This window comes from Pantherophis guttatus, chromosome 10 (genome assembly GCF_059756535.1).
Source record: "Pantherophis guttatus breed Tessera chromosome 10, ASM5975653v1, whole genome shotgun sequence".
Classification (NCBI taxonomy): domain Eukaryota; kingdom Metazoa; phylum Chordata; class Lepidosauria; order Squamata; family Colubridae; genus Pantherophis; species Pantherophis guttatus.
In genome coordinates, this window is record NC_142072.1 from 7,155,558 (window position 1) to 7,295,000 (window position 139,443).

At 44.3% G+C, this 139,443-nt stretch overlaps 4 protein-coding genes across 4 annotated transcripts; 3 read left to right on the forward strand and 1 right to left on the reverse strand.

Moving 5' to 3' along the window:
• The first annotated feature begins 12,714 nt into the window (after positions 1-12,714).
• LOC117675887 (C3a anaphylatoxin chemotactic receptor-like) lies at positions 12,715-30,803 on the forward strand. The gene is made up of 2 exons (XM_060693881.2): positions 12,715-12,953; positions 25,311-30,803. Exon 2 carries the CDS (start codon positions 25,315-25,317, stop codon positions 26,275-26,277), a length of 963 nt encoding a protein of 320 aa, XP_060549864.1. The 5' UTR covers positions 12,715-12,953; positions 25,311-25,314; the 3' UTR covers positions 26,278-30,803.
• A 2,734-nt stretch (positions 30,804-33,537) lies between these two features.
• Positions 33,538-53,297, reverse strand: PPP2R1A (protein phosphatase 2 scaffold subunit Aalpha). The gene is made up of 15 exons (XM_034434928.3): positions 52,691-53,297; positions 48,651-48,741; positions 47,443-47,543; positions 46,390-46,622; positions 46,104-46,251; positions 45,320-45,475; positions 44,969-45,083; positions 44,145-44,215; positions 43,391-43,525; positions 42,419-42,592; positions 41,971-42,031; positions 39,146-39,300; positions 37,302-37,444; positions 36,810-36,901; positions 33,538-35,018 (listed from the first exon to the last, which is right to left on the reverse strand). Exons 1-15 carry the CDS (start codon positions 52,841-52,843, stop codon positions 35,002-35,004), a joined length of 1,845 nt encoding a protein of 614 aa, XP_034290819.1. The 5' UTR covers positions 52,844-53,297; the 3' UTR covers positions 33,538-35,001.
• Positions 53,298-63,280: 9,983 nt separating this feature from the next.
• LOC117675878 (sialic acid-binding Ig-like lectin 5) lies at positions 63,281-86,811 on the forward strand. The gene is made up of 11 exons (XM_034434927.3): positions 63,281-63,456; positions 66,923-67,059; positions 69,203-69,622; positions 71,629-71,682; positions 73,941-74,195; positions 76,649-76,714; positions 76,827-77,078; positions 78,420-78,752; positions 80,605-80,692; positions 82,296-82,416; positions 85,868-86,811. Exons 2-11 carry the CDS (start codon positions 66,960-66,962, stop codon positions 86,069-86,071), a joined length of 1,893 nt encoding a protein of 630 aa, XP_034290818.2. The 5' UTR covers positions 63,281-63,456; positions 66,923-66,959; the 3' UTR covers positions 86,072-86,811.
• Positions 86,812-91,358: 4,547 nt separating this feature from the next.
• LOC117675877 (sialic acid-binding Ig-like lectin 13) lies at positions 91,359-115,555 on the forward strand. The gene is made up of 9 exons (XM_087876424.1): positions 91,359-91,415; positions 97,580-97,709; positions 97,842-98,216; positions 100,712-101,005; positions 102,127-102,177; positions 103,641-103,895; positions 105,629-105,722; positions 110,265-110,328; positions 113,751-115,555. Exons 2-9 carry the CDS (start codon positions 97,649-97,651, stop codon positions 113,973-113,975), a joined length of 1,419 nt encoding a protein of 472 aa, XP_087732550.1. The 5' UTR covers positions 91,359-91,415; positions 97,580-97,648; the 3' UTR covers positions 113,976-115,555.
• Positions 115,556-139,443: the final 23,888 nt, after the last annotated feature.

A 139,443-nucleotide genomic window follows, 5' to 3' on the forward strand; every position in this document is an offset into this window, starting at 1 on the left:
ACAGACACCCCAGGAGACCAAAAAAATGGGCAAAAATGGCCTATTTTTCACGTCCCCCGCCTCCAGAAGATAGATAGAGAGAGAGAGAGAGACAGAGAGAGAGAGAGAGACAGAAAGAGAGAGAGAGAGAGAGAGAGAAAGAGAGAGATTTCTCAAGCTCCTTGGGGATGAGAATTGCTGCCAAAGTGAGTTTTCTGAAGTGGACCACTAGACTCCTAAACAACTGAAAAAAATGATCTAGTAAAAAGAGAAGTCAACCAAAAGCAAATAAAACACCCCCAGGAGCAAAACAAATTAAAGTTTAATTTGTGTGCATTGTTTAATGGACTCTTAAATTGGCCATGCCCATCTAGTCATATGACCTAGCCACGCCTACCCAGCCGGTCTGGCCCTAACAGTCTGAGGGACCGTGAATTGGCCCCCTGTTTAAAAAGTTTGAGGACCCCTGACGTAGATGCACACCTGCATTCAGAAGAGGTTCCCCTCCTACCTCAAAAAATAATCCACACAGAAAAAAGAAAACTAAATGATTTTCCTTGTAGCTTTTTTTTGTGTGTGTGTGTGTGCTTCTAAGAAGAAATCATTTGCAGTCCGAAGGTCATCCAGACCTCTCAGAATTATTTAATAGCCTGATTTGCTGGAGGTCTGCTTACATTCATTACTCTAATCATTCCTGGCTTAAAAGTGATATCAAATTCCAGCCAAGGGAAAGAAAGGGGGAAAAAAAAAAGGAAGGAAAGAGCCAAGCTTACAGCTCTCAACCCTTTTGCCTTTTGAAGTGTGTCTCTTTGCCATTGCTCGTAGAATGCAACAAGAACAAACATGAATAAATTGGATTTGATGGCTTTTAATCACGATATTGTTTCCTTCCTCCAGCCCACCTTGCAACCCGGATGTTGCTACTGGCGCTTACTAGATTTATTTATTTTTACTGTTCTCTGGGCACTGCTCTGAACTCCGTTAGGGAGAGAAGCCAGTCTACGAAAATAGATTGTTATCATTAACGGGGGGGTTGGACTAGAAGACCTCCAAGGACCCTTCCAACTCTGTTATTCTGTATTCAGTCAACCTAATTTGGAGCCTGTTGAAAGGACTAACTGATTACCAATGCACGACCTCTGCGCAAATGGCTTCTCTGGCAGGAAAGAGGTTTTTAGCATTTCAAACGACTCCGGATGGTGGTTTACAAAGCAGAAGCCCTCATCACAGGTGCAGCTAAAATCCAGCTCCAAATTCTGAACAACAGACGGCAGGAAGTCATTAACGTACAACCCTTCGTCTGGCAACTCTTTGAAGTTATTACAAGGGCACTGAAAAACGTTACTGGTCCTCGCACTTGACGGCCATTGCAGTCGCCCCACAGAGTCACGTGATCAAAAATTTGGGTATTTGGCAAACGGCATGTATGCCTTCTAAGCAGTGGTGAAATTCAAATTTTTCTTTACTACCGGTTCTGTGGGCGTGGCTTGGTGGGCGTGGTGTGGCTTGGTGGGCATGGCAGGGGAAGGATACTGCAAAATCCCCATTCCCACCCCACTCCAGTGGAAGGATATGGCAAAATCTCCATTCCCACCCCACTCTAGGGGATGGATACTGCAAAATCTCCATTCCCACCCCACTCCAGGGGAAGGATATGGCAAAATCTCCATACCCACCCCACTCCAGGGGAAGGATATGGCAAAATCTCCATTCCCACCCCACTCCAGGGGAAGGATATGGCAAAATCTCCATTCCCACCCCACTCCAGGGGAAGGATATGGCAAAATCTCCATTCCCACCCCACTCCAGGGGAAGGATACTACAAAATCTCCATTCTCTGCTAGCAGAGGCACCACGGGCCGGTCCTTTGCTATTTCCAGGCCAGCCCCTTGGGCCGGATCTAAGCACCCCGAGGGTCAGATCTAAGCACCCCGCAGGCCAGATCCATCCCGCGGGGTCTTGAGTTTGACATCCCTGCTCTATACCATTTCAGACAAAATCCTTATTGAACTACGGCATCTTAAGTTTGCAATGGAGAACAGTGAAATCGTGCTAACCTAAATGGCACTGTAATGATTGGATTCACGTATTTCAGCCCTGGCATTGTCTCTTTGGACTTCGCTTGCTGCGTGAAACATTTTCCTTTGCTAAAAAAATACAAAAAAAAAAAAAATCATAGTGCAAAAGTTAGCCATCTGGGGTTTTTTCCCCCAACAACACTATTTCTCTTTATTTTGCAACCTCCCAATGAGTTTGTCTACAGAGAGATTGCTCCCCAAAGATACAAGGCAAGCATTGGTTTTCTCGAGATGGACTGGTTTTGTTTTACCTTAAATGCTCAACATTCTGCTTTCTGCAGAGATTTCTTTGTCCAATAGGATTGTCAGCAGATGCTGGTCACACCTCTGGGTCTATTAGAGGCCTCCCCAAAATGCAGAAATTGGAAAAAAAATTTCCCCCGAGCTAAAAACAACAACAACAAAAAATGGATTTGGAACCACGGAGTCTACCTATTGATCTCAATATTAATTTTTGAGCAAGGCTTCTGTTTATTCTACCCCGGAGGCTGAATCTGCAGACTTTGGCCAATGGTGTTAGAACTCTTAACAACAATGGGCATCCTTTGTATCGACCTCCCCCCGCCCCGACTCCCCCCCGACCACTCTTGCAGACAAAAGCAAATAGTGCAGCTGTCAGAAAGGAGAAACTCTTTTTCTCTTGCTGTTAATCCCTTTTCCCATCCTATTGGGAATGGAGCATTTCTGCCTAGGAAAGGGAAATGGCAAGCAAGCAATTTAATCAGGGAGAGAGGCGGCATCGGGGAGGGGGAGGGGGGGCTTTCGGTGGGTGATGGAAATGATTATCTGTTTATGGAAGAAAAGGTCAGCTCGGAACTGGATGCAAAATGAAGCTAACTCTTAAGAACAGTCTGGGACGGTACCCTAAGCTCAGGACGGGCTGATCTCACCACCTTGCTGCTAAATCAGAATGGGGCAATTCCAGGGGTGAGGCTGCTGGGGGTTCGCAGGGGTTCGGGAGAACCTCTAGCTAAGATTCTGTGCAGTTCGGAGAACTCCCAAATCCCACTCCTGGCTGGCCCTGCCCACCCTGCCCCTCCCAGGAGTCCCCATGCGGCCCGTTTTGGATGCAGGTAAATGCAGGGTGTGCATGGAGGCTTGGGGAGGGCAAAAAATGGGCCTACCGGAAGTTTGGGAAGGCCAGAAATGGGCTCATTTCAGGCCTCCAATGGACCTCCGGAGCCTGGGGAGGCTGTTTTCGCCCTCCCGGAGGCTCGAGGAAAACCTCCGGAGCCCAGGGAGGGCAAAAATGCCCCCCCCTGTGGTGCAGGAGGCTGACTAGGCCACGCCCAACATGGCCACACCCACCCAGCAACCGGACAGAGAACCCCTTGCTAAAATTTTTGAAGCCCACCCCTGGCCTATTCGTGAATGGTTGCCCGTCTCAGCTGCTTTTTTCTTATTAGTAGCCAGGTGGACACTTAGATAAGTCTCCCCTCTTTTTATCTATAGGTAGGTTGAGCTAAGAGGGATTTACCAGCCTGGTTATGTGTTGGAAGAAAAACCCAGGTCCAGTTCCAAGCCGGGAATAAAATGAAGGCCGATTGGAAAGAAAGGTTGTGTTTATTGGTTAAACAGAACCAACACAAACACAGCGTTCAGTTCTGGGACAGTTGACAAAATGGAGTTGAGAGTGGGTGTGTTAAACACCTTCTAGATCCCTATGGGGTCATGTAGGGGTCATGGCTGGCTCTATAGGCAAGAGGGGAAACGCAAATCCTAGGTATTTGACTGAGCTAATCTTGTCAGCCTTTAGCTTGTTGCTTATCTGAAGTTTCTGTCTGACCCAGTCGGTCTGAATGGATTACCAAATCTGCATGTCTAAAAGGTGGCCTCCTCCGTTTCTGCTTGGGGCAGGGAGACTGGGGATGGTTTCTGCCTCTCTTAAGACCCCCCCTCCATTTCTCCTTTAGGGGAAATATTTTATCCTGCCTTTTTAATATTCCCCAAATTATTTCATTCTCTGGGACGGTGCATGGGTTAGGGTTAGGGTCAGTGTTAGGGTTAGGTTAACTCTGGTTGTTAGCTTGAAGAAAGTTCATTACCTAACTAGTGTTGAAAGAAATATCCAGGTCCAGTTCCAAGCCGTGAGAAAGGCACTGGAGACAAAATGGAGGCTGGAGGCTGATTGGAACGGTGGTTTAATGATGAAGCAGAGCCACATGGTTGGTTCTGGTGCAACTGACCACATGGAGTTGAGAGTGGGGGGGTTGTTTATACCTTCTCTTGGCTTTGCATTTAAACTTCCTGTCAAAATGATAGCTGCAACCATATGACCCCTCCCCTTCTTTTCTAGACAACATAACCCCTATTGAAAAGAGACACGGCTTCAATTGCACAGCTAACACCTTGGCGGTTCTTCCCCCATCGTTTCCAACTCAAGGACGAGCAGTTTAGGGAAGCCGACATCATGGATCGAAGGGAGCACCGTTTTCAATTTCTAGGTTTGCTTTTAGGAGCCTTTTTTTCCTTTCCTTTTCTTTTTTTTTCTAAGTGAAATTAGTTTACTAATCCCACCAGAGGCTTAACACATTTCTTTCACTGCTTCTTGCACAGTTTACTATCACCCATCCCTGCAAGTTAACACGTTATTGAATTTCAGCAGCACTGTGGGGGAGAGAGGGGCAAGGGATGAGTACCACGTGCCACAGAGCGAAAGGCGGACTCTCCCCGATTTTAATTGGAGTGTGGGGGAGGGAGGTGTAGAAACTGGATGCTTTCTGCGTGCACAAGGTGAGCATTAAACCTGAGTTATGGTCTACATTCAGAGCAGCTGAGAGGAAACAAGATTTCTCCAAATCCCGGGGTGTGCAAAGCAGTATAGCAATAGCAATAACACTTAGACTTATATACCGCTTCACCGTGCTTTACAGCTCTCTCTTTCTCTCTAAGCGGTTTACAAAATCAGCATCTTGCCCCCAACAATCTGGGTCCTTGTTTTACCGACCTCGGAAGGACGGAAGGCTGAGTCAACCTTGAGCCGGTCAGGATCGAACTGCCAAATTGTTGGCAGTCAGCAGAATTAGCCTGCGATACTGCATTCTAACCACTGCGCCACCGCGGCTCTCCGAATTCAGTCTTGAGTGCTCCTGTAGTGGTTCGTTTTGCTTAAGCTAATAGACAGTTGGCCCCCGACTTACGACCGTTCGTTCAGCAACTGTTACAATACTGCTGAACGAAGAGACTTACAATCAGGACCCCAATACTATGTCTACTGTAGCATCCCACGGTCATGCAAAACAAAATTCAAGGGCTTGGCAATCGGCCCACCCTTATGACCAATCGCAGGGATGCCACCCGTTGCTCCCACCCACCCACCAAAGCCGGGATTGTGGTCGTTAAGCGAGGCATTCGTGTGGGAGCCTCATTTAATGACTGCAAAGAGTTGCAACCGTAACTCTGGTCTCCTCTGTAGCCTGTAGCGGGAAGTCGAGGACTACCTGCATAAGTAGAGTGCTGTTTCTTGCATTGCCTAATCCAGGGGTGTCAAACTCAATGCTCGCGGGGCAGATGCTTAGATCTGGGCTGCAGGGTTGGCTTGGAAACAGCAAAGGACCGGCTCGCTGTGGCTCTGCCAGAGAAAACGGAGCTCGGGGTGGCTGTTTGTGCCCCGCTCGTGCTCTCTTTTCACTGGCAGAGGGCTATCAAAAGAAACGTAAAAAGCAAACCAAAGGAGAGATGTTTCCCCTTTTGCATTTGAGCATGCAAGAAGGGACAGGGAAGGAGGAAGGGAAAGAGGAAAGACAAAGAAAAAGAAGGGAAGATGGGAAGAGAGCAAGGAAGGAAAAAATAAGGAAAGAGCGGAAGGAAGAAGAAAGGGGAAGGAAGAGGGAAGGAAAACAAAGAAAAGGAAGGAAGGAAAGAGATTATAATGAGAGTGAGGGAGGGTCACTGTCAGAGATCCAGTGGTGGGTTTCAAATTTTTTTACTACCGGTTCTGTGGGTGTGGCTTGGCGGGCAGGGCTTGGTAGGTTTGGCAGGGGAAGGATACTGTAAAATCACCATTCCCATCTAACTCCAGGGGAAGGTTGCTGCAAAATCCCCATTTCCTCCCAATCAGCTGGGACTTGGGAGGCAGAGAATAGATGGGGGCTGAGCCAGTCAAAATTTTTACTACCGGTTCTACGAACTACTCAAACTTTCCGCTACCGGTTCTCTAGATCTGGTCAGAACCTGCTGAAACCCACCTCTGCAGAGGTCTATCAAAAGAAAGTAAAAAGAAAACCAAAAGGAGAAATGTTTCCCCATTTGCATTCGAGCATGCAAGAAGGGGCAGGAAAGGAGAAAGGGAAAGAGGAAAGACAAAGAAAAAGAAGGGCAGGTGGGAAGAGAGCAAGGAAGGCAAAATAAGGAAAGAGGGGAAGGAAAAAGAAAGAAGAAGGAAGAGGGAAGGAAAAAGAAGAAAAGGAAGGAGGGAGGGAGGGAGGGAGGGAGGGAGGGAGGAAGGAAGGAAGGAAGGAAGGAAGGAAGGAAGGAAGGAAGGAAGGAAGGATGGATATAATGAGAGTGAGGGAGAGTCTCAGGGAAGTTGTGCCTTAGCACTTGGTTACCACCTTGGCCATGCCCTCCCCCCCCCGTCACACCCACCCACCCATCCACATCTTGGCCCTCTGAGGTCAAAGACAGCCCTGATGCAGCCCTCAATGAAAATTGAGTTTGACACCCCTGACCTAGTCCATTCGTTGCTGCAAGGACATATTTGTCGAGTGTGTCATAAATACAACAATTTGAAGACAAAGAGTTCGGTCTTATTGCCTCTTGAACCTGGAGCAGGAATTATCATCCTTCCTCATCTTGATGGACAACAGAGCCTACCGTGCCACGATAAAGTGGTATCATAAAAAGATGGTGGGGGAGAAATCATCCAGAGGAAATAAAATGCCATACAAACACAATAAAAAGCCCAGCCTTCGATTTTTCCGCAGGATGGCCCCGAATTGCCCCCAAGGCAGCTGCAGGATTTTTCTTCTTCGCAGAAAAAGATTTGGCCCTGCAATTCAAAACCAAAGTATTGCTAAAAGCAACAAGTTCTTTTTTAACAAAAAAAAAAAAATGTTATTTTTTTTTTTTTAAAAAAAGGGAGGGAAGGGAGGCTTCTACACATAATGATCTCATTATTCAGAGAGGTACAGAAAAGCGGCTGAGAAAGAACAAAATTGGAGGAAGGTGGGCAATATTTTTTTGGGGGGGGATAAAAAGCAGCTATTTGGGTTTTTAATGCTTTCACTCCTGGCAATTACAGAGTTCAAAGCATTAACATTGGGTAAATGGAAAGCTGTTAAAAGCTCTCCCCCTCCCCACCTTCCTTTAGCTGTTTTTCCTACAGTTTTGCTAGGTTTTGATTTTTCTAAAAAAAAGCCATTATCCCAGTGGTGGAATTCAATTTTTTTTTACTACCGGTTCTCTGGGCGTGGCTTTGTGGGCGTGGCTTAGCAGGTGTGGCAGAAGAATACTGCAAAATCCCCATTCCCTTCCCACTCCTGGGGGAAGGATGTTGCAAAATCTCCATTCCCTCCCCACTCCTGGGGGAAGGATGTTGCAAAATCTCCATTCCTACCCCACTCCAGGGAAAGGATACTGCAAAATCCCCATTCCCTTCCCACTCCAGGGGAAGGATACTGCAAAATCTCTGTTCCCTCCCCACTCCAGGGGAAAGATACTGCAAACTTTCCATTCCCACCCCACTCTAGGGCCAGCCAGAGGTGGCATTTGCCGGTTCCCTGAACTACTCAAAATTTCCGCTACAGGTTCTCCAGAACCTGTCAGAACCTGCTGAATAGCACCTCTGCATCATCCTGATACGAACCCAGCCGGGAAGACCTGCGGGGCGTCATAAAAGTCAAAATGTCAGCCACAACCCACCAAATTGAAGTCATAGCTTTTTGAGGCGTCATTAAAAAAAAAAAGGGGGGGGAGGCTTTGATTATTTAGCTGCAGCTGCCAACTTAACTTTTTCTTTTTTTAACCCACCTGCGGGCATTCTTGCACTCGGGCCTAAACTTGTGAATGCTGAATTTCTATCTATGTAGTAGGGGATGTAATAATAAGTGTTTCTTTTTTTCTTTAATCAAGCATTTGGGCAGACAGAGGATGAGAATGAGAATGAGGAAACATTGCATCCGATGCAGGGGTGAAATCCAGCAGGTTCTGACAGGTTCTGGAGAACCGGTAGTGGAAATTTTGAGTAGTTTGGAGTACCGGCAAATACCACCTCCGGCTGGCCCCAGAGTGGGGTGGGAATGGAGATTTTGCAATATCCTTCCCCCACAAGCGGGGAGGGAATGGGGACTTTGCAGTATCCTTCCCCTGCCATGCCCACCAAACCATGCCCACAGAACCTGTAGTAAAAAAAAATTGAATTCCACCACTGATTCCGATGCATTTGTCTCGTGTGGAAACCTATAATGAAAACAACTTTTGTTTGCTAAGGAAATAGCAGCCTTTTTTTTTTTTGGAGGATAAATGTAGTTAACTTCCTGCAAGATGTAAGGGGTAGGATATTCTTGATAGTCCCATGCAGACAAATGTTCCGGCTGGAAATCGTTAACACCACAAGGAAGCTAAATATAGGAACCAAAAGAATAAGGACAAATTACCGGAAGCTGTTTTGGGAGTGTCATTACCCATTCCACCACTCGTCAGCTGGCGAGTCATAATAATTATATCGTAGACAAAAGAAATTTTACAACGAAATGTGTTTTTTTTCCTTTCCAACACTAGAATTAAACCCCAATACTATGGCAAGACAAGTCACACCAGACAAACTTTTGCCTGTGATAAAAGCCTAGAAAATCTAGTTGTTACGTCTAGTTAGTGAAAAGAAGGACCAGGAGTGTTTCAGCATTTGAGGGGCTGCCAGAAAGAAGAGAGGGGTCCACCTATTCTCCAAAGCACCAGAAAGCAGGACGAGAAAAACAATGGAGGGAAAAACAAAAAAAAACTCACCAAGGACGGAACCAACCTAGAACTAAGGAGAAATTTCCTGACAGTAAGTACAATTAAACAGTGGCACAACTTGCCTCCAGAAGTTGAGGATGTTCCATCACTAAGAGATTTTCAAGAAGACATTGGACAACCATTTGTCTGAAATAGTATAGACCTTATACTATTTCCCGACTTCTAGTGGGTCCGGAAGGCCTGTTTTTCGCCCTCCCCAGGTTCCAGAGGATTTCTTAGAGCCTGGGGAGGGCAAAAATGGCCTCCCCCCATCCCTGGAGGCCCTCTGGAGGCCAGAAATGGCCCGTTTCCCAACTTCCAGTGGACCCGGTAAGCCCGTTTTTCGCCCTCCCCGGGCTCCAGAGACTTTCCTGGAGCCTGGGGAGGGCAAAAACAGCCTCCCCCACCCCGTGGAGGCCCTCTGGAGGCCAAAAACGCCCTATCAGAGCCTCCGCACAAGCCCTGTACTTACCTGGCATCCAAAATGGGCGGTGTGGAGACTCCTGGGAGGGAAGGCATGGGTGGGGCCAGCTGATAATCAGCCGGTTGGCACACGCATGTGTGCTGGAGCTGAGCTAGGGAAACGCTCGCGTGCCCACAGATATGGCTCCGCATGCCACCTGTGGCACGCGTGCCATAGGTTCACTATCACAGGTATAGGGTCTCCTCCTTGAGCAGGGGGGTTCAATTAAAAGACCTTCAAAGTCCCTTCCAACTCTGTAATTCCGTTTATCTCCCCCCCCCACTTCTACAAAAAGTGGAGATGGGTTTATAGTACATGTGAAAGCTTGTTCTGCTGAAGGACAGTTTCTTAAAGAAAGCAAGCATGGTGGGATTCACACAACACATCAAATTGTACATTGGTATTTAACCTTCAGAAAAACTGGGTTTCAAAGTCGCAAGAAGCTGACACTGAACCAGTGGTGGGTTCCTCCCGGTTCGGTCCGGTTCGGCTGAGCCGGTAGCGGTGACGATATGACATCACCGAACCGGTTCTCCCCTCCCACCCACCCATGTTATTCTTACCTTTTATTTGGTCCCACCCCCAATCTATTGCTGCCTCCTGAGTCCCAGCTGATGACTAGAGGGAAAAAAACTGTTTAAACTCTTGCCGAGGGGCTTCAAAGGGCCGTCCTACAGCTGATCAGTGTTAAAAGCAAACAAATGAGTCGGGTCGTAAGTGCGAGGACCTTCCAGAAATGACTCTGACCAGCTACCCACGCCCACCTAGTCACATGACTCCAAGCCACACCCACAAAATAAGCCACGCCCACAGAACCGGTAGTAAAAAAATTTAGAACCCACCCCTGCACTGAACCATTATATGAATGCTTAGCCCAAGGTGTAAACCCAGACAGTGGCTCTTACTGAGAGCTCAACAGGCATCTCCTGAGGAAGAGTCCAGTGAAACTCAAAAGCTTGCACGCTCTAATACAATACTTCATTAAAATATATCCCTTTAAGGGACACATAATCAGACATATGAAGGAGTCATAAAAGTATATTTTCATCCCCATCTGCAGGGCTTCGAACCATCTCATAATAAAGTTCAGCATTTTTTCTATCTTGTGCTAGTCGATTACATTTTTCTTTTCTTTCTTTTTTTTTTTTAAAAAAAAATGTGGTTTCTTATCTCTGGCCACACTGAGGCCTCTTTCCAGGAGTCAGTTTATAAATATCATAATTTTAAACTTGCCAATGTTGAGGTCTGGAAGCTGAGCGAGAGCAATTGACATTTGCAATTTGCTTTCCTTTCCTAACTTTTGGCTCCAGAATGCCCAGGGGTGGGCTACTGGGGGTTTGCAGGGGTTCGGGAGAACCTCTAGCTAAGATTCTGGGCAGTTCAGAGAACCCCCAAATCCCACTCCTGGCTGGCCCTGCCCATCCTACAACACCCCTCCCAGGAGTCCCCACGTGGCCTGTTTTGGATACAGGTAAGTGCAAGACATGCGTGGAGGCTCGGGGAGGGCCCATTTCCCCTCGGAGAGGGCTCTCACCAGGCTCCGGAGGCTTTCCTTGAGCCTCCGGGAAGGCAAAAACAACCTCCCCAGGCTCTGGAGGCCTTCTGGAGGTTGGAAACGGGCCCATTTTCAGCCTTCCTGAATTTCCTACCAGAAATTCAGGAAGGCTGAATTCCTACCGGAAATTCAGGAAGGCTGAATTCCTACCGGAAATTCAGGAAGGCTGAAAATGGGCCCGTTTCCAATCTCCAGAAGGCCTCCAGAGCCTGGAGAGGTTGTTTTTGCCCTCCCGGAGGCTCAAGGAAAGCCTCCGGAGCCTGGAGAGAGCAAAAACGCTCCCCACCCCGGCGTGGTGCAGGAGGCCGACTAGGCCACGCCCACCATGGTCACGCCCACCCAGCAACCGGGCAGAGAACCCCTTGCTAAAATTTTCGAAGCCCGCCCCTGAGAATGCCCCAGGGAGCATGTCAGCTTGCTGTAAAGCAAAAGCCACAAAAAGCCACGGCTTCAAAACCAGGTGGGTGCCAGAATCTGCTGCTCCTTGTAGATCACTTGACCTGCTCTCCATCTCGAGTCTATCCTTAGAGCTGGCAAATTGGGAGTGGGAGACAGAGGTCGAGTTGCACTCACACCCACCCCTTGAATGAACGGAAGAAGGGAGCAATCCCTCCCTTTGATTGGACAGCCAAACCAGCTTTCTTAAGCCCGCTGCAACCTTGGTTCCTGTCTCTTTTTTAAAATTATACATATATGCAGAGAAAGAGACACACACACACACACATACACATGCAAACAAGTCACAAGTGACAGATAGGTAGGTAGGTAAAGTAGGTAGGTAGGTAGGTAGGTAGGTAGGTAGAATAGGACAGGACAGGACAGGACAGAACGTTTTATTGGCCAAGTGTGATTGGACACGCAAGGAATTTGTCGTTGGTGCATATGCTCTCAGTGTACATAAAAAGAAAAGATACATTCGTCAAGAATCATAAGGTACAACACTTAGTGATAGTCATAAGCAAACAGTCAATATAAAGGATACCAGCAACAAGGTTACAGTCATACAGTCATAAGTGGGAGGAGATGGGTGATAGGAACAATGAGAAGATTAATAGTAATGCAGACTTAGTGAATAGATAGGTAGGCAGGTAGGTAGGTACCCTGTTTCCCCCAAAATAAGACATCCCCTGATAATAAGCCCAATCGGGCTTTTGAGCGCATGGCAATAAGGCCAAGCGCTTATTTCAGGGTTCAAAAAAATATAAGACAAGGTCTTATTTTCGGGGAAACATGGTAGATAGATTAGATAGATAGATAGATAGATAGATAGATAGATAGATAGATAGACAGATAGATAGATATAGATAGAAAGATGGATAGATAGATAGATAGATAGACAGATAGATAGATATAGATAGAAAGATGGATAGATGGATAGATAAAGACAGACAGACAGATAGATAGATATGGATAGATGAGTAGATATAAATAGATGATAGACAGATATGCAAACAAACCACGATTAGTCCACTGCTACATATAGTATTGAATCAGCCCAGTGCAACAAGATCACAGAGAGACACATCCACCCACACGCAAATAAGCTACAATCAGCCCAGTGCAAACGTACACACACACATATATATACACACACAGCACACACTCACAGGGACTGCGAGACCGACACCCACATACGCAAACAAGCCATCTCTCAAGGAACAGCTAATCTGCTTTCATTCATCTGTTCTTTCACACAGCATCCCCGAGTTTCAGCTTGATGGACAGCACCATCAACACCACCTCCTCTTCCTCCTCCTCCTCTCTACTGAAGCCCAGGTACTCCCTGCCTGGGTCTGGACTTAGCAGCATTTCCCCTGCCTGAGCAGCCGTGGGAAAAACCCCCCTTCTTTTCTCCTGTCGCCGCCGATGGCTGGGAAGGGGGACAGCTGGAAACCTCTCCTTCTCTTCATCCGGGAGAGGCAGCAAATGCCAGCGAAGTAAGGTGAGTGGAGTCCCGCCAGGACTGCCTTGTTTACGTCTCCCCACCCCTCTATCCTGGGAGAAATAATAAGAATAAAGTGGGAAAAATAAGAAAGGGCTTTCTAAGATGAGTCTCCCCCACCTCCCAAGTTATGTTCCATTCTGCTTAAGTATTATAGACGATGAATGTGATTATTTTGAGATGTCGTGTAGACAAGCATTAAGCAAAAAAGCTTTCTTGAAGTGTTATTACTATTATAGATGCAAAACTTTTAAAAAGAATGGCTCTCTCTAATGATGGTTTTTACCTACCTCGAAAAAAAGGGGTGTAACTTTCAGCTTATCTACCCCACTCTGGATTCAATCCACCTATTCGTGGAATTGCACACCTGCCCCCTCGGTTGGGTGTGTTTCAATGCACCCTGGAAAACACTGCTCACTTTTGTCAATTATAGAATAGAGTAACAGAGTTGGAAGGGACCTTGGAGGTCTTCTAGTCCAACCCACTGCCTAGGCAGGAAACCCTACACCACTTCAGACAAATGGTTATCCAACCTCTTCTTAAAAACTTCCAGTGTTGGAGCATTCGCAACTTCTGGAGGGAAGTTGTTCCACGGATTAATGGTTCTAACTATCAGGAATTTTTTTCCTGACAGTTAGAACAATTAATTAGCTATAAGAAGCAGGAAGGCATCCACCAATCGGAGACAGACGGTAGAGAATTGAACCAGGAAAAGGGAGAAAAAGAACTCGGTGGATGGATTCACACAACGTGCGAAGACAAGCTTGAACGAAGCCCCTGCTTTGAAACCCAGTCTTTTGTCTTTGGTTGTGAAATGAACCAGACATCTCATTAAAATATGTAACCGTTCCTGGCTGGTTGTGTGAACCCAGACATTGGGCTTTGCTAATCAGGGTTTGACTTGTTGTGTGAACACAGCCCACAAAGGATATTCTAAGTTTAACTCCAGTCTATCATAACTCGCATTTTGGTTGTTTCCTAGATTGGCAGACAGTGTCTGGTCTGATCAAATGAGGGTTCTCTAATTTTGAGGAGTCAGAGGGGACAGTGGGAATCTTGAGCGCATATTTGGGGCACGCTTGCGGAATGATGGCCAGAGTGGATGTTGGCCAATCACAAAACACCCATTTATTAAGAAGCCCAAAAACAAAACAAAAAACCAGTTCTGAACTTTTATTCCCATTTTTATTTTCTAAGAATGTCCGGGAAATCTAAGGGGGCCTTGGGAGAATAACTAGAAAAATGGTTTATCTCTCAGGCTGTTCGGAGCACACTAGTTCGCCATTCATTTTTTAAAATTACGATCATCTTTTAAAAAGCAAATAAAATTAGAGCCAGCAGGGATGTTTCTTCTAATGCTCAGAAACATCTTGGCACATTGTCTTTTCCTCTGGACGTCACACTGGGATTCAGAAACCACAACGTTCGACAGCAATTCCAATTTTTCTCTTCCACCCGACTTTCTTGCGAGAGAGAAAAAGTGGAAGATGCAAAGTATTAAGTAGATTCTTCGTGGATTTCTGCTTCCCTATACAGTTCTTATCCAACTTGGTTCATTTTAACTGAATCTTAATTTGAGATCTCTGTTGTTTTAATGTTTTGCTCTGCAGTTTTAACTGAATGATTGTAAGATTCCTGGGGCCAAATGGGCGGCATATAAGTTTAATAAATAAATAATAAATAAATTCCATCAATGGCCAGACCTGCTGTGTGCATGCATGCTCGATCCATGGATGGGGGAGGGGAAACAACTCTTATAGTGAATATGGGAAACCTAAATTTGGGGGGCTGGAGTTACCATATTTCCTCCATTAAAAAAAGAGTCATGTGAAGGCCTCCTGCACTCAGTGCACACAGTCACAAGAGCCTCTTGGGGAGGGGGGAGGGGATAAAAGACGGAAGGGGCTTATAGAATAGGGAACCTTCGGCGTTTGCCCTTAGCTAGGAGGGGCCGTGGTGAACAGAGCAGCGCAAAAGAGCTCGAGTGGATCTCGGGGAGCCCAGGCATGTTGGGTGGCTGCCTTCAGCTCTCCCTTTTTGAGGAATTCCAACTACTGGGTGGCTCCGTGGCTAAGACGCTGAGCTTGTCCATCAGAAAGGTTGGCAGTTGGGCGGTTCGAATCCCTAGTACAGGTGTTCTCAACTTGCTAAACCGAAGTTTGTGGGACTAACTTCCATAGATTCAGCTGACCCACAAGTGAAGCCAATCGCCCAACCAGCTTTTTGAGTTTTTGTGAATGGGGAAGTGTGAGAACTGGCATCGGGATAGGTTGGGGCGGGGGATGGTAACAGAATTGGAAGGGACCTTGGAGGTCTTCTAGTCCAACTCCCTGCTCAAACAGAACACTCTATAGCATTTCAGACAAATGGTTATTCAACATCTTCTTAAAAGCTTCCAGTGTTGGCGCATTCACAAGTTCTGGAGGCAAGTCGTTCCACTGATTAATTTTTCTGACTGTCAGGAAATTTCTCCTTAGTTCTAGGTTGCTTCTCTCCTTGATTAGTTTCCACCCATTGCTTCTTGTCCTGCCTTCAGGTGCTTTGGAGAATAAGTTGAGTCCCTCTTCTTGTGGCAACCCTTAGATATTGGAACCCTGCTGTCATATCATCCCTGGTCCTTCTTTTCATTAAACTAGACGTTCCCAATTCCTGCAACCGTTCTTCATAGGTTTTATAGCTTCCAGTTCCCTTGATCATCTTTCTTGCTCTTCGCTGCACTTTTTCCCCCAAACCTCAACATCTTATTTACATTGTGACGACCAAAAATGGATAAGAGAGCCCTAGGCTGTTGTTGTTGTTGTTGTTGTTGTTGTTGTTTTCTTACACATCCACAGCAGAGTCTCAAAGGTGCTTTTTTTCCCCAAGATTTTTGGACTTTCTGGTTTTTCTTTCTTCGAAGACGTTTCAAGCTTCTCTCATCCAAGAAGCTTCTCCAGCTCTGACTTGGATTCTGTTGGAATTCAATACTTTTATGAATGCTTATAATAATCGTACGATTCATGCTTCAAAAATATATCCATCCAAGCAAATGAAAGAGAAAAAAAGGGAATGATAATTGGAATTTAAGATTTAAGATTTAAGTTAACGGGTTTTTGGGGGGATAACGGCATAGTTAAATAATAGATTTGAGGGAAATAACTGAGTAAAATATGAAGTTGTGTTAATTTTATTATATTATATTTTATTTCTTATATTTCTATACCGCCTTTCTCCCGTAGGACTCAAGGTGGTGTACCGTCAAGAAAAATATAGACACACAAACATCATAAAAAATTAAAAATTAATTTTAATTGAAAATCTAAAATTTCTTAGTGATTTTTATGAATTTGTGACCGGATCAAGAGCTTTGTTTTGAAAAGATGTGTTTTATGTTTATGTTTTAAAATAATAATAATAAAAAAAATTTAAAAAAAGAAAAAAAAAATCAACTTTCTGACAATCGGGATCTGGATGGATGACTTGAGAATCTCCATATTATATTCCAAGTGCGAATAATCCATTATAGAGTGGGTGGTAGAGGCGGCCACAACCCACCCACCCTCCCTTCTTTCCCGCTCCGGAGCCAGCGCTGTTCCAATCCAGCGAACGCCGCAGCGTCACCGGCCCGCCCGCTTGGCCTTATCCGGGCGTGGGTGCCGAAGCAGCTGGGCGCGCATCGATTAGCGCGGGGCTAATGGGCCTCGGCAGCTCCGCAGCACGTGCGCCGCCGCTCCCCGCCGCCTCGGGGCCTCCCCGAAAGCGCCGCCAGCGCCGCTCGCTCCATCCCGGTGCCTAATTATTAACCAGCCGGGCTGAGAGCGGAGACAGACAGGCGGGCGGGGCGGCGAGACTTAATTCGGCCCGAAAGCTGAGCCGCCGCGGGGGCGCAGCTGCCTTTGCCTTCCCGTCCCTGCGCTGGGCAGGCGAACGACGGATGGATGGATGGATGGATGGATGGATGCCTGCCCGGCTGTTTTCTCACGATCCCCCCGACCTCGAGTTCCCCCGAATGAAAATCGCGGTGCGGGTTTGCAGCGAGCGATCGAAAGAACTGGGTTCGCGCAAGGCGCGGAACGCCGCGCCAAACCCGTGTCTAGCCGACACGGGTCGTGTGAATGCATCCGATCGAGTGTTTTTGTTTTTTTTTTAAGCAAGCTGGGGAAGACAGTCTTGTGGGAATTATTTATTTATTTATTTATTTATTTACTTATTTATTTATTTATTTATTTATTTATTTGTTGCGATTTATATGCCGCCTTTCTCCCTAGGGACTCAAGGCGGCTTACAAAATGACAACTTCAATACAAATCACAATGCAATACCAAATTAAAATCAGTAACCCAGTTAAAAACGATTTAAAATTATACCAGTGTACCCCCCCAAACGGATCTTTAATTAGAGTCTGGTCCTCTCGGATGCTGGCGTTCGAGCATCCTAATAATTCTGTGCTCGGAGACAAAGGCTTCGATCTTCTCTGCCTCTTCCAAACACCCAAAATGACAAAAGTGCTACTATAGAAAATGCCTGGTATAAAAGTACTGCGATATAAAGGTCCCGAGTGAGAAATTTGATTTTTTTCTTCCTCCAGTTGCAAATCTTCGTCCATCTTTCAGATTAAGCTATGCTTTACTTAACTAGAGCAACTAAGATGATCGAAGGTTTGGAGACTAAACCATGTGAAGGATGGCTGGCAGGGTTTGGCTTTGGCTGGTCTAAAGAAAAGAAGGACTAAGGGGGACATGATAGGAATATTCCAGTATTTGAGGGGCTGCCACAAAGAGGAGGGGGGCAAATTATTCTCCCAAGCACCAGAAGGCAGGAGAAGAAACAATGGATGGAAACTAACTAAAGAGAGGAGCAACCTGGAATTAAGGAGAAACTTTCTAACACTGAGGACAATTAACCAGTGGAACAGCTTTGCCTCCAGAAGTTGTGGGTGCTTCATCGCTGGAGGTTTTTAAGAATAAACTGGACAGGCCGCTTATCTGAAATAATATAGGTTCGCCTGCTTGAGCTGGGTGGAGGGCTGGACTAGAAGACCTCCAAGATCCCTTCCAGCTCTATTCTATTCTAGGGAACTTTGGTTTTCATCGAGATAAACATGGTTGGGTTCAGGCAGCATTCGAAATCAAAACCAGAAGAATGACAACACCGAGGCTTAATAGGTTGTGGGAAGCCGACGGCAAAGGAAAAGAAGAAATGAGCTTTGGAAAACTCGGATGGAGCCGACCTTTCTTTGCCATTGGGCTGGTTTCTGTGCCTTTTTTTTTATTTTATTTGATTTATATGCCACCCTTCTCTGGAGACTCAGGGCGGCTTACAATGCGTTAAGCAATAGCCTTCATACTTTTGTATATTTATACAAAGTCAGCTTATTGCCCCCACAAACTGGGTCCTCATTTCACCTACCTTAGAAAGGATGGAAGGCTGAGTCAACATTGAGCCTGGGGAGATTCGAACTTGCAGTAATTGCAGGCAGCTGAATGTTAATAATAGGCTATTAGTCTGCTGCGCCACCAGGCTTTTGCCAAGCTAGGTGTGAAAAGACAAGAGGATGAAAGGCAGAAGCGGAAAGTCAGAACCGTGAAGGGCTCTCCCACCTCTTGAAAAATCCACGGATCTCTTAGGACTAGAGATGATGGGCTCTTTTGTTTGACGTCCTGCTGAGTTGATGTTCTCTGGCTCGGAATCGCTCAGCGCTGGAACGAAACTAACAAGTTCATCATCCAACTTCCTCCCTTTTGCCAAAAGGGTGATTAAAGTGGTGTGTGGTTAAGGAGGTGTGTGGTTTGTGGGTTTTGCAGAGCCTGTGAGAAAATAATAATAATATCTTTTTTTAAAAAAATGGGAGGTTCAGTTTTAGGAAGTGGAGCAAATATTTTTAAAAACCCTGGCAAATATAGCCGTTGGTCCATTTTTCTTATCTCCTTCCAGGCAAGGCACTTCTCCTTGTTGAGCAACACCTGAAACTTGTCCCCCACAATGCAGAGAGAGAGAGGGAGGGATGGAGGGGGGAGAGGGAGGGAGGGAGAGGGAAGGAGGGGGAGAGAAAGAGGGAGAAAGGGAGGGGGAGGAAGGGAAGGAAAGAGCAAGGGAGAGAAAGGAAGGGAGGAAGAGAAGAAGAGAAAGAGCAAGAGAGAGAGGGAGAGAGAGAGAGAATGAGAGGGGGAGAGAAAGGGAGGGAGGGAGAAAGGGGGAGGGAGAAAGGGAGGGAGAGGGAGGGAGGGAGGAATGGAAGGAAAGAGCAAGGGAGAGGGAAGAAGAAATAGGGAGGGAGCAAGGGAAGGGAAGAGAAAGCAAGGAAGAGAGGGAGGGAGGGAGAGGGAGAGAAAAGGAGACGGAGGGAGGAAGGAAGGGGGAGGGAGGGAGAGAAAGAGGGAGGGAAGAATGGAAGGAAAGAGCAAGGGAGAAAGGGAGGGAGAGGGAAAGAAAGGGAGGAAGGGAAGGGAAGAGAAAGAGCAAGGGAGAGGGAGGGAGGGGGAGAGAAAGATGGAGGGGGAGAAAGAGGGAGGGAGTGGGAGAAAGGGAAGGAGGGAGGGGAGGAAGGGAAGGAAAGGAAAGAGAGCAAGAGAGAGAGGGGGAGAGAGGAAGGAGGGGGAGGGAGGGAGGGAGAGATTCATCCCCAATAATCATCCCCAATAAATCCAAACCGGCTGTAACCAAATAACCCCATTTGAAGCAGTAGGGTTGCATAACAGGTTCACATTATTATGCGGACTTGCCAGCAAGCAACAAGTGGTGCTCGAAGTGATGAACCTCCTGCTGGTTTTATGTTCTCGGCTCCGACATGCCCAGTGCTGGACTGAAACTAAGTTCAGTCATCCACCAACCAGCTTCCTCTCTGTTGCCAAAAGAGTAATCACACTTCTAAGGCCTGAACGCTATTATCGGCAGCCACAAAACCAAAGCCTAGCTAGGGAAACTGGCTGGCTGTTGAGGAATGCGTGATCTGTCCGAGGTTTTCCGATGAAGCAGATCACTGATCCTCTTGCGGAAGGATTTTGAGATCAGGCCAAGCCCGGGAGAGCTGAAAAGTTATCCACCCTCCCGTCAAATTGGTCTGAGAAAATTTGCACGGGAACGCTCCCTCCCTACAAATGCCCTTTGAGCAAATCCGCTCATATTTCACACTTTCCCTGCTCAATGTTTCCCCCCCACCTCACTGGCCAAGTTGCAAAAAGGGAAACTAAATCTCCAATCGGCTATTCTCAACCATCCAGGCTGTGGTTGTCCCAAAGGTGCTTTTTCAAAAGACAACTTTAAAAAGCCTTGGTGGCGCAGCAGACTAAAGTGCTATTAAGTAGCACCAGCTGCCTGCAATTACTGCGAGTTCAAATCTCACCAGGCTCAAGGTTGACTCAGCCTTCCATCCTTTTGAGGTAGGTAAAATGAGGACCTGGATTGTGGGGGCAATAAGCTGACTTTGTATAAAAAAGAACACCGCTTAGGGGGGCCCTGAAAGCCCTACTAAGCAGGTATATACAAAAGTATGAAGGCTATTGCTTAACGCATTGTAAGCCGCCCCGAGTCTCCGGAGAAGGGCGGCATATAAATCGAACCAATAAATAAATAAATAAACTGGACTTTCTTGGGTTCCCCCCCCCAAAAAAAACATTTCACTTCTCATCCAAGAAGAAAACTGAAGAAGCTTCTTGGATGAGAAACGAAACATTTTCAAGGGGGGGGGGGAAACCTCCTAAGAATATCCAGTTGCCTTTTGACAACCTTTTACACCTTTGAGTAAATCCCCATTCGGTTTTCATTGGTTTATTCAGTTCTAACCCGTGAATATGCAACCATATTAATAGCACTAATAGCACTCACACTTATATACCCCTCCACAGTACTTTACGGCACTCTCTGAGTGGTTTACAAATGTAAGCCTATTGCCCCCAACAATCTGGCTCCTCATTTTATTGATCTTGTGAGGGTGGAAGGTTGAGTCAACTTTGAGCCTGTTAGGATCGAACTCCTGGCTGTGGGCAGAGTTAGCCTGCAATACTGCATTCCGACCTTCTGACAAGCACAGTCACTGGGGAAGCCAGCGTTACTTAACAACCATGTTATTAATTTAACAACGGCAGTGATTCATTTAACAACTGTGGCAAGAAAGGTCGTAAAAAGGGCCCAAACTTCGCTTAACAACTCTCTCACTTAACAATAGCAATAGCACTTAGACTTTTATACTATTCCACAGTGCTTTACAACCCTCTCTAAGCGGTTTACAGAGTCAACCCAACAATCTGGGTCCTCATTTTACTGATCTTGTAAGTATGGAAGGCTGAGTGAATCTCGAGCTGGTCAGCATCGAACTCCTGGCTGTGGGCAGAGTTAGCCTGCAATGCTGCATTCTAACCGCCACCAGCACAAAATTTCTTTGACCTCAAGGCTGCGTGACTCTGAATGCAATCCAATGGAAAATTCCCCCTCTGCGTTGCAAGGAATGGAAGCTCATCAAAACATTGATGGGGTTCAGGATGACGATGTGTGGTTGGCTGGAGCTGCCTCTATATCCCTTTCTGACGCTCTTCGGAACACCCACACCTGGCCCTGTTCAGCTTCCAGAGGTCACATCCTGAGCGCTCAACTTGTGCCACTTGGCAACTCTCTTCGCATCGCTTGGCAACCGAGCCCCTATGCAACCCCATGGTAACTTTCTAGCTTTGAATAGAAGCTCATTCGCCAATGTTCTTGCCTCCCTCTGCAATATTTCTAACAATGTCGGAAGGTAATATCGTAACCAGAGCAACAGAGACTGCCCTTGAAAATTTCCATTACGGAAGAGGGGACAATACAGGCGATTGGGGCGACGGGCGGGTTTCAGCTTAGCTAAGAGCACCCCTAGGAGAGGGAAAATTCAGGAACACAGCATTTTCCATTTCATCATCCCATCTTGAGCTGCAGGCTGAAGATGCTGGCAGACGTCTGGTTTTCTTTTCTAATTTCTAACTTTCTCTCTCATTTCCCCCTGCCCAGGGGTGGGATTGAAATATTACAGCAACCGGTTTGCTGACCGGTTGCCGGGTAGGCGTGGCCATTGGGGCGTGGCCTACTCAGCCTCGTTTTTGCCCTCCCCAGGCTCCAGAGGCTTTCCTTGAGCCTCCAGGAGGGCAAAAATAGCCTCCCCCAGGTACCGGAGGTCGGAAACAGACTTGTTTCCGGACTTCCGATAGGCCCGTTTTTCGCCCTCCCAGAGCCTCCACGCATGCCCTGCACTTACCTGGCATCCAAAACGGGCCGCGTGGAGACTCCTGGGAGGGGCAGGGGGGGCGGGGGGAGCCCGTCCTTGGAATAATCAGTTCAGTGAACCAGATTAAAATTAACATCTGGTTCACCCAAACTGATCCTAACCAGCTGAATCCCACCTCTGCCCCTGCCCTATATATCGAACAAAGTGATCAAGATCGGAATGCTCTGTATCTGTGGGAGAGACCCGCTCCCTGCTTTGCTTAACCGTGATCTGACTTTGAAGAGGAGCTGAAGAAGCTTCTTGGATGAGAAGTGAAACGTCTTCAAAGAAAAACCAGAAAGTCCAGTTGCCTCTTGAAAAAGCACCTTTGGGACACATTTGGAATATTGCATCCAGTTTTGGTCATCACAATGTAAAAAAGGATGTTGAGACTCTAGAAAGAGTGCAGCGAAGAGCAACAAAGATGATCGGGGGACTGGAGGCTATAAAACCTTTGAAGAACGGTTGCAGGAATTGGGTATGTCTGGTTTAATGAAAAGAAGGACTAGGGGTGATATGACAGCAGGGTTCCAAGATCTCAAGGATTTCCACAAAGAAAAGGGAGTCAAGCTGTTCTCGAAAGCTACCTGAAGGCAGGACAAGAAGCAACGGATGGAAACTAATCAAAGAGAGAACCAACCTAAAATTAAGGAGAAATTTCCTGATAGTTAGAACAATTATTCAGTGGAAACGATTATTCAGAAGTTGTGAGTGCGTCTTGAAAAAGTCCAGTTGCCCCTTGAAAAAGCACCTTTGGGAAAAGGGGATCATGTGACCTTCAGATACAACGGTCATAAATATGAACCAGTGGCCAAGCATCAGAATTTTGATCACATGATCATGGGGATGCTGCAAAGGTCGTAACTGTGAAAACAATAGTCATAGTCACGTTGTTCAGTGCTGTGGTAACTTAGAATGGTCCCTAAACGGTTGTAAGTCGAGGACTACCTGTATCAGCTCAACTGGGAAGTTGATGAACTATCTTGGAAAAAGGCAAGGTCAAACGTGGTCCATCTTGTTACCTGGAGCTGAGTCCAACCAGGGAACTTCTTTCCCTTTGATGTAGCTTTGCTCCAGTTGATTGCAACGTAGATCTTAGCCAAGTAAGAGACCGTATCTGATTTTATACCGCAACCAGTTCCACAGCGTGGGTGGTTCAAGGAAGCCACCCATGCTTACGCTACACCTGGCCCTCCAATTATATCACAGCTTGCCCACTGAAGATACAGTCCAAAGGTAAGCAATTTATAGTCTTCCAGATGGAGATTGGGTTGCAACTTTGGAGCACAGTGCTTTGTTAAGGGATGTTCTAGATCACTGTTTCTCAGCCTTGGCAACTTTACGATGTGTGGATTTCAACTCCCCAAATTCCTCAACCACCGCACAGAGTTCTGGGAGTTGCAGGTCCACATGTCCAGTGTCGAGGAAATCAGAAGATCCAGGCAGTTCAAATGGGTATAAAGGTTTACTGCAAGATTAAGCTCTCTAAGAGAATCTGAACTACTAACAGTCAAGGGAAATTAGTGGGAGGTAAGAGTAGAAGGAATTCAAGCTGGACTGGACTTAGATCTTTTTGTAAGTGACTCATGACTGATGACACATTTGACCCCCTCCTTCGAGCTCATCCTGGTTGTCTCTTACACCACATATCAATGTTTTCTCAAGGTTGGGAGGCATTGATCTAGAACCAAGCCTTCATTAAACCACAGAGCTGATGCAGTGACATTGACAAATCACCCTTTCTCAGCTCAGTTGAGATAAAAGCAAGAGTTCCCAAAGAAAAGGCAGGTTATGAATATAATGCATTGGCCATGCTGGGGCTATTGGGAGGTTTATCAACTAGACTTGAACCCTACAATTTCCTGGGTCAAATGCTAGATTTCATGTTCTTCAAGATAAGATGCCTGTCAACTCGCAAAGCATCCCTGGCCTGCTCTCGAGTTGCCATAGGCAAGAGGGATGGGAAATCGACGAAACAGCACGGCAGCCAAAGACAGATGCACATTCCAGACTTATCTTTCTCAAGGCTGTCTCCCAGGGTTACACACAGCAGCTGGAAGGGAGGGATCTCTACAACCCGTGAAATTGCTCCATTGGCGAATGTGATTGATGATACACCTTGGGGAGGGGGGGTAACAGGGTCATAATTGGGGCATAAATTACATGGGGTCAGAGTTGGCTTCACTTGGGAACATGCCAATATGAAGCTCCTAATAAGTAACTGGATCTCTTTTGAAGCTTGGCTCAAGGCTCATGATTTAATTAGGGCATCCGTCTGCAAGCCAACTCTGACCCCATGTAATGGTCACTGTGATGTCCATACACTGGGATAAATGGAATGGAATAGAGCTGAAAGGGACCTTGGAGATCTTCTAGCCTAGCCTCCTGCTCAAGTAGGAGACCCTCTACCATTTCAGACAAGTGGCTGCCCAATCTCTTCTTAAAAACATCCAGTGATGCTTAGTCACATTTTTCTGATGCAGTACAATTTTAATAGTTACCGTATTTTTCAGAATATAAAATGCACCTTTTCCCCCCCTAAAAGGGGGTGAAAATTTAGGTGCATCTTATACACCGTATGTAGCCCCGCCCGCCCAGTGGCCCCCATCCTTTGGCCTCTGCCTCCCAGCAGTTTACCTCCTTGCAGCAAGCAGCAAGAAGAAACAGCTTGTTTCAGCTTCAGCACAGCCTAATTAGCACAAGTTGATTGGATCGGCCTCCCGACTCTCAGCTGTTTTGCTCTCATCTGTTTTGCAGGGGCCTCTGCTGCTTGCTGCAAGGAGGTAAATTGCTGGGAGCAGATTTTTTTTTCTTGTGCTATTCAAGCTATGCTGAAAATGAAAATGAAAGTAAAGCAGGCTGTTTGCTGTTTGCTGCAACGAGGCAAAATTGCTGGAAGGCAGAGGCAGATTTCTTTTTCTTGTTTTCCTCACCAAAAAAGGTAGGTGCGTCTTATAGTCCGGAGCGTCTTATATTCCGAAAAATACGGTAGTAGTGCAAGGGTGGGACATTACCATCAATAACTTTGCGACCCTTGGGAATCATTTGCTTTTTGGTAAAAAATGTGATCCCTGGCAAACAAATCGCCTTGCCTAGTGTGGATAGCTAAGAATCACGGATCTTCATCCTTGTTCTTCTCTCTTCGACAGGGAGATGTCAACAAACTTGAGTGCCAATGGCTCCTCCCCCCAAGTGCTCGTGGAGGAAAACTCCGTGCAGGACAGCATAAAGGTTATCACAGGGGTGATATTCAGCTTTATCTTCCTGGCTGGTGTGACTGGGAATGGGGTCGTCCTGTGGGTCACCGGGTTGAAGCTGCGATGGACCTCCAACACCGTCTGGTTCTTCAATCTGGCCTTAGCCGACCTAGCGTCCACCTCCCTCATCTTTGTCACGGTACTCAACTTGGCGCTTGACCTGCATTGGCCTTTTGGCTCCGTGGCTTGCAAAGTGGCCAATTGCCTCTTCGGGCTGAGTGTATGCAGCGGCGTGTTGCTCCTGAGCTCCATCAGCGTGGATCGTTGCGTCTTGGTGGTGGCTCCCGTCTGGTGCCAGAACTACCGCACGCCTCGGCTCACCTGGGCGGCTTGCGGATTCCTTTGGCTGCTGTCCTTGGCGTTCTTCGTCCCCAGCTCCTACTTCTTCACCCAGGTCTCCGTGGATAACAACAACCGGAGCTCTTGCAACAACCTGGATATCTTTCAGGACTGGCAACAAGCCGAAGTCCTCACCATTTGCATTTTCCTCTATCAATTCCTCCTCCCCTTGCTGGTGATCTCCATTTCCTACACAATCCTGGTGGTGACCATGACCAAGAAGAAGCTGAACAAATCCAGCAAACCCTTCTTGGTAGTCACCAGGGTAGTCTTCTGTTTTTTCCTCTGTTGGCTCCCTTATCATGCTTTGGCTCTGGCCAGGATCTCGATGGATCGCGTGCCCGAGAGCATGCGGCTGGTGGCCATTCCCCTCTCCAAATGCCTGGCCATGTTCAACAGTTGCATCAACCCCTTGCTTTACGTCTTCGTAGGGCAGGAATTCCAGGATGCCGTCAGGAGATCCTTGCTGCAGGTCTTCAAGACCGCTTTCGAGGAAGCGCCTCTGGGCGCCAACCTCTGAGAGAAGTCAACCAGAAAAGCTGGTCTCTCAGGGTTTCCCTGGCAAAAGAGGGCATTCTCAAACTAGAAGGAGTGGGAGGGACAGAGAGACAAGGACTAAAAACTAGGATGGAAGTGAAAACGATGAGTTAATTAGCGCATTACCTTGGTGTAATGGAAGCATAGAATTGCTGAATGTGCATAACCAGTCCAGCTGTGGATCTCTCCACTTTTATCCATGCTGGCTCCCTCCATTTCCTTACCTGCGTCTACTCAAACTTCAGTCCCCATTGAGCTCAGTGGGGTGGGGGACGGGGGGTACACTTCAGTGGAAAAGATTGCCGCCTTACTTAAGCTAGTACAGTTCTGCATCCGGTGTGCTGTTTATCGGCTCAACCGCTCCGTTTTTTTTTCAACTCACAGCAGCTCGTGGAGAAGCAATCCTGCTTATAGGTGTTCAGATGCTCTCCTCTCCAAATGTTTTTGGGTCACAGACTCCCTGGGAAAGTGGGGTGGGGGTGGGGCAGGAGAGGAATTAGAGCAATTCCCTACCTCCTCCTCCTCCTCATCATTTAAAGACCCCATAATCCCTTGCGGGGTAGAGTTTGGGCAACTGAATGGAGCTAGCAGAGTGTTTTTTTAATGGTCAGATGCCCTTCCTGTCGCCAATGTGGAGTTTTGTTCAGCAGATATATTCTCAAGTGTGCCCAGAGAGAGAAATATCTGCCTCTACCTAGGATCGAACTCGCAGCCTCCTGATTGCGAGGTGAGAGCTTCACCTCTACGCCACTGCACCACTCTGCTGAGCAGTTCCCTAATTCCCCGTCTCAAAAATGTAAATTACTGTAAAGCAAAATCTGCAGGGAAAAAAAAAAATTCGACCGCTTGGTGTATTTCTGTCATGGTGGTCAGTATAGCTGGATCTCTGGTTACCTTTTCTAGATTATATCCTATTCCAGTATTTCTTAACCTTGGCAATGTGAAGATGAGTGGACTTCAACTCCCAGAATTCATGGCTGGCTAGGGAATTCTGGGTGTTGAAGTCTACTCATCTTCACATCACTAAGGTTGAGAAACACTGTCCTATTCCATGCATTCCTCCTTCCTCCCTTTTCATTTTTCTTACAAAAATACAAATTTTTCGTCAAGTTAAGCCTGGCTCTTGGTGGCATACATCCATCAAGGCCATTTTCTGGGCATCAGAAGGAAATGGTTGGCTGGTGCTTTTACAAGAGAATTGTTGTCTTTTTACTTCCCAGTCTAGTTAATAACCCCGAGATTCCTATACATAATAGTGCCTCTCATTCTCAGCCACTGTTAAAATGTATGGACTTCAATTTCCAGAACTCCTCAGGAAGGTGGACTTCAACTTCCCGAAGTCCCCAGCCAGCGGGGGGGAATTCTGGGAGTTGAAGTCCACACATCTTAAAGTTGCTGAGGTTTTTTTTTAAAAAAACACTCATTTAGTGTCATGCCAGAGCTTTGGAACTGTGGTCAGAGCACAAGGAATCATTTAAAACAATTAAATGGTCCCATTTTAAAAAAAATCTAAGTAAGATAAAGCATCCCTTTTGTGGGGATCCTCCCCCATGGCACTTTTTCCTCTTATGTAGCACATGATAATTTTTCATTTTTTCAAAGCATACTGCAGGGTTTCTGTGTCTGCACCTACGGGGACTTTTAAAACTACTGATCAATCGCTTGTCAATTAAAATAGGGAGCCTTTGTTTTACACTACTTGAGTAATTGTTCAGGGGAAAAAAAACAAGATATATGCTGTGAGTTATTTTGAAGAAAGTTCTCTGTCTGAGATGAAGGTTTGTGTCCATGACATTATTTAATCAGAAACACAGTTTTTGTCTGCTATCAAGGAAAACTTGTTCACTTTCTAAGTTAGCATTCAGATAGGGAAGGAGTCAGCAACTCGTGGCTCTGGAGCCGCATGTGGCTCTTTCATCCCTCTGCTGCGGCTCCCTGTCGCCGGTCAGCTCCACAATTGATAGGGCGTTCGGTTAGGACAGGTAGAGGGAAAAGGATGCCGTGCTACGAGGAGACTCTGTGGCGGGGAAACCGGACTTCCGGTCGGCTACAGAATTGAATGGGGGGCTTCCGGTTAGAACCTTTGTGGCTCTTTGAGTGCCGACCCCTGAGATACGGTTACATTCCTGACATGGTCACTACTTTTAAGATAAATTAAGAGGATCCTTGCGTTGCTTTCATCCTTAAAAACTCTTTTGTGTCTTGGTCATATTACTTGCAAAAGCTCTCACTGTTCTCGAAATGTTTTCCATTTGTAAAGATCACCAACAAGAAGCGTACTGTACCCTAGCTACCATTATCCCATTCTTCATAATGTCCCGGGGTGAATAATAGCCACTGATAATTAGCTCACTGAAAAGCAAGAGTGGGCTTTTTCTAAGTGACCATCTAAAGACTTACACCCCCCAAGTCAATTATACTAACCCTTTTTACTTTGTGCAGAGCATGGAGTGAAAGATGGGGGGGGGTGCGTTTCTAATTTGCCTCTTGGAGAGAAAAAACACTCATCCCATTACCAAGGTTAAGGTGGCCTGTTCTTGAGGGTAGAGAAACAAGATTGGGAAGGTAAATGTGACCCACCCAATGAAAAGAGAAGAATCTCAATTTTTTGAACCAAACGGAGCAATTTTGGGCCGCCTGGATTTTCAGCTGCAAAGAGGCTTCTAAGACCATTTATGACTCTAGAAAGATGGAGAGCCATCTTTCCAGACTTTTGAAGAATATTTTGTTTTCTGGATAGCTACAGACCTCGCTCTTTCCGTTCAATTTTTGGGGCTGATTTTAAGGGAGACCTAATGTCTCTTACTTCAGATCAAGTTTCCTGACTGGGAGAACAAAATGGAACTTTTACCAGCGCGCGTAACTAAAAACCAAAAGTTGGATTGTGCAAGAATTCCAACTAACTAGCAACCAAACTTGGTTAATGGGACCGGATGTCTCAAATGATGGTCTCGTCTCTGTGGAGCGTTTCGGCAAAATGTGGCTAGCATTGTGTATTTTGCATCAGGTGAGGACTCGGGCTTAAAAAACTTGCCTGTTCTTTGGACCCAAGATTGATTGTGGTGCAGGGGGAGGCATAGAAGAGATATCTGCTGCTTAAGATAACAAAATTTAAGAGACGGGGAGTGAATTTAGAGACAGTCAACCCTCTCCTGCCATCATCAAACTCCTACCACGTCTTACATCCTACTGTGCTTGGGGACGGACCCCGTGCATTTTAAGAAAAAGAATGCACATTGCTTTTTAAAAGCTTGTTTTAGCCACCATTTTTAACAGCTGAAGTGGCCCAGCATGTAAAGCTTAGTTCTAATCGCAATATGGCTTAGTTATGTTGTCTGAATCCAACCTGTTTGGTTAGCTTACAGCTTGATGTATCAAATGCAGATGTGCTTAGTTACCGAGTTCAGCATAGCCTAGATGTAAAATCAAGTCACTTTTTTGGGGGGAAGAAGGTGTCATCTTGACATTTTTATACTTTTCTCAGCCTAGCTGAGAACACCGCAACATGCCACTTGAAGGTAGAGTTGAGGCTCATTTTACGTGTATCTCAGTCATCATCTGGAATAGGGTATGTCCAACGTTGGCAACTTTTAAGACTTGTGGATTTCAACTCCCAGAATTCCTTTCTGGGACTTGGAAGTCCACAAGGCTTAAAGTTGCCAATGTTGGACACCCCTGAGCTGGAAGACCAGTGACACCCACTACCAAATGCCTGCCCTGTTACTACAACTGACGTAAGCCCCTGGAGGCAGCCACGAGGCACCAGGCGTTCTATGATGGGCAGGGATAATTTTCCTCTCATCATCTCCATATCGCAGTGCCTCCCCCGGAGAAAAGAGTGAGGAACAACTATCCTCTGATGTAAATTCATCGTCAGAGCCTGTTCTAGAGAGGCACAATGTTCTCTGCAATGCAAAAAAATAAAAAAATCCTTTTGATTAGCCCAGCGGCTGCCAATTGCACAGGATGAACAAAGGACGGTCATTTTAGTAGAATCATCATTCGCAGCTGAATTAAAGAGAAGCAGGACGATCAAAGATGACTAGCATGGCAGTGAAGTTTTCCGAGCGTGGGTAGTAAGCTGCCAGAAAAGCAAAAAAAGGAAAAACTTGTTTCCTTCATTAAAAAAAGGCATCTAAAATCTTATTTATATGATGGACAGCTTGTAGATTAATTTCCCATCTCCAGATACGGGTGGTGATAGTGATAGCCAGATATCTTCTGTGTTTCCCCAAAAATAAGACCATCTTATATTTTTTTTTGAACCCCGAAACAAGCACTTGGCCTTGTTTTCAGGGAGGTCTTATTGTTTTGGGGCGCGTGGAGCAAGACGGGACTCCTCTTGCCATCTTACCCGATTTCCAGCTCTTTCACCCTAACCAGAGGAAATGAGTAAAACTGGCTATAAATGGCTAAGGGAGGATGTGGGGTATTTCTCTTGGGAAAATGTCTGCTTGCTTTGAATTATGCTGTTTGTATATTTATAAATAAAGCAAGTGGGATAAAGACATCACAAATCTCCTACTGCCTTCCCATCTAGAAAAACAAAACGAAACAAAACAACGTGGAATGGGTGGTGGGGACCTGTTTAATATGTCGTTTCTTGAATTAAAAATATCCTCAGGTTTCTGGCTGTTGATCCTTAAACCTTTGTTCCAAGGGTGGAATCCAGCAGGTTCTGACAGGTTCTGGAGAACCGGTAGCAGAGATTTTGAGTAGTTCGGAGAACTGGCAAATACCACCTCTGGCTGGCCCCAGAGTTGGGTGGGAATGGAGATTTTGCAATATCCTTCCCCCAGGAGTGGGGAGGGAATGGGGATTTTGCAGTATCCTGCCCCTGCCACGCCCGCGGAACCGGTAGTAAAAAAAATTTGGATTTCACCACTTTGTTCTCCACGTTCGTCATCAAAGGAACACAAATAAGATTCTGAGCAAACCACAAGTACAAATCAATTCCGGGCAAAATGCTGGAAGATCCATTACATAAAGCACCAGGACTGGTTGGATTCAAGAGCATGTTAAGGATGGCACACTAACTTTCACTGGGAAGCCCCATCCATTAAAAAGAAATTCTATGCAGGGCCGGATTTAGATGAAAAGAGGCCCTAGGCTATTCCACTTATAAGGCCCTTTCACCTATAGTGAAAGTGTAATTTTAATTTTGCTAACAATTTGAATGTAGGCCCCTCTTGATCTTGAGGCCCTAGGCTGAAGCCTAGTTAGCCTATAGGAAAATCCGGCCCTGATTCTATGCCAGTGATGGCAAACCTTCGCTCAAAAACATCGTGCACGCAGGACCACGCTCTGGAAAAGCCGAACTTCCGAGTTCTAGTGTGCATGCGCACCTGACAATCAGCTGGCCGGCATGCACGCGCAGGTCGGTTTTCAACACTGCTGCGCGGGCAAATGAATCGCGCTCCAGAAAAGGCGAACTTCCAGTTTTTGGCGTGCATGCACACCTGACAATCAGCTGGCCGGCACGCATGCGCACACCGGGTTTTGGCACTGCTGCATGTGCAAAGGATAGCCGATTCTCACGTGCGCATGCGTGCCAGAAACCCGAAGGCAAACAGGCAAGGCCGCACATGCTGGGCGACATGGCTTCCCGTGCCACTTTGGGCACACGTGCCATAGGTTCGCCATCACGGTTCTATGCCATTTTCTTCACGAGTCAATCCTGCTTTCTTTCCCTTCTCACCAGCCTAGATGTTAGCACACTGTTTAATTGTAACAACAGAATCTGATAAACCCGACTACATCCTTTCATTATGGCAAACGATGGAACGAATGAAACAATGCAGGTGGGTTTTTTTGTTTGTTTTGTTTGCCTTGCCAAAGCATGACTGGAATGGAAAAAGCGGGCAGAATAAATAAACGAATGTAGGCACTGGAGGCATAAAAGATGTGACTGAAATCTTTCCATGAGCTGAAGGACCTGATCCAGCTCCCAAGCAGCCAGGCTACTCTCCAAGGCAGGGTTTTTCAGTCACTTTCCTATGTGTAGACTTCAGAATTGAGGTCCACACAAGTCTGCAGGGTCCACGGTGCTGAGCTTGGTTGCTTTCTTGCAGATGTGGTGGCACTGATGATGCTGTCTAGTACGGTAGTGAAATGTCTACAAGCAAAACAACCAAACTCGGGGAATATCAAGGGCCCTTACTGTTCAATCCTAAACTACAAATATCCTCTTCTACTGGTACGTCTGAAAATGGCCAAGGTCAAGGAACCTTGCTCCAAGAAAACATGGAAATTAGCCTTGATGAGAGGTCAAAGCTGGACCAAATGCAGTATTAAAAATTCTCCAGAATAATACATTTTTTTTGGAAATTTTAACATTTGAAATAGGAGCCAGAGATTGAGGAACAGTACCAAACAGGAGCTGGAAAAAAACTACACAAGGTATCTTTTGTGGGAACATAACAAAGCAAAAAGTGTTGTGCTTATGCAGGCAAAAACAAAACAAAACCCCGAACGAGGAAATCCAATGCTGTATAAGCACTCAAGTGATCTGTTTAAGAGAGAAGAGCAATCCACTGTCTTTCTTACACACAGAACAACTGTAACCCGAATAATACCATGTATTCCCCAAAATAAGACCGGGTTTTATATTAATTTTTGCTCCAAAAGACGCATTATGGCTTATTTTCCGGTTAGGTCTTATTTTGGGGGGGAAATACAGTACTAAATGCCTCCGTGTGCTGACAATCTTAACTGGGGCTAATTTTGGGGGTAGGACTTATACGAGCATCCTGAAAAATCATGCTAGGGCTTATTTTCCAGTGGGAAACCTTGTAGGTCATAATTTAATGGAAGGAAACCTTGCACAATGTGACGCAATTCCTTGGTCTCGGTCAACTATCACTTTCTAAGATAAATAGGGGGAGTGATAGTCCTCGAAACACGGCTGAATTACACGTAGTTCTCAGTTTTTGCTCAGCGTCCGTTTGAAGCGACAATGGATCTCCAAAAGATACTTTATGACCAATTCCCAGAGTTATGAATCCACAGAAAAACCACCCTATAGCAAACAATGGGTTCACTTCATGACCACCGCTCTGGGAGGCCCGATTACAGTCGTAAGTCGATGACTACCTGTATACACTCCATTATTTTGCTCCTGGCTCTCTCGGCTAGAACTGAAGAAAGACTCGAGCGACCAGGAATGTCTGGATGGCTACTGGTTTTCCGCCGCGCCCTCATTTAAAGAGATTCACTGACCCAGCTCCAGTCTTACCCAGCCTTGTTAAGTAACGATTGAGCATTTTATTAATCGGAGAGAGGAGAAAAAAAAATAAAACAAGTGTACATACACACGCACAAAAATTCTGACGTTTTTAAAATGACGTTCCGCTAATGGGAGCGAGAGAGACCGTGTGTCTGTGTCTGTGTGTTAGAGGATGAGTGGTTAGAATACAGACTTCTTTCGCATGTCCAGTGCCAATGTTAGAGAGACAACCAGCAAGGAACTCAAAAGGTACCGAAGAAGGAAAGCTTGGGACATCACTAAGGCAAAGCTGGAAGGGAGGAGGAACTTCTACAGTAAAAGAAATCAGAACTCCCACCGATCAAGAGCCCATGGGATCATCCAAGAACTGCTGGGAGAAAACCACCCAAATGTCCCCTCTTCTCCCACCAATGGATGTCTCTTTCATCAAAGAGCAGCTTTTCGTTTTGCACCACCAGAATTTGGGAACGGTTCCCGTTTGGAAGTTCCGTGGGAATATGGGGCTAAATTTAGCCTGGAGGTAGCATCCCAGAGCCAAAGCGACTTGGGTTTTCAACTTTTCAGCCCATGTCAACGGCTTCACAGCTTTCTCTCTTTCTGTCTGTCTGTCTTTCACACTCACACACATACACACAGACACATCCCCATGCGCCAAATAGCTACCTCCTTCCAGCAAAGGCCAGGGAAAGGAAATGTATCGTGAACAGAAAGGGCACAGGAGAGAAGCATGCAGAGGAACTGGGAAACACCGTATTACGAAGCCTGATAAACCGAGAGATTTAAATCAAGGATTTAACAACTACCCTTCTACCTTCTCTGGAATAAAAACCGAGGCAACGACGCTGCTGGGTTTGATTTTGAGTGAAGGAAAACGTTTCCGTTTGACTGATACTTCCAACGCCAAGTAGGAGGGAAAAAGGTGGCGGCTTTAATCATCGGGATGAAAAAGGTAAGGGACCGACCAGGCCGAGCGTGGATTGGGAGAAAGCTCAACTGGGGGGGCGTCATGCAGAGTTACACGCTGCATGGCGGTGGCATTCCCATGCAAACTGTGGCCAAGAAGTGACAGGAGGCCTCAATGAATAGATTCTGCCTCCCTTCCCCTGCTCTGTCTCTCTTGCAAGTTTCACAGAACTGGGGGGGGGGGGGGAGGGGGGGGAGAGGGAGGGAAGAGGATGTCATCTCCGGCCCCCGGATGGTGGGAACAAAACTGTAAGTTGAACCTGACTATTTATGAGAAGGGGAGAAAATATCACAGCTGCCCAAGAAGGTTCTGAAAACACAGAGCTAAGAGGAGGAGGAGAAGGAGAAGAAGAGGGAGGTGGGGCTCCCGAGAGGACAATAGTCAGCCATGGCCTAATTCCATCATGTACATCCAATAGGAGATGGGTGGGCTGGTCATACACATGCAGGGAAAAGGGAGAAAAAATGGTTGGCCCAGCAGCATCCAAGTTGGAGAGACAGCAGAGCTAGGTCCCGGATTCAAACTAACGCCAACACTGTATGGGAGAGAGAGGAAAAGAGTATATTAAATGTTCATAGTTTATGAAAGCTAATAAACAATTTCATTAACGGCGATAAATTCAGTTGTGCGGTGCCCATTGTACACTGTTGCTCGCAAATCATCATCATCGTCATTTAACGACCCCATAATTCCTTGCGGAGTGGAGTCTGGGCAACTGAATGGAGCTAGCAGAGTGTTTTAATGGCCCTTACTGTCGCCAATGCGGAGGTTTGTTGAGCAGATATATTCTCAGTGTGCCCAGAAAGAGAAATATCTGCCTCTATCTAGGATCGAACTCACAGCCTCCTGATTTGAGAGGCGAGAGCTCCACCTCTAGGCCACTGCACCACTCTACTGTTACTCACAAATGCTAGAATGAATTTGAAAAGGGGAGTTCCAAGCCCAGAGTCTCCCACTGTACAGACTCCAGCTGTTTAGGTGCTCACTGGTTGGTCCCTGCAGGGTGCAAGTGGGGCCTTCTGCTACATACAACTTCCACATCATCTCAAACATATAACTTGCCCTCAATTCCTGGATCCTGAGTAACTGTGTACACAGTGTCTCCCACCCCCCCACCTCCCAGTCCCGGTCTTCAGGAAGCATGCTGCTCCAAGAATCCGAAGAAGCCAACCCTGAAATATCAGGGGATTGAACTTTTGAGAAGATGTTCACATCTATTAAACTCTTGCCCAGGCCTCAGCTTCTGCTTCTGCTCTTTCCACAAATATTTGGTTGGCTGCAAAGGGAAACCTGATGCTGACTTTGAGGTAACTTTGGGAAGTACCATAGTTTTTGGACTAAGGTGCACCAAAATTTAGAAGAGGAAAACAAAACAAAAAGAAGTTTTTGGCCTCCCTTTTTTGGGGCCTGTTTCTGGGGCTTTTTTTTGGCCCATTTTCGATGCTTTTTTCTCCCATTTTTGGGGCTTTTTTTGGTCCATTTTTTTTTGGCTTTTTTGGGGTCGTTTGTGAGGCTTTTTGGCCCATTTTTTCTGAAAAAACGGGCTGAAAAAGCTCCCAAAACGGGCCAAAAAAAAAAAAAAAAAAGCCTGAAACAGGGCGTGAGGAGGCCAAAAAATGGCTGGTGGGCGGGTTTTCGGCAATATTCGGTCTATAAGCCGCACAGACATTTTCGCCCCCTTTTGGGAGACAAAAAAGTGCATCTTATAGTCCGAAAAATATGGTAATCCTTACAGATAAAATTAACATTGCTCTAGCTTAGGCCCAAAATCACAAGCACCTAATAGATTTCCCTCTCTAAAGTGGTTACAAAAGACCTGATCAAAAAACTTCTCCTGGAAGCTGCCTGCTGGAAACAACTAACAGCAGGGAAAACAAAGGACCAGGTGCATTCAAAGATCAGGCTGAAGGCCAAGTGAGCTTGAAGTCACCTTGGAAACGGAAAGGAAAGGAAAGTTAGTCAAGGAAAAGAAGGGAAAGGAAAGATGGGAAGGGAGTCAAGGAAGAGAAGGGAAGGAAGTCAGAGAAGGGGAGGAAATGAAAGGAAGTCAGTGAAGGGAAGAGAAGGGTAGGGAAGGGAAGGGAAGGGAAATGAAGGGAAGGGAAAGGAGTCAGGGAAGGGAAAGGAGTCAGGGAATGGAATGGAAGGGAAGGGAAGGGAAGGGAAAGGAGTCAGGGAAGGGAAAGGAGTCAGGGAATGGAAGGGAATGGAATGGAAGGGAAGGGAAGGGAAGGGAAGGGAAGGGAAGGGAAGGGAAGGGAAGGGAAGGGAAGGGAAGGGAAGGGAAGGAAGTAGGCTTGAGTTCACCACGGAAGAGCACACTCACCAGTCAGCGCCTCCTGGGCGAAGTATTTGACATCCACATCAGGGTCCTGGGTGAGTTTCTCTAGCACTGGCTTCACTTCATTCTGAAGGGTGCTGGAGGAAAAAAAAAGACAGGCAAGGAATGAGGGGGAAGACGTAGGCAGAAGACAAAGCCTGTATCCAAGGTTCTCCAAAGTCTCAGTATTTCCATTATAGCAACAGAACTTATATACTGCTTCACAGTACTTTACAGCCCTCTCTAAACAGTTTACAGAGTCAGCCTATTGCCCCCAACAATCTGGGTCCTCATTTCACCCACCATGGAAGGATGGAAGGCTGAGACAACCTTGAGCCGGTCAGGATCGAACCCTGGCTGTGGGCAGAGTTTAGCCTGCCATGCTGTATTCTAACCACTGTGCCACCACGGCTTCTCTCTCTTCATTTCCTCCCACCCCAATGATCAAGATAAGCCCCAAACCCAGATGGCATCAACAACAGTTATTGTTCCCCATACCTATTATCCAAGATTGGTCCAATTTTTTGAAGTGACTTGGCTACATTGAAGCGAACATTTGCTACTGCATCGCCGGCCATCCGCAATACCGTGGGAAGCATGTGCTTGGTGGTGATTTCCTGCCCACAGACCTCTGACAGCACCTAGCAAAGGAAGAGCGATGAAGATAGATCAAAAAAAATTTGGGTTCAGAATGTAAAATTTACAGTCGCAAAATCTGAGGGAAAATTTCTACAAAATGTTTTATAGATGGCACTTAGACCCCAAAAAATTGTCGTGTATGTACCCTAATGTTCAGCCAAAATGTTGGAGATGTGACTGTTTAGATGCTACATATTATCATGTTTGGTGGACTTGTAGGAAAGTTAAGGCTTTTTGGATAAAAATTTGGTGGGTTATGCAGAATGTTTTAAAGAAAAAAATTCAATTTTCTCCACAACTGTTTTTATTGGGTATAGTTAAGGGTTTTACATTGGGTGAAACAAAGTTGATATTGTATATGATAACAGCAGCAAGATTATTGATAGGTAAATACTGGAAAAATGAAGCTTTGCCCACTATCGAGGAATGGACTTTGAAGATGGCCAGTTTTGCAGAGATGGCGAAGATTTCAGCATATCTAAAAGACTGTTTACAAGAGACTTATGAATGGGAATGGAAAAAGTGGATAGATTATGTTCAGAACAAATACCAAACTAGGAAGTCTCAAATAGCTTTCATTTGAAAATGATATATTAAGATAGAAATATGTTAATGTAATGAAGATAAAAAAGAAAATTATAAGGGTGAGGGAGGGGTTCAAGTTTTATATAAGTTTTATACTAAGGGTTTTTTTTTTTTACTTGATATGAGTATACTGTGTGGAAGTCCGGGGGGAGGGGAGGGTTAGGGAGGGCTAGGGAGGTTGGGAAGGCTGGGGTGGGTTGAGGGGGGGGAAAGGGGTGAAAATGTAATTGTAAAACTTTTGCAATAAAAAAAAGATAGATCAAGGGCCCTGTGCAACTTGGATCTGATGAGCTCTTATTATTTAGGAAGTTTGCTGTTTTGGAGCTAGGCTTATGCTGACCTCGTTGTGCAGCTCTTTGATTCAATTCCCTAACAAGGCCAACTGTTCTCTCCAATCAGAAAACCCCAGAATAATGTTCTGCCCCAACTACGGACCCCAAAGAACGCAGCACACACAAAGTCTGTACAAACCTTAGTTTACTAAATTAAATCAGTCTTTTTTTCAAACAAAGGCTATTAATTAACTTTCTTAACAGCCTACAAGAATCCAAAGAATAAATAATCGTAATCTTACTATGGTTGGCAGAAAGCCCAGAAGCAATTTGCAGAGAACTAAGATCAAGACGCGAAGGAGAGTGAAATAAGTTGTTCCCTGCAAATTGCCTCAGTCGTCATCCTTCCTTAAATAGGCTAAGGGAGTGGCCAATTAGCCCCAAGCCTTACTCTCGAGGAGACCTCCTCGTGAGGAGCCACTCCTGCCTTTTGGCAGCTCTGCACGCCCGTGCATCGAGAAGAGGCTCCTCCTTTTCTTCCTCTTCACTTATGGCAGCTTCTGGAGGCCCTGGCTGAATCCCTGCCTCTGGCATGATGTGGTGCCAGCCTCCTCATTGTCCGACTCGAGTGCCAGCTGCACAGGCTGCTGGCACAGCACACCAGCCTCCTCGCTGTCGGAATCAGTTACTAGCTACAGGCCACTGATGGGCCACAACAAATGACAATTCTTAACTTATCATAGTTCATACACTGATTCTTCACAACCAGTGCACACACCTCTTTCCACATTCCCTCAATTGGTCCCACTTTTTTTTTTGCGCTCCCAACTCCCTTCCCCAACTCACATTGATGCAGAACAGCGTAGTCATGCGGTGAAGATAGTTGGGGTCATTGGACATGGCCAGCACCTTGGGAATGATTGTGGCATGGGCCCAGTCCTTGCCAAACTTCTCCACAAGCTTCTTAAGGTTGCTGGTGGCTGCTTCTCGGATGGCATAAACTGCATGAGGGACGTAATAAGACACAGGACAGATTAAAGCTAGAACACATATTCTAGAATAGAAATACACAGAAGACTAAGGAAGCCAAGTTCTTGCTGTAAAAACCTAAGACTTGATTTGAGATATACCTGCAGCAATGACATGATTTTCTGTTTCAATAGGTGAACTCTGCAGCACAAAGAGATATTCAGAGATATGGGAGAGTGTCAAAAGATTATGAGAAAAAAATAACTTGAAGATTTTGTTTAAAAAAACAATCCTGTCTCTAAAATGCAAACACTTTGGGGCTGCAGAAAAACTTTTTCATTAGAGAGAGAGTGTGAGGGGTCCTTGATGCTCTCTGGGCTTATTTGTTTTCTTGCAGACGTTTCATTACCCTAATTAGGTAACATCATTGGTGGTAGTCAGAGGGGGGCAAAAGTTCAGAGAAGAGCAACTAAGATTATCAATGGCCGGGAGAGTAAACAGTATGAAGAACGGCTGCAGGATTTGGGTCTTGCTAATCTAGAAAAAAGGAGGACTATGGGGGACATGATAGCAGTCTTCCAGTATTTGAGAGGCTGCCACAAAGAAGAGGGAGTCAAATTATTTTCCAAAACCCCGGAAGGCAGGACAAAAAACAATGGTTGGAAACTAACCAAAGAGAGAAGCAACCTGGAATTAAGGAGAATCTTAATTCTAACAGCGAGGACAATTAACCAGTGGAACAGCTTGCCTTCAGAAGTTGTGGATGTTTCATCACTGGAGGCTTTTAAGAAGAAACTTAAGACAGTCGGTTGTCTGAAATGGTATAGGTTCTCCTGCTTGACCAGGGGGCTGGATTAAAAGACCTCCAAGGTTCTGTCCTGACCTGTTCTATTCTTCATTCCATGTTCTACTCTATTCTATTCCACTCTACTCTACTCCCTAGTTAGGGTAATGAAACATCTGCAAGAAAACAGAGCTCAGAGAGCATCAGGGACTCTTCATTTCAACACTGAGCTATAAATATTCTCCTTTATTAGAGAGTGTGTGACTGACTGTGCTTCTATTGTACATTTGACACTGGCCAAATTACTATTCTTTGGTTGAGTCCTATCTATACATTTTCTTGGAACACAGCATGGGAAACCAGTTCTATTTTATGCCACAGGCAGCATTTCTAATTGAGCCAACTGTATTCTTTTACAGTCTGCATTACCTCTTTCCTATCCAACTGGAACCGATGGTAGATGAACCTGAAATATAATTGTGAGAGCTTTGCTACAGTTGGCTTCCACCGGCAATTTATATCCTCATTTAATGCTGTAGCTACTCTGTACCCTATCCCAGAAATAACTGAAACTGACAGTGAATTTCTAGGTGGAAAATGAGCTTTTAACCATGTTATATAATTACTAGTCAGAGCTTGAACTCACTGCTGGTAGCACATTTTATTAGGTGAGAATGAGACCAAAAAGCACAAATTCACGGTTATCATTAACATGCTCAAAATGATACAAAATATAATAAAAATAACTGAAAATTATATGAATGCCGCATGCTGAATAATCTGTTTGAAACAGGAAAAAAAACCAGATGAAGAAAAGCTAGTGTTGTAATGTTTTTTCCCCCCTAATGTACTTGCATTAAATCTGAATTTAATTGCTAGAAAAGATTATCCCATTAAATACCGAAATGTGACTCAACCTCTTTTACTTTAGTGCTAAAAGCCTTTAGTGATTCATTTTCTCAGCTGGAGAAAATTGCTGACACAATGGATTCCATTAATTCTGAAATATGCTTTCAGTGCTCTAGACTACTATTTGGGGGAAAGCACTGAATTTTAAAAATGTGGGCCAAAAGCCAAGTAACTACTTTAACTTATATTCTCCCCTTGAGCTAAAGCCTCTTTCTTCTACAGGTAATTGGGATGAAAATTTGGTCTGGTGATTTAAGGCACCAGCTTGCAAACCAGGAGACTGTGAGTTTTAGTCCTGCCTTAGGCATGAAAGCCAGCTGGATGACTTTGGGACAGTCACCCTCTCTCAGTCCAATACACTTCACAGGGTTGTTGTTGTTGAGAAAATAGGGGAAGGAAGGAATATTAGATTTGTTTTATTCCAAAATAAAAATCAATTAATCAAATAAATCTTCAGCAGCTGAGGTGAAAGAAAGTGTGCTTCTATTCCAGAGGTGGGTTTCAGCAGGTTCTGACCAGTTCTGGAGAACTGGTAGCGGAAATTTTGAGTAGCTTGGAGAACCAGTAAATACCACCTCTGGCTGGCCCCACACACATCTACTCATCTATTCTCAACCTCCCAAGTCTCAGCTGATCGGGAGGAAATGGGGATTTTGCAGTAACCTTTCCCTGGATTTTTTTGGTGTGTGTGTGTGGAGATTTTACAGTATCCATCCCCTGGATTGGGGAGGGAATGAAGATTTTACAGTATCCTTCCCCTGCAACTTGGGGATGCAGGCGACCATCAAAACTTTGGAACCAGGTTGTAAGTGCCTTTTGGGTGTCTACAACTGGTCGTAAGTGAAAAACTACTTGTAAAAATACAGCCGTCTTCAGATTTGGTACTGTACCTTCCCTGACATGTACTGGGCAACTTAGAAGCGATGTGCACAATTGTGACCAAATGTTACAGGAGATGACTGGTAAAGGAGAAACTAACCAATATCAGTTATCAGGATCTGAGTCTTACCATGATCCACTAGCCAGGCCATGCAAAGGGAGTTGAGCTTCTCATCAAAGAATTCCACACCCTGAAGACAGGGAACATTAAAGTGACAGCAAATGAATCAGCAAGGATTTACGAATTGCGAGGTTACAAATAAGATTATAGAATTTTCATTGTTTAAACAACAACAAAAAACCCAAACCAACAGAACAAAAACAGAAATCTGGAGAAACAGACTTTGTTCAATTAGTAGACACTGCAGGGCAACTCAGCAGATAGTCATCCAATTTGGGGAGGTTTTGACAAAACAGCCCTAGCAGAATTAATCACAGAAAAGCAGGAACTCTACAAGCACCTGTGGCTATTCACGTTCTAACTGATTTAATAATGTCCAGGTTGCTGACTAAAAAGCTCAAATGTTTACAGTTATTTTCAAAAGGTCAGAACAAAACAAAACAAAACCCACACTCACCAGCTGTCCAGCTAACAGGGGCATGTACTCAATAATAGCTAACCGCACACGCCACTTGGCATCCTCTGCCAACTCCACAATTGCTGGCAGCAGAGACTGAGACAACTGCCGGATGCCAATCACTTCATTCACACAGTCCAGGTTGGAGATTATGTTGAGCCGGACTTCAGGGCACTGCAGAAAAACAGCAGATGAGAATGGGAAAAGAGCTCCTGCCTCAACTGTCATTTCTAAAATGCTTCCTGTCATGCTAGTTTAAGGGGAGGTTCAGGTAAGAACTCAGGTAAGATGAAAAAAAGAATCAAAGTTAAATTTTCAACTTTCTGATTAGCTAAAAGATGGCAATACTAATGTAACTACTTGTGAGGTTTTGAAAAAAAAAAATCCTGTACAACAAGTGCAGTTGATACTATTCAGAAAACTATTCATCCTAGGACTAGGAAGTGTTTCTATAGATTATCTAAATTCGTTTAACTAATGGTGATTATACATGCCTTACTCAGTGGTGGTATTCACTTACCTTCGTTACTGGTTTGTAAATGGGAGCATGCTTGCGCATATCATCTGCGCATTCGCAGGACCTTCAGCACAGAGCGTCGAAAACGGGACGTGATGATGTCTGGGCAGGTGGGCGGAGCCTCCCACAGCTGCCGCTACCAGTTCGCCCAAACTAGATAAAACTGGCTGAATGCCATCACTGGCCTTATTACTAACTCAAGTGTTTTTCAACCGTGGCAACTTTTCAAATCTGTGGATTTCAACTCGCAGAGTTCTGGGGGTTGAAGTCCGCACACTTTTAAGTGGCCAAAGTTGAGAAACACGGCACTAACCAATAGATTTTCTTTAATTATCCTTACTCACTAATTTCAGTGCAGTGAAGCCATCTGAGCAGATAAAACTAATGTTCACCTGCAAGAGTTAGCCACAAGGACTCTTAAGTGACCTCAAAAAGAGGAGGGGCGGAATACTCACCTCATCTTTGAGCTGAGCCAGGAAGAGAGGCAAAAGATGCTCAATTGTGTTGTCCTTGCCCAGAATAGGAGACAATCCCATGATCACGGATGCCAAAGCTGATTTCACGTGCTGATTGGCATCTGATACTAGTTCCTAGATGATAAAAGGACATATTTTAGGACACCACAAATTATTTATGCAATGCCTCCAGTCTCACTGCCTTTATACACACCACTGCTGCCATTTTATTGGTTGATTGTAATAAACAGCTGGAATATTGAACTACAGTTCCATAAGCCAATGTATTCACACCAATGGAATATTGAACTACAGTTCAATAAGACAATGTATTCTAAACTTCTACAATCAGGCACTCACATCTACAACACACACTCATAGAGGAAGTCAGTCGGATTCCCTCTACAATTTGGTCACCTTGTGAACATCAACGTCTTAGAGCAGTGTTTCTCAACCTTTGTAGCTTGAAGATGGGTGGACTTCAACTCCCAGAATCCCCCAGCCAGCAGCGCTGGCTGGGGGATTCTGGGAGTTGAAGACCACCCATCTTCAAGCTACAAAGGTTGAGAAACACTGTCTTAGAGGCAGATGCAAGCAACGGCTTTCCTTGTCCTTGTCCTCTTTAAGGACAACTCTTCCATGCCTTCTTCAGCCTTCTGCAAGCATGCCTCTGACTGAGCCAACTAAAACTCTGAGCTGATGCTTATAAGAACTGCTCAAAGGTTACTAGAGAAGGTGGGTTCCTGGTACGTACCTTGATACAGGGCAAAATCTGAGTCATGATGATGTTTTCACGGCAATCGGGAGACAAATTCTCACAGAATTCTTGGGAAAGAAAGATGGAGAAATAAGAATTTCAGTGCAGATTTCACCCAGGTAATATTTTTTTTCCTAATTATCAACTAAGTACTTAAACGTTTCCAGCCCACCGTAAGAGATACTATACTCATCTGCGAAACTATACACAAAAAATCTTCCTGACCTCTGATCTGAAAACTTAAGTCTTCCTACAACTGGATCCAGACAATTTCCTTATGTTTACACATCAAGCGGCTGCTTACAACAATTACAACTAGTTTTATTTAATAATTCAAATTCTTCTTTTCTTGCCCAGAAGTCCATCCCTTTCAGGAAGCCCTTTATACGGGTAGTCCTTGATTTACAAGCCAAACTGGGATTAGAATTTCCACTGCTAAACAAAGGCAGTTGTTAAGTGAGCCACGCTCAATTGTATGAGCTTTTTTGCCATGGTTAAGTGAATTGCTGTGGATAAGTGAATCGTAAAGTTGTAAAGTGAATCCGGCTTTCCCCACTGACTTTGCTGGTAAAAAAGACAGCTAGGAAGGTTGCAAAAGGTGCTCACATGATGCTGCAACTCTTGTAAAATATAAGCTGGTTGCAAAGCACCCAAATTTTGATCACGTAACTATGGGGATGCTGCAACGGCTTCAAGCCATTTTTCCCAGTGCTGCTGTAACTTTGAATAGTGGCTAAGCAAAAGGCTGTAATTCGGGGGCTACCTGTACAGGGAAATTGTATGTAAATATCAAGACAGTATCGATATTGATTAAAAATCACCTTTGACCTTGCTGGAGGCTGCTGCTCGCACTTCGGCTTCACAGTCTTTCATGAGATTTTGGAAGGCCGGGACCAAGTCAGTTTTTGTGATTTCTGGCCCAACAGCTTTCTGGAGCTATAGGAGGAGGGGGAAAAAAAATCAAGTCCCAAAACTGACCATGCAAACACTCCAAACAGCAAAACATTCCTCCCTGCCAGAAATAATTCTACCCCAAAAACTCTCAGTCCACAGAATTGACAGTGGTAGGCAGAAGAACAAAAGCACTGCTACATTTTTAACATTTATGGTCATTTAACTTTCAAAAATGAAGCAAATACAATTTTCAAAATATGCAAGTTATTTGTACAAACCTCCGTGAACTTCTCAGCCACCATGTAACGGACTCGCCAAGACTTGTCCTCGGCTGCTTGTCGTAACGTCGGCATCACCAAGGACTCCAAGTCCTCCTGAAGCAGGAGCTGAGCAATATTAACACAGGCCTCCACAGCCAACAAGCGCACAGAGTCCTGTGTGTAACATAGCAATAGCACTTAGACTTATATACCGCTTCACAGTGCTTTACAGCCCTCTCTAAGCGGTTTACAGAGTCAGCCTATTGCCCCCAACAATCTGGATCCTCATTTTACCTACCTCGGAAGGACAGAAGGCTGAATCAAACTTGAGCAGGTCAGGATTGAACTCCTGACTGCAAGCAGAGTTAGCTTGCTATACTGCATTATAACAAGTGTGTTACCATGCCTGCCTGCCTTCCTTCCCTCCTTCCTCCCTTCCCTAGCAATACCATTTAGACTTATATACCTGAACCTAGTAAAAAGCTTCACAGTGCTTTTACAGCCCTCTTTCTAAGTGGTTTACAGAGTCAGCCTATTGGCCCCAACAATCTGGGCCCTCATTTCACCCACCTCGGAAGGATGGAAGGCTGAGTCTACCCTGACCCTGGTGAGATTCGAACTGCCAAATTGTAGGCAGCCGGCAATCAGCAGAAGTAGCCTGCAGTACTGCACTCTAACCACTGCGCCACTGAGGCTCTTATGGAAGATCTTCCTCACCAAGAACACAAGGGGTAGACAGCCCACTTCTTGGGTTCAACTTACTCCCTTTATCACCCCCAGGCTAACGCGAGACCATACAGACCTGCTCGTCAGACGCCAGGTTCGAAAACATGGGAATGATCTCGCTTTTGACATATTCCAGTTCCAAGACCTTAGCAAATTCGCCCAGTTTGGAGGCTGCGGCTCGCCTCACCATTGGAGTATCATCCGAACATAAGTTTCGGAAATATCTGCCAAAAAAAAAAAAAAAAAAGGAAGGTAGAAACTTATTAACTGCAACATACTGGGATAGGAAGAATCTCTCCTGTTTTGATGACTCAGAATTTTACAACGGGGTCCCAATTTCGACTGCAAGTCACATGACTTACTGGCGGAGGTCAGCTTTAACTGAGCTGGAAACTCGGGGATAACAGACGCTGAAGAGGCCACAAGCAGAGGTGCGAGAGGTGAACCAGTCACCCCCCGCCAGGCGCTTCACCAGGGGCACAAAGTGAGCCTCGAGGTCAGCTGGAGAATGTTCATTGGAGGTTGCCCTCAAGGACTCCACGGCCTTGTCCCGCACCACCGTCTCCTCGACCGTAGCAAGGCTTTCGAGTGGGGGCTGGAGAAAGAGGGAGGAAATGGCGCATTACATATGCATCTTGCATGAACCACCAAGAAGGAAAAACAAAAAGAGCTCTCCGATAATTTAATTACTGCCTTGTTCATTTGGGTTCCCCATAAGGATTTAAGTAATTCCTCTCTTTTTTGACAAGAGAAGAAGGTAAGAAAGTCTACACAGGGAGCAAGGAGTATGATCGAAAATTGGGATTTGTGCGTTCAAATGGGATAAGTGACATTCCAGTCATAGTGTTCTATCTGGGTGCAATTCAAAGATTTGGAAAAAAAAAATCCCATGTACCATTAAATCCACCTATGATAAGGAATCAAACAATGATCACCATATATCATTTTAACACGTTTATTAATTTGGTAGGGGATAAACATTTTCTTTACTAGTTAACCAAACCATCTAGGACCCTAAACCAGGAGTGGTGCGGTGACCTAGAGATGGAGCTCTCGCCTCACAATCAGGAGGCTGTGAGTTCGATCCTAGGCAGAGGCAGCTATTTCTCTCTCTGGGCACGCTGAGAATATATCTGCTGAACAAAGCTCCACGTTGGCGACAGGAAAGACATCCGGCCATTAAACTGCTAGCTCCGTTCAGTTGCCCAGACTCCACCCCGCAAGGGATTATGGGGTCGTTAAAAGATGATGATTATCTAGGATCCTAAACCACCCAGGCTAACTTATCAGCAGTTTGGTCATCTCTGGGCATGTAACAACATGCGTATCCCAATTTCATCTTTTGGAAGGAACAGAAGTGGTTTCATTTTCCCTCTGTGTTAGTCACTCTTCCTGAGCCCTTCACAGAAACTTACCAACAAGCAGTGGACATATTCCGGCCCCCCGACCAAAGCTGTAAATGTTCCCAGCTGTTCTGCCAGAGCAAGTAACACTTCATCCTCATCATAAATAGTGTCTGCAAGAAGTTAAAAAACGAGAAACCAACAAAAAGTAAGACAAAGTCTGTATATTCTTAGAACAAAAAATGCAAAGTGCCAATTCCGTTTTATTTTATTATCCTTCCATATGTACAGGGAGAACTGACAGGCAGCCAAAATGAGTCTCTGAATAGCTGGACTGATATCCTGTTTCCCCCAAAATAAGACATCCCCTGATAATAAGCCCAACCGGGCTCTTGAGCGCATGGCAATAAGGCCAAGAGCTTATTTCAGGGTTCAAAAAAATATAAGACAGGGTCTTATTTTCAGGAAAACACGGTATTTATTTTTAAATAATAAATAGCACTGAGTTTTAATGACTATGAGAACACGGATTTAAATTTAAGGAGAGATTTGAGGTAATACCAATGAACCATGGCAGAACCATGTCCAATTTAACAGAACTTCATCAATATTTCACAAACTGTCTTGGGAAGAAACAATACTGGGCAAAATTTGAATAGTTTAGAACATAGAATACTCTATACAACTTCCAAGAGTAACCTTGGTGACACTGCTTACAGGATATGATTCCATATCTGTTCAACTACAACGTCAATCAACCCCAGGCCAGCATGATCACTGGTCAGGAATGGAGCTATTGGGCAAAACGTCTGCCATGCTTCATGTTAGGGGAAGTCTGGCATACAATTTCAGACTTGATTACTGTGAGATACAGGTATAGGTCCAAGGACACTGTATTTCTACAAATTTTTCCTTTTTGTTCAGTTTATGAATAAAGATGATTAACTTATTTAGATATTACTTGTTACTAAAATTTCTGGTGACAAATGAAAACTGAAGTGAGAAGATTAACTGTCCATAAAGAGGATCGTTTGACAACTGAAACCTCCTTGAATTAATGCAGAGTTAATGCAGATCAGCAAAGATTTAGCCCCAGTGAAATTTCACTCCCAATGAGCATGGCGTAAAGGATATTGCAGTACTCTTCAGGACCTTCATATGCTCACGGAGCAGGCACACTGCAATCCTCAAAAATAAATGACTGGAACAGAAATATGCCCAAGCTGTCTCTAGGCTAGTTCCACATTCTATTTCCTATCTTGCCGTGTATTTTCATTTACCTGTGAGAAAAGGTAAGAGTTCGCTGCGCGTCCTCTCGACGCCCAGGGCCAGTGCAATGGTAGAGAGTTTCTTGATGCTATTCAGACGAAGCTGCATATGGGAGGGAGAAATGCAAGGAACAGATTCACACAGATGATGAACCTTAGGAGAAAACTGCCACTTTTTTCTGAATGCTGAACACTGACTTTGCAGATAACTGCAACTATTATGGCATTAATAAAGCACTCCAATTTTGGACTCATCTTCATAATCCACCCACATGGCAGCAGGTGCCCCATTTCATATACTTATTCAAACATACAAATCTGTATTACTCTTCTCATCTACAGTATATAATCACAGATACAGATAAAAATAGTATGTATGGCTAACATAAATCACAATTTTTAGTAGAAACTACTAGAACTGTTTTATTCCAATTTTATAAATAGATGTCCGTTCCTTGCCTATATGTTTAGTGCATGTTGACTTTTCTGAATCTTTCTATAAATTATGACTGTATGAATTGTCAGGATCTCCAACTGAATAACCCTGATCATATACTACTAAGATATAATGATAGGACATAATGAATATAACTACACTCAGCAAGACTTCACCTTTTTCCTTTTTTTTCCTCACTCAAAAGCTACAGAACTGCTGTTTACATCTGGTGACTAATACATAATAATGCTTTTATTCTGCATTTACCTGGGATACATTAAGCACCCTTTAAGGTTAGATATATATTATCTATTTAAAAATTACAGACTGCTCCTTTAGATGACCATTTAGCACTATCCTGGTGTATTGCATCCATTCATCTCCAATAGACACTGGATTCCTTTCCAAGTGAAGCATATATATGAGTGTAAACTTTTTTTTTTTTTTTTAAATTTGATTTATATGCCGCCCTTCTCCGAAGACTCAGCAATAGCCTTCATTCTTTTGTATATTTTATACAAAGTCAGCTTATTGCCCCCACAAACTGGGTCCTCAATTTACCTACCTTAGAAAGGATGGAAGGCTGAGTCAACCTTGAGCCTTGGCGAGATTCAAACCCTGCAGTAATTGCAGGCAGCTGGTCTTAATAACCAGCTTAATAACAGGGTGCCTGTTAAACTGGGAAAGAAATGGTGATAGTGGTGGGGGCGCTATCTTCAAACAACAAGATGGTGTTTTTTCTCCCCTACCGTTGATGGATTATTCAATTGGAGATGCCTTGTTTAAGGTTCAGATGCGTACAGTTGTATCCCATTCTGCTGCATTAGTTCAGTTTTGAGAGTCTGACTGATCATCTGTGACCTATTACTTGCTGTTTATATGTACATTGTGATATATGTTACCCAAGGATACATTATATGTATCCTTGTGTGTCCAGTCACACTTGGCCAATAAAGACTTCTATTCCATTCTATTTCTATTCTGAAGGACACAGGCCTCACTGCTTAGGAGGTTCATTTGCTCAAAGTCATAATGAGACTTACTGGCTTCCAGAAAGGACTGCACCCCTCTTAAGATTCAATTCCATCACCTGGATCCCTATTTGCTCTTACTTTATTGCAAGGCAGTGTATCTCAACCATGGGGCAAGGATGCACGGGTTTCCAAACTCGATCGCGTCATGTGACATATCACGATGTTTTTTTGCCTTTGTGGAGCCAGGGTGGGCATGGCCTGTGCATGATGCATCCGGCCTGTGGGCCACCAGTTTGACATCCCTGAATAAGATGCATGAACTTCAAGTTCTCAGTTTCCCAGCAGTTGAAGTCCTTGCATCTTACCGTCACCAAGCTTGAGAGACACTGACCCAATAGACAGACCAGAACCATTTTACAGCACATAAAGGTGGCTGGATCCTGCTGGCTGGCTGCTCACCAGACCGAGTGACTCTCGTTCCTAAAGCTACTCCTGCAACAAGAGAGCCTAAGTTGTTGTTGTTTTTTTCCTTGCACATCCACAGCAGAGTCCCAAAGGTGTTTTTTTTACAAAGGCAACTGGACTTTCTGGTGTTTTTTTTTTCCCCAAAGGAAGAAGCTCCTTCAACATCTTCAAAAGAAAAACCAAAAAGCCCAGTTGCCTCTTGAAAAAAGAAAAAAAAAAAAGCACCTTTGGGTGGCTAAAGGCTTTTTTTTTTTTAACTTATTTTGTATCCTGCCTTTATTATTTACGACTTTTGGGGACAACCATGACCTGGATGACTGAGAATCTCCATCGACCATTAAACCAGTGGAATATTTTGCCTTTCAGAAATCGTGGGCACTCCATCACTGGAGGTTTTTAAGAAGAGACTGGACAGTCCCTTGTCTGTAAAAGGTAAAGGTTCCCCCTTGCACATATGTGCTAATCGTTCCTGACTCTAGGGTGCTCATCTCCGTTTCAAAGCCGAAGAGCCAGCGCTGTCCGAAGACGTCTCTGTGGTCATGTGGCCGGCATGACTAAACGCCAAAGGCGCATGGAACGCTGTCACCTTCCCACCAAAGGTGGTCCCTATTTTTCTACTTGCATTTTCTTTTTACGTGCTTTCGACCTGCTAGGTTGGCAGAAGCTGGGACAAGGAACGGGGAGCTCACCCCGTTATGCAGCACTAGGGATTCGAACCGCTGAACTGCCGACCTTTTGATCGACAAGCTCAGCGTCGTAGCCACTGAGCCACCCTTCTCTGAGATGGTATAAATTCTCCTGCTTGAGTGGGAGGAGGGGCTGGACTAGAAGGTTTTATTTATTTATTTATTTCCAATTTATATACCGCCCTTCTCCCTGAGGACTCAGGGCGGTGTACAGCCGAATAAAAACATAAACTACAAACATTAAAATACAATTAAAAAGATATATGTAAATTTGGCCCCATAATTAAAAGCAATGACAAAACAATTAAAAACATTTTTTTAAAAAAGTGTTAAGCCAGCCCGGCTTGCTGAAAAAAGAAAGTTTTAAGGGCACGGCGGAAGGCACCGAGGTCTTGGATTCTCCTTATCTCTGGGGGCAGCTGGTTCCAGAGGGTAGGTGCCCCCACAGAGAAGGCCCTCCCCCTGGGGGTCACCAGCCTGCATTGTTTGGCTGATGGCACCCCGAGGAGGCCCTCTCTGTGGGAGCGCACAGGTCGATGGGAGGTCGTCGGTAGCAGCAGGCGGTCTCGAAGATACCCAGGTCCTATGCCATGGAGCGCTTTGAAGGTGATAACCAACACCTTGAAGCGCACCCGGAAGACCACTGGGAGCCAATGCAGCTCATGCAGAAGATCTCCAAGGTCCCTTCCAGCTCTATTCTATTCTGATTTGAAACATCCAGAGCAGGAGACAATGGCTGGGCCAGCTGTTTTCTCAAACAGAGACGCCCCAGAAAGCTCAGGATTGTGGGAGAAGAAGAGCCACACATCTGGAGGGCATCCACCCGGAAGCCAGAGGGGTGGGGAGGGAAGACTCCACCCCTTCCTCAGCCATCAAGGGCTACCCTCCACCTCGGCATCCTCTGTTGACAGCCCCTCCCTTGCCGCCTTTCATGCAGAGGGAACAGGGGGAAGGGGGTGGGGTGGGGGGGGCTAAAACACCCCCAGCAAAGAAATGCCACAACCAGGAAGCCATCCTAGCGGCTGCCCCAAGGCTCTTCACCGATTGGCTAGGAAGCTTGAATCGAGCTAAGCAGGACCCAATCAGAAGCCTCCGTTCTCTTCCCCAAGTACGCTTTATAAAAAAAAAGAATAAAACGACCTGCCTCCCTTTCTTCCACCAACACCACCCCCGCCCACCCCCACCCCCCCAGCAGAGAAATGGATGGCCCAACCAATCGCGCGGCTGCTTGCATTGCCGCAGGAGGGGAGAAACAGATAAGACGGCCGCTCTCATTAGCCACCCGCTTCCTCTTGGTGTTCTCCAATGAGACCTCTCGCGACCAATCCGGCTCCGTTTCTCAGTACTCCCATCCGGGTTTCTCAGATAAAAGACCGTCCCTGATTGGTCATCGTGCCGGGAGCTGGATTCTCGGGCCTGAAATATTCTCCCCGCGGCTGTTTTTTTTTCCTCCCTCAGCAAGAGCTGAACGACCGCCGAATCGGGCCGTACCTGAACGTCCTCGTTCCGCAGCTCATCGATCAACACAGCGATAGGATAAAGGGAGTCATCTCCGTCGGCGGCCGCCATCTTAGCTCCCGGCTTCTCTTCTGAAGACTGCGCGGGGTTCTCGCTGTCGCCTTGCAGGGGCGGATGAGAGGCCATTGGTTCCTCGGGTTGTCACTCTATTTTATACGAGAAGCTGATTGGATTCTTTTTAGACGAGTTCCCCGTTTCGGATCTTCTAATTTAGCATAGCTGTCTATCTGTCATTGGCTTTCTTGTTCTTCATTGGACAGATATTTCCGAACTGCGCCACCCACAAAGAGATTTGGGAAATTAGGTCGTTTATGCCCGCCTCTCTTTCATTTCAATTGGCTAGATGGACTATATTCCCGCCTTTTCCCGATTCATAATAGGACCTTTATTCTCTATTCATTCTGTCATACGGCTCACAAAGGACTATGGAATAGTCCCGCCCCTGGAATGCAATCTTAACTCAGCCTTCCGATTACGAAGAGGCGATTAGACAATGTTTTTGAGAGACAGCTCATAGTAACCAATGCCAGAGCGGAACCAATTTTTCTTTCAGCAGAAGCAGAGGAGGGCGAGTTTGTCTGACTAGGTTGCCAAAGCAACTTTGCCTTTATTCTTCCCGTTGCGGTGACGTCAAGGATAATTTATGACGCAAGCGTACGTCATAGATCTATGACCTCACCTCAGCTGGGCGGGGCTTGCTGCAAAAGACATTTTCAGTCCTCATTTGCTAATGTTACATTCTTCTAAAATAAAATAATTGTGGATTATTTTATTATTATACACATACGGAACCAAGAACTTGCTGCACATATTAAAACCTCATTGATTGTTAATGGAATTACAGAGTTAGACGTGTGTGTTAAATCTGGATTTCAATTTCTCCCTTCCTGAAGGAGTCCAGATTAAAGCTTTTTTCCATGGAAATCCTGATTTGGCTTGCAAACATCCAGGGAATCCCTCCTCTTCTCCAAAATATTGATTCCACTGTTAAATTGCTCTTTTCTATTGTAGGAAGTTAGCACCTACCCCTCTCCTAGAAAAATGAAATATTCTAGGAAATATTAAAAAGGCAGAATATTATACCTGCATGGGGGCAGTGGTGGGTTGCCCCTGGTTCGCATAGGTTCTATAGAACTGGTAGTAAAATCGGCGGGAGGCTCCGCCCACTGACCCGGACATCATCAGAAGCGATCTGCGCATGTGCAGAAAAGTGTGCATCCGCGCTTGCTTTGCTCTCTCTCGCGCGCACGCAGGCACAATGCAAACTGGTAGTAAAGGTAAATATAACTCACTCCTGGATCAGTCAGTTCCTGACATTTTAAGTTATCCACCATCTCCAGATATCCTCCTGCTGCTCCGGAAGAAACTAAGCTGCAGCAAGTGGGGGGAACACAAAGAATTTGCTTTGAAGACTTTGGGTCTTCTCAGCTCTGATGCAGGGGTGAAATGCTCCCGGTTCGGATCGAATCGCCCGATCCGGTAGGGATGGAGGCGGATGGTTTGGAGGACCGGTAGCAAAAATCCCTGCCACCCCTCCCCCCACTAAGGAAGAGCCGCACAGTCATCAGATGCTTTTTTTTTATTTTTAAAAGCATTTTTTCTACAACTTCTTTGGCCGAAAAAATGCTTTTAAAAGTAAAAAAAAAAAGCCTCTGATGATCGCGCGGCTAAGCTGGGATCATCAGAGGCTTTTAAAAGCATTTTTTCTACAACCTCTTCGGCTGAAGAGGTTGTAGAAAAAATGGTTTTAAAAGGAAAAAAAGCCTCTGCTGATCAGGCAAGTCAGCTGGGATTGTCAGAGGCTTTAAAAGCATTTTTTCTACAATCTCTTCGGCTGAAGAGGTTGTAGAAAAAATGGTTTTAAAAGTAAAAGTTAAAAAAAAAAATTGGCCATGCCCACTCAGTCATATTACCCCCCCTCCATCAAGCCACGCCCACAGAAACAGTAGTAACAAATTTTACATTTCCCCACTGCTCTGTTGTTCAGAAAGTTCATAAATGGTGCGGACTGGATTCCTTCCTTCCATCTTTCTGAACGTGTGAAAACAAAACCATGTCTCAAGCATAATTAGACTGGATTGTGAAATGGGATTTAGAAGTCACAATCCATTGACATTTCAGCCCATTCCTCCTTCAAGACTTCACCTGCAAACTTCCTTCTTCTTGATTTTTACTCTCTCTACTGGAAATGACACATGAGACGATTGTGATCCTGTGGTGTGCGGTTGACGTATTAATAGATCAGAACATTTAATCTTGGTTTTTTTCCTATTTACAACTCTGGCTAGAGCTTGTTACCTTGTGTACAATGTAAGTTCCAACAAAACTATGTTTTTTAGGATTCCTTTTTTTACACTGATATGCCCCCCAAAAAGGAGGGGCTTCGATTACAGTTTTTATTGTATGTATTTTGTAGGATTCTAGCCTGCTTTTAATCATGTTATTGTCCTAGCAGCTTATAACTGCCAGATAATACGGATAGTCCTCCATTTATGACCATTATATGGATTAGAATCTCTGTTGCTAAGCAAAGCAGCTGTTAAATGAATTTGTGACTGTAGTTGAGTGAATCACTCAGTTGTTAAATAAATCCAGCTTCATCCACTGCCTTTGCTTGTCAAAGGTTGGCTGAGAAAGTCACAAATGGTGCTCACACAACCTCACGACCAGTGGTGAGTTCCTCCCGGTTCGGTCCGGTTCGGCCGAGCCGGTAGCGGTGACGATATGATGTCACCGAACCAGTTCTCCCCCCCCACCCCCAATCTATTGCTGCCTCCTGAGTCCCAGCTGATGACTAGAGGGAAAAAAACTGTTTAAACTCTTGCCGGGGGGCTTCAAAGGGCCGCCCTACAGCTGATCAGTGTTAAAAGCAAACAAATGAGTCGGGTCGTAAGTGCGAGGACTGGTCGTAAGTGCGAGGACCTTCCAGAAATGACTCTGACCAGCTAGCCACGCCCACCCAGTCACATGACCTCCAAGCCACACCCACAAAATAAGCCACGCCCACAGAACCGGTAGTAAAAAAATTTAGAACCCACCCCTGCTCACGACTCTTCAACTATTGTAAAAGCTTGTCGATTGCCAAGTGCCTGAATTTTGATGATTTGACCCTGGGAATGCTGCATCAGTTGTAAAAGCGAGGACCAGTCGTAAGTCACTTTTCTCAGTGCTGTTGTAACTCCAGACGGTTATTTATTTATTTTATTTACCAAAAATTTATATGCCGCCCTTCTCCCTAAGGACTCAGGGCGGTGAACACAAGTTAAAAACATACAATAATAAAAGATCAAAATGATTAAAACTGCTAAAGGAACGATTGTAAGTCACACACACACACACACACACACACACACACACACACACACACACGGGTTTCAGCAGGTTCTGACCAGTTCTTGAGAACCGGTAGAGGAAATTTTGAGTAGTTCGGAGAACCGGTAGTAAAAATTCTGACTGGCCCCGCTCCCATCTATTCTGTGCCTTCCAAGTCCCAGCTGATTGGGAGGAAATGGGGATTTTGCAGTAACCTTCTCCTAGATTGGGGAGGGAATGAGATTTTACAGTATCCTTCCCCTGCCACGCCCACCAAGCCACGCCCACCAAGCCACACCCACAGAACCCATAGTAAAAAATTTTGAAACCCACCACTGACACAAACACACAATTTCCAATGGATGACGTTAGAGGAGTCATTCTCTCAAAGGCTAACGCTTGCAAAACAGCAGCCGGGGGAATTAAAAAAAAAAAAAAAAGAATTTCCAGTATGTGCAACATAGACTCTCAAGAGGCAGACAATGCAAATTGTCAATGCAAATGTGTTGCCCTCCTGGATTCTTCTTCCTTTTTTGCAAATGTTTTTCCACAAAAAGGAGAACTTTGCTTTTTCTCAAGGGCAAAACCGAAGCACCATTGTTGAAAAGCCTCATGGAGACCCATAATGCCCCTTGGGCACATCTTGGCAGAGTAAGGCGAGAACTGCACACTTCAACCACACAATTTTCTCCCACATGCTCCTTTTCTTTGATGGAAACAAAATGTTTCTTTTAGAAACAAAATCTCTTTTTTAAAAAAATAATTTTTATTACAATGTTCCTTTATACAACTCTAATACATAATCAAGAGACTGTCATTTTTGTATACTTCGGATCAACATTCCATACAATATATACATTATATACATTCAATATCTAATCCTCAATAGCCTTATGCATATTTCCAATTTTTATTTCTATTATCTATCCAGGTGTACCATTTTTCCCAAACCGCATAAAATTCCACATAAAATTCCAAATCATCTTTAATTCTAGGGTCAGTTTATCCATTTCAGCACATTCATGTATCTTCTGAATGATCAATCCCTCTGGTGGTGTATTGCGTTGCTTCCAGTGTTGCGCGAACACAATTCTTGCTGCTGTTAATATGTGTAGAATCAAATATCTTTCTATCAAATTTTGTTTTAAGTATTCTCAGGAGAAATGTTTCCGGGTTTAATTCTATTTGACATTTTATTAGCTTTTTTTATTATTTATTTATTATTAAATTTCTATACCGCCCTTCTCCCGAAGGACTCAGGGCGGTGAACAGCCAGAAGATAAAACACAGGAAATACAAAATCTAAAATAAATTAAAACAAATTAAATAATTTAGGCTGAATTTTAAAATACCCCATAATTAAACAGATTAAAAATTTATGTTTAAAATTTAAATTTAAAAGAGGAGATGATTTAGGCCAGGCCAGCTTGATGAAATAAAAACGTTTTAAGCGCGCAACGGAAGGTGCGAAGATCCGGGATCCTCCGTATCTCCGGGGGGAGCTCGTTCCAGATCGTAGGTGCCCCCACAGAGAAGGCTCTCCCCCTGGGGGCTGCCAGCCGACATTGTTTGGCCGACGGCACCCGGAGGAGCCCCTCTCTATGGGAGCGTACTGGCCGGTGGGAGGCTGCTTGTGGTAGTAGGCGGTCCCGTAAATAACCAGGTCCTAAGCCATGGAGCGCTTTAAAGGTAGTAACCAAAACCTTGAAGCGCACTCGGAAGACCACCGGGAGCCAGTGCAGCTTGCGCAGGAGAGCTCCATGTTGCTCCCATAACCACCCGCGCAGCCGCACTCTGTGCCAGTTGGAGCCTCCGAGTGCACCTCAAGGGGAGCCCATGTAGAGAACGTTACAATAGTTTTGTAGCTATCCTTGTATCTTAGTCCACTAAGCATGAAAGAAGGTACCTTGATGATGGTGTTCTGCCCCAGCTACGGGTCCCAAGAAGTGTAGCACACACACACAGCTCCCAAAACTCCGTTTAATACAAACAGACCCCTTTCAAAATGCAGGTTTTAACCACAAATGTCCTTATCAGCCTGCTATGAATTACAGAGATTAAACAAAGTCCGACAAGGGTTGGCAATCACCCCAGAAACCAAGTTGTAACAAAAAACTCACTCTCAAATTGCTCTGGTAGGACCAAAACGTTGTTTCCAGCAAGATTTGCTCTGTGTGCGAACTTAAATAGGCTAAGGGAGTGGCCAATTAACCCCAAGCCTTACTCTCGAGGAGACCTCCTCCTGAGTAGCCACTCCTGCCTTTTGGCAGCCCTGCGTGCTCAAGCATTGAGAAGAGGCTCCTCCACTTCATTCTCTTCACTTGAAGGAGCCTCTGGAGGTTCTGAAGGCCCTGGCTGATTCTCTGCCTCTGGCACCACAACCTCCTCGCTGTCCGACTCGAGCGCCGGCTGCACAGGCTGTCGGCGCGACACCACACCAGCCTCCTCGTCGTCGGGATCAGCCACAATCCGCGCAGGCCACTGATGGGCCACAACAGATGGTTACATTTCCAACATTTTGGGCTTAGATTCGAATACATTTTAGCCAGCCTTGCTGGGGCTAGGTGCCAACGGTAGAGCATTTTGTACTGATTTTCCTTGTAAGCAGCAGATTTCGTTATAGTGTAATTTTTGTTCCAAATTCTTTCCCAATCGTCTAAATCTATATTATGCCCTATGTTTTTAGCCCATGCAATCATCAGTTCTTTCACCACCTCCTCTACTCTATCAAATTCTAATAGATAGTTGTATATTTTGGATATTAATTTTACTTCAGAGCCTATCAACAATTTATCGAGTTGTTTTGGTTCCGTGTCAATTCCGTAATCTTCCATGTCTTTCTTGTATCTAGAGTACAATTGTAAATATGGCCACCAATCGATAGAAATTCCCTATTCCTTTAGTACCTGATTGTTTTTAAGCTTCCCCTGTTTATCTAAAATTTCTGAATATCTGGGCATTTTGCTTATATCTAATGTGTTGGGATGGATCATTGCTTCCATAGTGGATAACCAACCAGGAATTTTCATATAATGTTTTTTCCTTATATCCTCCCAAATTTGTAACAATGCATCTCTTATTTTGTGTCTATAAAAGTATGAGTGTGTCCTATTCCTTTTATCCCACGTAAAGGCATGCCACCCCTTTTGCAGATTGTGTCCTTCCAGTGTTAAGATTCTTCTATTGTTTAAATTCACCCAATCCTTATCCAAACCAGAGTTGCTGCCTTGTGGTAAAATTCCCACGCCGGGAGTCCAAAGCCACCTCTACTTCTACTATCTTGGAGAGAGAGTAGTTTTATCCTTGCCTTCTTTCCTGACCAAACAAATTTTGTAGTAATTTTGTTCAGTTCTCCGAAAAACTTCTTATCTAATGATATGGGAATTGTCTGAAATAGATATAATAGTTTGAGTAGGATATTCATCTTGATAGTCGCTATCCTACTTAAAAGCAATAGTTGTAGCATCCCCCATTTATCCAAATCCTTCTTTATTTGTTGGACTAATACCATGTAGTTATCCTCCTTTAGGGACATACATCTCACCATTAACCATATCCCTAAGTGTTTAATTTTTTTTACAATTTGTAAATCCATTTCCTTTTCTAATTCTTTTTTTCTGATTTGTTGTTAAGTTTTTAACTATCATTTTGGTTTTCCCTTTGTTAATTTTAAGTCCAGATATTTCCCCATATTTTTCTATTTCTCGTATTAGAATAGGACCGGATTCCAGAGGTTCCTCAATAATGAATACCATGTTGTCCACGAAGGCCTATGCTTTGTACTCTTCTCTTTTAATTTTCGTTCCCTTTATTTCTCAGTTTGCTCTCATTCTATTTAGTAAAATTTCTAATGTTAAAATAAAGAGAAGTGGCAACTGTGGGCTCCCTGACCTACGCCCTTGGTTATCTGAAATGTGTTGGTGGTGTCCCCGTTTACTATTACCCTTGCCTTCTGCGTCGTATGTATTGCCGCTATCATATTTTCCAATTTACTTGCCAGTTTCATGTGTCTAATTTGCCTAATCATGAATTGCCAGTTTAGATTGTCAAAAGCCTTTTGGGCATCCAGAAAAACAAGAGCCACTTGTTTCTCTGGGTGGGCTTCATAATATTCCAGTATATCTACTATTATCCTTGTGTTATCTCTTATTTGTCTCTTTCATTCCACTGAGCAAAAATTGATGGGAGGGAACAAAAAAATGCAAGAAAATTTATCTAACGAGCTTCGGCAGTGAGTGGTCATCTCAGAACTGATGGGAGAAATGAGAACATGTCTCCTTTTGACCCTGTTGTTCCGCCAGGCCGGGCTATCAACATAATAATTTTAAATTGGGTGTTTTAAATTTCTGGGGTTTTAAATTGAGCCGAATTATTTAATAATTTTAAATTATTTTAATTGATGTTTGTCTTGTGCTTTTAATAGGCTGTACACCGCCCTGAGTCCTTCGGGAGAAGGGCGGTATAGAAATAAAATTATTCTTATTCTTATTCTGATGCTAACCTGCAAGGAAAATGAACTTTGGAGCAAACTATGTTTTCCGGCATACTTTGAAGATGAAAGGAAGAACATCACTTTAGCTGATTCTTCTCTGGGCACTTAATATGGCATGTTGATAAATTAATATGGGTTCAAGAAGACTGTGGTGGGTCCATGGTGGGGTCCCTTCCTGTGGAACATCATCCCTGCTGAAATAAGATTGGCTCCTACTTTGACACTCTTTTGCAAAAGGCCTTGAAATCATGGTTTTGCCAACAGGCCTTGGGACTCCAGGGTGATATGGAGCCCATTCAATGGTTGGTTTGATTGTTGTCAGAGAAGGATGGACATTTATTGCCCCTTGTCCTGTGTTTTTATTTCTGTAAACTGCCTGGAGTCTCTATGAGTGAGTTGCAGCCACATATATTTTCTTAATAAATAAATGTTAGTCTCCACCTTGCCATGATACTTTATTCCGGGGTGGGGTGACATGTCCTCTGGTTCATGATAAATCCCTAGACAGACAGACAGACAGAATAGATAGAAGAGAGAGAGAGAGAGAGAGAGAGAGAGAGAGAGGGAGGGAGGGAGGGAGGGAGGGAGGGAGAGAGAGAGAGAGAGGGGGGGGGATGGGTGGAAGTGATAGAATAGATAGATAAATGATAGATTGTTATTTCTATCATTTATCTATCTATTCTATCTCTATTCTATTCTTAGATTAGATAGATAGATAGATAGATAGATAGATGGGTTCAAGAAGACTGTGGTAGAGGTAGAATAGATAGATAAATGATAGAGATAGAAATCTCTATCATTAATCTATCTTATTTTATTTATTTATTTATTTATATTTTATTTTGATTTATGTGCCGCCCTTCTCCGGAGACTCAGGGCGGCTTACAATGTGCTAAGCAATAGCCTTCATACTTTTGTATATTTTATACAAAGTCAGCTTATTGCCCCTCACAAACCGGGTCCTCATTTTACCTATCTTAGAAAGGATGGAAGGCTGAGTCGACCTTGAGCCTGGTGAGAATTGAACTCGCAGTAATTGCAGGCAGCTGGAAGCTAAATACTACCTTTAACAGTAGCATTAGTCTGCTGCGCCACTCAGGCTCTATCTATTCTATCTTTATTCTATTCTTAGATAGATAGATGGATGGATGAATGGATGGATATAATTCTTTATTGGCCAAGTGTGATTGGATACACAAGGAATTTGTCTCTGGCGCATAAGCTCTCACTATACATACAAGCAACAAAGTGGTAAGACATAGCTCATAGTTGCAATCATTACTCATAAGATACAACAAGTGTATGTATGTATGGAGAGCTCTCCAGACCTCAAGCTATTGAGCAACTAAATATAAAACCTGTATTTCAAACAGAAATCGGCACGAGACAATTCTCAAGCACTAAGAACAAATCATCAGCTGACCTCCAAGACTTTATGTCCCACCTGACAAACCTTGTCTCCCTCCACAACACGGAGGGAGAACATTCATTCGAATAGCCACAAGTAGCCCCATGCACAGACTGCTTTTGGTTTTCAGCATCACTGCACTTACCTCTTCCTAGGAGGTGGCTTCTTCTTAAATATTTTGAAGAACTAAGAATTCAGTCTTCTGTAGCACCATTTCCACTTTCTTCTGTCTTATTCTCCCAGGGGAGAACCTCCCCCACTCATACCAGTTATTTCTTACCCATCTTACAAGAAAGAAAAATCTGTGTCTAGTCAGCCATTTTATATTCTGTCTGGTAATTTTGCACTAAGAGCATCTTTGAGAGGAACAGCAGAATTTCTCAAAATAGAATTACTGTACGTGTCTCCTCTCTGGAAACCCCCTGCATGCATACTGAATAGTTAGGCAAAATCCCCTGTAGAAGGAAGACACAGCAGTACAAGGCTTTATTCTCCCTTTGTGTCACAGTTCCTGAACCCTGGTGGGCAGAAAATGCTCATTTAACCAAATTCAGTGTGCTTGGATAATTGGTACAACTTGGAGTAGACGCTCTCGTGTGCTCAGGTAGCTCCATGGAGAATGCGCACGAATCTTCTGGCAGTGTACAATTTCTGTGGAACGATTGCAGTTATCAAAATTAACCCTGAGAGAACTTTGTCCCCAACTTTAGGCTCAGTGTCCATACCTGTAACAAGTCAAGACATTTAACAGAATAACAGAGTTGGAAGGGAGCTTGGAGCTCTTCTAATCCAACCCCCTGCTCAGGCAGGAAATCCTACACCCAAATGGCTACCCAACATCTTCTTAAAAACTTCCAGTGTTTGAGCATCCACAACTTTTCGAGGCAAGTTGTTCCACTGATTAATTGTTCTGTCAGGAAATTTCTCCTTAGTTCTAAGTTGGTTCTCTCCTTGGCTAATTTCCATCCAAGACTCTCATGGTTGGTTCGTACAACATGTTAAACTGGTTTTAGCATTGTTTTATTTTTCTTTGCTGGGTTACCTTGGACCAGTCACACACACACTCTCTCTCAGCCCAACTCTCCCAGAGTTGTTCTTGTGGGGAAAATGGGAGGAGGAAGGAATATTGTGGGTGATCACCAGCCTGAGTTATTTATAAAAAGAATAAAGGCAGGAAACAAACAAACAAACAAACAGACAAACAAACAAACCAGCATAAAAGAGGCAAGTGGAATTCTGTTCCACCTTTTTGCTCCCAAATGACCTCTGAAGGCATGTTGTAACTGGAGAAAATATCATACCCCTCCCTTGCACACGTAATTTTCACATACTTCTGCTTTTTCTACACACCACTATCTCTTAATTTCAGAAAACGTCTCCCTACAGTTCAGCTCTACGGTCTTTGTCTCACAGAAGAATCAGAACGCACCGGTCGTGGTGGGAAGAGAAAGTAGATTATTTAGCCATAATATAACGGAGAAAAAGATCTCACCGGAGAAGGGACGAAATCTGGAGCGAGAAACCAAGGTATAGTCTTGTGGCGAATTTAAGTAACTTTTCTGAGGGAACGTCATGGTGTATTATTTTCATTTGAATGCTGATCCTCTGGATAACTCCTGACTCAAATTAATTCAGAACATAAATCCCGACACTCGTGTTAGATCAAAAATTGGGTTTGTGTGTGCATGTGTGCACACATATGGAAGCTTTTGAGTATTGTTGTCTCCTGGTGACTGCTTGCGCTAGTCCCTGTAGTTTTCTTGACAAGATTTTTTAGAAGTGGTTTGTCCTTTCCTTTTTCCCAGAACGAAGAGAAAGTCACTTGCCTTTTTGGTTAAGACAGGTCTAGAACTGACAGTTTCTGGCCTGATGCCTTAAACCACTACACCAAACTGTCTCTCAAAACTGGGTTTTAGATGCTTTCTTTCGTAAACCAGAACTAAATTTGGATGTTAACTCCACTTTGAACTAGAAGTCAGGATTGCTGAATCACAGGGTCATGCATAAAAAGAACATGGCTGTGGCAATTGTCTTCTCATTCCTCTAATGTTTTCCTTCACCATGCAAGGAGTCTTTGATTCTTCTACATTGTTCTAAGGATGCTTTCCATGTCCCCGTCCCCCCCAAATGAGTTATTTTTCTGGTGTTTACTGTTGCAAGGCTAAAGAGCATGCAAATGTTGCTGCATTCTATTATCTGTGTCTTTACTCCGGATGTTTTCTGTCTTATTTTGGCTTCCTAATCTGAAAATGGTCCATGGAGAAATTCCTTTGTTAACTTCTTCCTTGGGGACTGAACCAAAGTGCCAGGAAGCTGAAGTCTAGCTACAAAATGGAACAACATTCACACAAGTCTCTCTCATCTTGTAATTGCGATAAGGGCACAAGAAATCCATGGGAAGAATTTCTTCTTCCTTTAGGACATGTCAAAGTTAGTTCTCCTACATTAAGAGGAAAGCAGCCAACCATCAACACAATCCATTGCTAACATGAAGGACAGAGAGTAACTAGCCTTACACCCAAAAGGGAATCTGTCCAAGCTACTACTACGTAGCTCAAGCTGGAGAAAGAGACACAGAAATATGATTACTATACCCCCACTAGATATACCGGTAAGATTTGCTTTTGATACCCAGCCATTCTAGAATTCTTTCTTAATGGCTTCCTAGTTTTTCTATAATTACTTATCGGAAGTTCATAGATTCTGTTCTTCTCTAACAACTTTTGGGAATTCTCTGACGCACAGTAGATCGTCATGAAGCTTCAGATCCTACATCTCTGTCTTAGATTTAGCGAGAAGGTCAAGAGACATCAGATCTGAAGTTCTTGAAGGCTGCCTGGCCTTCAAAGAAAGATTCTTTCAGAGTTTCCTTACCAGGAGGCTATCGGAAGAGGATAGGATGAAGTTATGGAAATCACAGCAATTGGATTGTTTTCCTTTTTTAATAATCAACATTTCCCAGGTTCTTAATCTATTCCTCATGGCTACTGTAGGAACAAGTAAGTTCTCCTAACTTACTACACAGGAAAATCAGCTACTAAGAATGTGAATCTCAGATACAGATACAGATTAACAGAGTTGGAAGGGACCTTATACATCATCTAATCCAACCCCCTACCCAAGCAGGAGACCCTACACCATTTTTGACAGATGGTAGTCCAATCTCTTCTCGAAAGCTTCCAGTGATGAAGCTTCGACAACTTCCGAAGGCAACTTCTGTTCCATGGGTTGATTGTTCTCACTGTCAGAAAATTTCTCCTTGTTTCCAGGTTGAATCTCTCCTTGACCAGTTTCCATCCATTATTCCTTATCTGGCCTTCGGGTCCTTGGAAAATAGCTTGACCCCTTCCTCTCTGTGGCAGCCTTTCAAATATTGGAACACTGCTATCATGTCCTTGATGTACGACCACAAATTGAGCCCAAAATATCTGTTGTTAAGCGTGACAGTTACTAAGTGAGCTTTGGCCCATTTTATGATTTTTCTTGCCACAGTTGTGAAGTGAATAACTGCAGTTGTTCAGTTAGTAACACGGTTGTTAAGTGAAGTGTACCATCTCACGTTCCCTGGGAAAAAGACTGTGCAATGACAAACAGGATACTCACATACCTTCCAACCACCCCACACATCGATATCAGTGGAAGATGGTGCACCTTACCTAGTAGACGTTCACCCAAACGTACTCCTTTGAGCAAACACAGAACATCGAAAACATGGAAAAGTAGTTCTTTCATCAAATTGGAAGAGATCGTTGAAAAAACAGCCGGAGATAGTTTCAGTGCAGCACTATATAACTAATTTAGAAAATAACTTGAGAGTTTGTTTTGTTGAAGCAAACCAACTGACTCAAGCCAATTTTATGCTTCCTCTTTGGGGGAATTGTTTTGAAGAATGTAAGAAACTGGCTAAGAGGAAGTGGGAAACCAAACTGAAAGTGCACTGTCTATTTTACTTTTCCTCAGAATTTTTTTCCCCCCTGACCCTAAAAACTAACATTTCAAAGTAATTAATAGTAATTTCGGTTCCCATGAGATACTTTCCCCTTTCCTAACTGACTAAATTACAGTAAGATCTTTTCTTAAGTTGGAAAAAAAAAGAGAAAAGAACATATCACTTCTTCTCTAGACCAGAGACTTGTATCCAGGCATGCCAAAAATATCATGCGGAACAAGCTTGGATGTTGTCAAAAGACAAAAATGTCGGAATTATGACAAATAATCACGATCAAGGTTAATAATTGTAACTCTTGGGATTGCTCAGATGGGAATCAAACAGAGAGTCACTCTTTAACTCAGAGGTGTCAAAGTCGAGGCCCGGGGACCCGATCCGGCCTGTGGGGTGCTTAGATCTGGTCCATGGGGCCACCCTAGAAACAGCAAAGGACTGGCCCACAGTGCTTCTGCCAGAAAAAATGGAGCTCGGGAGGGCCGTGTGCATCCCTCCCAGGCTCCGTTTTCAGCCGCAATGGCCTCCTGTTGCCCTCTGCCAGTGAAAACGGAACTCATGTGTGAATGTATGTGTGTGTGTGAGAGAGAGCTCTGTTTTCACTGGCAGAGGGCAGCAGGAGGCTGTCGCGGCTGAAAACAGAGCTCGGGAGTCCGTTTTCGCTGACAGAACGCTCAGGCACCTGATATGAGTAACATCAAACTGGCCTCGACCACCCTGGCCTCCCCCCCTGCCCCCCCCAAGCTCAAACACAAGCCTGATGTGGCCCTCAATAAAATCGAGTTTGACCCTCACCCCCCCACCCCCCGCCTTAACTCATCCAATCTTACTGCCAAAATATTTCAGGGGAATCCTGTTAACTTTGCATGGCTAATCCATTCTGGTAAGGAGATGGTCTTGCTTAAGATAATTGAAACAAGTTCTACCTTCCACCCCAACACGTTGGATCCACTTATGCTTCAAAGGGATCTCTGTGACAGGTTGCAAACATTTTTTTTTTTTTGCTTCTTGTAAGTACACCAGCTCACACTGCTTCTCTTCCTGCTACAGAGCTCCTTCTTCCAAAGAAATATCAAGATAAAACAAGATGCCAGAAAATGAGAGCACTGATCAGATAAGGCTTCTTCCTTGTAAGAGAAATAAACTGTTTCTTTCTTTGGCAGCAATCTTGGCCATTCTCTGCAAAGGTAAGTGCAATGTAGTAAAAGAAGAAAAAAAAATATGGAATTAAATATTATTGTCCAGTTGACATTGGGAGGGATAGGGTTCAACATATCTTTTTTTAAATTTATTTATTTGATTTATATGCCACCCTTCTCCGGAGACTCAGGGCGGCTTACAGTGCATTAAGCAATAGCCTTCATACTTTTGTATATTTATACAAAATCAGCTTATTGCCCCCACAAACTGGGTCCTCAATTTACCTACCTTAGAAAGGATGAAAGACTGAGTCAACCTTGAGCCTGGCGAGATTCGATCTTACTTTAATTGCAGACAGCTGGTGTTAAATTACAGTGCTTCTGTCTGTTGAGCTATCCAGGCTCCTGGCGGACAGAAGGTTGTTCTACTCTGATTTCAGTTTCCTTTGGAGCAGTGGTCTCCACTGTTGCACTGGAGAGTTGTGATGTTTCTATGAAATTTGGTTTATTTACAAATGCCTAAGTTGATCAGGAGCAACTTGTTTGTTTTGAGAAGCTAAGAACGATCAGCTTTGGTTAGGACTCGGATGAGATACCTCCAGAGAATACTAGGGCTATAAGGTAGAATGAGAAACTAGCAATACTGTAGACAGAACCTCAACTGTGTAACCAAGGCATAGATATAGAACAGGGGTGTCAAACTCGATTTCATTGAGGGCCGCATCAGGGTTGTGTTTGACCTTGGGATGGGGGGTGGATGTGTGTGTGGCCAGCTCGACATCACTTGTGTCGAGACGCCTGTGGTGGCCTGAGCGCTCTGCCAGTGAAAACAAGCACCCAAGCTCCGTTTTCAGCTGCGACGGCCTCCTGCAACCCTCTGCCAGCGAAAAATGGACTCCTGAGCTTCGTTTTCGGCTGCAACAGCCTCCTGCAACCCTCTGCCAGCGAAAAACGAGCTCCTGAGCTCCGTTTTCAGCTGCAATGGCCTCCTGCAACCCTCTGCCAGTGAAAAACGAGCTCCTGAGCTCCGTTTTCAGCTGCGACGGCCTCCTGCAACCCTCTGCCAGCGAAAAATGGGCTCCTGAGCTTCGTTTTCGGCTGCGACGGCCTCCTGCAACCCTCTGCCAGTGAAAAACAGGCTCCTGAGCTTCGTTTTCGGCTGCAACAGCCTCCTGCAACCCTCTGCCAGTGAAAAATGGAGATTGGGTAGCCCCGCAGGCCAGATCTAAGCACCCCATGGGCTGGATGCATTTGACACCCCTGATATAGAACATTGTATTGGTTATTCCCAGACAGGGAGATCAGAAGATGGTTTATAAATAAAGGTAGTGAGAGATCCAGAAAATTCTTAGATAAGTTTCCAACAACTGGAGGTTGGTTACATTTTGGCTGCAGTCTTTACACATCTCTTGATTCACTCTGTCCTTTCCAACTGAGATGGTTTAACCATTTGGCAAAATTCACTTTTTATGAGTGAATTATAAGTTATGAGTTATAAGTGTCCAATTATGATTTTTTTCCTTGCATTTTCTTAAACCACAGAGAATCATTTCATTGTAGAGTTACATCTATTATTTATACTGCAATGGTGGCGCAGTGGTTAGAATGCAGTGTTGCAGACTGACCCTGGCCCACAATCAGGAGTTCGATTCTAACTGGCTGAAGTTTGACTCAGCCTTCCATCTTTTCCGAGGTTGGTAAAATGAGGACCCAGATAGTTGTGGGCAATATGCGGACTCTGTAAACCGCTTAGAAAAGGCTGTAAAGCTCTGTGAAATGGTATATAAGTCTAAGAGCTATTGCTATTATTGTCTTGGATACTTTGGCTGTATTGGACATAACACGGCAAACCCTAAACCTGGATTAATAATAGAGAATTGCTGCCTTTTTGTTACATACCATTTCCAAACACCAAAACTACACCGTGGCTTCTCAACAGTTGTTGTTGTTCACCAATATAGCCAGATAATGCCACAATATAGAGAACCCTAAACTGCTGAACAACATCTTTTCTTTCAATCTCTTGTTATGGTGGAGAGGGTGTGCAGATGGTCTCATCTTTTGGACGAGTTGACAATTTGTTGTGTTCTCCGTTTTATGAGCTGGTCCTGCAAGAAACCTTAGGGGATTTTCCAGTGTTTTCATTTAGGTTTTGTCTGTAACCAATTTTGTTTTGTTTTTCTTGGATCAGGAATCAGAACTCAAAAAGCGTGGAGGTATAGTATCACCGTGGACTCTTCTTTCTCCGTACAGCGTGGTCTCGCTCTTCATATTCCATGCCGGTTCACTTATAACCAGGGAGACCTGTCGAGAAATGAAAAGATATTTGCTTATTGGTTTAAGTATCCGCCATATTCTTCCCCCTGTTATTTGCATTATGAAGTCTGCAAGCCTGTAGTTACCAACTACCAATATCAGACAGTCCAACATTCAGCCAAGGATCGCTTCTATTTATTAGGAGTTCCAGATCAAGGAGATTGCTCACTTGTCATCACGGATGCTCGCATAGAAGACGAAGGGCGATACTACTTGAGAATTGAGGGAAGCAGACAATTAAAATATTCTTTTCTCCCAGAAATGGAGCATACTTTACCTTATGTTCATGTGATAGGTAAGTAGTTTTCTGTTGTTGGATGAGTTATTCGTTTTGCTGTTTTGGTCTCTTTTATATTGTGAAGAGATCAGAAAAGGAGAACAGCTATTCGGAGGTATCTATGTGTTGGGTGAAAAAACCAAGGTAGCCTCTGTGACTATGTGACTGAAGCCTCATCTTGTTTTAAAGTGCAATTACATATTATCAAAAAGATGAGCCTTCGGTCACCTCCGGTGCCCGCCATTTTGCCTTTTTTTTTTTGGACTTTCTTTCTTCCCCTCCTCCACTCTTTTGGAGGCCTGCAACTACAACGATGAGCAAACAACTGCTCCCTCTCCTTCCATCTTCCAATATTGACCAGGAGTGAAATGCTCCCAGTTCGGACCGGATCACCTGATCCGGTAGCAATGGTGGCGGGTGGTTCGGAGAACCAGTAGCAAAAATCCCTGCCCTCCTCCATGCTCAGCTGAGTCGCATGATCATCAGAGGCTTTTTTTAAAAAAAAACTTTTAAAAGCATTTTTTCTACAACCTCTTCCAACGAAAAAATGCTTTTAAAAGTTTTTTTTTAAAAAAAGCCTCTGATGATCGCGCGGCTCAGCTGGGATCATCAGAGGCTTTTCAAAGCATTTTTTTCTGCAACCTCTTGGCCGAAGGTGGTAAAAAAGGTGGTAAAAAAAATGCTTTGAAAAGTCTCTGACGATCCCAGCTGAGTTGCCTGATTGTCAGAGGCTTTTCAAAGCATTAGAAAAAATGCTTTGAAAAGTTTTTTTAAAAAAGTTGGCCACACCCACCCAGTCACATTACCCCACCACCACCAAGCCACGCCCACAGAACCAGTAGTAACAAATTTTACATTACACCCCGGATGTTGATTCAGCAGAGGAAATAAATTAGGTTATATTCTGCCAACATTAAGAACCGAATCACAATCTGTTGTTGTGGTCTCTTCTCATGCTTTTAAAGCAGAGGTCTCTAATCCTGGCAAATTTAAAATCTGTGGACTTCAACTCCCAGAATTCCCCAGCCAGCTGGCTGGGGAATTCTGGGAGTTGAAATCCACAGGTCTTAAAGTTGCCAGGGTTGGAGACTTGTGCTTTAAAAAGAGAGATATGTTACCTGGTGCCTTTCAGATATTCTGGGTTACAGCCCAGTGGTGGGTTGCTACTGGTTCTCCCCGGTTCTTGCGAACCGGTAGTGGAAATTTTGAGTAGTTTGGAGAACTGGTAAATACAACCTCTGCCTGACCCCGCTCCCAATCTATTTGCTGTTTCCCGAGTCCCAGCTGATCGGCTAGAAGGAAAAATTCAGGGCTCACTTGACAAAGAAGAGAAAAAAAAAAACAAGGCACCTTAGCTTTAAATTGAGAAGCCAAGAAGCCTCCCAACCGAACGGCTAGAACCGATCTGCTCCTTGTAAATCGCTCGGTGGTGGTAGATTGGCAATTGAGGCCAAGCTGCCTGAAAGCAGTTTCCGATGCTCTCTGTGGTGGCAGAGCGGCAAAAACTGTTGAAACTCTTGCCGCGGCACTTCAAAGGACCGCCCTACAGCTGATCAGCGGTAAAAGGCAGTGTGCTCCAAAAACAAATGGGTAGACCAGTACGTCTCTGCAAGCAGTTAAAAGCCTGGTAGTCCAGTACCTCTGCTAAATCCTAAAGAATTGTTGTCATATGACCATCAAGCCATGCCCACAAAATAAGCCACGCCCACAGAACTGGTAGTAAAAATTTTTAGAACCCATCCCTGGTCAGAACCTGCTGGATTTCACCCCTGATGGGGAGATAACTAAGGGGGAAGGTGGGGAAAAGGGAAGAGTTAACCAGATGCTTCGGGCATGAAAAATCAGATTCGGCTTTGCTACGTTGTAACAGCTTGGCTTTAGTAAAATGTACTTTCACTACGGATGGAGTCGAGGGTCTTTCTTTTCTAAGTGGCCAAGTTGCGACAGCTGACCCTGTCTTCTATGAGCTTGCTGACCCTATATACCGTCTTGGAACATTCACTTTTCCTTTTCTTGTGTTTCAGAACCACCCCAGAAAGTCACTATCACAGTGAACATTGGAGGCGCAGGATACTCCGGTGAGATTTCAAACCATGGAAGTTTTTGCAGAGCCCTTCAGGCACAGTACAGAGGGCTGATTCTCTGCTCTGTTCCCAAATGTTCTTGCAAGCTCCAAACCTTCTCCCCTTTTATCTGATCCTTCCATAAGCAGCATCTCTTCCCCCCATTTTACAAGGTCGAGGTCATTTGCATTACCGTATTTTTTGGAGTATAAGATGCACCTTTCCCCCCCTAAAAGGGGGTGAAAATTTAGGTGTCTTATACACCGAATGTAGCCCCACCCACCCACTGGCCCCCACCCTTTGGCCTCTGCCTCCCAGCAGTTTACCTCCTTGCAGCAATCAGCAAGAAAAAACAGCTCCTTTCAGCTTCAGCACAGCCTAATTAGCACAAATTGATTGGATCGGCCTCCTGACTCTCAGCTGTTTTGCGCAAGCCTCTACTGCTTGCTGCAAGGAAGAAAATTGCTGGGGCAGATTTTTTTCCCCTTGTGCTAATCAAGCTATGTGAAAATGAAAATGAAAGTAAAGCAGGCTGTTTGCTGTTTGCTGCAAGGAGGCAAAATTGCTCAGAGGCAGAGGCAGAGGGAGATTTCTTTTTCTTCTTTTCCTCACCAAAAAAGGTAGGTGCATCTTATAGTCCGAAAAATATGGTATATATTTCATGAATGAAACCAAACAACCAAATATTCAATTATCTTGGTTTTCTGAAATTATCCATTATTCCATTATTCCTTGTCTGGCCTTCACCTGTTTTGGAAAACAGCTTGACCCCCTCCTCTCTGTGGCAGCTCCTCAAATTTTGGAAGACAGCTATCATATCTCCTCTGGTCCTTCTCTTCACTAGACTAGCCATGCCCAGTTCCTAGAACCCTTCTTCATATGTTTTAGTCTCCAGTCCCCTAATCATCCTGGTTGCTCTCTTCTGCACTTTTTCTAGAGTCTCAACATCTTTTTTATAGTGTGGCGACCAAAACTGGATGCAGTACTCTAGGTGTGGTCTTACTAGGGCTTTATAGAGTGGTATTAGTACCTCACTTGATCTTGATTGTATCCCTCTGTTAATGCAATTTAGGATTGCATTAGTTTTTTTAGCTGCCGTTGCACACTGCTGGCTCATATTTAGCTAGTTGTCCACTAAGACTTCAAGATCCCTCTCACAGTTACTGCCATTAAGCCTGGTTTCCCCCAGTTTATATGTGTGCTTTTGGTTTTTCTTACCTAAGTGTAGGTAAGAGTACTAGGCCTAAGATGCAATCTTGTAGCATCCCAACTGCTTATTTCTCTCCATGTAGACTTAGACCCATTAAGGACTACTTGTTGAGTATGATTTGTCATCCAGTTGAGAATCCATCTGGTGGTGAAGCTATCTATCCCACTTTTTTCTAGCTTATGAAGAAGTAGGTTGTGGTCTACTTTGTCGAATGCCTTGCTTAAGTCTAAGTATATTATGTCCACAGTATTTCGCTGGTCTACTAATTTAGTCACTATGCTGAAGAATGAAATAAGATTGGTTTGGCATGATCTGTTTTTAACAAACCCGTGCTGACTGCTAGTTATTACTTTACTCATTTCTAGGTGTTGGCAGATCTGTTTTTTTATGATCTTTTCCACTATCTTCCTGAGTATTGATGTTAGGCTGATCGGTCTGTAGTTTCCTGGGTCTGTTTTTTTTTCCTTTTTTGAAGATGGGAACCACATCAGCTCTTTTCCAGTCCTCTAGTAGTTCCCCACTATTCCAGGATTTTTGAAAGATGTGGTCCAATGGTTCTGAGATGACATCTGCCAGTTCCTTTAGAACCCTGGGATGTAATCCATCAGGTCCTGGTGATTTGTATTCATCAAGATCAGACAGGTGTTCTCTTACTATTTTGTTTGCTTATTTTAACTTTTATTTCCATAACATACAGTTATGTTTCTGGTAGGTTGGGCTATAGTTTCTTTTTGCGTGAAGACCGATGCAAAGAATGAGTTAAGCAGCTCTGCTTTCTCTCTGCTGTCTGTTACTTCCTTGCCATCTTCTCTCTTTAGTGGACTGACTGTTTCCTTGATTTTTTTCTTGTTATTTATATGTTGGAAGAAACTTTTTTTTTTTTGTTATCTTTGACTTTTGTTGCAAGTCTACATTCATTCTGAGCCTTTGCTTTCTTGACTTCATCTTTGCAGATTCTGGCGGTCTGCTGATATCCTGCCTTACTTATGTGACCCTCTTTCCATTTTTTGTACTTGTCCTTTTTGTCTTTCATTCCCTGACTGATGCTCCTAAATGCTTGCAGGCTCAGGAAAGGAAAGGAAAGAGGAACTCAACCCTGTGATAGCCAAGGAAGGAAACACTGTCAACCTGATGTGTGCTGCTGATGGTAGACCAGCGCCCAACCTATCCTGGATGAAGGACAACCAGAAAATTGGTGAACCCACGCCTTACCTTCAGCTGCGTGAAATTGGACCAGAGGATGCTGGAAAATACCAGTGCCTGGCAAATCATCAGAACAGATCAACCATCAAGAAGATGGTTGAACTGATTGTCCAGTGTAAGATTTACTACTTGTTGGGTTATGCAGCTGAAAACACTCATCCACTTTAGCTTGACTTACAGTCATCCAGCAAACATTCCCATTTCATGTGGTGCAGCAGCACATGGTCAATACATCCTTACCCAGGTGAATCTTCCGCTAATGGAGGTCTCCACAAATGTGTGTGGATGTGAATGCCTACTGCTCATCTAGGTCGGGGTGTCGAACTCGATTTCATTGAGGGTCACATCAGGGTTGTGTTTGACCTTGGGTGTGTGTGGCCAGGGAGGCATGGCCAGCTCAATGTCACTTGTGTCGGGGGCACCTGTGATGGTCTGAGTGCTCTACCAGTGAAAACAGGCTCCTGAGCTCCATTTCCAGGTGTGATGGCCTCCTGCAACCCTTTGCCAGCGAAAATGGAGCTCCATTTTCTCTGGCAGAGGCACTGCGGCAGGGATGGGTTCTAAATTTTTTTACTACCGGTTCTGTTGGCATGGCTTATTTTGTGGGTGTGGCTTGGGGGGGGTTAATGTGACTGGGTGAGCGTGGCCAACTTTTTTTTTTTTTTTTTTACTTTTAAAAGCATTTTTTTTCTACAACCTTAAGAGGTTGCAGAAAAAAATTCTTTTAGAAGCCTCTGACGATCAGGCAACTCAGCTGGGATCGCCAGAGCATAAAAGCATTTTTTCGGCTGAAGAGGTTGTAGAAAAAACGCTTTTAAAGGTAAAAAAAAATAGGGCCACCTTTGATGGGAAGGTAGCAGTGTTCCATGCGCCTTTGGCGTTTAGTCCTGCTGGCCACATGACCACGGAGATGTCTTCAGACAGCGCTGGCTCTTTGGCTTTGAAACGGAGATGAACACCTCCCCCTAGAGTCGGGAACGACTAGCACATATGTGTGAGGGGAACCTTTACTTTTACCTTTAATAAGGAATTCTAAGAAAGTTGCCATAAGCATCAGTGCTCAAACTACATTTTTCCTTTCTTAAAAACATTTCAGTTGCATCTCCCTTTTATCACAAAAGAACAGGCTACACACTTTTGAGGGGATGCAATGATTGTATAAACTGTGGAAAGGAATATGGGCGTGGTGTCTTATTTCCTAAAATAAAAGTTGAGCAAGGAAAGCTGGACCTGTTTGCACAATACATTTTTCTGCTCTGCTGCCTTCAAACCCTTTTCTTTCAGTTTTTGGTCCGCTTTACTTTGGAGAGATATCTATATACCAATCTATTCTCTTCTATTTTGAAGGCTGGGGATGATGGAAATTATAACTCAAAGTATTGGGGGAAGATACAAGATTAGAAAAGGCTGCCTCAGGGGAAAATGAAGATTATTTCCCCCCTCCCCCCACAAAGCAGATAAGAATTTCTTCCTCAGTAAAAAATTGTATTGAAATGCTGTAGGTTGTACAGCTGCATCTGTAGAATTGCTGTAAGAACACAAAATCTGATAATCGGCTTGTTTCCTCTATGAGTTGCCACTTTTTTACTTCTAAAAAAAAAAAAAAAGAAATCTAGATTCTCAGAATGCCAAAAGGAAGTTTAAATTAGAAATTATTCTACTTCATTCTCTTTCCTCACTTCCCTCCTGCAAACAACGAGGCAAATAACAATATGAAAGGAATACATGATGTCCCATTCAGGAAATGTTTACAATGAAGGATGCAGGAAATATAGTCAGTAACTCAGAAATGGGTATTTTGTTGTCGGGGTGCTGGGCTGATGGAATGGGACAACTGGCCACGGCCACATTGTCGTGGCCACTTCACTGCCACCCCCCATCCCAGCTGACCCAGTGCGATCCTGCCACCTTGGTGAAGTGTCTGCAACAAGGTCGCCATGACCAATTGTTGGCCATGGCCAATTGTCCTAGACCAGGGGTTGGCAACCTTAAACACTCAAAGAACCACAAAGGTCCTAACCGGAAGCCCCTGTTCAATTCTGGAGCCGACTGGAAGTCCAGTTCCCGCATCATAGAGTATCCTCCTAGCATGGCGTCCTTTTTCCTCTGCTGACTGGAAGTTGGTTCCCCCACCATAGAGTCTCCTCCTAGCGCGGCATCCTTTTTCCTCTACCTGTCCTAACCGAAATCCTTATCAAATGTGGAGCCAACTAGCAACAGGGAGCCGCAGCAGAGGGATGAAAGAGCCACATGCGGCTCCAGAGCCACAGGTTGCTGACCCCTGTCCTAGACCCCTGTGCAGAAAAGTACAGAATTCACACAGTTTGAATCCTTTATTTCGAACTTCCGACTCCTCATTCTGGAGTTCTTTAGAAAAGCCATGAAAATTCAGCTCTTCACCTTTTGGTAAGAGAAAGTGAGACCCCTCATTTCATCACACATGTCATCTACTGACTATAAACTCCGAAGCAATCTTTAAGAGGCTCTGTCTTGCAGGCCAGAGGTCTTACCCTCCACAAAAGCTTTTCTCTCATGAAGTTTGATATGGTTGTTTTTTTTCCCCCCCAGATCGCCCAAGGATGCTGGTTTTCAACACCACCCAAACTCACAGAAGAGGCTCCATACTCACTCAAGGTACATTAGGGTGCAACTACGAGCAGGATTCCTCACTTTTCTGAAGGATGCCACCTGCTGGCTTGACCAAGGCTCTTTCATGGAAATGATGGATGCTTTTCTCTGGTTTCAGGTTGCTCCAAGGAGCTGTCCAGTGTGTCTAACTGGACAGCCGAAGTAGGTGACTCATTGGAGCTGCTCTGCAAAGCAGATAGCAATCCTCCAGCCACAACAAGTTGGGCGAAAAGGGATGGTCGCTTGCAGAAGCCTCCAGATAACCAATTGAGACTGACCAATCTGACAGTTGAAGATGAGGGTGTCTATGTGTGCAAAGCTAAACATGAGCTTGGCGATGTTGAGGGAACCTTCCGGCTCTATGTGACATGTGAGTGAACCATAATCCTCTAGAAGGCACTTCCTTCTAGAGCAGTGATGGTGAACCTTTTTGGCACCGAGTGTCTTCAGGTTTCCAGCAAGCGCATGTGTGCTGGTGGCAAACTGGTCTTCGTGCACGCTGGAGCATTAAAAACCCAAAGATCAGTTGGCTGGCATATGCATGACTGGTTTTGGGCCATTTTTCAGGCTGTTTTCAGGCTGTTTTCTGGTGCTTCGGTGCCCACGAAGACCAGCTGGCCAACACGCGTGCCCACAGAGATGCGTGCCAGAAACCAGAAGAGCAGCTGGCGACGGTGCGCATGCCCACAGAAAGGGCTCTGCGTGCCACCTCTGGCACACGTACCATAGATTCACCATCACAGTTCCAGAAGGAAGATATTAAAGCTGTAGATTGCTTGAGCTATAGGATATTTCTTATCCTTGGCAGAAAACCAGTCTAGATTCAGTTGAGCTGAAGAGAGAGAGAATTGAAGAGAGATTCCTTGCTACCACAAGCCAAGTAGGACATTCCTAACGAGGGAGGCGAGATGAGGGTTGAAGGCCTATTATAGAACACTGAGACTCTTATCAGTGATACTTTTGTCACCATGACAGTCCATTTTTCCTACGTTTGGAAAAAAATGTGTCACCGTTTTCCTTTTCATGCCGAGATGCCAAAGTCTTGCAAATCTGCTACAAAGTCTTTGCTGAGGTCTGCCAGCAGTCTGTGGAGCTGCTGAGTCGGACAGTGAGGAGGCTGGGGAGGACAATGGGCCAGTCCTGGAGTCAGGGGAAGGCCCGGACGAGGGCTCTGCATCAGAGGCAGAGATGGGGCCAGGGCCACCTGGGAGCGATGCATGGACTCCGGAGCCTCCAGAGGCGGATAGCAGAGAGGCAGAGGAACAGGAGGAGCCTGTTCCTAGTGCACGCATGCGAAAGAGCTGCCAGAAGGCAAGAGCAGCTAAAGCAAAAAGGACGACTCAGGAGTAAGGCCAGGAGATGATTGGCCTCTCCCAGAAGGCTTAAAAGAGCAGCAACGGCTCTTGGGATCTTTGTAGGAAAGCAACGTTGCTACATTTGTTTCTTGTCAGCATCTCTTGCTTCTGAACTTTTGCCAAGAAAAGCCTTTGGCAGGGTGCCAAAGAAGACAAAGGTTGGTGATAAGGCCGAAGGACTGTTTACGAAGAATTTGTGTTGGACTTAATTTGGACTAAGCTGAGAATGAAGTAATTCTCAGCTGTTCTAATAAAATATGTTTGTTTAAGACTGATTGTGTCTGGTAATAACTACTTGGGCCTAAGTCACAACAGTCTTAAGGTTTGAATGACATGGCTCTTTTGCTCTTTTCCAGATGCCCCAAAGCTCAGCGGAAACCCCCAGAAAAATACAACGTGTTATTATCATGACAATGGTTTCCTGTGTACTTGTACCTTGCACGCTAAGCCACTTCCCCAGATCGAGTGGGAGGTAGATGGGGAGAGGATAACCGAGGAGAGCAGGAGAAGAGGAAACTGGACAGTCGAAGTTTCAGTCAAGATGAATGAGGTCACCAGTACCTTAAACTGGACTGGCAGCCTGGATAGAGCTCATAATATTATCTGCATGGGGAGCAATTCTTATGGAATCCAAAGCATGCAATTCCTGTTGAATGCCAAGAGAGACTCAACTTCAGAATCTTCCATAGGTAAGGAACTCCATCAGGTGCGTGTAAGGATATGTGGGAATTACCTTGAAAAGTAGAAGGAAAATCCACAGCCCAGACCAGGGATCAGACACCTGCGGCTCTTTCACCCCTCTGCTGCAGCTCCCTGTCACTCAAAAGAGGCGTCACAACTGCCAATGTGCGACACCTGCCGGCATGTGATTTATTGAGCTTTTCAACTCCTGGTAGGCCAACCATGGATAAATCCAAGAAAGGAAAAGTTTCAGAAGAAAACAGAATGTTTAATTCAACTACATATGCTAGTTTTGTGGCTGCTCAAGAAATAGTCAGGCACGGGAAGGATTTTGTGGCTCCCAAATGGCTCTTTGAGTGGTTAAGGTTGCAGACCCCTGGCCTTGATAATAAGAGCTCTGGTGGTGCAGTGGTTAAATTGCAGGATAACTCTGCCAGTAGCCTGGAGTTTGATCCTGATAGGCTCGAGGTTGACTGAGCCTTCCATCCTTCTGAGGTTGGTAAAACGAGGACCCAGATTGTTGGGGACAATGCTGATATTATAAATTGCTCAGAGAGTGCTATAAAACACTATGGAGAGGTATATAACTCTAAATGCTATTGTTATTGCTAAACAATGGTCTGATAAATGAAATATGACTCCTAAGGAAGGGCAAAGAGGATAAAAAAATCTCAGAAAAGACTCTTCCTGGTTTTTGGGAGAGTAAATGTAAGGAGGAGAGAGGTCGTTTCAAGCTTGCAAGATTCAGTTACTGGTAGCCCTTGATTTACAACTAACAATTGGGACCAGAATTTCCATTGCTATGCATAAGTGGGTCACGCCCAATTTTATGACCAGCCTTTTTTTTTTTTTTTTGCAACAGTTGTTAAGCAAATCCCTGCAGTTGTTAAGTGAATCACACAGTCGTTAAGCAAAACTGGCTCCCCCCCCTCATTGATTTTGCTTGTCAGAAGCCAACTGGGAAGATCGCATACGGCGATCACATGATATTGAGGTGTTGCAGTTGTCCTAAAATACATCCCAGTTGCCAAGTGCCAAGATTTTGATTCTGTGATCGTGGGGAAACCATGATGGTTGTTAAGTGTGAGGATCACTTCTAAGTCACTTTCTTCAGTGCCCACGTCACTTGGAAAGGTCCCCTAATGGATGGTTGTAAAACAAGGACTATCTATAATGATTCCTATCTGTTTCCTTCAAGGCAGGGGTGGGCTGCTGGGGGTTCGCAGGGGTTCAGAAGAACCTCTAGCTAAGATTCTGTGCAGTTTGGAGAACCCCCAAATCCCACTTCTGGCTGGCCCCGCCCACCCCGCCCCTCCCAGGAGTCCCCATGTGGCCCGTTTTGGATGCAGGTAAGTGCAGGGTGTGCATAGAGGCTCAGGGAGGGTGAAAAACAGGCCTACCGGAAGTTTGGGAAGGCCAGAAATGGATCCATTTCCAGCCTTCCTGAACTTCCGGTAGGCCCATTTTTGGCCTCCAGAGGGCCTCTGAAGCCTGGGGAGGCAGTTTTCACCCTCCCGGAGGCTCAAGGAAAGCCTCTGGAGCCCAGGGAGGGCAAAAGTGCCCCCCTGCCATGGTGCAGGAGGCCGACTAGGCCATGCCCACCATGGCCACATCTACCCAGCAACCAGGCAGAGAACCCCTTGCTAAAATTTTTGAAGCCCATCCCTGCTTCAAGGTCATCTCTCTGATTCTCCACAGTCTTGGGAACAGAGCCTTCCTCTGTCTCCAAGCTGTGCGGTCTTAGGAACTAGACTTCCTAATGTCCTAAAATTTCTTACCAAATGATTACCAGAAGAACCAGACTTCCTAATTCCCCAGGGTTGATTTTCCACAAAGGTCTTGGTTTATTTATTGTTGCAGGAAAATCTAATAAGGCTTTGTTCATTGCTGGGCTCTGTGGAATTTTTCTGGGAGCTGGAATCTTCATGTTGTGCTTATTCCTGATCAGGTGAGTTTCTCTCCACATCATGCTTGCTTGATTACTATCACTAAGCTACTCCCGAGTAGGGTATCTATAATAGTGCTGAAAACTTTCTGCTTGACTCCAGATGTTCAGCCTAAACTACCCATCTGTCATTGTTACATTTGGGAAGAGCCAAAGTATGATCTATCCCTCTATGGTGACACTATCTGAATCTTTAGTATTTATAAAGTGTGTACAAAGACATAAGACCCCAACCCAATATTATTACGATTTCAAATAAATGGAGTGTTGCATTGTTGTGGGAAGGAAATGCATCATTAATAAGAGAAAGGGACGGAAAAATGATGGATGTAAACCGATTACGGAATTGACACAAGCAAAAAGGTAGGGATTAAGAGATCAGCGTTAGGAGGAAAAAATGGAGAAGCTGATGGCTTCTTACCCGTGGTGAAATGTAAAATTTGTTACTACTGGTTCTGTGGGCGTGGCTTGGTGGGGGTAATATGGTGGGGGGTAATATGACTGAGTGGGTGTGGCCAACTTTTTTTTTTTTAACTTTTAAAACCATTTTTTCTACAACCTCTTCGGCTGAAGAGATTGTAAAAAAAAAAATGCTTTTAAAGCCTCTGACGATCCCAGCTGACTTGCCTGATCGGCAGAGGCTTTTTTCCCTTTTAAAAGGAAGGCTGAAGAGGTTGTAGAAAAAATGCTTTTAAAAGCCTCTGATGATCCCAACTGAGCTGCGCGATCATCAGAGGCAATTGTTTTGCTTTTAAAAGCATTTTTTTTTTGGCCAAAGAGGTTGTAGAAAAAATGCTTTTAAAAATAAAAAAAAGCCTTTGATGATTGCGCGGCTCAGCTGGGCATGGGGGGGGGGGCAGGGATTTTTGCTACCGGTTCTCCGAACCACCCGCCTCCATCGCTACTGGATCGGGTGATCCGGTCCAAACCGGGAGCATTTCACCCCTGCTTCTTACTCTGGAATAACTGTTGCTGTAGCAATGGATTACTCTCAGATGTGGTCTGCATATGGTTTACACCGGTTCAAGTGAACCGGTTGTTACATTTTTTACTGGTTCAGAGAACTGGCTAATCCCCCCTCTGGCTGGCCTCGCCCCACCCCACCCCACCCCGCCCCTCCCAGAAGACCCCCTGCATGCCCTGTTTTGGATTCCAGGATAGTGCAGGAGGCCATCCAAGCCCAAAATAGGGTGTAGGGGGGCACGCAATGCCCCCATGCCCCATTTTGGGCCTGGAACTCTAGTAATAGAGGTTGGGCTAGATCGGGGTCCTTAAACTCTTTAGTTCATCAACCCCTTGATGAAGTTTCTAATTGCTCATAAGCCCCCAAGCATTTATTATTGTATTATTATTATTATTATTATTATTATTATTATTATTATTATTATGTAATAAATATACAAAAATATAGCAATAACTTCTTGGATAATCCTATAGTACTATTAGTTAAGGAGTGTTGATTATCCCTTGGAAACTCCCATCAGCCTTTGGGATTAATGTCAATCACTTTGGGGAACCCTGAATTAAATTATTTCCTAGGTCCCATCCATTTTATGACTCCATGGATCTATAATAACCTAATGTTGTCCTACTGAATTCCTGCCAGGGTTTTTAAGCAGAAGAAAGCAATTCTCGAAGCTAGCCATGTTGAAGGAATCTCTTCTGGAAGAGAATCTCAGGAGAAACCCAAGAATTCCAGCCATATCTACAGCAACGTTTTTCCGATGGTAGGCTTCATATGTAGCTTTGCTATTCTCTGTCTCTTCATCTGGAGAAGGAAAGGAAGGAAGGAAGGAAGGAAGGAAGGAAGGAAGGAAGGAAGGAAGGAAGGAAGGAAGGCAAGGCAAGGCAAGGAAAGGCAAGGCAAGGCAAGGCAAGGCAAGGAAAGGAAAGGAAGGAGGAAGAATAGAATAGAATAGAATAGAATAGAATAGAATAGAATAGAATAGAATAGAATACAATACAATACAATACAATACAATACAATACAATACAATACAATACAATAGGTTGGCCAAGTGTGATAGACACACAAGGAATTTGTCTCTGGTGCATAAGCTCTCAGTGCACATGCAATACAACAAAGTAATAATAATCATAAAAATGATACCAATAAGAGAAGGTAGTGGAACAGTTGAGAAGGATAAAAGTAAAACAGCCATACTACATGGGTAAAAATACTTAGACATAAGACAGTACTGTGGGAATTAGATGTTCAGCAGAGTGATGGCACTAGGGAAAAAAATACTCTCCCTGTGTTTAATTGTTTTGGCACGCAATGCCCTGTAGCATCATCCCGAGGGAAGGAATTTATGTCCAGGATGTGAAGGGTCTGTAGATATTTTCTCAGCCTTCTTTCTGACCTGTGCAGTTCACAGATCCTCATCTTAGTCAGTTGGAGTCAGCAAACCACCGGAAAGCATTTGCCCTCGCGCAGTGCCATGCGCTTCCATCGGCCGTCCTGTACAGCAAGTATAAAAGGATACCATTCATGGAAAGACTCTGTCCCTGTGGCTCAGGAGAGGTGGAGACTGTGGGTCACATGCTCCTTAGATGTTCCTTTTATACGGAGATTAGGAAAAAACATATTCTGCCAATAACTGCTAGGTATCCCGGGTATTCCGACATTACCTATCTTCAGTGCAGGGGTGGGTTCTACTTACTGCCACTACCGGTTCGCAGTGACCGCATGTGCATTCTGCGCACGCACAGATTGTCCATGATGACATCCAGCCGGGTAGGCAGAGCCTCCCACCGACGTTACTACCGGTTCGCAAGAACCGGACCGAACCGGAGCAACCAACCACTGCTTCAGTGGCTGCTTAAGGACGAACAGCCCATAACTACAGCTCAGATGGCTAGATTTTGCGCCGCAGCACTGGGGATTTGAAGCAAACACACGTCTTCTCCACCATACTGATGTTACATAACAATTGTGGTAAACCCTTTGCACTGTTTAGTCATTTCCCTTTTAGCGTTGAACCGACAACAGGCCACACAGTTTAGGGATTGCAACTATTGTATAGTCAGATCGTGAATAATTGACACTGGATTTTATTATAGATTTTAGTTGTTATTTATTATTTTATACTAGAAGTTTTAAGTGTATAGATACTGAGTGCTTTTATTTGTTCTGGTCTCTGGTCTAAGAGTGTAATAATTTTGTTGTTGTTGTTGTTGTTGTTGTTGTTGTTGTTGTTGTTGTTGTTGTTGCAAAAGGTCCTCAATGGAAGGCAGGATGCTTGAAATGAAACCTTAGCGATGGATTTCATCACTATTTGTTCTGACCTAGGCTTCCTTAGAAAGTATACAGCACAATCTTAGTCCCGGCAAACCTCTTTAATTCATATGGCTGTGAATTACTGTCATTCCCAGTCCGAAAGGCTTCTCAAACAGTCTTTCAGGGGAGTGTTTAGAAACACCCACCTTATCTCCCTTGGAATGCTGCCAGAGAACTAATTGCCACACGCAGGGCAAGGCCAAACTTGGCACAGAGTCAAACAGAGCTTTTCCAAAGCTTTTACCGACCAGATGAACTAATTGCTTCCTGCAAAAGCTCATGTCCCGTTCGCTTCTCTTTTATGTCTTATGGGAGGGGCCAATCATCTCCAAGCCTTACTCCCAAGTCGACCCTGTTTTCTTAATTGTTCCTGTCCTCTGGCAGCTCTGCGCATGCGCACACTGGGAACAGGCTACCGCTGTTCTTCTGCCTCGCTGATGTCAGACTCCTGAGACTACGGAGGCAGCAAAGAACTACCAGTGGGCCTTGGCCCCCTCTCTGCCTCCAACTCAGAGCCCTTGTCTGAGCCTTCCCCAGACTCCAGAATTGGCTCATGTTCCTCCTCAATCTCCTCACTGTCCGGATCTGCTGCCAGCTCTGCTGGCCTCTGGCGGGCCACAACACTATCTTCTGGCACTCTATTCCAAATTACGGATCCATTTTTAGGAGTGCAAAATGATTGTTCAAGGAATCTGGTCAAAATCAAACCTAACAAAAATACATTTCCTTTCTGTAGCTGGTTTTTCTTTTCTGTTCATAGAAAACCAGTTCTTGCTGTCCTAAAAGATCCTAAGTAAGGGAATTTCAAAAGCTAACAAAACATTGTTGTTGTAATCCTTTCATCAAAAGCCAGTGTGGCATGTTTTTTTTTTGGGTCAAGCTGTAATCCTTCCTTAAATGTAGCTGGCCAGAAGAGTTCATTATGTTTATGGCATTTGTAAGGAACCTTTATATTGGCCAAAAAAACCATCCAAACAACCTTTGTGTAAAGATACATTAAAAAGACAATGTATTGAAAAGGGAACCCAAATAACTAAATCCGCAAGCTTATGTCCATTAGTCTTTCCTGAAATCACATAGATTCCTGGTATTTTAAAAAATGTAAAAAAAAAAAATTAGTAAATTCCTTCAGGTTTGGAATGAGCTAATTAAAAGAAAAAGAAATATATTTCTTTTTTAAAAAATTGACTTCTTTTCAGTTCTAACTTCTTTGGGGCATGTTGTTTATGCCCCTGAGACCCCAAATGTTGCCCATGGCCTAAATTAACCCAGTTTTGAGGAAACTGAGGCACTGACACTTTTGTGTGCCTTATGTCAATGAGTCAAGTGCATCTATTATTATTTTTTCACTGTCATCTTAAATATGCCGCCATCAAGCACTCTCAGGAAGGGAGAATAAGAATACAGATAATCCTCCGTTTACAGCTATTTGTTTAGCGACTGTTTGAAGTTACAGAATTGCTGAACGAATGATGGTTACAATTGGTCCTCTGAATGATGGCTTGTCCCAGCACCCCTGTGATCACGTGAATAGAATCCTGGGTGCTTGGCAGAAATTCACTTACCTTGCCTACTGGTTCACAAATTTGAGCACGCGTGCACATGTACACATGTGCACAGCCTTCTGCGCATGTGCAGTGCTCGCGCATTATGTCTGGGCAGGTGGGCAGAGCCTCCCGCCGGTTTGCCTGATCCGGAGAGAACCGGCTGAATCCCACCACTGGAACAGCCTAAATCTCCTGATTTCCTGGGCACTTGACCTAAGCTACTAAGCAAATTTCTCTCCCATTTCTTTGTTGTTTGTGTCCAACAATCAGTTAGAAAATAAGGTGAGAACAAGGGGGGGGAAAGGTTTTTTTTTTTATCCTCTTTTCCAAAACATCGTTCCTTTCTTTCAGGGTCCAAGGTTGTCCCCAGCCGATAAGCCAAAACCTGCTGGAGAAAGGAAGGCTAAAGTACCCCAGGTGTCTACCGTTCCAGCCCCAAGGAGATCAGAACCACCTGAATTGCAGTATGCAGCCTTAAATTTCAAGCCGAAAAGTAAAGGTGTTCCAGACTTAAGTGACGACAATGTGGAATATTCACCGATCCAAAGAAAATAAAGTCCTTGGAAGTGAGTGTGTTCGCTTTTGAAGAAACGGGAGAGAAAGAGGATTGACAGTTTTTCGAACTTCAGTGCTGACTCCTGAAGATACCAGGGAAAGTCAAGAAATAAATCATCAAACAAATCAGGCTCACATTATCTATTTCACACCCATTATAAGAAGACCTGAGACTAAGACGCTGAGCTTATCGATCTAAAGGTCGGCAGTTCAGCGGTTCGAGTCCCTAGTGCTGCGTAACGGGGTGAGCTCCCGTGACTTGTCCCAGCTTCTGCCAACCTAGCAGTTCGAACGCACATAAAAAATGCAAGTAGAAAAATAGGGACCACCTTTGGTGGGAAGGTAACAGCATTCCATGCACCTTTGGCGTTTAGTCATGCCAGCCACATGACCACGGAGATGTTTACCTTTACCTATAAGAAGACCCAGCTCTCTGAAAAAGGCTGTAATGCTGGGAAAGGAGGAAGGAAAGAGAAGAGGATAACCAGCAGCAAGGGGGACGGATTCGGTTATAAGTGGCAATGGGGCTACCTAAGGACCAAGTTAGGGACAGATCATCCTGGAGAAAATTTACCTGTGTGATTGCTAAGAATTGACACTGACTTGATGATACATAATTAATCAATCATTCCTAAGAAACACCACATGTAATGAGGATAAGGCTACTAGATCAAAACTGTAATAATTCATCTACGCATACATACATACATATTGTACATATATAAATACTACTACTAAAACATTTGTGTCTCTTTGTCTCTATATTTCCATCGGGTGAAATGGTGCATGGTTTTGGAACCATGGTACTTCAAATGGCCTAACTTACAGAATGGGTCCAAAATCCAGGACCCAAGACTCCCTGTAGGCGTGAAATTTGACAAACGTGTGGCTGCTGCACCACCGTGCTGTTAACCAAAGGTTCAGTAGACTGGCCTCCTCCTTTGGCTTTGGAATGGGTCAACTCACTTTGGCCAACTCACCGTGACCAATTTGTCATGACCAACTCGCCACAGAATATGCCGTAGCCATATCATTTCAGAATACTGGTTGTCCAATGTCTTCTTAAAATCCTCCAGTGTTGGAGCATCCACAACTTCTGGAGGCAAGTTGTTCCACTGATTAATTGTTCTCACTGTCAGGAAATTTCTGCTTAGCTCTAGGTTGCTTCTCTCCTTGGTTAGTTTCCACCCATTGCTTCTCACCCTGCCTTCAGGTTCTTTGGAAAATAGATTGACTCTCTCTTCTTTGTGGCAACCTGTTAGATATTGGAACACTGCTATCATGTCATCTATAGTCCTTCTTTTCATTAAACTAGACATACCCAATTCCAGCAACCGTTCTTTATATGCTTTAGCCTCCAGTCCAGTGGCGGGTTCCTCCCGGTTCGGCCTGGTCCTCTTGAGCCGGTAGCGGTGACGATATGACGTCACCGAACCAGTTCTTCCACCACCCCCGCCCCCGGTGCCCCCCCATCCCCCCCACGTTATTCTTACCTTTTATTTGGCCCCACCTCCAATCTATTGCTGCCTCCTGAGTCCCAGCTGATGGCTAGAGGGAAAAAAAACTGTTTAAACTCTTGCCGAGGGGCTTCAAAGGGCCGCCCTACAGCTGATCAGTGAACAAATGAGTAGACCAGTGCCTGCAAAAATACATGAGTAGACCAGTGCCTGCAAAAACACATGAGTAGATCAGTGCCTGCAAAAATACATGAGTAGATCAGTGCCTGCAAAAATAAATGGGTAGATCAGTACAGCTCTGCAAGCAGTTAAAAGCCTGGTAGACCAGTACCTCTGCTAAATCCTAAATAATTGTCATATGACCATCAAGCCATGCCCACAAAATAAGCCACGCCCACAGAACCGGTAGTAAAAAAATTTAGAACCCACCCTAAGTCCCCTAAGAGGGCAGAGTCAACATTGAGTGTAGAGTCAGTGCGATAACTGGAGCTTAGAGTTTTGATTCCACTCCAAAATTACTTTTGGAGTTTCAATGACAATCATCTTCTCTCAACCTGTCGCTTCAAATCTCGAGTATGACTTAGTGAGCGATGATCAAGCTTATACAGCCATCATCAAATTATTCTCAGACCTAGCAGGGAACTTTTTAAAACTACTAGTTGACCGAAGGTTCTTTAGGTGAGAGTGGTGATGATGAAAAATGCTTTCAAGGGGATAATCCTTTATATTCTCATGCTGGAAAACATCCAGCCATTTCCAGGTGAATAAAAACTGAGTTAAGGGGCTGGTTCACCTTATTTCACACCAGGTCTTCCATATATCCAGGTGACAGCTAAATAATTCAGGATTTTAGAAAGGATTTTAGAGGAAAGGTGGGATCCAGGTGTTTTCCTTCAGACACTGGGATTTGGGATTGCTTCCTTATGCTTCCCTGAGCATAAAAGACTTACCAGGTGAGGTTTCCTTTGAAGGAGAACTCATCAAAGATGAGGTCTTAAGGTGTCTCAGTCCAAATTTAGTTTATGCCCGTGTGTATATGCAAGACATATGAAGCAGTGGTGAAATCCAAATCTTTTTACTACTGGTTCTGTGGGTGTGGCTTGATGGGCATGGCAGGGGAAGGATACTGTAAAATCTCCATTCCCACCCCACTCCAGGGGAAGGATACAGCAAAATCACCATTCCCTCCCCATTCCTGGGGGAAGGATATTGCAAAATCTCCATTCCCACCCCACTCTGGGGCCAGCCAGAAATGGTATTTGCCGGTTCTCTGAACTACTTAAAATTTCTGCTACCGGTTCTCCGAACTGCTCAAAATTTCCGCTACCGGTTCTCCAGAACCTGTCAGAACCTGCTGGATTTCACCCCTGGTATGATGGTAGGATGATGAAGTGATGAACCAACAATACCTTTTGCATGACGACAGCTGATTTGTGACGCTATGCCAGTCGTCCTCGACACACAAGAGTTCATTTAGTGACAGTTTGAATTTACAATGACACTGAAAAAAGTGATTTATGCCATTTTTTCCACACATACGACCTTTGCAGCATCCCAATGATCGTGTGATTAAAATCCAGATGCTTGCAACTGATTCATATTTATGATGGTTGCAATGTCCCAGGATCATGGGATCTCCTTTTGTAAACTTCTGACAAGCAAAGTCAATGGGGAAGCCAGATTCACTTAACAACCGTGTTACTAACTTAACAGCTGCAGTGATTCACGTAACAACTGTAGGAAGTTAGCACCCACCCCTCTCCTAGGAAAATGAGATATTTTAGAAAATATTAGAAGGGCAGAATATTTCCCTTAAAAGCCCCCCCGCCCCTTTGTCAATGGGCCATTAAGGCCTGGGCCAGTCTATTTTACATAACAAAGATCTACCTCTTTCAGGCAGAGCCATTTAATTGCCCTTCATTGCATCACCCAGCAAGATTCAACCAAACGTAACACACAGACAACCTAAAAAGCTAGCCATGACCTCTGACAGCAACCAATCAGGGTACTCTTCCTGTGCCCTGGGAAGTTCAAAGCCAGAGAGGGTATAAAACCCAAGGACTCTCAGCATCTCTTCCCTTTTTCTGCCCAAGATCTCCAAGGCATGTGATCCTGTTCATCAATAAAACCTTCTTTCCAAGCAACTTCCACGAATCCAGTGTCTTTTTCCCCACTTGGAACTGAACCCAGAAAGATATTTCTTCCAACACAACTATGGCAAGAAAGATTGTAAAACGGGGCAAAACTCACTTAACAAATGTCTCACTTGGCACCATAAATTTTGGGCTCAATTATTGTAGTAAGTCGAGTAAGAGATTTCTGTTGCTATAGAATCATGGGCTGTTGATGAATTAGCTAACTAGACCCAACTTCATGTTATTGAATCAACAACACCTCACATGTCTAATGTATGTACATCAGTGGTGAAATCCAATTTTTTTTACTACCGGTTCTGTGGGTGTGGCTTGGTGGGCGTGGTATGGCTTGGTGGGCGTGGTAGGGGAAGGATACTGCAAAATCTCCATTCCCACCCCACTCCAGAGGAAGGATACTGCAAATTCCCCATTCCCTCCCCGCTCCTGGGGGAGGATATTGCAAAATCTCCATTCCCTCTGGGGCCAGCCAGAGGTGGCATTTGCCGGTTCTCCAAACTGCTCAAAATTTCCGCTACCGGTGCTCCAGAACCTGTCAGAACCTGCTGGATTTCACCCCTGATGTACATACAGGTAGTCCTTGATTTACAACGGTTTGCTTAATGACCATTCATGATGGTCTTAATGATGGCCTTAATGACCGTACGTTGACAGTTGTGACGCATATTTTGAGTGACAGGGAGCCGCAGCAGAGGGGTGAAAGAGCCCCCTGCCCCTCCAGAGCCGCAGGTTGTTGTCCCCTGGTATAGGTTGTCCTCGATTTACAACGGTTCATTTAGTGACCATTCAAAGTTACAACGGCACTGAAAAAAGTGACTTACAACCATTTTTCACACTTATGACCATTGCAGCCCACCCATGGTCACGTGATTTACACTGGGGAAACCAGATTCACTTAACAACTGGGTTACTAATTTAACAACTGCAGTGATTCACTTAAGAAACAAATTTATCTCACTGCAACATAAATTTTGGGCTCCATTGTAGTCGTAAATCGAGGACTACCTGGTATTTCAGGGGCTGGCATGTTATTGTCATTGTTCTCCAAACTTTTTTTTTTTTTTTTTTTTGAAGGGGAAGTGTTGCAATAAAACGTCTGCAACTCAAAATCCGATTCCAGAGAACTCCCGGAAACAAATCACTTTTATACTCTGATCTGATGTGCGTGGAGGGTGCGTTCTTATTTCCCACAAACAAGGATAATCTCCTATGTCACTCAATCGAACCCCATCCCTTTTTGAATTTGTTGAATGAGGATGTTGCAATTGATCTATGAGAACTATAACCACTTCTGCTTTCCTGCGAGGAAAGAGATTTCTGTCAAAAGGCCTTTTCCTGCACTGTTCTGACAATAGCACAGAATAAACCACAGGAGCGCAGAAGCTCTCCGAAGTCCTGGAGAAAGGCAGCTCTCCTGCACCAAGAGGTGAGACCATCCTTCCTTTTTCACTCAGTGGGAATTTTAAGAGCCTAGTTGACTTCAAAGGCCTCTGACTGAGATCGAAAAGAGCTTTAAAGCAGGGGTCTCCAACCGCGGCAACTTTAAGACTTGTGGACTTCAACTCCCAGAATTCTGGCCAGTTGAAGACCACAAGTCTTAAAATTGCCAAGGTTGGAGACCCCTGCTTTAAAGGGTCTAATCTGAGCTTTTATTGGCATCCTTTACTTTTGCAGCTTAGCTGGCCAACCGCCGTAAGAGAATCTGCCTCATTCTGGAATTTCTGGATTTAAGTGGTACGTTGTTTGATTTCTCAACTCCTTGGCAGTGGCCAATTTTTCTTCCCGCCGCTGCTGCTATTCTTAGTTTTTTGGGGTTTTGTCTTCTCAGTGGAAGAAATATTTTAAAAAGGTAGTTTTCGCCACCAGAAGCTATATATATGTATATGTATATGTATATGTATATGTATATGTATATGTATATGTGTATGTATATGTATTCTTTTAATTCTTGGTACAAATGTATAATACTTTTTTAGTCAGGGTTTTTTCCTATGTAGATCAAGTTATTTACATGGCCATAGTGGGGTGATATCTCAAATCACCACTTTCAGGCTTTATCAGACATCTTTTATAAAATATATATATATAAAAGCAGGGGATATATATATATATATATATATATATATATATATATATATATATATGCAGGTCTTTGGTTATTCGGGTCTTCTCCCACGTAAAATTGGAAGTGTCTTGGCGACGTTTCGACGAAGTCTCATTCGTCATCTTCAGGCTGGTGTTCTCGGCTTCGTGCTTCCTGGAAGACGAAGCCGAGAACACCAGCCTGAAGATGACGAATGAGACTTCGTCGAAACGTCGCCAAGACACTTCCAATTTTACGTGGGAGAAGACCCGAATAACCAAAGACCTGCATACAAACACCCGCGAAAACCTGAGAAAACATATATATATATATATATACACCCCGCTTTTTAATCCAGCAGGAATGATTTCAGAAAGGATAATTCAATCAAGTGAGCATCTCAAATGGTCTAGAATCAAAGGGCGTTTTTTTTTTTTAAATGCTGATTCTTCTCCAGTTGAAACTAGGTGTCTTTTCACACCTCTGATGCTTGCTTTGGGTCATTTATTTAAGTACTTCCTAAAGCGATCATTCCTGGTCTCCCTGCATGAAGTAAAAGCGATGATAAATCTTGCCTAAAAATTTCTACTTTCATGTCTGCTTTGACCAGGAAGGTGTGCCTGATAAAATTTCCCTGAATCTTTCAGAACTTCTTATTGTCTCATCACTTACAAGTCCCCAAATTCCCCAAATCTGGAAATTCTCAAATCTGGAAATGGAAACCTTTTCTTTAGAAAAAAAGTCATTCCCCCACACTCTCCCACCAAATACATATATAACTTAGCCTCAAATATATTTTAAATCCCAGCAAGTCCCCAGTTTTGTTTTTTTAAAAATCATGCTTTATTTTCTATCCACAACCATCATGTACACTTACAAGATTGGTATACTGTATCTTAAATTATATATTTAGAATGCTTATATATAATATGATGATAACATGTAACTATGAAATTTGTAACAAAGAGGATGAGGCTATTACTTTAAAGAAATCTTCAAGCCACTTATGAAATCTGGCCATATATATCGGAAATTCCTCCAGCAAGCAGACACATAATTTCTAACCTCTTAAGAAACTTAAGTACCAGTGACATTTCTCTCATAGTAAGTAAATTCAGAGTTCATGCCTCTACATTCATTGGGGATTGGCCTGGCATGTACCAAGGCACTTTTATCAGTAAACAAGTCAAAAAGAGAATGAGTTTTAAAAATCTGAATAGGTATATTGAGAATAGCACCATCAGATCCTAGTCTATTGGTAGGATCTATCTATCTATCTATCTGTCTGTCTGTCTGTCTGTCTGTCTGTCTGTCTGTCTGTCTGTCTGTCTATCTGTCTATTTGTCAAACATGTACAAGATGGCAAGATAGGTATAAACATAAATATAAACAAAGGAAGTAAGTATAGATAAATGGGGACAGTAGGACAGGGACGATAGGTGCGCTTATGCATGCCATGTTTATGGACCTCTTAGGAATGGGGTAAGGTCCACGGTAGACAGATTGAGGTTGAAGCTCTGAGGGTTTGAGGATGTAACAACGGAGTCAGGTAAAGCATTCCAGGTGTTGACCACTCTGTTGCTGAAGTCGTATTTTCTGCAATAGAGTTTGGAGCCATTTACCTTGAGTGTGTATCAATTATTTGCACATGTATTATTGTGGTTGAAACTGAAGAAGTTGTTGACAGGTAAGATGTTAAAGCAGACAATTTTGTGCAGTATGCTTAGATAGGACTGCAGGCAGCACAATTCCAGATTGTCCAAGCCCAGAATTTCAAGCCTGGTGGCATAAGGGATTCTGTTGTGAATAGAAGAGTGGAGTACTCTTCTTGTGAAATACCTCTGGACCCGCTCAATCATGTTAATGTCCAATATACAGTGTGGATTCCAGGCGGATGAGCTGTATTCAAGAAATGGTCTGGCAAAGGTTTTGTATGCCCTAGTTAGCAATACAATGTTACTGGAAAAGAAGCTTCGCAAGATTAGATTAACAATTCTTAATGACTTTTTGGCAATACTGTTACAGTAAGCTCTGGGGCTTAGATCGTTTGAGATGAGTACTCCTAGGTCCTTGACAGAATGAGGGTTGTCTACAAGATCGTTTCCGCCCAACTTGTATTTGGGGTTCTGATTTTTTTTTTTTTGCCAATGTGTAAGAAAGAGCATTTATTAGTTGAGATTTGGAGTTGCCAAATGCGCAACCATTCTGACACATAGTCAAAGTCACTTTGTAGGGTGGCGGCATTGTCAGTGGTGTTAAATAATCAACCATGACCTACAGTGAAAGATTCTCCATTCTATGGTCTAGAGATTATATTTAGAATTACGGCCCTAGAGCGATATGAAATATAGCAAGCCTAAAACTGTGATGCATTTGAAGTTTAAAGGAAGACTTTAAAAAATTCAGAATCATCATGATTTATGGATCTTTTGTTTATGCTCTATTAAAATGACTACCAGTGCTGGCGTCTTCCTCCTCTTCCTCTTCTTCCTCCTTCTTCTTGAAACCATATTCAGGAAGCTTGATGGTCATGACACCAAAACATCTAAGCCCAGTTTGCAACATGGTAATGTTGGGAAATTCTAAGTTTCTAGCTCTCTGAATAGAAGCAGCTGAACGATATGGAAAAGGCTCATAACGTTTACCATGCGGATTAGAGAGAAGTGAAGCTGAACGGTGGGCAATTCCAGGAGACCAAAGCAAGCAGACTTTCACCGAGTTATACATTAACACTTTGGGATTCGGTGTTGCAAGATTGGTGAACTACAAATCCCAATTGCCCTAGAGGTAAAGACAGGGGTGAAATGCTCCTGGTTCGGACCGGATTGCCCAATCCAGTAGCGATGGCGGCGGGTGGTTCGGAGAACCGGTAGCAAAAATCCCCCCGCCCTCCCCCCCTCACCATGCCCAGCTGAGCCGCACGATCATCAGAAGCTTTTTTTTTTTTACTTTTAAAAGTATTTTTTCTACAACCTCTTCCGACGAAAAAATGCTTTTAAAAGTTAAAAAAAAAAAAGCCTCTGATGATCGCACGGCTCAGCTGGGATCCTCAGAGGCTTTTCAAAGCATTTTTTTCTGCAACCTCTTGGCCGAAGAGGTGGTTAAAAAAATGCTTTGAAAAGTCTCTGACGATCACAGCTGAGTTGCCTGATCATCAGAGAGGCTTTTCAAAGCATTTTTTTTTTAAAAGCCTCTCTGATGATCCCAGCTGAGCCGCCCAATCGTCAGAGAGGTTTTTCAAAGCATTTTTTAAAAAGCCTCTCTGACGATCCCAGATGAGTTGCTTGATCGGCAGAGGCTTTTCAAAGCATTAGAAAAAATGCTTTGAAAAGTTAAAAAAAAAAAAAGTTGGCCACGCCCACCCAGTCACATTATCCCCCCAAGCCACGCCCACAGAACCGGTAGTAACAAATTTTACATTTCACCCCTGGGTAAAGACATATCGGGAGAAGAAAGTCTGCAATGATGAGGCCCGTAATTCCTTCAGCCATCACAAAAGGGCAGTTTTAAAAGACAAACTAAGGAGAAAACTTCTAATTAAAATAAACCACTTTGCTACTGATATGACAGACTAAATTAGTGTCCGTATAAATTAAGATGATGACCTCACGTCTTGCCTGCCAGCTTCCTAATTTCCTTACAAGACTCCTCTGGGAGGAAGCTTGTGACGTGAACTAACAAGGATTGCCCTACTTTGTTGCAAATGTGGCGGATGCGATCTCATCTGCTACGGTCAATCTTTTATCATTTATCTTTCCTAAATCATACATTTAGTTCTGTCTCCAGTTCTAAAGAAGTAAGAATGAGAGGCAAAATAGGTCTCTGTGTACCGCAGGTTTCTCCTGGGCTTGTTCTCCGAAGCAACTGACAAAAGTTAGACACTGTCCAACAGGTGTAGACACAAGGCATTCTTCGATGCAGCCACAATGCATCACAATCCCCTATTTTAGCAATAGCTCCTATGACATAAAGGGGGCAAGAGGGACAGAAGAATGGAACTGTCTCAGATCTACCTTCAACTGGAGGGATTTGGGAGCAAAAGTGTCTATTCTGTCCCGTTGACTATCCTTTCTTTCACCCTTTCGCTCACCTTGTGAACATTCTCTCTGAAACGACTATGGAAGTCCCCTTAAAGTCACATTCCTTTCCTCTTGTGACCAGAACCACCCGTTTTGGTTGCCTAAAAATAGAATCTACTGTCTGGATAGTAAAAACAGAGTAAGGTTTTACATATGATATTAGTTCCACTTCTCCAAAAATCCTTATGCAAGAAGACTCTGTTGGATGTGTATTTGTTTAATTTGGCGCCCTTAAATCAGCCCTCTTATTGGCGGAAGGAATTGGTTGAAGGTGGGAAGGTGGCCCAGATAAAAACAAAACGACCGACGGCATTATAATCATGCCATGAAATAAACTTCTGATCTGATTCCCAAACTTCATGGAAATATACTTGGATGCTTACAAGATACCTTACAATGCTAAAGCAAGATCATCTCTAAGAATCTTCAGGTCCATTAATGGTGGTATGTTGGTGGCCATTCCAGATATTAAGAGCTTTTCCTGTTCAAAAGTATTCTATCTTTCCAGAATGATCCAGAATGTCTTTCTGCATTGCAGCTGGTATCTGTTTTGATTTACTTTATTTGGGGGGGGGGGAAATACGTAAACAAAAACTCCAAAGACTTTTAGCCGAATGGCTTAAATGTCATATTCTTCCAACCTCAAGGAAAACTACAGGTAGTTGTTGACTTATGACCACATACAGTGGTGGGTTTCAAATTTTTTTACTACCGGTTCTGTGGGTGTGGCTTGGTGGGCATGACATGGCTTGGTGGGCGTGGCTTGGTGGGCGTGGCAGGGGAAGGATACTGTAAAATCTCCATTCCCTCCCCACTCCAGGGGGAAGGATACTGCAAAATCCCCATTTCCTCCCAATCAGCTGCGACTCAGGAGGCAGAGACTAGATGGGGGTGAGGCCAGTCAGAGGTGGTATTTGCAGGTTTTCCGAACTACTCAAAATTTCCGCTATCGGTTCTCCAGAACTGGTCAGAACCTGTTAAATCCCACCTCTGGACCACAATTGGGACCAGAATTTCTGTTGCTAAGTAAAGCTGTTGTTAACTGAGCTGTGTCTGATGTAGTAACCACTTTACCATGAATCACTGCAGTTGTTAAGTGAACCAGGTGGTTGTGAAGTGGACTGGCCTCCCCCATTGACTTTGTTTGTTGAAAGACAGCTGGGAAGGTTGCAAATAGGGATCACATAACCCTGGGACACTGTAACCATCATAAATACAAGTGCCTGAATGTTGATAGCAATAGCACTTAGACATATATACCGCTTCACAGTGCTTTGCAGCCCTCTCTAAGCAGTTTGCAGAGTCAGCATAATTGCCCCCAGCAATCTGGGTCCTCATTTTACCCACCTCGGAAAGATAGAAGGCTGAGTCAAACTTGAGCCGGTCAGGATCGAACTGCTGGCAGTGGGCAGAGTTTGCCTGCAATGCTGCATTCTAACCATTGCGTCGCCATGCAGGGATCGTAGAGATATTGCAACAGTCACAGGCGCAAAGCCTGGGTTGTAAATCACTTTTTTTTTTCGTTGCCATTGGAACTTTGAACTTTCGTTGCCATTGGAACTTTAGGTCACTAAACTAAAAGTTGTAAGTTGAATTTGTCTGTATTTGTCTGAGTGGAGAAGAAACACTTGTTACAATCATGGATAGATTTTATTTTGAGATATCCATCATCTGATATTGCCCTGGTTTCAATATTCTCCCAAGGAAAAACTCATTCTCACAGTTTCTGTACTTAGGTTTGGCTCCTTGGACTTCTACTGCTGAGCACAACCTTCCAAAGAGGCTGAAGTTTCAGGGATGAGAACATGGCTTGTCCCCTTGAGACCTTCTTCCTTGGGTTAATTTCAACGCAGTTGCTTTGGAAAGGTAAGAGCTGGTGAGAAGGTGAGAGGCTGATTCTTGATCGCAGCCCTGGATTAGTTCTCCTCTCCAATGATGGAAGTGGGATGGGGTGTCCGTTACTGGGTAGCTGAGCTTCTTGTTTTCCATTTTTTGCAGGTGTGATAGTTAGAAAATTGAAAGGGTATGACCTGAACGCTCCTGATCAGGTGTCGGTAGAGGAAGGGCTCTGTGCCATGATTCCTTGCAATTTCACTTATAAAGAAAAGGATGCCTTGAAGGATGCAACATTGACTGGACTTTGGAAGAAAGGAGCATCAGACAATGCAGATACTCCTGTAGTGGCCAACTCCAGTCAAGAGTCGGCTCAGAATCGCTTCCAAATCATCGGGAATCTGACAGCAGGAAACTGTTCTCTCCTCATCTTGAATGCCCAAAAAAATGATACAGGGAACTACTTTTTCAGAATGGAGAAAAATCCTAAAGCACGTTTTAGCTTTTTCAGCTATGCTATCCCACACCTGAACGTGACAGGTGAGTACCTGGAAAAATGTTTGGCCTTTGTCAGAAGCTCCAGTTTTCACCAGCCGTTGTAAAATGTTATTATTAACACCCCTCCCTCTGTTACCTTTTTTGTTCTTGTTTTCGTTCTGCTTTGATAATGCTTTCAAAATAGTTATACGATGGGATGAGGTAATAATTCTTTTATACAGTGATTGAATTCTTGGATTCTTGTACGCTGCCCAGAGTTGCTTTCTGGCCACATCAAGTTGATCAATATATAAAACAAATAAGGGTTGGGTTGGGGTAGGGGTAGGTTCCACTTACCTTTACTACCGGTTCGCAACGGGAGCACACGTGCTTCTGCGCATGCGCAGATTGTCCATAATGACACCCGGGCGAGTGGGCGGAGCCTCCCGTCGCTTTTATTACCGGTTCGCAAGAACCGGACTGAACCGGGATCAACCCACCACTGGGTTGGGGCTGCAGATAACAACCGTGACATGCAGGAATAAAGCCACTGCCAGATGAAAGAACCTCCCTTCGTCTCTCTTTCTCTCTCTTTCACACATAGACACAAACCCAGAGATAAGGTTTCAAGCAATATGATCCACATGCAGCCACAGGTTTAGACCCAGAAGCATCAAGGGGTAGTGAAGTTATGGTTAACCTTTTTGCCGTCGCGTGCCAAAAGTGGGGGTCGCGGGGGCGGGTCACGGGTGCGTGTGTCCACATCCATAATTCAATGCGTCCCGCCCTCCCGCGCATGTGCACGTGACCCCCCCATACTTCTCCCTGCTTTTGACATGTGTGGGCCTGGTAGGCCCGTTTTTTCCCCTCCCCAGGCTCCAGAGGCTTTCTAGGAGCCTGGGGAGGGCAAAAACAGCTTTCCCCATCCCCCCAGAGGCCTTCCGGAGGCCAGAAACAGCCAGTTTCCTGACTTCTGGTGGGACTGGAAGGCCTGAAAATCAATTGGCTGGTGCGCGCATGCGCGCTGGAGCTGAGCTAGGGCAACACTCGCGTGCCCACCAATATGGCTCCATGTGCCACCTGTGGCACCCGTGCCATAGGTTCGCCATCACGGGGGTAGTGAAATGCTTTAGGAGAGCATTAATGTTTCCTTAGTAATATACAGTAGATGACGCTCTCAGTTTCACACGTCATACTAAGACCGTGATGGCAAACCTATGGCATGCGTGCCGAAAGTGGCACACAGAGCCATCTCTCCAGGCATGTGAGCTGTCACCTGTTCCTCTTCCGGATTCCGGAGCGCTGGCCAGCTGGTCTTCACGAGTGGGGGAGCACCGGAAACTGGGAAAATAGCCGCCTGGTGTGCATGCATGCCCTGGAAACTGGAAGATCATCTTCCCGGCGTGCGCATGCGCATCGGGGAGCTGCTCTTCTGGTTTCCGGCACGTACACGCACTCCCATTTCGGTACTCAGTGCGGAAAAGGTTCGCCAACACTGTACTAAACAATATTTCAGTTTCTTTGATTTATGCCAGTGGGATGTGTAAACCCATTTGATGTCATTTATAAACGGCGATGTATAGATTTGCCATGTTTGAAAAGCCAATTGTGGATTTTCTAATAAACCATGGTCAAAAGCAATTGTTTTCTTAGCCTGATGGTAGAAATTGGCAAAAGAGGGAGAGAAGCACTAAGACTTTTGACCAACAGCCCACCAGTGAAGATCCTCCTGAAGAATTCTTTTGTGATCTGTTTCCTGCCCTCGTTTTGCATTTCCTGGGCTGCTGGCTCTGTAACTTTGTCCTTGTAGATGGACACACCAAAGTTCTCGAAATTGGAAGAGGGCTTCATAGGTGTTATAGATTCATGAGATGGTGACAAATGTGGATTTGTGCATGTCCCAAAAGAGCTTTTTTTTTTTTTTTTTTAAAGGGCAACTGGACTTCCTTGGTTCTTTTTTTCTTTGAAAATGTTTCTACTTCAGATGCTTGAGAAGATGCTTGAAATATAGACACTGGTCCAGTTGCCTTTTCAAATTTTTTTTTAAAAAAAGTCTTTTGATACAATTATGGCCTGGATCACTGAGAATCTTCATAAACGTTTGAAATATAGAAGTTCTGTGGTCATGTCCAGTTGCATAAAACCTTGTACTCCAAGAGATGATAAAATCTCAATGGGTCCATCTCACTTGAGACCAGTGGTGAAATCCAATTTTTTTTTTACTACCGGTTCTGTGGGCGTGGCTTGGTCGGCGTGGTGTGGCTTGGTGGGCATGGCAGGGGAAGGATATTGCAAAATCTCCATTCCCACTCCACTCCAGGGGAAGGTTATTGCAAAATCTCCATTCCCTCCCCACTCTGGGGCCAGCCAGAGGTGGTATTTGCGGGTTCTCCGAACTGCTCAAATTTCTTCTACTGGTTCTCCAGAACCTGTCAGAACCTGCTGGATTTCACCCCTGCTTGAGATTCATTTGGGAAGGAGCTTGAAGATCAAGATCAGTGGATGGAAGAATGTAGTCGGGGAATAACTTTCTTCTGATTCCTCTCTTCTCTTCTTAGAAAGACGATTACCAAAAATACAGAGCATGGATACGATGAAAGAAGGACATTCTACAAACATCACCTGTGCAACCTTCGCAAGCTGTAGTTCGATGCCTCCAAAGTTCACCTGGCATGGCTTTTCCAAACCCATCGACTCTCATTCGCAGTTGAATGGGACCCAGGTTTACAGCTCAGTGGTGAATTTCTTACCTTCTGCTGCAGACCACAAGCGGAATATCATCTGCAGGGTCAATTACACAAATGAGACCAATCCTGATCCCAGAGAGGCAATTGTCCAACTGAATGTCATTTGTGAGTGATCCTTTCTAGGTCTGCATAGGTTGAATCCCTGAATCCCAAGGCGATTTCAACTCATTTCTGGTTTGAAGAATGGAGCTATGTCACTGGTCCAGGGGTGGTATTCACTTACCTTCACTACCGGTTCGCAAATGTGAGCCTGTGCGCCACCTCTGCACATGCACAGGACCTTCCGCGCATGCACAGAACGTCAAAAACGGGAAGTGATTAGGTCCAGGCAGGTTGGCGGAGCCTCCTGCCGCCGCTACCGGTTTGCCCAAACCGGATAAAACCAGCTGAATATCCCCACTGCACTGGTCCTTTACATCAGAGAGCAAAGTCCCACAGTTTACTGTTCTCTCTTTCACTCAGCCTGGCAACGCCTTTGAGAGGTGTTTTTCTTCGCTGGCTTGTGGGGAGAAGGGGACAATCAGAGACTCTCTAGGGCAGGGTTTCCCAGCCTTCTCAATTTTAACTTTTAAATTTCAACTTTGTGGACTTCAACTCCCAGAATTCCCCAGTCAGCATGCCTTCACATGCCTTAAAATTGCTAAGGTTGAGAAACACCGATGTGGGCATTTTCCGTGGTGGTGCAGTGGTTAGATCGCAGTACTGCAGGCTACTTCTGCTGACTGCCAGCTGCCTGCAATTTGGCAGTTCAAATCCCACCAAGCTCAAGCTTTACTCAGTCTTAAAGGAAAAATAGGTAAGAGACACTTCGAACTGCGCTGAGATGGCATAGTGGTTAGAGTGCAGTACTGCAGGCTACTTCAGCTGACTGCTAGCTGCAGTTCGGCAGTTCAAATCTCACCAGCTCAAGGTTGATTCAGCCTTCCATCCTTCTGAGGTGGGTAAAATGAGGACCCAAATCATTGGGGGAAATATGCTGATTTTGTAAACTGCTTAGAGAGGGTTGTAAAAGCACTGTGAAGCGGTATATAAGTCTAAGTGCTATTGCTATCCTATCAAAATGGCGGCCAATTCTTAGCATCTTATAACCAAAAAGGGAGAGTGTGGAAGAGAAGAGGTTGGGACACCAACTCCAGAAAATCAACATAAGTAATTTGGGATCTGATTGCTTCCAAGGCTCTATTGAAAAGAATTTCTGAACTGGATGATTTATTTTTCTCTTACAGTTAAACCACAGATGCTAGGGATCAATGTGGAACGTTTTCACTCCAATAAAAGTAAGTTGTGTGAGTCTCCCAGCAGCTCAGGAAGAGGTATCAAAAAAAAGGCAGAAAAGGCTAGCAGGAGTTGACCCAAGAAAAAAAGATCTTTGCTAACCACCTGGCATGTATTTTTGATGATTATAGTGCCCCAGGGTCAAGGAATCCCCATTTGCAATGATAAGATGATTGACATAATAACTGCAGTGATTTGTGATTAAAAAAAAGTCACAACATCAGGTGTGACTCACTTAAAAATCATGTAGCTTAACAATGGAAATTCTGGTCCCAATTGTGGTGGTAACTCAAGGACTACTTATTCACCTAGTATTGTTCAGAATTAAACAGGAAGTAGAATTAGAAGTAAAAAGGAATTTAAACTGTTGTCCATTTCAAATAACAGAAATGTTTTTGCGTAGATTGTCTTATTTGTCTGCCTGCCTGCCTGCCTGCCTGTCTCATCTATCTCATCTATCATCTGTATCATCTCTCTATTTCATCTATCTCTCTATCTCAGCTCTCTACAGTATCCATCCATCCATCCATCCATCCATCCATCTCTATGTCTCTATGTCTCTATGTCTCTCTCTCTCTCTCTATCATCTATTTATCATCTATATCATCTATCCAGCCATCTAGCCATCCAGCTCTCTCTCTCTCTCTCTTTATCTCCATCCATCCATCCATCCTCTATCATCCCTATCTCATCTCTCTCATCTCTCTCATCTATCTAATCCCTCTTTCTATCTCATCTATCTCTTTTATCATCTCTCCTATCTATCTATCTATCTATCTATCTATCTATCTATCTATCTCCATCCATCCATCCATCCATCCATCCATCCATCCTCTATCATCCCTATCTCATCTATCTAATCCCTCTTTCTATCTCATCTATCTCATCTCTCATATCTATCTATCTATCTATCTATCTATCTATCTATCTATCTATCTATCTCCATCCATCCATCCATCCATCCTCTATCATCCCTATCTCATCTATCTAATCCCTCTTTCTATCTCATCTATCTCATCTCTCATATCTATCTATCTATCTATCTATCTATCTATCTATCTACCTACCTACCTACCTACCTACCTACCTACCTACCTACCTATCTATCTATCTATCTCCCACCTTTATTATTTTGAAAAATAACTCAAGATGGTGAACATACATAATACTCCTTCTTCCTCCTATTTCCCCCACAACAGCAGCCCTATGTGGTGGGTTGGGCTGAGAGAGAGGGACTGGCCCCAAATCATACTTTTCCTACTCTAATTATTTATTTGGTAATTCAGGGCTCATGTTTAGGAGGAAGTCATGAACAAATGTCGTGAGACATTTGTCTTCTCCATATTGCAAACCAAGACTTTTTTACCTGTTGCTGAAATCGATGCCTGTTGGTAAAATCATCCGAGCAAATGTTGAGATTTCTAGGCATTGTCTTCTCAGTTTCTCTTTCTCTCTCATCTTGCAGGTCAGGAAAACTTCACAAACGTTCCTCAGCTCAGCATTTACAAAGGGGATTACATCCAGCTACACTGCAATGTAAATAGCAACCCTTTGCCCAACGTAACTTGGGCTAAGGGAACCCATTACTTGGAGACGCTACCCCAAGACTCGAATGTTCTGCAGCTATCTGATCTTAAGCTGGAGGATGCTGGGACATACACATGTTATGCAGAGAACGAAATGGGCGTTGGTAAAACATCCTTTGAACTCTTTGTAAGAGGTATGTGAGGCAATTTTGAGTTTACTCAGAGGGATACAAAATCTGGAATTACAGGCAGTCCTAGCACTTACCCTCATGCAGTGCATTCAGAAAGTATTCAGACTCCCTTCACTTTGCAGGATTTGCAAGGAGGAATGGCAGAAAATTCCCCCCCCCCAAAAATCCAGGTGTGCAAAGTTTGTCATGTCACACCCCAAAAGACTCCGGGATGTAATTGCTGCCAAAGTTGCTTCAGCAAAGTACTGAGAGAAGGGCCTGAATCAGGGGTGAAATCCATCAGATTCTGACAGGTTCTGGAGAACCGGTAGGAGACATTTTGAGTAATTCGGAGAACTGGCAAATACCACCTCTGGCTGGCCCCATTGTGGGGTGGGAATGGAGATTTTGCAATATCCTTCCCCCAGGAGTGGGGAGGGAATGGGGATTTTGCAGTATACTTTTCCTGGAGTGGGGTGGGAATGGAGATTTTGCAGTATCTTTCCCCTGGAGTGGGGTGGGAATGGAAATTTTGCAGTATCCTTCCCTTGCCATGCCCACCAAGCCACGCCCACCAAGCCACATCACGTCCACCAAGCCACGCCCACAGAACTGGTAGTAAAAGAATTTGGATTTCACCACTGGCCTGAATACTTATGCCAGTGTGATATTTCAAGGGTGTTTTTCCTTCCTTTTTAATAAATTTACAGACCTTTTTAAAATCCTGTTTTCACTTAGTCATTATGGGGTGCTAAATGTAGATGAATGAGGAAAAAATAATGAATGTCAACAACTGTCAAATCAGGCTGCAGCACAACAAAACTGACAAAAGTGAAGAGGGGAGTCTGAATACTTTCTGAATGCACTGTAGCAGAGAGGGGGTGGAATTTTGGGAATGCTGGGGCAGGGTTATTTATTTTTAAATTTATTTTTAAATTTATTTATTTATTTATTGGTTCGATTTATATGCGGCCCTTCTCCGGAGACTCAGGGCGGCTTACAATGCGTTAAGCAATAGCCTTCATACTTTTGTATATACCTGCTTAGTAGGGCTTTTTCACCCCCCCCAAGCGCTGTTCTTTTTTATACAAAGTCATTTTATTGCCCCCACAATCCGGGTCCTCATTTTACCTACCTCGGAAGGATGGAAGGCTGAGTCAACCTTGAGCCTGGTGAGATTTGAACTCGCAGTAAATGCAGGCAGCTGGTGCTACTTAACAGCACTTTAGTCTGCTGCGCCACCAAGGCTCATATATTTATATCCTGCCTGTATTATTATTTTTATAAGCAACTCAAGGTGGCGAACATATCTAATGTTCCTTCCTTCTCCTATTTACTCCACAACAACCCTGTGAGGTGGGTTGGGCTAAGAAGGCGTGAATGACCCAAGGTCACCCAATCAGCTTTCATGTCTTAGTGGGACTAGAACTTAACTCTCCTGGGGATTGATTCAAAATCACCCAGATGGCTTTCATGCCCAAGGTGGGACTAGAACTTATGATGTCCTAGTGATTGGCTCAAAGTCACTCAGTTGGCTTTTGTGCTGATTACAGGATTAGAACTCATCACCTCCTGTTGTCCATCCCAAATTTAGCCAGCTGGTTTTCATGGTTAAGGACGGGACTAGAACTCACCGTCTCCTGGTTTCTAGACTGATGCCTTAATCACTAGAGCAAACTGGCGCTGTATTAAAATCCAAACTGGATTAGAAAAAGAACAAACTATTGAATTCTATCTGTTTTTCCATCCGTCCAAAGACCGAAAGAAAACCCTGCTTCTCATGGTGACTGGTTCCCTCATCACACTTGTTGTAATCATGCTAATTATTGGGATCATCCTGGCTTTTCAAAGGTAGGTAATCATGGGAATTTGTTGCTGGGTTGATTGATGAACGATGAGGTTGAAAATATACGTTGGGAGATAATGTCGTCTTCTGAATTTCAGGATATTCTTGTTTGGCAGGCTTACCATCTTTTTTGTAAAAAGAATAAAGGTGGGATATAAATGAGTAAATAAAAAAACAAACAAACCATAAGCTATAGTTTCGCCTTAGCACTTGTGAAATAATAGTAGTTACAGTATTCTGTTTACACTCATTGTGAACCGGTAGTAAAGTTAAGTAGAACCCACCCCTGATAGAGATGAGAGAGCTTGATAGATGAGAGAGAAGATAGATAGACAGACAGACAGACAGATAGATAGATAGATAGATAGATAGATAGATAGATAGATATGATAGAGCTAGATACATGATAGAGCTAGTTGATAGAGCTAGATAGATAAGAGATAGATAGATAGATATAGATAGATGAGAGGATAGATAGACGAAAAGATAGATAGATGATAGAGATAGATAGATGAGAGATAGATATAAATAGATGATAGAGATAGATAGATAGATAGATAGCTATAGATAGATAGATGAGAGAGAAGATAGATGATAGATAGATGATAGAGATAGATAGATGATAGATAGATGATAGAGATATATAGATAATTATCTATCTATTTATAGATACTGTAGATAGATAGAGATAGAGATAGAGATAGATACGATAGATAGATACGATAGATGGATGGATGGATGGATGGATGGATAGATGGATGGATGGGTGGGTGGGTGGGTGGGTGGATGGATGGATGGATGGATGAATAGATAGATAGATAGATAGATAGATAGATAGATAGATAGATGGATGGATGGATGGATGGATGGATGGATGGATGGATGAATAGATAGCTAGATAGCTAGATAGCTAGATAGCTAGATAGATAGGTGGGTGGGTGGGTGGATAGATGGATGGGTCGGTGGGTGGGTGGGTGGATGGATGGATGAATGGATAGATAGATGATAGATAGATAGATAGATAGATAGATAGATAGATGGATGGATGAATAGATAGCTAGATAGATAGATAGATAGATAGGTGGGTGGGTGGGTGGGTGGATAGATGGATGGGTCGGTGGGTGGGTGGGTGGATGGATGGATGAATGGATAGATAGATGATAGATAGATAGATAGGTGGATGGATGGATGAATGGATAAATAGATAGATGATAGATAGATAGATAAGCAGCTCTCTGAGTTTGCTTGTTTTTATTGCAGACATTTCATTACCCTAATTAGGTAACATCATCAGTGATAGATGGATGGATGGATGGATGGATGGATGGATGGATGGATGAATGGACAGACGGAGAGTCAGAGAGACAGACAGAGAGATAGACAGACAGGCAGGCAGGCAGGCAGGCACTTAGTTTTTCAGCTCCCTTGGGAACATTTCTGCTTTTGCAGAAACATTTGCAAATTTGTGTAAGTCATTTATTGGAACTCTCCAGACACTTTCCCCCTCCAAATAAATGTGTCCATCTAGAGATGGAGCCTTCTCACAGCATCCGTGCTTTGATCAGAGGCATCAAGATATTGGTAGCACACAACTCAACAGCTGGGAGCCTCGGTTTGAGACCTCCTGCCAACTTTTATAGCCTCAGCAATCTTGCATGATGTTATAACTCTATGCATTGGTAATTCCTTCTCCATCGTCCTACGCCATTAAAATAAGAACTGACTATAAAGATTAACTCCCTCTCTCGCTTTCTCCCTCTCAAAAGTTGACTTACTAAGACATATATAAATGTCCTATTACGTTTTAGAAGCTTCTTAAATTTTTCATTTTGTTCCTATGAGTTTATGTACCATTGTCAGTGTTTTATTGCCACTAATATATTTCTCTCTTTCTCTCTGGCTGTTCTTCTTTCATTCAGACATGAAGAAATCTATGAATTCCCACTTCGGTTTATTAGCTCCCCACATACTAAGTTGATGATTATCTGGAGTATTATTAAGTCTGAATAATCTCCGTTCATAAAGTACACAACCTTTCTTTTCTGACAATAACAAAGTATTTAATTTTCTCCGGCAAAGTTGCTCTTATTTATAACTGAACAAATTAAATATGCTATGTTAGAATCAAATTATACTAAGGAACTTTCAAAGGGGAGAAAAGGCCTAGGAAAACTGTTCTCACAGACTGAGTTTTCACACAAGACACTAAACCTTAATTTGGATGGTTTGGTTTGGTATTTACTTATTTATTTATCTATCCAATTTACCTTATTTTTGGGAGTATAAGACGCACCTTTCCTCTCCCCTAAAAGTGGGTGAAAATTTAGGTGCATCTTATACACTGAATGTAGCCCCGCCCACCCACTGGCCCCCACCCTTTGGCCTCTGCCTTCCAGCAGTTTACCTCCTTGCAGCAAACAGCAAGAAGAAACAGCTCGTTTCAGCTTCAGCACAGCCTAATTAGCACAGGTTGATTGGATCGGCCTCCCGACTCTCAGCTGATTTGCTCTCAGCTGTTTTGCGGGGGCCTCTGCTGCTTGCTGTAAGGAGGTAAATTGTTGGGAGCAGATTTTTTTTTTCTTGTGCTAATCAAGCTATGCGGAAAACAAAAATGAAAGTAAAGCAGGCTGTTTGCTGTTTGCTGCAGAGGCAGAGGCAGATTTCTTTTTCTTGTTTTCCTCACCAAAAAAGGTAGGTGCATCTTACAGTCCGGAGCGTCTTATACTCTGAAAAATATGGTATATGACCACCCATCTGAAGAAAAGTGACTTTGGGCAATTTACCATTTTTTCTATCTACTTCTGCTTTTTCTATTAATTCTCAGAATTGGCTTGCCACATATCTAAGGTGGTAGGCAGCGAACACCATAATTCTTTTAAACTCAATTTTATTTTTGAATTCCTGCATGGGATGGAAATTCTGTCTCCTTATTGTTTATCCTACCTTAAAAAAAAAAATTCCTAACAGTGCAATATGTTAATGTTGTTTCCATTTTTGCCATTGACTGTTTCATGCCTATTATTAAAAAGAGGAGTAGGGGACTGGAAGCTAAAATATATGAAGAACGGTTGCAGGAACTGGATATGTCTAATTTAATGAAAAGAAGGACTAGGGGAGACATGATAGCAATGTTCCAATATCTCGGGGGCTGCCACAAAGACGAGGGAGTCAAGCTCTTCTCCAAAGCATCTGAGGGCAAGACAAGAAGCAATGGGTGGAAACTAATCAAAGAGGGAAGCAACTTAGAACTAAGGAGAAATTTCCTGACAGTGAGAACAATTCATCAGTGGAACCACTTCCCCCAGAAGTTGTGGGTGCTTCAACACTGGAGGTTTTCAAGAAGAGATTGGGCAGCAATTTGTCTGAAATGGTATAAGGTCTCCTGCTTGAGCAAGGGGTTGGATTAGAACAGCGGTCACCAACTGGTGGTCCATGGACTACTGGTGGTCCACGAGAAAAGTTTGGTGGTCTGCAGAAAAATTAGTTGTATTTTTTTATATTGCACTAAATCAGGGGCCCTCAAACTATGGCCCCTGGGCTGGATATGTGCAATGAACATTTGTGTTGCTGCATACAGTATCCCCCTCTGGAGTCATTTTGTGCAGGTTGGAGGGGGGCAGAAATTCTGATGGGGTGGGGCTTTGGGCAAAGGTTGGAGAGAAGTGCTGCTGGTGGCACGGAGCCAGAGGGCCTCGTTCCAGTGGGACTGCATCATGGCCTGGAACTGGCTGACCATCTCAGCCTGCTGAGCCTCCAGGCGCCTATACCTGGCCTTGCACTTCCACAGGTCTTCCCTCTACTTGGAAATCCTATGCTCGTAATCCTCAGTGAGGTGCTTCTGCTGAGCCTCCTTCTTGGTCAGATCCAATTTGAACTGAGCTGTTTTGCCAACTGTTTCTCATGGTGGCTGCTTAGCTCCAACAACTACTTCCTGTTGGGGCCCTAAGGAGCCCGGGTGGGCAGGCGAGGAGTGGCTGGGAGGGGAGGGGCGAGTAGAGGCCGGCGAGGCGCCCCTCGACTTGAGTGACATCGAGTTGGCCACGCCCGCCCAGTCACATGACCACCTAGTCACCCCCCACCCAGCTGGTCATTAGGAAGATTGTATTAGTGGTCCGCGGGATTTAAAATTATGAATTTAGTGGTCCCTGAGATCCGAAAGGTTGGTGACACCTAGATTTAGGTGACACCTAGACTTCCAAGCTCCCTTCCAACTCTGTTATTCTGCTATAGTTATGCTTTCATATATGACAATGAGAATATTGTGTCTCGTTTCTAGAATTAGTGTAGGGATGTAATCATCTGCTGGGGAAATTGTGGTTCTCGGGGAAAGCAAGTCTTTTCCCCCTTTGGGCAGTGGTTTAGCTTCCTTCATGCACATCCTGTTACATAATTCCAGCCCTGTGAATCAACATTCTTGCTAGTGATGTCTATATGTGGAGAGAAAAGTATATTTCCCAATGTTTATTGCTCGTAACAAGGAACTTTAACCGAGCCCAGACAATCAGCACGTAAAAGATTATTTATTTATTATTTATTTGTTTTTGCAGGTATCGGAAGAAGAAAAAAATGGTGATCGAATTAGAAGCAGGAAATACCTTAACGAATGCCAAGGTTTGTAATGCCTCCTTTCCGACCGCAATTTGAAGCAAGGACATTTGGGTATTGTGCAACCAAAACAGAGCATCTCAAATGGGTGACTGCTCTGACAGCTGGGACTGAATAGCCCACTGTTTCTTTTCTCTCACTCATCTCTGCAACTCTATAACTTTCAGCGGTCGTCTGAAAAAAATGGGAGATTCAGCTTTGAGGTCCACTAGACCAGAGCTCTCCAACCGTGGCGACTTTAAGCCTGGCGGACTTCAACTCCCAGAATTCCCCAGCCAGCAGTTGAAGTCTGCCAGGCTTAAAGTCGCTACGGTTGGAGACCCCTGCCTTAGACCACAGAGCAAGCTTTGCTCTTCCTTCAGCATTGGCTGGGCTTCAGCTGCACTTCCCTTTAGCCAAATAGACGGCCTCACCTTTTTTTGACCTGCCATCAGGAAGTCTTGAAATGTAAGTCATTTCCCCTACAAGTTGGGGACATTGTGTTCTCACAGAGTTAACATGTTGCGTTTGGTTCTTGGCTTCGGTCCCATCTCACAAGTCCGTCTCTTGGTTGAGATGAACTTGATTTTTGCACGACGAGACTCTTCTGACTTAGGCTTCCCAAAAGCACGAAGCTGACTCCTCATTCCGATAAAACCCCTTTTATTTAGTTTAAAGGGAAATTCCTCTCCAGCAAAGTCCCGGCCAACAGTCTTTCAAGAGACGTCACAACTACAGACCTTGATCAGGCTTGGAGAGCTGCCAGGTTGATATCTTCCAAATGCTGCTCTGTAGCAGACAATACTTGGCAAGAAGTCAGGCACAGATCTTCACTCTAATGAATTGAACTGTCTCCTGCAAACTCCCCTCCCCTTTCACTCTTCTTTGTTCCCTATGCGAGGGGCCATTCACTATCAACCTGTGGCTTTACTTCTGAGTCCACCCTTGTTCCTTAGCTGTTCCCTTCTCCTGGCAGCTCTGTGCATGCACACATTTGGAACAGGCTCCAGCTATTCTTCTGCCCCACTGATATCCGACTCCGAAAGAAGCTGATAACTGTCAGATGGCCCCCTCTCTGCCTCTGATGCAGAGCCCTCGTCAGAGCCTTTCCCAGACTCCAGAACTGGCCCACGTTCCTCCCCAATCTCCTCACTGTCTGAGTCTGCCACCAGCTCTGCTGGCCGCTGGCAGGCCATAACAGAGACCAGCCCTGAATTGCAAGTGGCATCAGAAGAGAAAACGGTTTTATTATTGGCACCATTGCCTATGGAGATTTTTAGTCATCCGGTTATTCCAAAGGTGCTTTTTTCAAGAGGCAACTGGACTTTCTTCGTTGATCCTTGAAGATATTTCACTTTTCATCCAAGGAGCTTCTTCAGTTCTAGTTGAATGGTGGGGAATGGAAGGGTTTATATTCCTTGCAATCGTCTGATCATTAGCACACTTTCTGAGAGTCATCGAGGCCACTTGGAGGTTTATCTGTGCCCTCAGGGTCACCTGAATTGTTGTGGCCCGCCAGCAGCCTGTGCGGATCGTGGCTGATCCCGATGATAAGGAGGCTGCTGTGGTGTCACACCAGCAGCCTGGGCAGCTGGTGCTCGTGTTGGACAGAGAGGAGGCTGAAGAGGATGTGGTGCCAGAGACAGAGACTCAGCCAGGGCCTTCAGAACCTCCAGAGATTCCTTCAAGTGAAGAGAGCAAAGTGGAGGAGCTTCTATGTTGATTAGTTTACCTATTGTGAATAGATCTCCTTCACAGAAGTGGTTCCTCCCCCCACCCCCCTTCCCTCATTTTATATCTCCAAAGTCAGTGGGTTTCGCTACCCATTGTGGGCAATGAGTTCCCTGAATTAATTCTTTGAACAATGAGTTATTTCTCTTGGTGCTGAATCACAATTCGTTTCATTAATTCTGTTTGCAATCAATTCCACTGAATTCTAGCATTTGAGAAAGGATTACGGGAAGAAAATCCGACTCACTAAAATCTCAATCATATCCTGGCTGAGCTTTTTCCTTCTAACTTATCAGAAATGCAGAATCTACAAGTAAACTTGATTTTGCTTATAGGAAAATTCCTGACGTAGCAATACTACATATGGATGATGAGATAAGTCCTGAATTGCAAATAGTTGCAGAAGAAAACAAGTCTCTCTATTATTGACCCAGTAGTTATAATATCAGGAGAGTCAATGGCTCGGGGAATTCTGGGAGCTGAAGTCCGCACATCTTAAAGTTGGACTGAGAAACACTGTGGTATGAACTATAGTGGTAGACTCCAACATAGTGGTAGATTCCAATATTCCTGTACTATTATTTTCTAAAAAGATTAAGACATTGCTAAAGGATCTCTCCAACATTCCTCCCTCCCTTCCAGCCATTAGCCATGTAAGTAAGAATGGCTGTAAGCTGTAGTTTAGAAACATCTGGAGAACTATTTCTGAAGTCTATCACAACTATTTATGAAGAAGTATGATTACATTTTGGTGCCTCAATAAAATGCTTTAATCTCAATATGCAGGGTATTTTTAAAAAAGTTCTGGATGATAAATCTCAAAAATTGAATTTTGGAAGGGAGGGAAATGAAACGTTCAGTCCATCCGAGTTCAGACAGAGTTCTTTTTAATATGAAATGTTATTGCCCAAACAAGCTTAAGCAATCTTTATTTTTATTTTCCAGTTTGCAGAACTGGTTTCCTTAGCCTTCTCTGTTTCTGCAGATTCTTCTTATTTTGCTCCTGCTTATTCTCTTCTTTTTTAAAAAAACCCAACAATAACTGCAACCTGGTTTGCAGTAGACTTGTAAAATTAGCTCAAATTTTAAGTGGTGTGTTAATGGTGGCAGATAATCCTTCCACTTGTTGGAAGGAACATCCTTCTAGGTTCTGCTCCAAGTGGGGAAACAGACACTGGAAACATGGAGACTGCTTGGAAAGATGATTTAATGGTGGACAGGATCATATGGCTTTGAGTTCCTGAACAGAAAAAGGGGGCAGATACAGTAAATCCTCGGGTTTTTATGCTCTTTCTGGCTCTGCATTTCTTGGGGCCCTGAAAGAGTATCCTGATTGGTTGTCAGACTCCCGGGGGGGGTGGGGGCCTTGCTGGCTGATGGCCACATGTGCTTCCCAGGTCACATGTGGTGAGTTTCTGCTGCTATTGTGTAGAGGGCTAATCCTATCTTTGTTGGATCTTTGGCAATTCCTACTATGGCTCTGCCTGAAGAAGGCAGATCTTAGTTATGTAGAATAGACTGGCCCAGGCCTTAATGGCCCATTGACAAAGGGTGGGGGCAGGAAGGTGGGAGCTGCTTTGTCTGTAAAATATGCTTCTCCATTTCTCATCCAGGGAAATATAATATTCTGCCTTTTTCACATTTCCCAAAATATTTCACTCTTCCAAGAAAGGGGTGGGTGCTAACTTCCTACATACTCAACTCCTCTCTTCCAACAGAAACCCAACACTTCGGACCTCGCTCCTCAGGATGTGAATGGCGTCCCTCCCAAACCAAGAACCACCCATGAATCCATGGATGGAGATCCCGGAGACCCTGAAGAAATCCATTATGCGACTCTTTCCTTCAAAGCGCCAAATCCTCAGCCAGATATAACTGCAGAAGAAGTCCAGACGGATTATGCTGAAATCAGACCTTGCAATTTGCAGGGGAAAGAAGCATGAAGGTTTTAAGGGAATTCCTCTTTTTCTGGATTAGCAGCCGAGTCCTGGGAAGTTGCCAGCTCCTGTTTAGACTCCAGCACCTTCTCTTGACTCTCTTTCTGTATCCTCTTTGGAGAGAGGAACTGCCTATCCAGCGGTTAAGCCCCGAAACAGCACAGCAGGACCAGGGAAGCAAAACTTCCAAACTTGGAATTTCATCAAGCAAGTTTAATATCAAGAAATAAAGGGCTGAGATAATGACTCTAGTAAAACTGAATGCATAAAACTGAATGCATAAAACTATTCCGCATTTATGAATGGGGTCCTTGAGAGTTTCTTAGATCCTTCCCCGCTCCCCAACAATGCAAAATTGAAAGGTTAAATGCTCCCCCCCACCAGAGTGTCAGGTTTCGATGTCATCTCAAATAAATTGCACTCCCAAACAATTAATCTTTGCTGAAATATTCCATTTATTGAGTACGACAGATCTGGCCCCGACTTTGTCGTAGCTGATACTAACCCTCTGACCCCCAAACCCTTCCCTTTCCATTCCCCAATTCTCATCTTCTCATTGGCCATCTTCCAAATCAGTCTCCCCAGTTTCTGACCTCAATCCACAGGAATGTCCCCCTCCCATCCCATCTCCTAGGGGATATTATCTACAGAGAAAATAAGTAGGTGAAAAGTCAAGCCTCGTCTCCTCCTTTTTATGGCAGCATCAGAATGCTGACACAGAGTATCTTGGCGCTCAGATACTCATCTGCTCATTGTTTCTGATGTTTGAAATACGCCCCCTCCTTCTGGGCCAGTGGTGGGTTGCTACCGGTATGCAGTAGTTTGCACGAACCGGTAGCACTGACGATCATCTGGTAGCGAACCGGTTCCTCCTAACGTTCAGATTAGCCCACCTGCCTGCCTGGGCTCCTTTTTTACCTTTATCTTCTCAGCTGATTAGCACGGTAGAGTGGATTGCTGCACGAATCAGCTGTGCTCTCCCCAGTAAAAACGCGGAAGTGCAAAGTTTTTGCAAACTGCACCCGTGCAAAGCACGAAGCGCGCAATCAGTGAACTGGTAGTAAAACCGGGAGGAACCCACCACTGTTCCAGGCTTCAGTGCCGTTCTCTTATTCAAGTGCTTCAATCCAGCAGTTTCACATGATTACACACTTGAGAATCAGTGGCCTTCTATCCACTTTAAAGCGGCCGAGCGTTCCCAGGAAGAGATGCAGCTGCTTTAAAGAGCTACGTTCCCATTTCTGTGCCCTCTGAAGCCCCTTTTAAAGACTGAATTCAGTCTTAAAGGAAAAAATAGGTAAAAGATGCTTCGAACTGCACCGAGGTGGACTGCAGCACTGCAGACTACTTCAGCTGACTGCTAGCTGCAATTCGGCAGTTCAAATCTCACCGGCTCAAGGTTGATTCAGCCTTCCATCCTTCCGAGGTGCGTAGCATGAGGACCCAGATTGTTGGGGGCCATAGGCTGACTCTGTAAACCACTTAGAGAGGGCTGTAAAAAGCACTATGAAGTGGTATTTAAGTGCTATTGTTATTGTTATATAAATTTAATAAATAAAGAAATCATACCAACGATGCCTATTGAACATCAGAAGACTAGATCTGGTCTATGACTTCCAAGGAAGAAACTGCACACTGAAGATGGTTCTGTTAAAAGTAGATGCTTACCAGTGGTGGGTTTTAAAATTTTTTACTACCGGTTCTGTGGGTGTGGCTTGGTAGGTGTGCCATGGCTTGGTGGGCATGACTTGGTGGGCATGGCAGGGGAAGGATACTGCAAAATCCCCATTTCCTCCCAATCAGCTGGGACTCGGGAGGCAGAGAATAGATGGGGGCGGGGCCAGTCAGAATTTTTACTACCGGTTCTCCAAACTACTCAAAATTTCCACTACCGGTTCTCCAGAACTGGTCAGAACCTGCTGAAACCCACCTCTGATGCTTACGCGTGTATACCAGTGGTGGGTTCCTCCCGGTTCAGTCTGGTTCAGCTGAGCTGGTAGCGATGACGATATGACATCACCAAACTGGTTCTCCCCCCCGCCCACCCGCCCCCCACCCCCCACGTTATTCTTACCTTTTATTTGGTCCCACCCCCAATCTATTGCTGCCTCCTGAGTCCCAGCTGATGACTAGAGGGAAAAAAACTGTTTAAACTCTTGCCGCGGGGCTTCAAAGGGCCGTCCTACAGCTGATCAGTGTTAAAAGCAAACAAATGAGTCGGGTCGTAAGTGCGAGGACTGGCCGTAAGTGCGAGGACCTTCCAGAAATGACTCTGACCAGCTAGCCACGCCCACCTAGTCACATGACCTCCAAGCCACACCCACAAAATAAGCCACGCCCACAGAACCGGTAGTAAAAAAAATTTGGAATCTACCCCTGGTGTATACCTAAGAGTTTTCCAAACCAGACCCTTTAAAGACATGTAGAACTTCAACTCCCAGAATTCCCCAGCCAGCTATGCTCATGTTTGGACTTCAAATTGCCAAGGTTGGGAAACCCTGGTACAGAGAAGTACAGATGCTTAAAGTTCCCTGAAGCACTCAGCGCACTGCGGTATTGGGTAACAAGGAAGAGAAGGATAGCAGAAATGCTTCTGCACACCACTTCCTTTTCGGGCAGCAGAAGGCTCGTGATGATGCACTTATTTGCCACAAATTTCTATGAACCACACTTAGTGTGAAATCTCTGGGAGCAAAACCGTCCCCCCCCCCAAGTCTGAAGAACGAATTCTCACCTCTTCCTGAAAATAACAGCCGCTTGCTTCTTAGATACAGATACAGATTAACAGAGTTGGAAGGGACCTTGTAGGTCATCTAGCCCAACCCCCTACCCAAGCAGGAGACCCTACACCATTTCTGACAAATGGCAGTCCAATCTCTTCTTGAAAGTCTCCAGTGATGAAGCTCCCACAACTTCTGAAGCCATTGGTTGATTGCTCTCACTTCTGACACTCCAGGTCGTAAAATGGGGGAAAACTCACTTAACAAACATTTCACTTAGCAACATAAATATGAACCAGTTGCTAAGCCTTTGAATTTTGTTCATGTGACCACGGGGATGCTTCAATGGTCGTAAGTGTGAACAGTCACTAAACAAATATAAGTCAAAGACTACCTAGTCATAAGTGACTTTCTTCAGTTCCATTGTAACTTCAAACAGTCACTAAACAAATATAAGTCAAAGACTACCTATACACTCTCTGTCTCTGTCTCTGTCTCTTTCTCTCTGTCTCTGTCTCTGTCTCTCTGACTCTGTCTCTCTGTCTCTGTCTCTCTGTCTCTCTCTGTCTCTCTCTGTCTCTGTCTGTTTGTCTGTCTCTCTGTCTCTCTTTCTCTGTCTGTCTCTCTCTGTCTCTGTCTCTCTCTGTCTGTCTTTCTACTCATCCTTCCCCAGCTTAAAAAAAATTATTTGAAGCATGATGGTGCCTAGTTTACCTGATTTTAAACAAGCTAAGTAAGATAAAACTTAGATGGGAAACCAAGGAATTTCAGAACTTGAGGCTAGCCTGGGAAATAGGGCAGGAATTTGAAAAATAATTTGTCTATTTCATATTCAATCTTACAATGTCCGAAACCCTACATTTTTTGTGCTTTAAATATTCCTAATAACTATGAAACTATGAAACAGCGTTCTGTGCGCCTTTGGCATTTAGTCATGCCAGCCGCATGACCATGAAGACGTCTTCGGACAGCGCTGGCTCTTCGGCTTTGAAACGGAGATGAGCACCACCCCCTAAAGTCGGGAACGGCTAGCACATATGTGCGAGATGAACCTTTACCTTTATGGAGAGTCTATGTCTATGGAGTCTATGGAGATTGTCGTCATCCAGGTCATCGTTGTCCCAAAGGGGCTTTTTCAAGAGCCCACCGGACTTTCAAGACAACTGGACTTTCAAGGAAAAAACCACAAAATCCAGTTGCCTCTTGAAAAAGCCCCTTTGGGAATCCCTTCTAAGGAGTCAAAGCAGGGAATCATCCAGCAGATGGCGCTTTACACAAGTTTATGAAATCCTGAGCATGCAACTATAGTGGCTACATTTTTTTCTCATCCCCTCTCCCCCCCCCTCCCACTTTGCTCCCCTCTGTGCGTGCCTGAAGCCGGTTTGCCAATCTATAAATGTTTCATACCAAGAGCGTGTTGGAAAGCATTTGATAGGAGTGTGTGGAGCGCCTGAGGATCTAGGCACCGAGTGAGCCCCGGGCTTCGACTTTTGTCTGAGTGTTCATTTTCTTCCTTTAAAAAAAATAAAATAAAAATGTGGAGGCCAAAAGCGTTTTAAACCTTCATGCTGCTCTTATAATATGAATGAAACTTTTCAAATTTGTTTGGAATTCCAGAGCTCAGCTGTTTTATTAAGCTACATAAAGTATTCATCAGAAGTGCCCCCCCCCACTCCCCGAATGTTTGCACAGGATGAATCCATCATAAATGGTGCCTCCGTAATTAACATTATCCGACTAGCTCACAATCCTGGGCCTTTTTAAGGTTGATTTGGCACGAACAAATTAATCCCCTGAAGTCTTTTCCGGAGGCTTTAGCATATGAGCTTGCATTTGCATCAAAGCACCAGGAAGAGGGTAATTTTAAAATATGGAAGCCCTTTTTCCATAAGCACTCTTGGTTATCAAATCTCCAATTATAACAGGGCCTGTGAAGATCTGGATAAAGATCAGAACACAGCAAAGGCAGTTTTCTATTCAGCATCTCTTTGTTGCCATCTAGTGCTCAATCCTTGGGTTGAAGCCCAGATATCAGGCATAAAAAGTAAAGGTAAAGGTTCCCCTCGCACATATGTGGTAGCTGTTCTCGACTCTGGGAGGCGGTGGTCATCTCTGTTTCAAAGCCAAAGAGCCAGCCCTGTCCAAAGACATCTCCGTGGTCATGTGGCCGGCATGACTAAACGCCAAAGGCGCACGGAACGCTGTTACCTTCCCACCAAAGGTGCTCCCTATTTTTCTACTTGCATTTATTTTTTACTTGCTTTCAAACTGCTAGGTTGGTAGAAGCTGGGACAAGGAACGGGAGCTCACCCCATTCCACAGCACTAGGGATTCGAACCGCTGAACTGCCAAACTTTCGATCGACAAGCTCAGCATCTTAGCCATGGAGGTTGAAGCCCAGATATCAGGCATACAGAAGCTTAAAAAAATAAAGATCATTTGAGGAAGCTTATATCTTTGATACAATATCTATCCATCTACCTAAGAAGAATATATATGTAAATAAAAATATAAACTTCAGGCAGCGATATAACTTGAGTAAATAAAGTTACCTCCCAGGTTTTCAGAGATGCCTAATGCACAAGTCCTCATGAAGGAGGAAAAGAAATCCTGCTTCTTCCATCCATGTGTCCTGTCTCTTGGCCACCAGCGAAGCTCCGGAGATGCTCTGAGTACAGAATTCGCCGCTGACTTTGGGGACCAAGTGCCTTCCGCACACAAGGTTGAAGAATCCGAGACTGACACCATGACTCTCTATGTGTAATGGTGTGTGCGAATAGCCTTGGGAGACAGGAGGAAAAGCTGTAGGCTAGACAATATTCGGCTTTGAAACGGAGATGAGCACTGCCCCCTAGAGTCGGGAACGACTAGCACATATGTGTGAGGGGAACCTTTACATTTACCTTTATATGCTGTCTCCAAGCCCAGTCTCTGGGTTGTAAATTTCTCCTCCTTCCTCGTAGGAAATAAAACGAGACCAGCATTTCTGTTCTATCCTTTGGGGTATCCACAATTTTATTCTGTAGGTACTCCAGAGGGAACCCTGCACCTTGGGGAAAAGAGAAAACAGTTTGATCTGATGGCTACTAAGTTCTAATCATGCTTCTTTCTCCTCTCTTTTTTTTCTAATTTGATCATTTATTCATGAAGGCATTAAAGCTGATGTATGACTCGCCCGGGATCCCTGCCTTCGTTCCCCAAACAAAATCAAAAGCACGTCACCGGCAAATTTATTAGCCCTTGGTGCAGTCCCCAGAATTAGCCTCGGGGGAACTGTAGCCACAGTGCAAATTTGACTGGCTTCTAATACAAGAGTAAACTGGAGATCCGTCAGCCTGGATTGTCCTCAGAGACAGGCAGCCAGATGGGCAAATGTTAAGATATTTTAAGAGATTTCATGTTACATTGACCCTTCATTAAGCTGCAGCATGGGAGAACCTGCCCATGGGGGGCAACTTAATTTTGAAGGAGAGTCCTTCTACACAGAGACGTCTGTCTGTGTGCCTGCCTGCCTGCCTGCCTGCCTGCCTGCCTGCCTGTCTATCTGTCTATCTGTCTGTCTCTGTCTCTGTCTCTGTGTGTGTCTGTCTGTCCATGATCTATCTATCTATCTATCTATCTATCTATCTATCTATCTATCTATCTATCTATCTATCATCTATCTAATCTATCTATCTATCTATCTATCTATCTATCTATCTATCTATCTATCTATCATCTATCTATCTATCATCTATCTAATCTATCTATCTATCTATCTACCTACCTACCTACCTACCTACCTACCTACCTACCTATCTATCATCTATTATCTATCTATCTATCTATCTATCTATCTATCTATCTATCTATCTATCATCCATCTAATCTATCCATCCATCTATTTATCCATCCATCCATCCATCCATCCATCCATCCATCCATCCAATTTTAAAACCGTCCATCTCCCTCACAGAGAGAGTCTATACAAATAAATATTAAAAATATTAAAACAATTATTTAGGCAGATATTTTCCTCCAATCCTACTCGGAGACCTGAGCTTTGTCCATGCAACTCTCATTCTGCTCTACTCCTAAGCACCGACCAGGCCTCACAAACAGCAAGGTGGTAGGAATCTGTGATGAACTTGGATTGGACAATGTAGAACGGTATTTCTCAACCTTGACAACCTGAAGACACTTGGACGTCAACTCCCAGAATTCTGGGAGTTGAAGTCCATGCATCTTCAAGTTGCCAAGGTTGAGGAACACTGATGTAGAAAGGTCGATCAGAAAGGTTGGCAGTTCAGAGCTTCTTAAGCTCTGAAGAAGCTTCTTGGATGAGATGCGAAACGTCTTCAAAGAAAAACCAGAAAGTCCCGTTGTCTCTTGAAAAAGCACTTTTGGGACAACCATGACCTGGATGACTGAGAATCTCCATAGACATTTACTGATGTGGAAGCATCTCAGGGCTTGGCTCCTGAACTGTGCAGTCTCTCCCAAGTTCACATCCTCTAGTTGCCTTGGACTATAATCACCTCAGCAAATCTGGCTGCCACTCAGGGGAACCATAATCTAAGGAAAGATTTCTCAGTCTGGACAATTTCCAACTATTTCAACTTCCAGACATCTTAACCACCAGACTGGAGAATTTTGGTACTTGAGAGGACTTCAAGCATCAGGACTTCAAGCCCCTAGTTTTTAAACACACCTGCACTTGACTGGGGCAAACTGGTGTAGACGCAATCTCCACCTCCAGTACAAAATTCCAGTTTTGTATTCCCACTAATACTCCCCCCCTTTTCTGTTTGACCGAGTTGACAGTGTTTCTTAGAAGTTTTCTTAGATGATAAGTCCAATATTTCTGCTTTACATTGTACAAAGGGTTCCTCCATCAAACTTAAAATCTGATTTTAAGTTTAAGACCCTTCTGTTTCAGCAAGCCAGACTGGCCTAATATGAATTTTAAATGGGCGTATGTGTGTTTAATTTGAGGGCCAAATTTTATATATTTGATTTTAATTGGTTTTAAATTTTATAAATTTATGTGTTTTAATATGGCTGTACACCGCCCTGAGTCCCCTGGGAGAAGGGCGGTATAGAAATCTAATAAACTTTCAAACTTTCAAAATCAAACAGGCCCTGAGATGTGAAAAGTGACTGGTTACCCAATGCTAGCTATATTCCACAAACATGGCTGTTTGAGTGGTGATTTGGAGGGTTCTCCACACCCCAAGTCACAACCCTCTTCCCCCATTTCAAAGTAGCTCTACCTGATGACAAACTACCCATCTATTTCTTCTTCATTGCTTACTGCTGGCCTTCCCTCGGCCTCTCCTTCTTTCCCAACCTTCGACACCAATTTCACAGCAAGCTGATTCCATCATTGGAGGCCTTTCCAGGCCTGTTAATCACCCTTCCTGCCTCCCTGCACTGCACGGTCTCTGGCCTTGACCGGGCCATCTGGGTCATCAGGGAGCACTCCCAATGCTGGCTTGGATATTGCAATAATCTTCATTTGCTTTTTTAGCCTGAGTCTCTTGTGTTGGCAGGGACATCCACGGAGTGATCAATTGGTTGGAAAAGAGAAAGCTTGGGAAGAGGGAGGGGTGCTAGATAAAACATTATGAGATTAGAATGGATTTGTTTGATTAGATGACATGGGTGGATGGATGGATGGACCGATAGAGAATGATACAGATAGAGAAAGAGAGAAATAATATAGAGGGAGATGATATATAAATAGAAAGATAGAGATGGAGAGGGGGAGGGAAGGGAGAGAGTGGGAGAAAGAAAGAAAAAGAGAAAGAGAAAGAGAGAGATGGAGATGGAGACAGTGGTGGAGATGGAGATAATAGAGATAGACAGACATAGAGTGTTTATGGAGGGAGAGATGGGAAGAGAGAGAGAAGGAGAGAGGGAGGGAGAGAGGGAGAGAGAGAAATTCTGGCCCCAAACACCCCAGGACTGGAGGTAGATGCCATAATGAAAACTGGTCCTGCTCACACACAGTTATTCACCTCAGACATGGATCAAATGGAATCAACCTTTGCATAGCTCCCATCCATCTTAATGGGAATCCCATCAAACCATCCTATTTAGCCTATTTAGCATAGAAGAGCACCATGGGTTCATATCCATCTACCTGAGGCAGGTAAGCCTTGAAAAACACTCTCTAGGATTGGAAAGATATCTGAGATTGACAGTCTTCTCTCAAAGGTAGTGACACAACCCCTTGATATTTGAGCATGGCCAGAGCTACAACTGGACTCAAGATTTATTCTTTCTCATGGTAGCCATTTTGTTTGTTCCTAGACTTTGCCTCAAACAGCCTCAGACGGAAGTGATAGTATGTTTAACCAGATCATACTGAATACACCTTTAGCCGTAGTTGGTAACATACCTTGTGATTTACACCTCTCCCTGACTGATCCACACAACACCCTAAGCCAAAGGCCAAACAAATGTTTGATTTAATATAACACCAGATTCACCGAGATTCAGTTGATCCCCAACTCTCCCAACCAGCCTTTCAGAAAACACCAAGGACACGGATGTCCTCTCAAGCAGGAGGGTTGGGTACAGTGGTGAAATGCTACCAGTTCGCACCAGTTCGGGTGAACCGGTAGTGATAAAAACTACCGGTTCGGGTGAACTGATAGTAAAAAAAAAAAGCTACTGATTCCTCTGAACCGGTATTTCCGATGATCAGCTGTGCCACATGATTTAAAATAGCTAGAAAGCAGGAAATCCTACTTTCTAGGAATCTAAATGGTGCGGCACAGCTGATCCCCCCCCTTGCTGCTCAACTTATCTTCCCAAGCCTCCTTTTGGAGTGTGTTGCCCATGCGTGAGTGCGCATTGCATGTTTGGTGTGTACTGTGCATGCGCGCACCACACACGTTTGGCATGCAGCACACATGCATGTGCACGCAGCACGCATTTGGCTCGCACTGCGCATGTGCGGCCAGCGAACCGGTGGCAAACTGGTTCAGATTTCACAACTGGTTGGGTAGTTAGTGGGAAACCACATGGTTATGGTTCTGAGTTTACTGTAGATTGGTTTTGACCTTGGCCATCTGTAGGTTTTTTTTATATTGTCTTGATATTATTTGGGGTTGTGTTTTCCTACGTCTCATGTTGCTCTGGCAGGATGGCCAGCCCTATGAATTAATCATCCAAAGAAAAGTGGAAATGCTCCCTTCTTCTTTAAAGTGGTTGTGGGAAGGAACGGCTAAGTGTAGGGGGTGAATTCTTCCTTTCTCCCCCCCTCCCTTAATTGCATTAGGTGCAGCCTCCCAAACTAACTTATTTCTAATTTGGGAACTGTACTGAGTGGTGGTGGGGGGAAGGTTTGGGCATCAAGCCAGGATATATTTATTTGTATCTGGCTTCTCCGTTATTTGTATACCTTTACATTTATTTCTCTAACACTTCAGTTCTTTATATCTGAAGAGCAAAGCACTCTTGTTAAAAACTCCATAATGAAGAAATTGACTTTCCAAGCAATGTATACAAGTAATCCTTGACTTAAAATTGGTTGCTGAGAGACCAAAGATACAACGGAGAAAAAAAAAAAAAAAGGTATTTATGATCCAGTCCTGACAGCCAGACCCCCCCCTCCCCCGATGGTCACATGGTCGTATTTTGGGGCATTTGGCAACATTCCCACATTTATGGCCACGTGCAGCATCCTGCAGTCATGTGACTGTGGTTTTTGACTGATGTTTAATTCCAGGTTCCAGCAAAAAACAACAACCACAGTGCCGTTTTAGCTTTGGATGGTCACTAAATGAATTGTTATAAGTGAAGGACTACCTGTATTCGGAGGGGTGACTCCTGGGTGTGTACATCAGAAACTCAAGAGCATCATCATCATCTTTTTTTAACAACCCCATAATCCCTTGCACAGTGGAGTCTGGGCAACTGAATGGAGCTAGCGGAGTGTTTACTGGCCGGATGCCCTTCTTGTCACCAGTGGAGATTTTTGTTCAGCAGATATATTCTCATTCTGCCCAGAGAGAAAAATATCTACCTCTACCTAGGATCGAACTCACAGCCTCTTGATTGTGAGGTGAGAGCTCCACCTCTAGGCCACTGCACCACTCCATCAGAAAGTCAAGGTGATGCGTGTGAAAAGAGGCGGGGCTTTGATCACATGGTTGCAGCTGCCATCTTGATTTCTTTGACAGTCTCTCTCCCCCCCCACCCCACCCCAGTAGAACCCCCCCCTTGTAGCTTCTAATGTTGTGTGAAGGTAACAATTACATTTGTAACAGACTTAGTGAAGCTAGTGAACGCATCCCGTAACGGTTTCTGAGAATCACCTCAGGAGAAAGAAAGAAGAGCTGCAGGCCAGGCAACGGTCAGATAAGAAGCAGCCCATAGCCTGCAAAGGAATATGGGCAGTGGTGGAATGCTGCTGGTTTAACAACTGATTCGGTGAGCGTGTCCTTAGTGCGCACAGGCACCTAAGGTGCATGCGCACAGCGCTGAAAATGGAGCGTTTAGAAGCTCAGCTGCTTACCTTCCAAGTCAGAACAGTGAGGGCGGGGGAATCAGCTGTGCCGCACGATTGAGATGAGTTACAAAGCAGGAAATAAAGGAGAGGATAGAGTGGGGTGGGTGGGTGGGTGGGCGGGGCCAACTGATCATCGGCGCTACCGGTTTGCCTGAACTGGTCCGAACCGGCTGAATGCCACCTCTGAATATGGGCATGACAAATATCTCAGAAGGGACCCTCCTTAGTTTCTTGGGCTGTAAAAGCGACGAGGAACACATGTACTTTCAGACCTGCAAAGGTTTTGTTAAAGTTAATCTTACAGTAAGGTAGAATTATCTCATTAGCTTCTTACCTGGACTATTTCACAAGGCTGACCTCTTTTATTTCTAACACTTTTCCTTTCCAAAGTGCATTGGTTTCAAAACAACCCAGACTTTGGATCTCTGTGCACTAATATTTGTTTTCCTCCCATTAAACGAAGAGAGAAAATAAATAAATAAATCCTAATTTACAATTCCCCTCCCGTCTCACCAGCCTTCACAAATGCTTAACCACTAGACCTCACTTCTCCCTGCCAATTAAATTCTCTGCCTGCCGTAGACATTATGGGTTCTAAATTTTTATTTTCCTTCGGAAATTGCCCTGTAAACTGCTTTGTAATCGCCGTGGTATTAATTATGCAAATTGGATGCAAATGATTGCAGGTTAGGGGAGGGAGGGGGAATGTCAAAGAATCCGAAGGGCTGGGAGTGGGGGACAACGAGAAGGCAGGCATTGTGCGATGGGTGAAGTTCTTCCGTTTTGTGAAGGAGCCAGACGTAGGCCATGCAAGGAGAAAAACAATTATATAGTTTTGCAGGATCCAATCTGGCTCAGTCATTGGGACCAGCAGCTTTGTCTTCTGAGCTTTCGGATTCGTACTGGAGCTCATCTTCAGGGAACTTCTCTCTAGCAGAGTGTCTGCTGTTCTGTGTGGGATATTTATATGGTGCTTGTTGTATGTGGCTTTTTAGATGTTGATTGGGGTCTTGATGGCTGGCTATTCAGTTGTTTGTTTTTGCTGCCAAGCCACTGTTCCGATATCTCAGGGGCTGCCACAAAGAAGAGGGAGTCAAGCTCTTCTCCAAAGCACCTGAGGGCAGGACAAGAAACAATGGGTGGAAACTAATCAAGGAGAGAAGCAAACTAGAACTGAGGAGAAATTTTCTGGCAGTAAGAACAGTTAATCAGTGGAACAACTTGCCTCCAGAACAATGCTGGGTTGCTACCAGTTCGCCCCGGTTCGGGCGAACCTGTAGCAGTGGCAGCGGGAGGCTCCACCCACCCACCCAAATGTCATCAAATACGATCTGTGCATGTGCAGAAGTGGAACACGCGTGAGCGAAGTGATTGCACGAGCGAACCAGTAGCAAAGGTAAGTGAAACCCACCCCTGCTCCAGAAGTTGTGAATGCTCCAACCCTGGAAGTTTTAAAAAAGAGATTGGATAACCATTTGTCTGTATAGGGCACGCGATGGCCTGGTAGGCCCGTTATTCTTTCTCACCTGGCTCTAGAGCCTCTTTATGATTCTGGGGAGGATGAAAACAGCCACCCACCTCCTCCCGGAGGCCAGAAACAGCCCATTTCCCAACTTCCGGTTGGACAGGAAGTGACTTTTTTGCTGTCCCCAGTCTGCAGAGACTTCTCTTCTCTTCTCTTCTCTTCTCTTCTCTTCTCTTCTCTTCTCTTCTCTTCTCTTCTCTTCTCTTCTCTTCTATTCTATTCTATTCTATTCTATTCTATTCTATTCTATTCTATTCTATTCTAGGATCTGGATGGTAGCCTTTGTCTCGGATGTATCAAATGCCTGTGTATGTCACTGGAAACTCTTGAACACTCCTGGTGTTGTTGTGAAACCCCTTCTCATTTCATTGCCTCTGAAGTACTTGATAAGATGGTAGTAAATCAGCACTCTTGTTGACTGAAGAGGGAGGGGCCTGTTTCCCTAGGCTTCAATCCCTTCCCTGGCTGTTTTTGTGCCTGCTCATCCAACAATCTTAGTAACTGCAGAATTAAATGGATATCTTTGTTTGTTGCAGTGTGAGGCTACCGTCTGACCTCTCGCTTGTGTTCTTGCTTTTTCTTCTGCTCCGTAACCAACTGACCTGTAAAAAATATTGCAGACAATAAAATTGAGTTTCCAATGTTGAGGAGCTCTCTCTCTCTCTCTCTCTCTCTCTCTCTCTCTCTCTCTCTCTCTCTCTCTCTCTCTCTCTCTCTCTCTCTCTCTCTCTCAGACACACACACACACACACACACACACACTCTCCCTCTCCCTCCCTTTCCCTCCCTCTCTCTCCCTCTCTCCCTCTCTCTCTCTCTCTCTCTCTCTCTCTCTCTCTGACACACACACACACACACACACACACACACACACACACACACTCTCCCTCTCCCTCCCTTTCCCTCCCTCTCTCTCCCTCTCTCTCTCTCTGTGTGTGTCTCTGTGTGTGTATGCATGCATGCATTCACAAAAGACATATCCAGGGCAGGGTTAATCCGGGTGGACTCTTAAACAGGTCTGTTGTCTGTTGGGAAATAGCGGGAATAATAAGAGAAAGGACGGGATATAAATCCAAGGTAAGGCTGAAAGTCTTTAATTACTTTTTTTAAAACAGTGGGATAGAATGCAGATGGTGCAGCTTCCTTAATATTCCTTTCACCATTTTTCCAGGAAAAAAAAAAAGGATGGATTCCTAGTTGAGATCTTGTGTCATTTAGGATTAAAAGTTCAACCTGCAGTCAATTTAAATCTCATTACTGAGAGGGGGAAATGACTCATTCGAGTAGAATGTGTGGAAGTGAGCCATTGAAATATCTTGGGTGCAAACAATGAATGGCCATCACCACTTATTTTATTTTATCTATTTATTTCGTTTGTCAAACATGTATAGGGTAACAGATATAAGTATAAACATGATTATGAATACAGGAAATGGATATGAATAAATGGGGACAGTAGGACAGGGACGGAAGGCACATTGGTGCGCAAAACGGTAGAGGCGGCGGTGGGAGGCTCCGCCCACCCACCCGGATGCTTCTGTGCAGAAGTGCTGCACGCGAACGAACTGGTAGCGACGGGATTTGGAACCCGCCCCTGGACAGGATCACATGCCTTGATGATGGCTCAGGACCTGGGTACTTGCGGGACCGCCTACTACCACCAATAGCCTCCCACCGGCCTGTACGCTCCTATAGAGAGGGGCTCCTCCGGGTGCCATCGGCCAAACAATGCCGACTGGCGGCCCCCAGGGGGAGAGCCTTCTCTGTGGGGGCACCTACTATCTGGAACGAGCTCCCCCCGGAGATACGGAGGATTCCGGATCTGCGTACCTTCCGCTGCGCGCTTAAGACGTTCCTATTCCATCAAGCTGGCCTGGCCTAATTTTCTCCCTCTTTTATAAAAGATTTTTAATTTTTAAATATCTTTTAGTATTTTATATATTCAATTTTAAAATTGGTTTGAAATAGTTTGGGGTTTTAATTTGTCTGGGCCAAAATTATTTAATTTGATTTTAATTCTACTTTTAAATTTTGTATGTATGTATTTTACTGTTTGGCTGTGCACCGCCCTGAGTCCTTCGGGAGTAGGGTGGTATAGAAATCAAATGAAATGAAATGAAATGAAATGAAAATGTTGGGTGAAGGAGAAAAAAATGGAAAAGATGATGAGAGTGCCTGAGTTTTATACCCTCTCTGGGCTTTTGAATTTGAGCTTGTATTCTGATTGGTTGTCAGACTCCCATGGGGCCATGCAGGGGCAACTCTGTAGGCTGTGTCTTTGAGTCCCAAGCTTGGTTGAACCTTGCTGGGTGATGTAATCTTCCCAGGTGCCATGTGGTGAGATGGGTAGAGGGCTAATCCTATCATGTCCTGAGGGCCATGTCTTAATCCCATCTGAACTGAAGGAGTGGGGTGGGGGCAGGGAGCTGCAGGAAGCTGCTCTGTCTTTAAAAACATGTTTCTCCTTTTCTCATCCGGGGAAACATAATATTCTGCTTTTTTAATATTTCCTAAAATATTTCATTCTTCTAGGAGGGGTGGGTGGGTGCTAATTTTCCTTCAATAGAAAAGGGGAAGGAGAACAACGGTGCTTCTTTCTAAACGTAGACAGCATGTTCCCTTCTCCATGCAGAAAAGGGCGAGCCTGGTGCTCAGCTGTGTCAACTGATCTTTGACAGCATCCGTCTTTCTAAACCAGCTCACCATCTCCCCAGTTTCCAGGAAACGCAAACAAAAGAAACAGCAGGACTTGTTTCTTCTGCTTGCTCGGTCATTGCTAGGAAATCCCAGCAGCTTTGATGAGCCCTTCCAGATGTTTCATAAGCCATTGGTTCAAGGCTTTCCCCTGTGAGTTGGGAGTCTATTAGGTTGGGTGTGATCCAGCCAGAGTCAGTCAGAGGAGGCCTATTTGGCATGCACAGGGCACTTGGATGTGGCGTAACAGGGTTTCTCTCCCCTTATTCTTTCCCAAAATTCTAGCTCCAACCAGTAGTGGGTTCCACTTAACCTTTGCTACCGGTTCGGAATCGGGAGCGCGTGCATGCGCAGAGCATCTGTGATGACATCCAGAAGGGTGGGCGGAGTCTCCTACCACCACCACTACCAGTTCTCCCGAACCGGGGTGAACTGGTAGAAACGCAACACTGGCTCCAACCCTCTGCTGTTCATTTAATACAGGGGTGTCAAACTCAAGGCCCGGGGGCTGGATCCGGTCCGGCCTTAGATCTGGCCCATGGGGTCGGCTTGGAAACAGCAAAGGAACAGCTCGCAGTGCCTCTGCCAGAGAAAACGGAGCTCGGGGGGGGGGGTCGCATATGCCCCCCATGCTCCATTTTCATTGGCAGAGGGCTGCACGAGGAGGCCGTCGCAGCTAAAAATGGAGTGTGGGGAGGGGCACACGTGGCCACCCCCCTGGGCTCTGTTTTCACTGGCAGAGGTCTATCAAAACAAACGTAAAAACAAAACAAAAGGAGAAATGTTTCCCATCTTGCATTTGAACATGCAAGGAGGGGCAGGAAAGGAGAAAGGGAAAGAGGAATGATAAAGAAGGGAAGATGGGAAGAGAGCAAGGAAGGAAAAATAAGAAAAGAGTGGAAGGAAGAAGGAAGGCGAAGGAAGAGGGAAGGAAAAAGAAGAAAAGGAAGGAAGGGAAGAGATTATAATGAGAGTGAGGGGGGGGGGGTCTGAGGGAAGTCCTGCCTTAGCACTTGGCCACCACAGGTACCCCCAACATAAGTCCCGTGCCATGCCCACCATGGCCACGCCCATCTCCTGTCATGCCCCCCAAGGTCAAACACAACCCTGATGCAGCCCTCAATGAAATTGAATGTGACACCCCTGATTTAATACATGAATATCCTGCTTCTAATTCAAAACCCTAAAAAGAATCTCTTCTGGTTTTAAATTTCCCAACAATCTTGTGTGGTAATTAAGTGACTATTCAGTTGATACCACTTTTTCTTTTGTTCAACTGTTGCTTGTGGACTAAAGCCCAGTTGGCTGGTTTTACAGATATGAAGCCATCAATCAAAGTTTATAAACCACAATAGGTGGGTTCTTGCAACATGTTAAGTCATATGGAAAGAAAGCATCGGAGGGCTCTGCAACGATGGGGGAACCCTGCCAAATGTGACTTCCCTAACAAAGTCACCAAGTTAATTTCACAGCTGAGCGGTGATCAGATCTTGGATTTCCAGAAGCCTAATCTAGCACGTCAGTCTGCTGTTTAAATTGCCTACCCCAACTCCATCTGTAAGCAGTAGGGCAGAATATCACAACTGACCCAGATCTGATTGATTTCAACAGTAGATAGGTCTGGTTGGCTAACTATGATGTCATTTTGTATTATTTCAATAAAGATCTAAAGCCCATATGACTGGATAGAGCCAGATGCTGCTATCTATGGAGCTGAAGAACTAACAAGAATCAGTTTTTGGGTTTATTTGCACAATATTGTAGGCTAAATTTAGATTTTGGTATATTCTAGATTTTGGTATATCCTGCAAACCCAATTGACATCATACTCTAGTACAGGTTAGGGGTGGGTTCTACTTACTTTTACTATTGGTTCGCAACGGGAGCTTCTGCACATGTGCAGGTCACCCATGATGATGTCCGGGCAGGTGGGCGGAACCTCCCGCCACCTTTACTACCAGTTCGCAAGAACCGGACTGAACCGGGAGCAACCCACCACTGGTACAGGGGTGTCAAACTCAAGGCCTGGGGGAGCAGATCTGGCCCACAGGATCGCCCTACAAACAGTGAAGGACTGGCCTGTGATGCCTCTGCCAGTGAAAATGGAGCTTGCAAGGACTGCAGGCAGTCTTCCTGAGCTCTGTTTTCGCTGGCAGAGGGTTGCAGGAGGCTGTCCCAGCCAAAAACGGATCTCGGGAGTCCATTTTCGCTGGCAGAGTGCTCAGGCCACCACAGGTGCCCTGACACAAGTGAAGTCGAGCTGGCCCCACCCACCCCGGCCCTCCAAAGTCAAATGCAACCCTTAGGCGGTCCTCAATGAAATCGAGTTTGATACCCTTGCTCTAGTATGTCATGTGAGCCCAGAAAATTGGGTTGAGTAATCACAGTTAAAATGTCTTTGAATATTAGTAGCTCGGGTTGGTAGCTATGTTGTTGATTTGAGCTCCGAGCTTGACGATTCAGTTGCAAACGTTTCGTCCCCATTTGAGGAGACATCTTCAGTGTGCTTTGGATTGTGCTTGTCTGGGGGAGGGGGGGACTTCTAGTGTCAGACCTGGAAGCCATCTTTTATAGTTGGCCTTCAGGCCTGCTGCGTTTTCTACTGTGGGAAATTGGGAGGGGGGATTGTATGGAGTATGGGTGATATATAGTCAAAATAACATTCTTTTCTCAGCGAGTCGAGGCCAAGGTGCCCTGCAGCTGCGATGAGGTGACTGGGATGTATCTTCAGTTTTGGATGGTGCCTGATTGGATCGTGTGATGGGACATGTGGGTGTTGAGTAAGGACTTGACCTTTCTTTTGGGTGGGGAAAACCTGGAAGCTTTCAGATTCGGGTTTTCCCTCATGTGCCAATATGACATCTTCAATAAAATGGAACTTTGAGGAAATTCAGGCCTCGGAGTTTTCTTTCATTGGGAGTGTTACTTGGAACTCTGACATCTGGCCTTTAAATACCTTTCTGAGTCCTAGTTTGATGTCTGCAAGTACAGCCAGCCTTTCACACAACCCGAAATCAGACCAGGACTCAGAAAAGTATTTAAAGGCCAGTGCGCTCCCACAGACAAGCACAGCTCAGAGCTCAAACCAACCACCACATGAGTAATCATGGTTCAAACAATCAAAAGTCACTCTGGATGGGAAGCCTAAGAAGTGTTTTCCAGCAATACAGTATTTGAAGACCATATTTTGACCTCCATAGGTAAAATAGAACACAAGCAGTCCTCAACTTATCACCACAGTTGGGATCAAAATTTCCATTGCTGTTAAATGAGTCTCCTCTGATTTTACAACCTTTTAAAAAATTATTATTGATGTTATGGGAACTGTGCAGCTGTTCAGTGAATCATGCATTCGTTGACTTTGCTTGTTGGAATCAAGGCCAGGAAAATCACAAATAATGATCACGTGACCCTGGGACACTAACTATTTGTAAATATGTTGTGGTTGCCAAGTGCCTGATTTTGGATCACCTGACTGTGAGGCTGCTGCTGTGTCCCAAATGTGCTTTTTTCAAGAGGCAACTGGAGTTTCTGGTTTCTCTTTGAAAACATTTTGCTTCCCATCCAAATAGCTTCTTCACCTCTGACGGGATGGTGGGGAATGGAAGGATTTTATACTCCTTGCAGACAGCTGGTCATTTTTTTTTTAAATTTGATTTATATGCCGCCCTTCTCCGGAGACTCAGGGCAGCTTACAATGTGCTAAGCAATAGCCTTCATTCTTTTGTATATTTATGCAAAGTCAGCTTATTGCCCCCACAACTGGGTCCTCAATTTACCTACCTTAGAAAGGATGGAAGGCTGAGTCAACCTTGAGCCTTGACGAGATTCGAACCTGCAGTAATTGCAGGCAGCTGGTCTTAATAATCAGTTTAATGACAGGGTGCCTTAGACCACTGTACTACCAAGGCTCACTGCACTACCTGCACTGCACTGTACTACCAAGACTCATTTGCATTCCTTTAGAGAATTGTTGAGGCTACTTGGAGGACACTTTATCTGTGTCCTCAGGGTCATCTGAGTAGTGCAAATGGGTGTGGAGCTTTCTTGGAGCTGCTGAAAGGACTGTGTTGTAGACAGGAGATAGATGATGTTGTATCCCTCCCCCTTTGTTGAGAGAGGGCCATTCAATATTGACATAGATGGCCTCAAACCACTGGTCTTCTCTGTCCAAAAGGTGGAGTTTGCTGTCTTCAAAAAAGTGGCCTTTATCTTTTAAATGCAGATGGGCTGATGAATCTTTATCCTGATGGGTTTGTTCTCCTATGTTGTGCCATGAGTTTATGAAGTGGCTGTTTTGTTTCACCAATATACAGATCTACACACGTCTCCTTCCATTCCCCACCATCCAGTCAAAGCTGAAGAAGCTTCTTGGATGAGAAGTGAAACGTCTTCAAAGAAAAACCAGTTGCCTCTTGAAAAAGCACCTTTGGGACAACCATGACCTGGATGACTGAGAATCTCCATAGATGTTACAATGACTGTAAGTGTGAGGACTGGTCATAAGTCTGCTGTTGTAAGTTTGAACGGTCTCTAAATGAATGGCGGTAAGTAGCGGACTTCCTGTAAGTATAGATGTATGGTCATTTGTAATATACCGTGTTTCCCCGAAAATAAGTCTTATATTAATTTTTGCTCCAAAAGACACATTAGGGCTTATTAATAATAAGCAAATAATAAGCAAATAATAAAAAAAGGGCTTATTTTCTGCTTATGTCTTATTTATGGGAAAATACGGTACTAAATGCATCGATCTGGCTGGCAATCTTAACTGGGGCTTATTTTGGGAGGTAGGGCTTATATTACGAGCATCCTGAAAAATCACACTAGGGCTTATTTTCCAGTTGGGTCTTATTTTTGGGGAAACAGGGTAACATAGGGATTCTTAAATGGTTTACTCTCTTTTTTAAATTGAGCTACAGGTGTGTCAGTCAGAAAAGCCAAGTTAAAAAAAAACAGCCATTCCTCAAAAGATACGTCCATTACAAGGCCGGCAAGGTAGGTTTTTGAGATGGAAGATATCTACATTAAGTTCTTCTGTCTTCCCATCCCTACCCTATTCTCCATTATATGTTCTCCATTACATGCACACAATGCTCGGGATAATTGTGCCATAAGAAAATGCACTCGTCTGCATTCAGAGCCATCTTTTCAAGTGAAATGGCTCCAGGTATCTCTGAAAGCCAATTAATTAGTTGACAAATGAGTGTCTAATCCAATTAAGACCCATTTTCCAGGGTGTAATGAAAAGGGTTTCCACGCAGGGAGCGGTAGCAGTGGAGTTAATTTTTTAAATGGTCAATTTGGCCTCTAAACAGGAAAAATAATCATAACATCTTAAAAAAGTGTTTATTCACAAATTGGTCACCCACCACCGAGAGGCAGCTGCTTTTGAGAAGAATGGCACAGAGACTCCTGGACTTGGGAACAGGAATCAGTCCGCAACTGATGTTGGGGAGTTGTGGAATATGTTTGCCCTCCTCATTCCAGTCCGGATCAAATGTGTATGCCTTTTTAGACAGTGTTTGTGGCAGGGGTAAAATTTACTTAACTTCCCTACTGGTTCCTCAATATGTGCATGACACACGCGTGCTCACTCCCGTCGTCTGCACATGCGCAAAGCCTTCTGCTTAAAATGTCACAAAAAAGCAATATCATGACATCTGTGTGGGTGGGCGAAGCCTCCCACAACCGCCGCTACCGGTTTGCCCAAACCGGATAGAACCGGTTGGATTTCACCCCTGGTTTGTGGTTTTATTGAAGGTGTAACTCACAAAAATATGGCTAAGGTTTCCTGTGTATGTACAGTATTTCATCATATACCAAGGTTGATTCAGCCTTCCATCCTTCCGAGGTGGGTAAAATGAGGACCCAAATTGTTGGAGGCAATAGGCTGACTCTGTAAACTGCTTAGAGAGGGCTGTAAAAGCACTGTGAAGCAGTGTATATGTCAAAGGGCTATTGCTAATTGCTATACTAAACAAGTAGGGATGTAGTGGCTCAGTGGCTAAGAGACTGAGCTTGTCAATCAAAAGGTCGGCAGTTCAGCGGTTCGAATCCCTAGTGCTGCGTAACGGGGTGAGCTCCCGTTCCTTGTCCCAGCTTCTGCCAACCTAGCAGTTTGAAAGCACGTAAAAAATGCAAGTAGAAAAAGAGGGACCACTTTTGGTGGGAAGGGAACCGCATTTTGTGTGCCTTTGGCATTTAGTCATGCCAGCCGCATGACCACGGAGACGTCTTCGGAGAGCACTGGCTCTTCAGCTTTGAAACGGAGATGAGCACCGCCCCCTAGAGTCAGGAACGACTAGCACATGTGTGCGAGGGGAACCTTTAGCTTTTTATACTAAACAAAATCAAGGTGGAATATATTTGCATTTTGTCCTCCTACTTTCCGTTTTCTCGGAACAGAGTAACCTTTCCCGCCTTAGCTCTTCACACGTTCCTTTCTCCTTCCATGCCTTCCCAAGGGGTGACCTGTCCATATAGGCACTAATAAGCAGCTGTCCAGGACATCTGGTAAATTAGGGTGCCAACGTTCCAGGCAAAACAAACACATTAAAAAAAATGATTATTATTTTTTTTGTTGTTGGCGGTAGGGAAGACACCTTAACTGCATGTTTTGTCTAAGGATGACAGTGTCTGGCAGCTAATTTATAGCTACCTTGCCTGGAAACAAAACTAGGGATGACCCTCTGTCCCAGTCTGTGCTTTTGAGCAATGACGCTGCAGTCTCCATTCATTCAAGACATTAACATGATTACTGAATTGATCCGTGTTCTGAGCTTGCTCAGTAGCGTGGATGATAAATTAACCAGATGTGGTTGGCCAATACACTGAGCCATCTGAAGGAAACTACCAAGATAATAAACCAAGGGTCACAGGCCAGCATGGTACGGTGATAAAGATAGTACATGAAGAGTAGAGTTCTAGTCACTTCACTCATAGAAGCCTTTGGGGGGCGGGGGGGGGTTAGCGCCAGCTCCCCTCTATCAACCGAAGAGCCAAAATTATATACAGGTAGTCCTGACTTACAATCAGGAGCTGACCTTGAAGGAAATAGGTAAGAACCATTATAAGGTACCGTATTTTTCGGATTATAAATCGCACCTAAATTTAGAAGAGGAAAACAAACAAACAAAAAAAGGTTTTGACCGATCTTTTTTCGGGCCTTTTCCAGTCTTTTTTTGACCTGTTTCTGTAGCTTTTTTCAGTCCATTTTCAAGGCTTTTTCTGGCCCGTTTTTGAGGCTTTTGGGGGCTGTTTTTAAGGCTTTTTTCAGCCCATTTTCAAGGCTTTTTTCAGCCCATTTTTTGGTTTTTTTCAGTCCATTTTTTGGCTTTTTTCAGCCTATTTTCGAGGCTTTTTTTGTCCCATTTTTTTTCTGAAAAAATGGGCCAAAAAAAAGCCTTAAAAAGGGTCAAAAAGCCCCAAAAATGGCCCGAAAAAAGCCTCAAAAATGTGCCCCCAAATCCTCAAAAACAGGGCCCCAAACCCTCAAAAACGGACCAAAAAAAGGCTTGAAAAAGGCTGAAAAAAGGCCCCAAAACAGGACACGCAGAGGCCAAAAAATGGCTGGTGGGTGGGCGGGGCTTCGGCAATATTCGGTCTATAAGATGCAAAGACATTTTCACCCCCTTTTGGGAGACAAAAAGTGTGTCTTATAGTCCAAAAAATACAGTATTCCTTGAATTACCACCATCCATTTAGCGACTGTTTGAACTGTTTGATGCATCTGAATTTTGATCATGTGATCACGGGGAGGCTTCGATGGTCATCAGTGTGAAAAAATAGTCATAAGTCACTTTTTTCCAGCGACGTTGGAACTTTGAACGGTCACTAAGCGAACAGTTGTAAGTCAAGGACTGCCTCTATTCTTCTGCTTTTACAGAAGCGACGCGAGACCCTTCCAAGGCCGAAAGCACCGGACTCTACTTTGTGCAGCAAACCCCACGTGTGAATAGGGATGGGAAGCTGGTTTGCGAAACGTTTATTGATTTGCTTTTTAAAACGGCTCAGCTTCTGTAGCTCGGTTTGGGGGGGGGAAAAACGAGCAGAGGAAGATTGGCTGAAGGTAAATATTATCGCTCGCTAAGCGATAGTGATTAAGCTCCCTTTACAGGTTTAAAGATGATTAAATCAACAGTTGTTAAACCTGGATACAATTATTGAGATGCTCAAGTGCGTATATTTCATTGAGCTCTTTGACTCCTGGACAGGCTGAAGTTATCGCCTGATTTGCATAAAGCCATTATTCTTTTTACCACGGTGACTTAGACTCCCACAACATACCTAAGCCAACTTGAAGCCAACTGCAATCAAACCACAGTTTGGTTTGGCACAGCGCAATGATCCAGGCTCAAGAGCCTTGGTAGTACAGTGGTCTAAGGCACCCTGTTATTAAGACCAGCTGCCTGCAATTACTGTAGGGTTCGAATCTCGCCAAGGCTCAAGGTTGATTCAGACTTCCATCCTTTCTAAGGTAGGTTAAATGAGGACCCAGTTTGTGGGGGCAATAAGCTTACTTTGTACAAATATACAAAAGAATGAAGGCTATTGCTTAACGCATTGTAAGCCGCCCTGAGTCTCCGGAGAAGGGCGGCATATAAATCAAATAATAAAAAAAAAGACACAGTGATCGGTTCTTTGTCTTTATTGGAAAAAACCAGCGGTGACCTTGCTTTTCCAAAAAGGGAAAAGAAAAAAAAAAATCTCTGGGTTTGTGTGGCTGTGTGTGTTTTCATGCAGTAAGAAGGAAGACAAATTTATACCGAAGGAGGGGAAATTCCCCGTCTCCTCACCTTCCAACATTGTGGTTACTAGCCTTCTACTTAGCTGAAGCAAACAAAGCTGTTTATCTGTTGTGTAATTTTAATTCAGGAGGATGATGCAGAGGGCTTTTAATATTCTTAGCAGGATATTCCCTTCTGAACATAGAGACTGATTTCCAGCTAATCGTTGTTTCAGACTTATCTTTCATGCATTTGTCTGCTTTTAAAAAGTCATCCAATCCAGTAACCCTGCTGGCTGTATTTGGCAGTGAGCAATGTATTTTACAGGGAGAGGATTCTGGCAGGGTTATCGTTTCCCAACCTCCCAAGCTGGGAAAAGTGACTATTCAATCTTAAAACACTGTAGGATCTCCCTCAAGTTGTGCTCAACTCTTGGTCACTACATAGGCATGTGTCAGGCTCCTAAAACTAAGACAGATACGTTGAATTTCTTGTAAGCAGTTTACGTTATTGTTCCTCACCTTTAGACAGAAATCTTCTCAAACTAAAGGAAGGGTGGGGAAACTATGAATTTTTTAATGACTTGTGGACTTCAACTCCCAGAATTCCTGAGCCAGCCATGGATTCTTGAAGTCCACAAGTCATTAAAGGGACTGTAGTACCTCACCTCTGAACTAAAGCAATGTTCTTCTATCATTAAAGGTACATTCTGAGAACTTCTAGGGAGGAGCTACTTTGAGCCTCTTCCTCCCAACCGAACTGTCATAACTTCACAGTCTCTTGGTCCTCTGGAATGCAGCTCCTTTCACCTGGGAATCCAGACTACATTCCACTACATCCCATCCTTTGAATCGTCTTTGCTGTTTGCTGTTTCCTTCTTCTGGGGGCCTTTTTCAACTTCTTAGTCTAGACTACAGTTTTGCAGACCTCTCCTCCAAATATTAACCAGGTTTGATTCGGTTTAGCCTTTTTGAGATTGGTCAGAGCAGAGGCATTCATAAGCAAATGGCAAAAAGTTAAGATAGTGGCCACAATTTGAAACCTGCACTATTTTAGAACAGGACAGGACAGGACAGGACAAACAGAATGGGATGGGATGGGATGGGATGGGATGGGATGGGATGGGATGGGATGGGACGGGATAGAGTAGAGTAGAGTAGAGTAGAGTAGAGTAGAGTAGAGTAGAGTAAGAGAAGAGAAGAGAAGAGAAGAGAAGAGAAGAGAAGAGAAGAGAAGAGAAGAGAAGAGAAGAGAAGAGTTGAAAGGGACTTTGGAGGTCTTCTAGTCCAATCCCCTACTCAGGCAG

Bases quoted from the DNA above. Each gene is read 5' to 3' on its own strand.
- LOC117675887 (XM_060693881.2), top strand. From the start codon at position 25,315: ATGTCAACAAACTTGAGTGCCAATGGCTCCTCCCCCCAAGTGCTCGTG.
- PPP2R1A (XM_034434928.3), bottom strand. From the start codon at position 52,843: ATGGCCTCTCATCCGCCCCTGCAAGGCGACAGCGAGAACCCCGCGCAG. The intron at 45,084-45,319 runs GTTTGTACAAAT...CTCCTCCTATAG, and splicing joins TGGCTGAGAAGTTCACGGAG to CTCCAGAAAGCTGTTGGGCC. The intron at 39,301-41,970 runs GTAAGACTCAGA...TCCCTCATGCAG, and splicing joins GGCCTGGCTAGTGGATCATG to TTTATGCCATCCGAGAAGCA.
- LOC117675878 (XM_034434927.3), top strand. From the start codon at position 66,960: ATGCCAGAAAATGAGAGCACTGATCAGATAAGGCTTCTTCCTTGTAAG. The intron at 77,079-78,419 runs GTGAGTGAACCA...GCTCTTTTCCAG, and splicing joins CTTCCGGCTCTATGTGACAT to ATGCCCCAAAGCTCAGCGGA. The intron at 80,693-82,295 runs GTGAGTTTCTCT...AATTCCTGCCAG, and splicing joins TTGTGCTTATTCCTGATCAG to GGTTTTTAAGCAGAAGAAAG.
- LOC117675877 (XM_087876424.1), top strand. From the start codon at position 97,649: ATGGCTTGTCCCCTTGAGACCTTCTTCCTTGGGTTAATTTCAACGCAG. The intron at 97,710-97,841 runs GTAAGAGCTGGT...CATTTTTTGCAG, and splicing joins AACGCAGTTGCTTTGGAAAG to GTGTGATAGTTAGAAAATTG. The intron at 105,723-110,264 runs GTAGGTAATCAT...TTGTTTTTGCAG, and splicing joins ATCATCCTGGCTTTTCAAAG to GTATCGGAAGAAGAAAAAAA.